The sequence below is a fragment of the Typopeltis vanoorti genome, chromosome 9, assembly GCF_054136105.1.
Source record: "Typopeltis vanoorti isolate ZY-2024b chromosome 9, IOZ_Tvanoo_1.0, whole genome shotgun sequence".
Lineage (NCBI taxonomy): Eukaryota > Metazoa > Arthropoda > Arachnida > Uropygi > Thelyphonidae > Typopeltis > Typopeltis vanoorti.
The window spans coordinates 101,987,776-102,130,490 of record NC_143557.1 but is presented as its reverse complement, the minus strand read 5'-3'; the positions used below and the strand labels follow the sequence as shown (position 1 = coordinate 102,130,490).

The window sequence follows — 142,715 nt, the reverse complement described above, 5'->3', positions numbered from 1 at the left end:
TATGTAATACTCCCTTGTGGAAATTGGGAGACAATAACCAGACCTCGTTGCTAAGTGGCTTTTGAAAACAAAGATATGTTCGTGCTATAAAGGGCAAAGCTTTGGCACTAGACCATGTGAAATGGTCTAGTGCCAAAAACTGAAGACTAATACATTTTTTCCAAGACCTAGTTACCATTCTAATGGAAATCAGAACCCCTCATGCAGAGAATTGTTACTCCCAGGGGAGAGACTAGTTGTTGAAATTAGAAGCGAAAGGATTCTAGTACATGATAGAATGAAAGTGGTTGCTGATAGCAGAAGGCTGGAATATAGAATAGTGTAGAGAGAGAGAGACAATAGTGTTGTTTGAAAATTCATTTGGCCCTTTTTCCATATTATTCCTCGTAGCACCCTTCATTCGGTGAGTGCAGTGGGTCGTCCACTGCGAGTAGCACTTGCAATTGAGTCCCCTGCGTTTCGTTCTCAGTACAGTATCACTGATTATTGACCTGGGAGGGCTTCCATTTGTCAACATTTAGCCGAACAGATCGGCCTGCAACATGGCATTCTATCGTAACGGCTCTTTCAAACTCCGTCTGTTCCCTTCGTGTAGCCATTTTATCCAGACAGAGTTACATTCGCTTGGATCATCATCTTCTGCCGAATTATAATGGCTTCATACACGCGCTCTCTTTGAATGGCATGATGCACTTTGCGAACTGGGAATGTCCCTGATTTCTTTCCAAGCAGTGTAGATTACATTACATATTGATAGTTGATGAATTTACTACATTGTATTCTAAATATAAATATAAAATTTTTATAATTTGATTATATATTATAAATAACTGAGTTACTAACCCGTTAATTGTAACGCAGCAAATTTAATAATTGATTGGATCTTTGTTTGCAAATCAATAAACTGTGATTTGATTTGATTTCGTAATTTTCTGAAATATTATTTGAAGATTTATTAATTGAAAATTAACAACATTCATCTCTTCATTATAAAGATTTTAATATATACATACGAGGGTGGTCTGAAAAGTTCTTGTCCTAATAATGAACAAAGGAATTTATAATTACAAAATTATTTTTATTTTTCAACATAATCTCCCTTAAGACTAATACATTTATTCTAGTGATGCTCCAGCGTCATTATCCATCCCTGTAGTGGTTCTCAGTAAGATCTGCCAAATACTCATCAAAAGCTGTCCAAAAAGAAACCGTTTTTATAACTATAAAAGCGACTCATGTTCATATTTGTATAAATATTGAGTCGTTTTTATAGTGACACAATGTTTCTTATAGTGTTTTTATTTGCTTTCTATGTTCCCACGCCTGAAGAACTCGGACAATCCGATGAAACATGTTGCGTTTTTGAATAAATTTAATTGTTATTCTTCTCTCGGTTCTAGTCAGTATTTATATAAATATGAATATATATATATATATATATAATATAATATATATCATGACCACTCTGAAATACGATTTGCCAGAAAGGTGTACCCATATATATTATTACTACAATAAAGAGCGAAGAGGCTATTTACGTCGCCGAAAAAAATAGCCTCTTGGCCCCTTTATTGTAGTAATAATATATATGGGTACACCTTTCTGGCAATTCGTATAGTAAAGTATGTAAGTTCGGTTCACTTAAACCATGGTATTATCTAGGTCTACCTACTCACTGATGAAACCTCAATAAAGGTTGAAACCGGTCTGGGGGTGACCTTCCTCATAATGTAAAACAGTATTACATCTCCTAGGAGCTGAGTTTTACATTATGAGAAAATATTAAGGATAGTGATAGGAGCTTGCTCCATCTTTGCTCTGAGTTGCCCTAGTGTTGTACTACCAAGGGATGACTTACCCTTGGACTCGCTTGAAGTTCTTCGGCATGAAACTCTTAGATCTCGATCTTCGAGTTTCATATTCGGCTTTAAAAATAATGAGGGATTTATTATCCCCTTAACTTAATTTATGTCGACGAAAACAATAGCCTCTTGGCTCTTTATTGTATTATTATTATTATTATTATTATTATTATTATTATTATTATTATTATTATTATTTACAAGTATGATCTCAAACATAGGCGAATATATCCAGTCAGACAACATAAACTTCAAGGTCTTTGACTCTTTGAAGAAATGGCCAGACAACATTTCCACCAACACCAACTTCACAATCATACACACAAACATAAGAAGTATAAAAAAACACTGGCTTACATTGATAACACAGCTCAATTATACCATGATAAACATAGATGCGCTAATACTGACCGAAGTTACAATAAACGACACAGAAATTTACGCATACAACATAAATAATTATCAAACCTACAACTTATGTAGACCAAACAAAAGAGGATGTGGCATTGTTGCATTTATCAAAGAAAAATACCATTTGACAGAAAAACAAACTCACTTTGAACATGCGGAAACACTAATTTTGGAACTCACAAATAGCCACAATAGTATCAAAACACAATATGCAGACCCCAAGATAATAACCCACTCAATTTTCTTTACGAGTTAGAAACATGGCTATGCGGAATCGAACCGCGTACAACACACAGGCTCATCCTAATAGGAGACATTAAAATAAATACTCTTGACCACGCTTCTTCAACCACTAATACATATCTTGATATACTAAGTCAGTACAATATAAACTCTACCATTAACTCCCCAACAAGGGCAGAAATACTAAATAACTCACTAACACAATCATGCATTGATCATATCAACATACGGGCTCCCATCCATACATATACATCATCAGTAATTAACGTAAAAATTGCCTTTCACTACTTTGTCTCAACTTTGTTTTATTACGTTTCCTACCCCTGCTCCCAATACCACGAAAGTCGGCAAAACTCGATCATACTAAAGAGCATTGTCGATAACCAAGTAAAAAATACAGACTGGAATTCCCTACTTAAAACAAACGATCCTGTAACATTATACGAGAATTTTCAACTAAAGTTCACAGAACGTCATTTTTCCATGGATAAATGACGACATACTAAATATTATTACTGAAAAAGAAAATCTATGGAAAAAAATTAAAAAATCACCCTGTAACACACATTTACAAACCTTATACAAAAACACAAGAAATAAACTAACAACAAAAATTCGTAGGGCTAAAAGACGCTACTGCTTCCAAAAATTCAAGGAATATAACGACAACAGCAAGCAAACATGGGCTAACAAATTAGTAACTCGAAAAACGAAATCTTCAGCACAAGATTTTATTGCAAAAAGCTTCGGTCAGGACACAAACCAAAAGGAACTAGCAGACTCATTCAACCATGCTTTCAGAAACAACATCACACAACTCAAAAAAGTCAAACTACCAACGATCAACAAAAAACTACCGACACAAAGTCAACAACAAACGATGTATTTTTCACCCATAACAAAACAAGAACTGAAAGAACCACTCCTAAAACTAAAACCAAAGACCACTCCGGGAATAGACAAAATAAGACTCACAGACCTTATAACACACTTTGAACAAATAAATCCAATATTTTTGAAACTCATGAACATAATATTCGACACAGGCATTATTCCACAACAACTAAAAACTGCAGTAATTACGTCAATATACAAACAAGGCAAAAGAAACGATACTCAGAAAAACAGACTACCAGTCATCTCAAAAATTCTAGAAAAAATAACACATACCAGACTACAGAACTATTTACAGAAGTACAACATCATCTCACAAAACCAATACGGCTTTCAGAAAACAAAAACCACCATTACTTTATTAGAAGATTTAGTACGCCGTCCTTATACTGCTGGACCTAACCAAAGCATTTCACACAGTTGAATATGACATACTACTCACCAAACTATACTCAATAGATATAAGAGGAACACTGCATACATGGTTCAAGATCTACCTCTCAAACAGAACACAAGTAACAAAAATAGGTACGTGTCACAGTCGGAGTATACAAGTAAAACACGGTGTACCACAAGGTGCCATATTATCACCCACTCTATTCAACATATACATTAACGATGTTAATAACATATCCATAAAAAGTCAAATATTTCAATACGCAGACGACACTGTACTACTAGCAATCCACACAGACATTAACACAGCTCTCTGCAAAGCACAACAAGACCTAAACGAAATCACAACATACTTCCACCAAAACGCAATTCTAATCAACGGCACCAAAACACAGATGTTGATAATACACAACCCAAGAATCACAAGGCCCTGCATCACTATCGATACATTGTCACACGTACCGCTGAATTAACAACAAAAATACCTGCCAATGTTCCGAAATCAAATTTGTAATACACGCAAAATACCTCGGTCTCTACATAGATTCCCACGTTAAATGGACAAAACATATAGAATACCTACACACCAAACTCCGGATCATCGCATCAAAACTCTTCCAAGTTAAAGACATTATTCCACCCAACATAAAAAAACTCCTATATCACGGTATATGCGAAGCCCTACTCAGATACGGAATAACAGCCTATGCAAATACATCAAACAGCCATCAAAATTAGAAACACTACACATGAAAATCGTGTCAACAGTGATCTGGACACCTTACAACAACCAATATCCGACAAGCACATGGCGATACACAGAATTCTGAGCATTAAAAACCTGAAACACTACATGACATTAACAAGGAATTATTTCAACATCACCTATCGAAACAACAGAGACACATATCGTATAACACGACCTACAACAACTCTCTACATCCCCACACCCTTCAACAAATCATACGTTTCTTTTGTGATCACATCAGATACCAACGCAACTCAACAACCTACCAAGAAAGTTAAAACACGTATATAACTACAGAACATTAAAAAAGGAACTCTGGAAAATATACCAACAAACTTAAGAAACCATTAACACTAATATACACATCACAAATCACTAGCATCCAACGCCTACATCCCATACATAAACAGTAGCAACAACACAAATAGTGAAGGCTAAATCCCACTCTTGTCATAAAAGCTAACCCAAGCTTCGAAGTAGGTGGGATTAACTTGCCTCGCTCATCTACAAGTAATCCTTATAAGCAAATGCAGAAATTTGTATGTGTAATCACTCTTTCTCAAACTTAAAAAAAAATAATGAAAATAAAATAAAATAATAAAAAATTATACAAAAAATTCTGAATCTTCATTGTTAATATTAGAAGAACATGTGTTGTAAATGCATAATATGAAAGCAAAAAAGTATTATTGAAAATTTTAATTGAAATCCAATGTAGGAATTGCAGCACTTAGTGCTGAACTATGTAAAATTATAAGGTGCAATGTCACACAAGATGTTTATTGTATGTATAAATATTTTAGAAATCAATTATAATTATTATTCACATAAATGATACACAGTCAAACTAAGATATTATTTAAGCAACAATTTGACTGGTGATACAGAACAATTCAGATTCTACCCAAGAATTGTTTGTCAGGTAGCATCTTAAAATATGGACTGTTCTAATAATGCTGTTTTATGTAGATCATATGGGGTCACCACGTAGATATTTAATTGCTGTAATTAGTTGGATAGCTTCTTTGAAATCGTACTAAGTGCAACGATAACTATTGGGATGACTTTGGTGTTTAAGCCACTGTCGGCCACCTTTGATTGCAGATTTCGATATTTAGTAAGTTTTCCAGTTCTTTGTTATTAATGTTGTTATCATTGGGTGCTGCGACATCAATAATCCAAGTCTGTGAATGTTCAATAATTGTTATGTCAGGTCTATTGTTCTTCCAAATGCCGGTCAGTTTGTATTCTAAAGTCCCAGAGAATTTTTGCTGTTTCGTTTTCCAATACTGTCTCTATTTTATGCTGCCACCAGTTATCAGAAGAAAAATCCATATTCTTTGCATACACGCCGATGAATTATTATTTGGGCAATTGATCATGACGGTATTTATAGTCTGTTTGAGCTATCTTGCTGCAGGCACTGATTAGAAGTTCTACAGTCTCATCTTTCTGATCACATAACCTGCAATTTATAATTATTATAAAAAAACATTAATATACTCGGCATTCTGTACTGAATCTTTCTAATACACAGAAACTTTAATGATATGCTTCATCGTGTGTGTGTGTGTGTGTGTGTGTGTGTGTGTGTGTGTGTGTGTGTGTGTGTGTGTGTGTGTGTGTGTGTGTGTGTGTGTGTGTGTGTGTGTGTGTGTGTGTGTGTGTGTGTGTGTGTGTGTGTGTGTGTGTGTGTGTGTGTGTAAATACTCTGTATGATAATAAACCATGTTTATTTTCATACAGACATTTTTATATTTGATTTTTATCACTCCAACATAAAAATAACACAGAACAGTAAAATCGCTACTATCACTCAAGATGAAACAATACGATATCTTGAAATCTATTTCGATGCAGATATGAACAGGAATAGCCACATAAACCATCTACAAAATGAACTCAAAAGATCCAAAAGGCTTCACTTCATTCTACTCAGTGGTAGGATGAGCCTGCCACTGAGTGGAATGAACGCTGAGTTGGACGATGTTTCGTTCACTCATATGGAGTGGTTCCTGGGGTTCGCCTAATTTTTAGAGAGGCCCTTTATTTAAACATCGGGCTTAAGGGTTTGGAGGGTTTTACCTTGAGAGGGAACATTGAGTCTCTTGGGAAAGTGCTTTGAGGCGTGATCCGTCAGGGGCCATTTCAGTGCGTGCATTTCCTTGTAATATGAGCGATACTGCTCAGGGGTAGGGTGAGTCACAGGGTGGAATCAACGCTGAGTTGGACGATCTTTTCGGTCACTGGTAGGGAGTGGTCCGGGGGATCGCCTAATTTTTTGAGAGACCTTTCCTTAAACAGAATCTCTGACGAAAATCGATGAGATTGAAATGACTGTCGTGAAATCCTTATCAAATTGAGCCAATAGGAGGCGAATATACGGGCTATTTGAGCGTTCGTCGCTCCTATAAGTTCGGCTGGGGCAACTCGTAGTTTCGCTGCGAGGGTATACCCGCATGCTCTATGGTCGATTTTCGCACGAAAGATATACAGTTTCCTAATTCAACTTTGAAATTATGTTGGATTTAATATACACTTAATTTATGTAATTTTGCATCGCTGAAGTGAACACATTTGCCTCTTTATTTTAGTAAATACTTTAAGCACCAACGGTAGGTTCGCTTACGGAAAATAACCTCTACGATGCTTCGAGCTCCGTAATACCGAGAGTATTTGCTCCCTTAGGTTTATTCCTAATCTGCTTCACGGTGATTGGGGGAATTAGATTTCGTGGGATTTTCCCTGGGAGAGCATTTTGAGTCTCTGGGGAAAGTGTTTTCCGGAATGGCGCATGTGGGGGCCTTGTCAGTGGATTCTTTTCATTGGAATATGAGTGGTTCTGCTCAGTGGTACGGTGAGCCTGCCACTGGGTGGAATCAACGCTGAGTTGGACAATCTTTCAGTCATTCGTAGGGAGTGGTCCATGGGATCGCCTAATTTTTAGAGAGACCTGTACTTAAACAGTGCCTTGAGTGAGCTATTTGAGTCTCTGGGTAGAGTGTTCTACAGCATGGCCAGGTTGGGGCTTTGTCATTTTTCCCTACGATATGAACGGTTCTGTTAACTGGTGGGGTGAGCCTATCACTCATTGCAACCAACGCTGAGTTGGAAGATCTTTCGGTCACGCGTAGGGAGTGGTCCTGGGAATCGCCCTAATTTTTCAAGAGAAGCTTTACTTAAAAATTATTTCCTGGTAAGGGGGGGGGGATTTAGATTTCTGGGGTTTTGCCCTGGGAGCGCATTTCGAGTATCCAGGGAAAGGTTATCCCTGGGTAGGTACTTTTCCTTGAATATGACCGGTCTGCTCAGGGGTAGGGTGAGCCTGTGTTTAACCAACGCTGAGTTGGACGATCTTCCGTCAATCGTATGGAGTCCTCTGGGTGATCGCCCAAATTTCGAGAGAGGAACTTTACTTAAAAATTAGTTCCTGGTGAGGGTAGCTTGGATTTCGGAGGGTGGGGGGGGAGGTTTCCCTTGAGACAGCAATTTTAGTCTCTGGGGAGACTGTTTTCCGACATGGCCTGTGGAAGCCTGTGTAGCTCAGTAGAAGTGGCGTTTCACTCTACAGCGCTTGACCGCGCGACGTAAGGCATTCGAATCTAGTCGGCGATTACAGGAACTTTCTCTAAGCGTTTTCTGGAACCGTTTCAGAGTTAGTTCGACCTCTCGCATAGGCTAGCGGGTTTTTCCTCCTGGAAACTCGAGTTTTTGATCCCGTAAACTCAAGAAAATAGGCTGTTGAACCCACTCTATTTTCAGACATTAATATATTGTGTTAGGGTTAGGGACCACAAGATAGCGGCACTTATTAGCCACCTTCTTCACTGCGTAGCAATTAATTTGTGATACCCTTGAGCCAGCTATCTCTGATTGGCTACCAGTGGAGATTGAACTGCCCACTCAGTCTCCAAAGAAAGTTAGACAGGGCTTAAAACGGCCTCGCCTATACGGGAACAAAAAGGCGTTAGCTGATTTTTTTTTAATATAAAACGATAAAACTTATTTTTTGGAACAAAGAGACGATACGTGCTTTATATGCACTGCAATGTGAGAACACAAAATACTAACAGCAAAACACGTATGTCACTATGCAGCTGTGTTAAAATATTACTTCGATCTCAATTACAGGACAGCAATAAATACATACCATATAACAAGACCTCAGACAACTTATTATATCACATATAAATGTAACAATCACTATAGAATGACCACACGTAGCTTCCCCTCTCATATATACAAAATATAAAACTACCTTTTGAATACGGGAATCTTACAAACTACAATAGCCTGAAAAGAGCCTTAATAACATACAATGAACAAAAAAAATGAAACAATATATTAGGTCAGTCTTTCCCGCTCATTGACATTCTAAATTATCGTGTGTGTGTGTGTGTGTGTGTGTGTGTGTGTGTGTGTGTGTGTGTGTGTGTGTGTGTGTGTGTGTGTGTGTGTGTGTGTGTGTGTGTGTGTGTGTGTGTGTGTGTGTGTGTGTGTGTGTTAATTTTAAATTGTAATTTGTAGTTTGTAGTATAAAAATAATAAACCTTTTAGTATATACGATAGCCAAACCTCCTTCTTTGTTTGGAATATAATCAGCAACTTTTACTTCTGTATATTCAGGTAAGAATTGCAAACGCTTGTATATCACCTAAACGATGAACTGTCGCCATACGCCAAAATGTATTGAAAGTGATTATGTTATAGGACAGACAACAGTGGTAACAAAGCGTCAGTAAAAGCAATGAGAAATTAAATGAAGCCAGTTTCCACGAAACTGGAATTGCTTTTTAAGTATTTTGTTCTTCATAAATACTGTCAGAGCTAGTGCAATTTCGATTTTAATATAGGAAATGGAAACGGTACTATTAATCAATTAATTTGGAAACTCTGCAAGTTCTCCTGCAAGAAATAACAAAGTCTCCGCGCGGTTATGTTATTACATACGAATATGTTAGTAGATACACAGAGCAGATGAAATTTTGCAGTGGTTTATAAACGTGGTGTAGAAACTAAAGAAAACGTACTACTTTGAAAGGAGAAAATAATTCAAAATTATTAGTAAAGAAAATAAAACAGCGAAATTATGACTTACATCTGATTGGATGGGTATCAGGCAGTGAAACATAAAACTATCGGTAACCTGGATATGGGCTAAGTTTTTCCTCCTGGAAACTCGGTTTTTTGATCCCGTAAACTCAAGAAAATCGGCCGTCGAACCCACTCTATTTTCAGACATTAAATATATTGTGTTAGGGTTAGGGACCACAAGATTGCGCCACTTATTAGCCACCTTCTTCACTGCGTATCAATTAATTTGTGATGCCCTTGAGCCAACTATCTCTGATTGGCTACCAGTGGAGATTGAACTGCCCACTCAGTCTCCAAAATAGTTAGATAGGGCTTAAAGCGGCCTCGCCTACTCCCTATACGGGAACAAAAAGGCGTTAGCTGATTTTTTTTTAATATAAAACGATAAAACTTATCTTTTGGAACAAAGAGACGATACTTGCTTTATATGCACTGCAATGTGAGAACACAAAATACTAACAGCAAAACACGTATGTCACTATGCAGCTGTGTTAAAATATTACTTCGATCTCAATTACAGGACAGCAATAAATACATACCGTATAGGTATGTATTTATTGCTGTCCTGTAATTGAAATAAATTACGTACTGAAATAAATGACGGCCTGTAAAATTATTTAATAATTTTGAAGCTAATGATATCCAAGCATATTACATACTTACAAAAGTAAATGGTGAGGACACAAGAAATTACCTTTCCCTAATCGAAATAATGTTCAACTAACGTACTTTATATAAAGAACCTACAGCAGGTGAGGTGAAAACAAATCTTCAACCGCATTTTCAAATCCTGACCTTCCAGAAAATGCAGTTGTAATCTTAGAACACATAAGATTAAATACCTTTATGGTATTTCCTTAAGTCTGCTCGTTGTGACATTTTACATACTCTTTGCAATCATGTTTGTTTGTTTGTTTTTTCATCGACGGATTTTTATCATTACAACACATAAATTGGTAGTTTTCCATTTTTACATCAATATAAAAAGCTACTCATAAAAAAAACTCAACAAATGGAAAGTACGCGTATAATCAGAAATCGACATTGCCTGAATCAAACACCATAAGATAAAAAATCTACATATAAGTTATTATAATAATGAGAAAAGCAAAAAAAAAAAAAATGGAACTCTTCTTTAGTTTTAATAAAGATGATTGTGCATAGCGACATATTTAATTAAGAAGATATCTGTAATAATGATCACTATAATAATGTCATTCGCACAATGTGCGAATGACATTATTATAGTGATCTTCGATTTTAATTTCTTTGGTTTTAGTACCACTTTCCATAATGATGTGATCAACGTACATTTCTAAATCAGATCCAATGCGATAAGTATAGTTTCTCCTTATTCACGCGGTCTTCTATGTCTGTATATTACGTGTTTTCTCTTGGTTTTTGCATGTTTTACGTGATGAAAATCCAAAGGTTTCGGGGCGAAAAATTTCTACACACAACTCATGAGATTTAAATTACCTTCATTTGAAAAGTCCGATAAAGATTTTTCGTCCCAGATGGAATCCGAACCTAGGGTCGTTTTAACTAGAGCAGTGTCGACACTTTTTGAGCTACGGAGAACCTAATTAATTCCAAGAATAAAATAAAATTAAGAAATGTAGCAGGGTGTACATTTTTAGAAATCAAGAAAAATAACCCGAGTGCCATCTTGGTCACGCCGGACATCTGTTCCAACAGAATAATCTTTATAATACCGTCATTGTGCTTATATAATTACAGTTTTGACTATTTTATTTTTATTACTCTTCCATTTACTATAGTAAATGAAATTTTATTTATTAGTTTGTTCCTCCACTTTTGTTTTTAATTTTTTCCTATTTCATTTTTCTTTCTACAATTTCTTACACCTGCAAGTTATAAAAAAAATCAGATAACGCTTACTCCCGTATAGGGAGTAACCGAGGCCGTTTTAGCCCTATGTAACTTTTCGAGACTAAGTGGGCAGTTCAATCTCCACTGGTACCCAATAAGAGATAGATGGCCCAAGGCTATCACTAATTACGCAGTGAATAGAGGCGATTCAACAAGTGTCGTCCCTACCCCTAACACAATATATTTAAAGTCTGAAATAATGTGGGTTCTAAGGTCAATTTTCTTGGGTTTACGGGACCCGAGTTTTGGGGAGAACAAACCCGCTTTCCTGTGCTAGAGATCGACTAACTCGGGAAACAGTCGAAAAAAGGCTTAGAAAAATTTCCTCTACTCGCCGACAAGATTGGAAAGCAAATCTTTCTTCTTGCGGTCAAGCGCCGTGGTCTGCAAACGTCACATCCACTGAGCTCCACAGGCGCTTCTCAACCTGCAAGTTATCTTCCTGTAGGTTGAATACTCAAAGTTAAAAACATGAAAAAAGTAAGTTAAAACATTAAAATTAAAAATTAAAAAAACCGAAATGAAACTGCTTCGTATTCTTCTTCTATATGTTAACACATAAAAAACCTTAAATTAGAGCAGTAATATGGTACTACAGGTGGTCTGGAATGCTCTGATAAACACCTGTAACAAAGATATTAAAGCAACTTGACATAACCGCAAGAAAAAAACATACTACCAGCAGAGTTATGAAGGTAACTTATGTCCTTATATTTGTATATCCTCCTGTTTTCTTTCTTTTGTTTATGTCAGTAACTTTAATATCATTTTCGTTCTAGGTGTTTATCAGAACTTTCAAGATCCCTTCGTATAGTTTACCCTGTTTAAATGTAAAGTATTTACATTTTACATTTTTATATTTACCGTAGTTTATCACTAAGAAGATTATTATTATTAATAATGTATGAATTATACTTTAAGAAAATTACATGAAATATACTAATTTATAATACGTATACCTATTATAAAATATACTATTTATAATATTAACTGAAATCCATCCTGCACTTGTGACTAGAAACGTTTATTATTGTTGCCTAAAATTGATGCATTTAATTTACTTAGAAGCATTTCTACTTAATTTTAAATTTTAGGTTGTAAAATCTGTATGATCAGGTATTTGGCGATATCCTCCTCTTTTAAATGATTTATATCTCATCCTACAATTTCGAGAAATTATTCATTTATTAGGTAACAGGATTGCACCTTGTTGAAAATAAATGTAACCATAAGCCAAACTGTTTTTAAATTTAAACGCCATATTCAGTTACATAAATTAGTTTCCTGACAGTTTTGCAACTGTGCATGAAAATTTTATTTTTGTATTTCATGCATAAAACAGTTGATCAATCAGAAACTAAATCACTTCCATGAACCAACCTGAGTTTTAATTCAAACTGAATATTCAACAATGTTATTAACATCTGTTTATGTATTATCAGAACACTTTCTTACTTGTGCAGCAAAGTTCTTTTACTTCATTTTCTTTGCTTTCTATCAATTTTAGACTTACCTACAAGTTACAGCGTACTTTTTTTTTGGATGACACTCTTCTTATATTTTTATTCATTTTGTTGTTGCCTGTTTGGGGATGAAGTGTTACCTCGTCTTAAGCAAGTTATAATTAAGCAGTATGAAGTTACGAAATCGTTTTTTTTTTAATCGACAACAGTTATAACTTCTGCCATACCTGGCAAAGCATGAGAACTACAAACTAAAAATCAGACAATTTTGTAATGATCTGCATTTTTTCATCCCTTTCTTAGATAATCAATCCCTCAGATTAAATACTAAGGTAAAATATCAAGATAGAAATGCATGCGTTTTAATAATATATTTATTTGAAATAAATATGTATTCGTTTTACTTATATTTATTTTAATTTGAAAAAGTTACGAATTATTAGTACCAACGCCCACTCACTTGTCAACCCACTTGTCCCTAAGATATAGAGGGAAGGATATAAATCTTTATTCTGATATGCAAGGGCACCCGACTATCATTCGAAACATTTTTTAAAAAGTTTTCTCTCCTTAATTCTTAACTTATTCCAAACGGTCATCATCATCATCAGTATTTAAAAACAATGGGAAGTTCATAACTTTTACAATTCTTTATTTTGAGATAATTCAGTTACGTTTTCTCTTGGATATAATTTTGTGATATAAGATCTCACTATGATCTCTGCATGCATTTATCGCATTGCTAGACTAAAAAACTGTATTAATGTACTTGGTACACCGCCGGAAAGTTTCTGGCAAAAATACCTTTAACTACAAAGGTATAAACAATGTTGACACGATGTTTCCTAATATCTTTATTTTTCATGCGATTCTACCATTAACAAATCCGTACATTGTTCTAATTTTTCTTAGTAGACACTCACTCTTAGCTGTTGTCCCTAGCCTTTGGACAGCTGCTTTATTTCTAATTCAGATCTCAAATGCATTCTTTAAAATTCGTTTGGACATTGTCTAGTAAACATCTGAGTTAGTGCTTTGAATACTTTTTAATTTATGTGGTACGAATTTTAAAAAATATTATATTCAAGGCAATGCAGTTTCATGTGTACGACTACAGTAAAGATAAGTGGTGTGTAATTTTATACATGCTCTTAATAAAATGAAAAATTAACCTACATAATAGGTTTTTCAAATACATCTACGATGCAAGCAAAGACGGGAAGTCAACAACAAAGAGAATAGAACTTCTGCACGTATTCCTGGGTTATTAAAATTGTATGATTCACAGCTCATATACATTCAGATCTGACGTATCTTTGAATCACTTGATATTTCGTTCGACCCATATTTTTCTCTCAAACGTTTCATGCAAATCATGACACTGCTTTAAAGGGTGAATTCTGTGAGCTACACGTGATTTATGTAGTTGTCACATTTAAGACTATTTTTGAAAACACCAACCGGCTTATCTGAGCTTGATAAAGAAGAAGAATGGCGTCCATTCCAATATGGCTGCAATTAGAGGGATGCTTGATTGTCATTTTTGATTATCACCCCTGTCTCGCTAACTTTTGTAATAATCACGATAAACAGTTATGTGCCTGCGAGACAAATTCGATTTCTGCCGTCATTCTACATTACAATCTGCACAGATATGTGCTTTGCATTGTAATTACACATCGAAATGACTGAATTTTTCGAATAAAGCTTATTATTATTTATTCAATTACCTAGAAAACGCTATTCAGATCAAAGATATTTATCTTAACCAGTATTTAAATTATATATTCAAAAGTATTTTGAAATGAAAATGTTCACTGTGGAATTGTTTCTTTCATTAATATCTTAAAGTTTGCTGGACGGATCTTCATCTCAGCGAAGGAAAGAGAATGATGATGTCCTCTAAAGGTATACCAGTTAACTCCGTCGGCATCACTCGAATGGTTTCCCTTCAAGAACAATCCATTAAGATTAGACTTATGACAAGCGGTGTACCACCAGGCTCCATTGTATGCCTGCGCACAACTAGCTGTTGCATGTTGATCATTATCTCTATCTTTGGTGCTGAATTTGTGAATGTTATGTTCGCTGAACGAGTCACCTGAAAAAATACCAAATACCAAAATTTAAAATTAAAGGTCAAAAAGAATTATAGAAATAGTCATGCATTCTTTGTATCAAGGAAAATATATACTCTAAAACTTTGACCATTAGTTAAAGATTTCAGACACAGAGAGCTTTTCAGCAAGGTCGTAATAAAATACCATAATGGTATTATTCAATGTTTGTATAATTTTAGTTAAAATGATTACTAATTCAGTTTCATTTTCTTATATTGGTAGAGTTGCTTCAGTATGCAGATCTTCGGTAGCATATAAATCATTGTGATCAATCAAAATATATTTAAATTCAATTCTCAGCGACTATTCGGATAGCTAATAGTTTTTAGCTTACGCTGTACTAGAAGAAAGAAAATGTGAAATAACTTTCTCAGTAGATTTATAACAAACGTAATTGATTTTTAAAAAAAATGCATACCAGCATTTCCACTGTAGAACTGCACGTGAAGGATATAGTTGTATTCTTCACTCTCGATCCAAAACTGGTCGAAAACAGCATTCGTGGAATTACCATCGTAATCCTTCAAATCAAATCTAATTTTATTCTCTCCTTGATATGACAATGCATGTATTTTATCATTACCTGAAAGAAACAAACTTTTAAAATAACCTTATCATTTAGTTATTAAGGAAATAAAACAGACTTTCGAAAAATTTACCGAGGAATAATAATATAAAAAAAGGTTATTATACACACCTAACCAGAAATCCTGGTCAAGGTCTCCAAAACCATTTTTATATTCAATCCAAGTTCTGTAGAAATAATCTTGTGCGTGTCCAAAGTCTCCTCTTCTTTGAACGACCTGAAGGCAGCGAACGTCCATCATTAGCATTTTAGACACTTCACCTCAAATCATATTAATCGAGTCTGGTGGTTGTTCAATCATTGGTCTTAAACACAGAACGTGAAACCAAATGCTGAATTCCAGGAACAGTTAACAAATCCAGTTAACAGTTAACAGTTTATTTAAGTGCCTAAAAAGGGAAATAATTTCTGGAATCAGTCATTTGCTAATGAAACAGATTTCAAGACGAGTACGAACATATAAGTTAGATCGGTTTTATGTTAAAATAGTGTAAATAAGGGTTATTTTTATAAAAAATCATTCTTAAAATTTCAGAATTATTTTAAGCGTGACTAAAGCAATATTTTAGTGTTTATGATATTAGTTTTTAAATCCCACAAAGGCATCGCTGTATGTTAATATTTACATAAGAAGTAACACGAAATAACACACACACACACACACACACACACACACACAGAGAGAGAGAGAGAGAGAGAGAGAGAGAGAGAGAGAGAGAGAGAGATCAAGACTAGCCATATGCATATCTCTTTCTCCAGTATTAGCAAACATTTCAATGGGAATATTTGAGAATAAAGCCACAAAACAACCCACAAACCTGCAAGTTATAAAAAAAATCAGCTAACGCCTTTTTACTCCCGTATAGAGGGTAGGCGAATAAACCTTCCAGTGTGATGTGAACGAGGGATGCAGGTTGACGTTTTTGTTATTTATTTGTTATTTACAGCAATTATTTTTGATTTTATAGACCATCTCAACAACCACAGCCCCAAGTTCAGATTTATGTGAAATAAAGTCTAAATAAAGCCTGGAAAATTGAAAATCTCGACAAATATATAAATAAATTTAAAATTTAAATATTAATTAATACACACACATATTGTTGTGTGTGTATGTATATATATATATATGGAGAAGCCCACTTCGCACACTGACCTAATCGATCGGCCAAATTCCCAAACCATAAAGAATGTCAGGCCTGTTCTGATCATTTCGGACTCTGGCCGGCTAATTCTATTAATGGCCAGAGACTGTTGACCACTTTTTGCCAAAATAATAAGTTACTGTTTTTTAATAACCTTGTTTTTGAATATTTTGGAAAGAGATTTATTTCCATTTTGCACTGTAGGAAGTCTTTTATTTGAACGAGAATTGAAATTTGATGCTATAATTAATAATAATGATATCAACAATTTAATTGCAAAGTTAAATTCTTCTTAGATGAAACCATAGCATGGCTTATTACAATATGATAATTTTGACGAACGCTTTTTAGATTAAACTCTACTTGTTTAAAATTTGTCGAAGAAATACTTCCGTCTATTGAACACCTTTAAAATGAATCCCCCCAGTTTGATGAGCGTTTCTAACAGTAAACTGTACTTGTACTCCCAATTCAAGGAATCGTTCAATGGCCCGTTCTACTACTTGATTCAGTACTCTGCTCTTCTCCCTCATACGTCGAAGCCATTATGTTATTTTACCAAATGAAACCAATCAGCAGTAACATTACCGGGATATCACAAGCCAGACTACACATTCCTGTTTTAGTTAGAGTATGAAATTAAAACAGTGTTTACCGCTTTCATGACAATATAATCGCTATTTCAATCAGTTAAAGCTAAACACAGAACTCATAAATATCCAGTAGTTTATAGCCTGTTGTGTGACTAGGGATCACTGACAAACAGAGAAGTTTAGTGGGCAATGTATCAAACTTCATAAGAACACACCAGAAATATTGAAATGCAGAGAACTGAGTCTAGAGTTTTGTCATCACACATTTTCAGGACACCAAGAGAAACATCTGTTCATCTTTGTTGTTATTAGATTGTGTATATGTGTCGAAATGTTTCCTGGCATTAACCAGATATGCAAACGAGGTCACACCAGAATGAAAACAACGAGCAGATTTCCACAAACAAACTGAATTACGACAATTCTACATAATGCCGCATTTGTTGTTGACATGCTAATCTTTTCATGTTAGTAAATTTTTCTCTTGATATTATTTTAAATTATTATTTTAAGTAGCATGAAATACTAACTATCCATCCTCCTCCATCGGTAGTCATATCACAGAAGACATCAATACCATCTTTCACCACTCTGCTCCTCGGCCATATCTTGTATATTCCATCGGTTTTATACCCTAACTTTAATACCTCAGCACAGTCCATTGGCTTGGAGAGACACTGCGTTCCATGCACTAAAGAAAATAACAGAGGCAAAAATTATATACTAATTTGTATTTAAATTATGTCTTAATCATAAAAATAAAGTATAATTTTAAAGTGAAATCAATACACAAGGAACTAGATTTTTTGTATAGTCATTTCGTTTGTTTTCTGTTTGTAATAAGAAAAGTTATTATTAAATAATAATAATAAAGCTAGAAATAATTATAAACGTTTAATATTTTATTTGAAATACAAAAATATCGAACAACATTCCAGAATTTCATAAGATTCTTACAGCTTAATGTGAATTCCTACTTTTATCTGACATTGTGCGTAACACCTATTTCCCTGTCCGGGCAATTCATCGCGTGGAAAATTCATCGTGGAGGAAATTCATCACAAGAAATTTTGAAATCATATTTCATGTCATTTCTATATATGAAATAAAAAAGAAATATTTTAGGGTATGATTTATTATTTTGATTATACTTAGCGTTGTGAATTGTTTTATTCTGTGTAAATTTATTAATACTCTTTCTTACTACAGGCTGTGTAAATGGAATATTAATTGTTACAAAACCGCGTTAGGATGGAGCACCATATTTAAGAATATTTAGGGATAATAGTTATATCGAACTAATATATATAGTTAACTATTCATATACTCCTATTATTCTTATTAACTATTCTATCAATAGCTAGAATAGTTATTAGAGTGAACAAAATATTTAAGAATAGTTAGAGAGAAAGGGAAACATATTTAAGAATATTTTCTCATAACCGTTCACTATTTTTCTGTTCTGCGCATTTAGACGTCCATCCAGGTTTGATATATTTTTATATGAAATAATTCAGAATGTGACGTGTTTCAGTTAATGAGTACAGGTGCATTTTGAAAATCACTGCACGTTCCCTGCATAGTAAAGATATCTAGCACGCTGCTATCGTTTGTAGAGCTAGTGTAGATCATAGGTGCAATTTTGAGTAAAGATATTAAAGAAAAGGATAATAAAATTACGTAAATGCTATCATAATGATGTAAATCAGCATAAATAAATCTGCTGCTTCAATATTAGTTATTTACCTCCAATACTAGTATTTAATGACATTAAGAAATTTTAAATTTCATATTTAGAATTTTTTTACTGAAAAAAATATAGATGGATGCTCCCAAAGTGAAATACGTAATTAATTACTTCTCCTGTGAACCGTACAAAACTAAACTGTAATCAGAAATATCATGTCGTTAACAACCACTCAACCAGCTCACAACCTCAAACTATGCAGTCGATATAGTATTAATATATTCATTTTTAGCCAAGACGCAACAACACTTCAACAAACTATGCAAAGCTGAAAAAATATTTGGATTGACAGTTCAATGAAATAAAACTAAAATACTCACAAATATAGTACAAGCTTTCATTAACAACCTTATATTAACTACCTTATCAGCACAGATTCTCTGTGTGTGTGTGTATCTCTCTTCCTCTCCATGAGAAATAACTCAACTGGCTCAAAACAGAGATGCCTGGAAAACTACATATAAAATTAACTTTTTCTTATTCCTATTTATTTAGTTCGTTTCCCTATTTACAAATTGTAAATAAACCATGATGAAGAACAACCGACTAGATAGCGTACCCTCTCCCGCAAATGAGCTGTGGATTCGTAACTCGCAATACGCAGGGATGTCTGAAATTGTTATTTGGTGAGAGATGAATTTCTTCGTCTGAAAATACCAGCATGGGAGGAAAACGTAAAGACCAGTTTTGTAGCCGCAGATGGCAATTTATCTAATGCTGATTATGATAGCATTTACGTAAATCTTTTGTTTAAAAAACAGCGTACAACATATCTTTCCTATGTAAGAAAAGTGGATTTATTTTCAAAATACACATGTATTTAGTAACTGAAACACTTCATCTTCTGAATTAGTTCATATAATATATATATATATATATATATATTACATCTGGATGGGTGTCTAAGTGACCAAAAAAACAGTGAACGGCTCGCATAACAAATATTCTTAAATATCGTGCCCTTTCTCTCTAACTAGCCCTATTCCAGATTTGTAAATATTAATATTTACAAATCAAGAATAAGGCCGATCAAGAAAATATTATTTTCACTGTATAAGAATAAAAATATTATGAAAACCTAATTAAAATCTAAAGAAATAATATATAGATCTTTCCCGCTTTTACCTGTACGGTGTTGAGGGTTGCTATTCCTTATAACTGCAACCGTTATACGAGGATAAGGTGGTTGGCCCTATGCCTCCCAGTATATCCAATGTCTGAAGAAGTGTAATGTTCTCAAGGCCGGTTTGTCTGCTTGGGGGAGGGAAAAAACCCAGATAAACTGGAGAGAAAAACCTTGCAGTCCAAGCCCAAGACCGGCTAACTTGGCTATGTCTGATAAAGACCATAAGCTCTTGATGTCAGCGACGGGAATCCAGCCCAGGACACTCATTTCCCCGGCATACGGTTGCTAAGCAACCAGCCACTCCATAGATACATAATAAAATTGTATTTTGTGACATTTATCTTGCACTGCATTTACTTTTCATATATCGGTATCAATGCAATATTATTTCAATTTTCTATCGAATAACATTTGCAGTGAAGTTTTCCACAATAAACAGTTAGCACGATAAATGTTTCTGTGATGAATTTTCCCCGCGATGCATTGTCCAACAATGATTTCCCCCCATGAAGAATTCTCCCACGGTTCATATGAGTTTACGGATGAACTCATATTTCTGAGATGTTTTGCCGCCTCTTTTGCCTAACAGAATTGTTTTTGTCTAAGAGAACTGTTTTACCTCATATATGGCAACATGTATCCAATGTATTCTACAACAGTTCTGGATGGCATAAAGTGCCATTCAATGTATGCTGAATTTTTATCTTTGACTGCGTTTACGTATTTCTTGTGTCGCCAGGGCTTGGAGAGAAGTCAAGAATTTTGACTGGTGTGGGGATTGAAGGCCTTCCTGGCAATAGGAATGATTCCACTTATTGTATGGGAAAAGGGGTGTTTCAGCACGACGAGCGTACAATTTATTTGGATAGAGAGAGAACTTGTAAAGAAAAGGTTCAGGGTTGGGAGAATGGTGAGAATTATCTGTATTACGCTGGATTGATGAACAACTGAATAGCAAATAGAGAAGTGAAGCCTCTATGAATTATGAACATTCAAAAGACTCCCAGGATAATATCTTCATTCTTTGGATAGCTACACTGCATGAAAGTAACTTTTAGAGATAAATAATCAAAGAGGTCAGCATAGATTATCTGAAATAGAAAAGATTGAAAGCATTAAATAAAGGCAAACAAACTGTGGCAAGTGAATCTTGAGCCAGGATCATATCGAGAGAATTAAAGGTTTAGATGCTTCAATAATATAAAATAATAATAATAATAATAATATATTATGACAACGATTTTATTCAGATATATGAAATAGACTGTTATATTTTGTGAATAATCTGTATGTGACAGGAAAATTAGTTGTCATTTGTCTACTCGGTATATTTTAGGTTATGGATTGACGACTACGATTCACACACCCATACATTATATAGACTTGTGCCATCTATTTCATAAATGGCTAGATTTAAGTTGCATTTTATTTATGAAAATAGAAATGAAATTTTGTTTGTCAGGACAACGTGCAAGGAAACACGCTAATTTCTACGACCCTGAGAACTGAAAGAAAACATAATTTACGTGGGAATTTATGTATAGGTTAAGAGTGCTAATTATTCCACACCGCTGGAATTCGAGTTATTCTCCCCCCCCCATATCTCTTCATAACTACATTGTTTGATGACCGACCAAGCTTATAGCCAGGAGTTAAGAAAGGGGTTAATTCCAGGGGACAAGGCGCAAAGGGGAGAGAGTACTGCAAATGATATGGAGATTATTATGAAATATAAGAACAGACTGAGAACTTGTGGGCTTCACATAAAAACAAGATATAGAACTTCTGAAAGGTTAATAGGATACGGTTAGACGGAATTTTTCATGGAAATTGAAAATGAATGCAATCAAGAAAGAAGTCAGAGCTAGAATTTTTTTCTCTCTCACAGATTAGTGCGTGATGGGAATGGATTGACACCGGATGTTAGTGAGTGCAGATGATGGGAGTGAATTCAAGAAAAAGTATGACGGTTGATAGTAAGTGATATGTGACTTCTCTTTATTAATCCCTGATCTGATTCCTAGAGGTCTCGAGTAGCAGTAATAGTGGTAATATTATTATTTGGTAAATCGTATCTTATTTGCATACATTACACGAAACACTACATAAGTATGGATTTTCATTCATTTTAACTTTTGGTTAAGTATGTTTATTGCAGTTATTAGAATATTGTTCAAAACTTGATTTCCTTGATATTATCCTTATTAGTCTCTTATTTCCTTATTTTCTTCCCTATTTCATAATTTCTCTCCTCTGTTTCTTTTGTTGATAGGAAAAAACAAAATAACAATAAAAAAATCATCATATAAAGAAATCGCTGGCCTGGTTGACCAAGTGGTTGGTGTATCCACTTACCAATCAACAGGCTGTGGGTTCTAACCTCTTTGTGGAATGGTTTGGTATTGTCTTTAAGTAGAAGATGAAATTCATCGCCCGAAGTAAGAGAGAGTCTTGAATTGACTTTAAAAAATGCCATGTTTGGTCTTCAGAGAAGGGTTTCCACACTTCATATAAATTATGTTTGAAATATTTAAAAAGTTAAACCATTTCATTTGTGTCGGTCACTCAAAAAAGTTAAATGAAATAATTAAAGACTCGAAGAGAACAAAATTAATATTTCATTGTATGTAAAACGTATACCAAAATAATTATTTAATTTTTTAAGTATTTTCTTGCATAAAAGATCTTAATACAAAATAAGTTCTTGCATACCTCTGTCTAAAATATCATTCATAGAATTACAAGCTTCTGTCACTTTCTCTCTGGAACAATTGACTTCACATTCCATGTCTCCTGATCCGTATGCCTTAAATGTCATCAGTAAAGCAGTGCTCAGACATAACACTAGATGATACGCCATCTATAAAACATTTTTATAAAAAAATGCCTAATAAAATATGAGTTTATATGAAATCTTTCTCTGTATAAATCTGTATTATATTGACAGTTCATGAGGTTAAAATGAATCTTTTCTTCAATAACATATCTCAACCTTTCGTATTAATTGATAACCTTTACAAGAAAGAAATGCGCAGTCGTCTGCTTGAGTGCTGAATATATTTTTATGCTTCTTTTACCGAATATTGCCCAGCTTTTATACGTACAAAATCTTATAAATGCTAAAACGAATTTTAAAACATTCTAAATAAGAATAAGTGTCATAAACTACTACACAAAAGTTTATGAAAACAATATTGGAAAATGAAAGTAGAATTATTACTAAAAATTAAATTAAAAATTTAAGATAAATATGATGCCTTGTAATTTCATATTCCCATACATGTGAAATACTTAAGCTCAATTAACATAAAATCTTACATACCAATTATATTTTGATTCCCACCAACCAACTCACATTTATATATTATATTATATTATATTATATTATACTAAAGTATAGTATATATATTATTATGAAATCATTGCCACCTATATAAGACTAGCTTGGAAACAAGTGATTTTCAACCGAAGGTGAATTATCTGTTGAGACTTCAGTTGAATGTAAGACGGCGTCAACAGCACAAAAAAAATCTATTTAAATGGTGTTGGAGATCACAAAATTAATTAGTATGTTCTAAGTTATGATGATATGTTTCTGTGTTGAAACTAAATTTTTCAAAAAAGTCCTAACATATTTTAGAATTATTATTTCATAATCTTCTTCTTCTTTTCCTTTCCAGATAAAGATATCTCTGCATATATATTTCCGTAATTAAATAAAATGTGAACAAAGTTCTTCTTTCTTATCAGCTTTCTATCCACCCATGGTGCGAAGGTACTGCATGTTAAACAAGCACTGATTGTATCAGGTCGCCATTAAAAAAAAAAAAAAAAAATTAGCGGACGTTAATAAGTTTTTCACGGATTTCTGCTCATCTAAACCTAAACGCTTGAATATATAGAAAAATATATATTATATTCTATTGTTCATTTTTTTAAATCCTTTTATTCAATAACATTTATAAATTCGATCGATTGTACATTCCTGGAGTGTGAATTGGCGAACGTATTGAAGATCAGATACAAATTTCATTTATAATGAAATGACTTTGCAATATAATAACAAATATAAGTGTTTTACTTTGCAATATAATCACAATAGAATTACAAATATTGTCTGTAATGATTCATAATGCAATTAAATGGGGAAAAAAATGTAACATAGAAATTGAAGTGCATTCCACTAAGAATTTTATGCTTTGGCCAGTTGTAAATTTTTTTTCAGTTCAACCGGCAACGGAAACTAATTGCCGACGCGTATTTATTATTATAAAACAGCAAAACATCAACTCAGTATTAAAGAGAAATTAACCAATGTTAACGTGAGCGCAACATTTCATTTACACTTAGAGCTACTTACTTTATTTCTTCTTAACTTCTACTACACAAGTAGAAGTGCTCAACATGCCCTTTCGGTCAGTTTTTCTTTTGCATATTCTAACATGAACTCTGCTGATAACATAAAAGGAAAAGGAACAGGAAAAAGGAAGAAGTGAGTTTATATTGTCTGCAAAAGGGTACATTAGGCCTGGGAGTTGTAGAGTTATTAGGAACAGTCATAACAATAAATGCATTAATATTTATATATACTGATATTAATAAATGTATTGGTTTGAATATTGTAATAAATATTTAACTACTAACTGGAAAACAACGAAGTGTTTTTCTAATTTTTGGTAATTCGTATTAATAGCTTAACTTTATTCTATATTTCGGTGTATGATTGATCGGAAATAAATTGGGATTTCTGTTCAGAAAAGTTAATAGTTAATCTCTTGCCATTCTTTAGTACTTGGAAAAAGTCCTACAGTTAAACAGGAAAAAAAACAGGTAGACAGAAGACCTCGTATAATATTTCGTTGCAAATCTAACAATAAAAGCACAGAAAAAAAAGACTGTAATCATCAGTGAATTAGATATACCAAAGATATTTAAGAATATTAAGCAGGAAGCAATGTCGATAAGTGAAAGAGGGTGCGAGTTATCAGCACCTAACCAACGAAAGGTTATATACTTGAATTTTGAGTTCCCATTCAAGTGTACACTCTAGTCCAGCTCAGAAATGACTATATATGGAACGAATTCGATGAGAGCAGACGATTTCTGCCCGCCGATCACACAGTAAGTGAAATGGAGTTATTTTATTTAATGGTTCAGGGATTAACAACAGGTAGTATATTTGCATCGTCAGAGAATAAAACATCAACTAAAAGGTGTGAGTGTTTTGCAGAATTTGCATGCCAATTCTGCATCTTTGGACATCCTCTTCACAGTATAAGGAGGAACTCTGCTACAGCATCTATATTTGCAAGACCAAGACTCTGAATCGTCATATGAAGCATTATGAAAATAATCAATGTGAATCTTTATGTTACCAGATTTCTGATTGAGATAATTCGTTTGACAATTTACACTTAAATATAACCTTCGGGGTTGAAATTCAAATTTCCTTCTCCTCTAGCCTTATGTAGTACTCCCTTGTGGAAATTGAGAGACAATAACAAGACCTCGTTCCTAAAATGCTTTTGGAAACAAAGATATGTCCTTGATATAAAGGGCAAAGCTTTGGCACTAGACCATAAACAAGACCTAATTACCATTCTAATGGAAATCAGAAGGCGTTCCTGCCAACAGGAAATATTCCACTTATTGTATGGGAAAAGGGGTTTCGGCACGAAGAGCTGAAAAAGCAATAAGACATAAAAATCTCAAACATCATCCTATAAGAAAGGTTCAGGATTGGGAGAATGATGAAAATTACCTGTATTGGGCTGGAGTGATGAACAACCGGATAGCAAATAGAGAAGTGGAGCCAGTATGAATTATAAATATTCAAAGCCTCCCAGCATAATTTATTTCCAAATAAATTATCCTGGAAAGAAACCCTCATTCTTTGGATAACTACACTTCATGAAAGCAACTTTAAGACATAAATAATCAAAGAGGTCAGTACAGATTATCTGAATTAAGAGATTTTAAAGCATTAAATAAAGGCAAACAAACTGATGCAATTGAATCGTGAACCAGGGGAGATCATATTGAGAGAATTAAAGGATTAGATGCTTCAATAATATAAAATAATAATAATACGTTATGTCAACGATTTTATTCAGATATATGCAATAGACTGTGATATTTTGTGAATAATACAGATAAAAATACCCACTAAAGTATGATTTTATATGAAATCGTTTTCAGTATAAAATCTGGATTATACTATATTAAACGTCTATGAGATTAAGATGAACCTTTTCTTTCAATAATGGATCTCAACCTTTCGTATTAATTGATAACCTTTTCAAGCAAGGAATGCGCAGTCGTTTGCTTGAGTTCTGAATATACTTTTATCCTTTTTTTTTTCTGAATTTTAAAACATTCTAAATAAGAATAAGTGTCATAAACTACTACACAAAAGTTTATTAAAACAATATTGAAAAATGAAATTAGAATTATTACTAAAAATTAAATCAAAAAATTACGATAAATATGATGCCTTATAATTTCATATTCCCATATTTGTGAAATAATTAAGTTCAATTAACATAAAATCTTACATACCAATTATATTTTAATTCCCACCAACCAACTCACATATATTATACTCGGGGTCCGGCCCCCATGACGTCTACGATACCCAACCCCCCGAGTTCTGGACTGGTAGGCAGGTTCTCCTTGAATTCTGATGACTCGAATTTTGAAGACTCCACAATTAGGGTAGCCACTTAGTTTCAAAACGTTTCAAAAAACGTGAACTACAAACGTAACATAAAAAGGTTTATCATTTTATATATATTATATTATATTATATTATATTATATTATATTATATTATATTATATTACTATAAAATCATTGCCACCTACATAAGACCAGCTTGGAAACAAGTGATTTTCAACCGAAGGCAAGTTATCTGTTGAGAGTTCAGTTGAAGGTAAGACTGGGTCAACAGCACAGAACAAATCTATTTAAATGGTGTTGGAAATCACAAAATTAATTAGTATGTTTTAAGTGATGATGATATAATGATGAAACAATATTTTAAAAACGTCCTAACACATCTAGAATGATTATTTCTTAATCTTCTGCTTCTTCTGTAGATAACGAAATCTCTGTATATTTCCATAATTAAATGAAATGGGAACACATTTCTTCTTTCTCATCAGCTTTCTTACATGCAGTACATTCGCGCCATGGGTGGAATGTACTGCATGTTAACCAAGCTCTGATTGCATGAGATCGCCATTAAAAAAAAAAAAAAAAACAGCGGACATTAATATGTTTTTCAAGTATTTCGGTTGATCGAAACCTAAATTCTTGAATATATAGAAAAATATATGTTATATTTTAGTTGTTCATTTTTGTAATCCTGTTATTCAATCGATTGTACATTCCTGGTGTGCGAATTGGCGACCGTATACAAGATCAGATACAAATTTCATTTAAGATGAAATGACTTTGCAATATAATTACAAATATAATTGTTTTACTTTGCAATATAATCCCAATAGAATTACAAATTTTGTCTATAATGATTCATTATGCAATTAAATGGGGAAAAAAATGTAACATAGAAATTGAAGTGTATACCGCTGCGAATTCATGCCTTGACGAGTTGTAAATTTTTTTTCAGTTCAACCGGCAAAGAAAACTAATTGCGAACGTGCATTTATTATTACAAAACAACAATATCAACTCAGTATTAAAGAGAAATTAACCAATGTTAACGTGAGCGCAACATTTCATTTACAATTAGATCTATTTACTTTATTTCTTCTTTACTTCTCAAATATCTCTTGAACATACGAAGTAAATAGCAGAAGTGCTCAACACGCCCTTTCGGTCAGTTTTTCTTTTGCATATTCTAACATGAACTCTGCTGATAACATAATACATATATATATATATATATATGTGTGTGTGTGTGTGTGTGTGTGTGTGTGTGTGTGTGTGTGTGTGTGTGTGTGTGTGTGTGTGTGTGTGTGTGTGTGTGTGTGTGTGTGTGTGTGTGTGTAGAAAGTATTTTACCTTGGGTATAATAAACGTTAAAGATACCACGCTATTTTAGACCTGGGTTTACTCTATTTCCCAAGTAAGCAAACAGACAAACAAGTCAAGTTTGCACCTGCAAGTGTTGCAAGGTTCAGCTAGAGGGTCAGCTAGACTTGCAACACTTGCAGGCGCAAACTTGACTTGTTTATCTATTTGCTTACTTGGGAAATGGAGTAAAACCAGGTTTAAAATAGCTTGGTATCTTTAACATATATATATATATATATATATATATATATATATATATATATATATATACAGGGTGTTCGGGATAAATTTGACATATTTATAATTAATTATATTTTTCCGTAAGTTACATGTATTAACACACACTTCTCTTCATTTAAAAGTTTGGACCCTTCTTCATTCATATACAAGATGTCAGAAAGGATGGATAGCTGGAACCCACCTGAATCATGGAAGAGAATAACTTGTATCATGATGATTCGTGCCCGCCATCAAAATAAGGATATTACGACTGCTGCCCATTGCTCCCTGAATACAGTAAAAACAATCAGGCATGAACTAGAGACTTGCAATGGTGACTACGAGGATGTAGCAAGAAGAAAGATCACTAGCAGACGATCTGATTGCGTTCGTACAGCAGAATTCCTCGCAAATCTGCAGGAACAGGTGTTGAAGAACCCTGGCATTGGAATTCGGGCTTTGTTCGTGGAGTTGCTAACTGTAGTCAAGCCCTGGATAACAAGGGTAGTCAATGGTAGGCCGTATGTATGGCAGCAGGATTCGGCCCCTTGCCACACCTCTGGGAAAAGTCAAAAATGGTTGTCTGAAAATTTCTACGACTTCACCAGTCCAAATGTTTGGCCTCCAAACTCCCCAGACCTTAACCCCATGGATTATTTTGTATGGGGCGCAGTTGAAAAAGACACCAATCGCACTTCCAGTAATACAAAAGCCCAGTTAATGGATAAAATTAAAACAGTTTTTGCGGCTCTTCCCAGGGAGACTGTAGCATCAGCTTGTTCGAGGTTCCGAAGCAGAATTGAAGCTGTGATCGATGCTAATGGTGATTATTTTGAGTAAATCTTGTTGATAGTATTGTAATTAACTCTGCCTGTAATGTTTTTTTGTCAATTCATTAAATTTAATAGATACAAAGAAGATTTTCTTTTTCCTTACGAAACTGTCAAATTTATCCCGAACACCCTGTATATATATAACAGCATTATTGGAATAGTCCATATTTTACGACGCTACCTGACAGACTATTCTTAGATTCTTGGGTAGAATCTGAATTGTTCTATATCACAGTCGAATTGTTGTTTAAATGATATCTGTGTTGACGGTGTATCATTTAAGTGAATAATAATAATAATAATAATAATAATAATAATAATAATAATAATAATAATAATAATAATAATAATAATATTCCTACAATGTTTATTATCCTACAGAGTATTTTATATATACAAGGAAACATATCATTATATTTTCTGTGCATAAGAAAGATTCAGTACAGAATGCTGAGTATATTAATTAATATTTTTATAAATATAATGTACCTTTTTAACTAACTATTTATACATTGTATACACTATTACAATACAGTAATACTACACACAATTCACTACAATTCAATCATTTTTAACACAGTTCATTATCTTTTTAAAGAAATTACATGAGTGTAGGATACATTTTGCTACATGTTATTAAAATTATTATGATTAGGATAACGTAATATCTTCATTAATGTTAAAATTAATAGTAATCCTAACAAAAACAATTTGGAGTTACAGTTTTACATTAAAACAGTTAGACAGCTAGTTTTCCATTTTGTCATTTACATTTCAATTTTACAGTTCATTTTTATTCACAATTCATATTAACAATTACTTTCTTATTAACATGCAATAGATAATGCCATACGCATTCAATTCACTTTACAATTTTACGACTTTACAGTTCTGTACTAACCATGTGTTCAGTTCGATAACATCACTTTACTTTCACTTATCATCTATTATTACCTATCATCGAATGACATATAATTTATAATATTTGGGCAACAATGCTATAATTTCATAAGTTAAAATATTGACTCTTAATATCTCTATAGTTGCATATTGTGGAATTCATGTAACAGAATAATGACGATCACAGTAATCGCTTGCAAATATATCTCATTTCCTATTAGCAAGGTCTAATTAGGCTAATTAGCAAGGTCAGCGCGCGGTTATGTTATTAGATACATATGAAAATTTGCAGTGGTTTAGTTTCTACACCAGGTTTATAAACCTGGTGTAGAAACTAAAGAAAATGTACTACTTTGAAAGGAGAAAATAATTCAAAATTAGAAGTAAAGTAAATAAAACAGCAAAATTATGACTTACATCTGATTGGAGAGGTGTATCAGGCAGTGAAACATAAAACTATCGGTAATCATTAAAGAAATAAATGGCAGACTGTACAATAATTTAATAATTTGGAAGCTAATGGTGTCCAAGCATATTACATAATTAGAAAAGTAAATGGTGAGGACACAAGAACAAGAAACTATCTTTCCCTAGTCGAAATAATGTTCAGCCAGAGAACTTTATATAAAGAACCTACAGCAACTGAGATGAAAAAATCCTCAACCGCTTTTTGCAATCATGACCTTCCAGAAAATCCGGTTATAATCACGCAAGTTCAAATACCTTTCTGGTATTTGCCTGAGATCTGCTCGTTGTGATATTTTACATACTCTTTGCAATCATGTTTTTTTTTCATTGACAGAAATTTTTAGTTTTCCATTTTTACTTCAATTTAAAAAGCTACTCATGAGAAAACTCAGCAAATGGAAAGTACGTGTATAATCAGAAATCGAGATTGCCTGAATTAAATACCGTAAGAGAAAAAAATCTATAGGTGAAGTTTTATATATTATAATAATGAGGGGGAAAAAAGAAAGAAAAACCAAATGGAATTCTTCTTCAGTTTTACTAAAGACGCTTGAAGATAGCGGCATATTTAATTAAGAAGATAATAATGGCATCTGCACATCGTAAAGACAGTGATTAATATATTCGATTTATTTTTTTTTTGGTTTTACTATAACTTTCCATAATGATGTGTTCAACGTACTTTTCTAAATCAGGTCCAATGCTATAAGTATAGTTTCTCCTGATTCATACGGTCGTCTTTGTTTGCATATTACCTGTTTTCTTTTGGTTTTTTACATGTTTTATGATGAAAAGTCAAATGTTTCGGGACGATAAATTTCTATGCCTCCCCATGAGATTTAAATTACCTTCATTTGAAAAGTCCGATAAAGGTTTTTCGTCCTAGATGGAATCCGAACTCAGGTGGTTTTAACCAAAGAGCAGCGTCAACACTAGTTGAGCTACGGAGATCTTAATTAATTCCTAGAATAAAATAAAATTAAGAAATGTAGCAGGGTATACATTTTGAGAAATCAAGAAAAATAACCTGAGTGCCACCTTGGTCACACCAGCCATCGGTTGCAGCAGAATAATCTTTATAATACCGTCCTTGTACTTATATAATTACAGTTCTTAACTGTTTTATTTTTAATATTCTTTCATTTACTTTAGTAAATGAAATTTTATTTATTATTTTGTTCCTCCTCTTTTGTTTCTCATTTTTACCTACTTCATTTTTCTTTCTACCATTTCTTACACCTGCAAGTTATCAAAAAAAATCAGCTAGCGCCTTTTTATTCCTGTATAGGAGGTAGGCGAGCCGTTTTAACCCTATCTAACTTCTGGAGACTGTGTGCGCAGTTCAATCTCCACTGGTACCCAATCAGAGATATCTGGCCCAAGGCTATCACTAATTAAGCGGCACGCAGTGGAGAGAGACGACTCAACAAGTGTCGCCATCTCGTGGTCCCTAGTCGTAACACAATATATTTAATGTCTGAAATAATGTGAGTTCTACGGTCAATTTTCTTGGGTTTACGGGTCGAAAAAAGGCTTAGAAAAATTTCCTCTAGTCGCTGACTAGATTCGAAAGCAAGTCTTCCTTCTTGAGGTCAAGCGCTATGGTGTGTAAACGCCACATTCACTGAGCTGCACAGGCGCTTCTCAACCTGCAAGTTATCTTCCTGTAAATATGTTCAAAGTTAAAAACATGAAAAAAGTAAATTATAACATGAAATTTAAAAATTTAAAAAAAAGGAAAAGAAAGTAATTTGTATTATTCCTCTATATGTTAACGCATAAAAACCTTAAATTATAAAATTATAGCAGTAACATAATATGGAATGAGGGGAGGTCTGTAATGCTCTGATAAACACCTAAAAAAAGATATTAAAGCAACTCACATAACCGCAAGAAAAAACATATTAGCACTAGAGTTATGGAGGTAACTTATGTTCTTATATTTTCATATCCTCCTATATTCTTTCTTGTGGTTATTATATCAGTTGCTTTAATATCATTTTCGTTCTAGGTGTTTATTAGAAATTTCAAGACTCCCCTTCGTGTAGTTTACCTTCTTTTAATGTAAAGCGTAACCGTAATTTATCACTGAGATTATTACTAATAATGATATAGAAATTATACTTTAAGATAATTGCATGAATTATACTAATTTATAATAAGTATACCTGTTATAAAATATGCTAGTTATAACATTAACTGCAATCCGTCTTGACCTTCTGACTAGAAACATTTATTATTGTTGCCTAAAATTTACGCATTTAATTTACATAGAAGCATTTCTACTTAATTTTAAATTTTAGGTTGTAAAATCTGTATGATCAGGTATTTGGCGATATCCTCCTCTTTTAAATGATTTATATCTCATTCTACAGTTTCGTGAAATTATTCATTTATTACGTAACAGGATTGCACCTTGTGGAAAATAAATGTAACCCATAAGACAAACAGTTTTTAATTTTAAACGCAATATTCAGTTACATACATTTTATTCCTAACAGTTTTGCAACTGTGCATGAAAATTTTATTTCTGTATTTCATGCATAGAACAGTTGATCAAGCAGAAATTAAATGATTTCCATGAACCAACCTGATTTTTAATTCAAACTGAATATTCAGCACTATTTACAACACACTGATTTTAAATTCAAATGGAATATTCAACAATGTTCTTAACATGTGTTTATGTATTATCAGAACGCTTTCTTACTTGTGCAGCAAAGTTCTTTTACTTCATTTTCTTTGCTTTCTATCAATTTTAGACTTACCTACAAGTTTTAGTGTACCTTTTTTGTATGAGACTCTTCTAATATTTTTATTCATTTTGTTGTTGCCTGTTTGGAGATGAAGTGATTCTTAAGAAATCCTCGTCTTAAGCAATTCATAATTAAGCAGTATGAAGTTAAGAAATGGGTTTTCTTTTAATCGACAAACAGTTATTTGTAACTTCTGCCATAAATTGAACCACAATAAGAAACCTGGCAAAGCATGAGAACTAAAAACTAAAAACCAGAAAATTTTGTAATGATCTGCATTTTTCCCTCCCTTTCCTTAGATAATCAACCCTTCAGATTAAGTACTAAATTATGCCTTTATCTTGATATGAACTAGAAATACATGCGTTTTAATGATATTTTTATTTCAAATAAATATGTATTCGTTTTAATTATTTTTATTTTAATTTGAAACAAGTTAGGAATTATTAGTATCAACGTGCAATCCCTTTTCATCCAAATCAGTTGCCCCTAAGATATACAGGGAAGGATCTTCAGTCTGATATACAAGGGAACCCGCCTGTCATTCGAAACATTTTTTTTTTCAATTTTCTTTCCTTAATTCTTAACTTCTTCCAAACGATCATCATCATCATCATCATCAGTATTTAAAAACAATGGGAAGTTCATAACTTTTACAATTCTTTATTTTGAGATAATTCAGTTACGCATTCTCTTGGATATAATTCTGTGATATAAGATCTCACTATGATCTCTACATACATTTATCGTATTTCTAGACTACAAAACAACTGCATTAAACTACCTTAATGAGAGCAGTAATTTAGGTTGAATGATTGGTATCCCCATCGGTATGTTTCTGGCAAAAATACTTTTAGCAAAAGCATAAACAATGGTGCCACGATCTTTCCTAATATCTTTATTTTTCATGAGATTCTGCCATCAACAACATCTGCTTGCTGTCCTAATTTTTCTTAAACACTCACCCTTAGCTGTTGTCTCTAGCCTTTGGACAGCTGTTTTATTTCTAACTAGGATCTCAAACGCATTCTTTAAAATTCGTTTGGACATTATCTTGTAAACATCTGGTGTACTGTTCTGAATAGTTTTTAATCTATATGGTATGAATTTTAAAAAATCATGTTCACGGCAATGCAGTTTAAGTGTTCGACTACAGTAAAGAAAAGTAGCGTTTATTTTCTATACATGCTTTTAATAAAATGAAGAATTGCACATACACGTTTTTCAAGTGAAACTACTATACAAGCAAATAATGCAAGATCACAACGAAGAGAGTGGAATAAACTTCCGCACGTATTCCTGAGTTATTAAAATTTTATGATTGGCAGTTCATGTACGTGCATATCTGACGTATCTTCGAATAACAATTGATATTTCGTTCGACCTATATTTTTCTAGTTTTCATTCAGATCACGATACTGCATTAAAGGTTGAGTACGAGTAACGTGAGCTACACGTGATTTAAGTAGTTGTTACGGTATTAATTAAGACTATTTTTGAAAACACAAATCGTCTTATCTGAACTTGAGAAAGAAGAAGAATGACTTCCATTCCAATATGGCTGCAATTGGTGGTATGGTTGATTGTCATTTTTTCCTATCACCCGTGTCTCGCTGACTTTTGTACTAATCATGATAAGCAACTTTGTGCCGTGAGAGACAAATTCGATTTATGCCATTATTCTGCGTTAAAATCTGCCACAGATATATTCTTTGCATTGAGATTATTTATCGAAATGACTTTTAATTTTTCGAATAAACCTTATTATTATTTCCTTCATTTTGCTATTTCCCGTTTTTCTAGGTAATCAATTACCTAGAAAACAGGTTGTTTGTTTTGTTTTGTTTTGGGGAGTTTGACATAAAACTGACCCATTAATTTATTATTAGTTAGGGGATAATGTTAAAACACAATTACCGTTGAAATTTTGAAATTGTCAACAACTTCCCTGATCCCTTAGGAGGATTCATCACAAAATAAGCAAGGCAGATTAAATCAACTCCAAAGCTGTGAACCAAAGCAGTTCAGTAGGATTATGATTTCTTCACCGCCATTTCATAGCGGTGAAGAAACCATAATCCTACTGAATGATCTCTACTAAACTTTAAACTACTTAGATCAAGATAAAGAACCATTCTCTAAACTTTTTTAAGTACTCTAAATTTTGAGGAACGTTTTGGAGTATTCTAAATTTTCGAATACTATAAATTTTTAGCATAAGTAAACATGGATTTCACTTAAAGTAACCAGGATTAGTTGACATGAGAAGAAGCCACCACAGCTGGCACACTAATGTAAAAAACGGAAGTAATATTACAAAAATAAATGGAGCCTTCGGCCATATTATCATCACGTTATTCGACATTGTTGTCAACACCCTCGGCAGTTTGCAGTTGAACAGTCATATCTATCAGTATGCAAATGACTTAATGCCCTCATCCATGTACAAAATATCATTTGCCAGCAAAATTTAATCTATTCACTGAGTGAGGTATGAATAACTATTAACAGTAGTAATTCTATACACATCTTTAGAAATCTCTAGGGTTATAAAAGATCTCTCACAAAAAATCACAAATATCTAAATATTTTTTAGTTAGGGGATAATGTTTTAGGCATTTGCGGTTGGCATTTGCCAACCGCAAATGCCTAAGCAGTCAAAAATATGACTACTTAGAGGTTTCTAAAATATTTATTGTGCTTTATTCATTTCATTTTATTTATTTAATCAGTTTAATTATTTACGTAAGTAAATTATTTTATTAATTAACTATACATAACATTTATTTTTTCGTAAATTAATTAACTAATTTAAAACTAATTTATTTAATTTAATTTTATTATTTGTAGCCAATTCCCGCGAGTATCCACCGTATTGCAATTTCACTACTGGTCCTTGAGTTCTTTATATCCATGCTCTGTAGAGCAGTTTGGCATTTCCATTTTGCTACGCACTCGAAGAAATCATATTTGCAAGAAATTAGATGTTAACGATAATTTCACCTTCAGCACCATCGAAAATAAGACAACGAGTATTGCAACTCATGGATTCAAAATTCAAACAAGAGGTGAAAAACAGTTACTGGTAAGTTTATGAGAATGGACTACAATAATTTGCTTTTTATTTTATTTATTTATTAACTTCCGCACATTATTTTTATGCTTGGATACATTGCAGTTGTACTTCAATTAAATTCACACAGTAAAATAGCAACTATTGACCTGTTGATCTATTGATCAATTATTGATCTATTTATTAGCTCATATACATTAATAATTTCATTAATTAAATAATTAAACTAAAGGAGAAAAATATGTTAACAGTATTACAGTCGTTTAATAGAAATCATGTTAATTCACACAAAACTCCGATCTCTTGAATATCACTTCTTGAAAATAAATTATTAAATAACTTTTTAAAAAATCTTAAATTTTTTTGCAAAAATAATGCAGCAAAATGCAGAATATTTTGCATTTTGTAAACTATTTCGTATTATTCGAACTTCCGCTAACAAGTAAAACAGCAAAAACTCATTTGGTTTGACAAATGCCCGAAATAATCAAAATAAACTTTAAAAATGTGCCTCGTGCAAAAGACATTCCTTTTGTTGTGGTTTTCTTCCTGGAACAATTTTTCCCCATTTTGTTCTCCTTTAAAATTTTCTTATTGATTGTAGCGGAGCAATCCTCAGAACTCTTACTGTGTTCTTTGGTTCCCTTCTGACTACTGCAATTCTCGTATCTTCATTCTGTTAATAATACAAACCATACTGTGTTGTTGTATAGTCGAATTTCAGCATGTTGTGTTTCTTAAACTTAATTGATATTATTGTCGGAGAATACTTTGAATTCTAGTCAATTTTTGTGAGTTGCGAGGTTAAAACCCGGAATTTGCAAAAGGAAAATCGTTACTTGCCTCCACTGAAACTCCCACTAACTAGAATATCGGCTGACAGAATGACTAGAAACGTCGAATTCTAGTCGCCAACTAGAATCAAATTCTAGTTGTTGACTAGAGTCGAATTTATAACGTATTTCCTCCTAAGGACTAGCATTATAGAAAATCAGAAACATCGGAAACTGGGTGATAAAAAAATACCCCAGTATTACTTATTTTTTGCGCTAATCATATTATTACGGACTTCAGTTTCCAACACAAAGTGAAAAAGATACTTTCACCGAAAGTGAAATAGTCATATTCTTATACAAAATCAAATAAAATTTTACTTATTTGAATTGTGCCACTTCATGAATATTATTATACAAGGATCTGTGATGCACATTACTTCCTTTCTGTTCACTAAACGGTACAGTTGGTGCATGTATATCATTTCCAGGAGATATAGTTTCGCTAAAAAAAGTATATGGATGTCAGGATATACAATAATGCAATAAAGAAAATAGTCCGCGCGGTTAGCCTAGTGGCTGTGGGCCTCGCAATCATATGCCTGAGGAAATAGGTCCAAGGTTCGATTCCCTTCGACGACATGAGGAGCTAAAGGATCTTTCTCAGCCATAGCCAAGTTAGCCGGTCTTGGGCGTGGAAAGCAGGGTTTTTCCCACCAGCCAAACGGGCCTCGTGAACGCACACGGATTACAGTCATGAATAGTCATGAAGAATTATAGCCAGTACGGCTTATAATACTTATGTATTAAATAAAAGGGAAAAAATAAATCATCATTATATTATTTGCAAGTAATAAGAAAATGTTTTCTATTTCGTCATTTAAAACCAAGCACTCTCATCATAAAAATCAATTTCTCCATTTAAGAAAAAATTAAAACGTTTTATGTTTTAAGCTAAGAGGTAACCGAAACCAAATGACCTGAGAATATGGAAAATGAAAAATGAAAATTGTAGTAATATGAAATAACAGCGAAGTGTAATAGAAAATAAAACTTCAAAGGGATTCTGTAAAAATCGTTGCCTATTAAAACAATATTTAAATTTACAACCATTGCCTCTTAAATCATTGTAAAAACAACACTTTTAATTTAAGCCAGTTTGAAGGCTGAAATCATAAAACGAAAATAACAGCAAAAAAAATGATCAAAATCTTCTGGTTTTTAGTCCATCTTAAATTATTACTAAACATTTATTATACAAAATGTGTTTATAGAATTATTTTTAATATTTGCCATTCAATAAAGAATTGGTGGAAAAGATTGAGATATCGGAAACTTATGGAAGTTTATGCCATTTCTTTCCACGAAATGTGTAAACATGCAGCACAGTCTTGTGGACATATAAAGTATTAAAACATTACACAAAAGACCTGATCCATGGATGCCAACAAACATGGTATTTTTTTCAAGCAATTAATTTCATACCTTGCGATGAAAATCATTGCCCGCTGCGAGGAAGCCATTCGTGAAACAGTGGACTGTGTTAACAGCCTTGAATTGATAGTGCAAATGATGAAAACAGATGGAAAAATAATCAGATTTTGGATATTGTTTCATTGATTAGAAAAATCACACACACACACACACACACACACACACACACACACACACACACACACACACACACACACACACACACACACACACACACACACACACACACACACACACACACACACACACACACACACACAAAATTGAATTGTTTAGTAGAGTTAATTGAACTGTTAGTAGAGTTTCATCCTCCTGCTGGAAGATTTCATTAGATTAAAATATAGTGAGAAATAAATATTCAGCAATATAACATTACCCATATAGTTACTATCATTAATATGTATAATAACTGATTTACGATATGATTATTAGCAAAACACGATCTCGAAAAGCGTGATGCTTAGCCTCATACGCTCTCACTCAGGTATGATATTTAGTTCAGGTTTGACGTCCACAAGAAAATAAATGAAACGAATTCTATGCCTGAGCAAAATCGAAATTGAATTTTTGCAACGTTGCTTATTCTTAACAACTGGCTCTTGTGTGTATTTCCATTCCTATTCATTTGTTTATAATTTTTTGTTTGTGACTTTATATTTAGAATATATAGTAAAAGATAAAATTTATTTTCTTCGTAAAATTTTCTATAATCTTTAATATCATTCATAGTGGAGAGGAATGGTCATTGGTTATCGTGGATAGTGATGTACACCGCTCGGTCAGTTTTGGAATCGTGGTGCTTTTATTATATTATGTGTCTTAAATATCATGCACCTTTTGATTCAGTGCTCTTGCCAAAACAGTACAGAGTCCTGTAGCAGTGCCAGTAAGACTACAACTGCACGGTAAGCGTTTTTTTTTTTTTTAGATAGTTACTTCACATTGATAGTCATGGAAAAACAGCTAAATGAGAGACAATATTCGAGGAGGTATATAAAGAATTTATAAGACTAGGTGAACTACTTAACAACAATTGGCCGGTAAAAGTGAAACTGTACGACACGTTTCCCCCGGTAAGTGTCACAGACGTTATCGCAGGTCAGTCAGATTCAGTGCCTTCTACTCCTTCAGACTTTGTAGAAGTGCGAGCACCCAAAAAGCGAAGAACAACAGAAGAACCACACAATGACAATAATGAAATGGAACAGGTTCGGACGCCGCTATTTCTTCCAAAGAAAAGGTGCCTCCGATCATCCTTAGAGAAAAGCAGAAGTGGGCAGCTTTAAGATCCACAATGTACAATCTGCACATTTGCTTCATTTAGGCCAAAAACATGGATGAAGGCATAAAGATCCAGCCAGCAACAGTGACAGATTATAGAAGGTTGACCAAAGAACTGGTCGACAGAGGCATCCAGTATCATACCTTTGCGCTCAGTTCCGAAAAAAACTTAAAAGTGGTCCTTTGTGGTGTCTGTGAAGACACTGACACATCAGAAATAGCTGCTGACCTGAATTATCAGGATCTGCCTCCAGTCAAGGTCAGCAGAATGTACAAAGAAGACAAGACTCCCATGCCATTAGTCCTAGTTGAGATTCATAAAATATACAAGGATATCTACAACTTAAAAGCAGTTTGTGGTCTCATGGTCACATCAGAACCACTCCGGAAAAGATCATCTCCTGGAAAGTGCCACAGGTACCAGAAGTTTGGCCATGCCCAGAATCTTTGCAGAGCAGAATATAGATGTTGAAATGTGGAGACAGCCACCCAACCAATACCTGCACAAAGCCGAGGACCACCTTGGTCAAATGTGCCAACTGCGGTGGCCCCCATCCTGCGAACTACAAAGGATGTACTCAGCACCCAAAGAATAGACGGATGGAGGCAGTCAATCAGCCCTCCTCCTACAGTATCAGAACAACAGAAGCTCAGGTATCAAAACCGGAGACTCAGCGACCACAGTCGGAGACCTCCAAAAATAGGGACACCCAAAAGCAAACAAGAAGTTATGCCGATGTGACCCGTACAAATAGGCCAATACCGGAACAAAATCAACCAACAGCACCTAAAAATCTAACAGCTGTTATTACGGCCTCACTAGCAAACATGGTACAAAATTTCAGCCTATCAAACCCTACTGAAAACTCCACTAAAAGATTTCTTCGTGAAACCCAGGTAATCCTCACAACGCTCATAAATGAATAGTAACAAACTCATTCCAGCATCTCTTCAGATAGTTGCTTGGAACGCAAATGGCCTAAAAAACAAAATTCTGTAACTCCGAGATTTCACATATAGGTATCAACCAGATGTCATTGTAATCAGTGAAACTCATTTAAGACCCTCAGACAATCCTACAATAAGGGGCTATCACCTATACAGAAATGACAGACTACTCTACAGAGGCGGCGGCACTGCCATCTTCATTAAAAACTACATTAAGCACCACTCTGTGAGCAATCCTTCAACCACTAACCTTGAGATCACAGGCGCAGAAGTAGTCACCAGCTCCACTGGCAAACTGAAAATCTATTCAGCTTACAACCCTCCCCAAAAATATCTACCTCACTCTGACCTAACCATCTTATGCATCAGAGAACCCACCATTATTGCCGGGGATCTGAATTCCAACCATCCTGCGTGGAATTGTACAACCACAAACAAGAATGGTTGCATCCTTTCCAATTACTTAGGATCAAGCAACGCTGTTGTGGCAGGCCCCACCGAACCAACTCATCTCAGTACGTTCGGCACTGCTGATATCCTGGATATAGCTATACTGCCGGATATTAAACTTCAATACAGCATCATATCTATGGACGAACTATCATCTGATCACAATCCAATTCTACTACGGCTTGGAAATCAAGAATATCTGTGTCCTCGTTCTCACTCCTATTGTATGGGAAAGACTGTCAGTAGCACTCAAGGATTATTTTGGACCTGTTCCTCACATAAGCACACAAAAGAAGTAGAAACTGCAGTTACAAATCTTACAAAACAAATTAATTCTGCTATAAAGGTAGCTACCTCCTACAAATCTGCCCGCAAGCCAGATCGTTCGCCTGCAGACATCATGAACTTGATCATAGACAAAAACAGAGCTAGGAAAAGATTCCGTAACACGCGTGCACTACAAGATAAAACAGCTCTAAACAGGATAAATAGGGCAGTTAGAGATGCAAAACTCATATAAACCAAGTTTGGGATAAAAAGTTATCCTCTATCTCTCCTATTGATCACTCTATCTGGGGATTACTGAGAAACATCAGAAAAAAAAACATTTCCCTCCCCCATAATCTCAAATCAGGGCTTAGTTCACACAGATGTAGATAAGGCAGAAGCCATACTAAAGTCTCTTGAAGAGCAGTGCAAACCCTCTTATAACAACATAGATTTCAATCACTTGTACAAAATCCACAGACAGGTCAGACACGCTTTAAATCTCCCAGATACCAGCGCTGACCATATTGCACCCACATCACCTGTTGAATTATATGATATTATTAAAAAACTTAAGAACAATAAAGCTCTTTGACCAGATGGCATCTCAAACAGGGTGATCAAGCTGCTGCCTCGAAAAGCTGTAGTGCACTTGATCAGTATAATAAATGCAATCTTAAGATTTCACTATTTTCCTTCCACCTGGAAACTGGCTGATGTAATTCCTATTCATAAGCCAGGCAAAGACCCACACGCACCGCAAAATTATCGTCCAGTCAGTCTCATCTCTAATCAGGGTAAGGTTGCAGAGAAGGTCCTCCTCTCACGACTCCAAACCTCAGTAAATGACCTAAACATCCTCCCTAAAGAACAGTTTGGTTTTCGGCAACACCATAATACTACTCAGCAAATCCACAGAATTGCCGAATACATCACCACCAGCTACAACTGGCTCCAGTGTACTGGAGCTGTTTTCCTAGACCTATTCAAAGCATTTGACAAAATCTGGCATTTTGGTCTCCTGCACAAACTTATATCAGCCGGTACATCACTAAAAATGGTCCATCTAATCCATTCATATCTTCAGAATAGATTAATGCAAGTGAAAATCAACAGTTCTACATCGTCCCAGCGCCATGCTGGAACGATGTAGAACTTTTGCTGGAGTGCTGCAGGGATCTCTACTGGCTCCATTGCTGTTTTCTGTATACATGTCAGACATCCCGCACAATCCAATGATTTCCATTTTGGCACTGTATGCGGACGATACGGCAATACTAACCAGATCTCTCAAACCCCATTTCATTAACAGAAAGCTTCAAGAAAACCTTCTAAAGCTGGAGGGCTGGTTCTCCAAGTGGAGACTGGAGGTTAACCCCCAGAAAAACTCAGCCGTTCTTTTCTCAAAAAGGCCAATGTCTCCTGCAGGAGATGTGTTACAATTCAATACTAAAATTCCCTGGCAGACAGAAACAAAATACCTGGGTGTAATTCTCAACAAAAAGCTCTTTCAACCAACATATCAAGTCGGCGTGCGCAAAGGCATCTAAAGCCATAGCTCAGATCTATCCGCTAATTGCTCTGTCATGATCATCTTTCTTAGCAAAGTTTGCCAAATTTCGACTAGTAAGATGGCTCTCTCGTCTGCAATGCACACATATCTAAGCCATTCTGCAAAAAGTCTTAATCGCATGTGCCAGCTGCACTGCCTCTAGCATCTGTTTCTTCTTAGATGAAGTGTCGCCAGTAGTACCTAGTGACACACAATCCAGACTACTCCACTTTTCCACATTTATTCCATTTATTCTGAATAAATATTTGTTTTTACATATTCTTACAAGTGACAGGGAAATCTGCTTTCTCACAGAATATGTATCTGACATGTCTGTGATCTGCAGCTTTTACACAAGAGAAACTCAACACCCATCTTTCAACGGGTCCAAGAAACACCTCATGCAAAACTTACGTGGGAATTTGCATATATCTGACTGTTGAAATATCAGCACCCCCACGACCTAAAGCATGATACTGTGCAAAGTGAAATATAAGTAATGACCTCTTCAGGTATGGAGACGCTAATATTTCTTAACTAGCACTATGAAGAGGCACCCAGAACTGTTCTATATCTTCTTCATCACGAGAGAAGAATTCTTGCTTTATTCTTATTTAACAGTTTGCTGTTATATATTTTATAATTCCGTTTTATCTCTTCTAGCATTTTAATATGTATTTATTATGTATTTAATATATATGTATTTACATTTTTAATCAAATACCAATCAATTTTAGTTCTAAGAGTAATAAAATTGTGATATTGCTATTTTTTTCAGATGATGTAAAAACAATACTTACTCAGAATAAATGGAATAAGATTTTCCATACATTTAGTGAAAAATAAATTATTTAATGAAACACTATCTAAATGGTTTTTCATTAATATTGTTTTGAACATGTGAAAGTCAGTCTCTTAATTATTCTTAAATTACTGTGAAAGCATAAACTTATCTCTCTGGTTCCCTATATATTCTCATCTATCTCGAAACTTTTAATATAAATAATTATATTTAATTACGTAAACTTTTGCCAGGTATCGATTGGAAAGAATAGCACCTAGCTATTTAACTGTTTTTAGCTATAATCATAAATAGTCAAAATGCAATGAAATGACATGCCAGTTTTTAAGATGAATTTTAATACATAGAAACTGCGTTATGAATGTTAAATTCATGATCAATATAATGCACTTCTAAGAAGAGGTCAAGTACGATGAAGAAGTGTTGGGATATGCATTTCCTATACATGATCATTTAGAAATAACACATACGTAACGAATTTTCCAAGTATGCAGCTACCATATCGGCAAGGTTATGAATATTTCATGATTGGTAACTCATGCACTTGCAAGTTTGATCTATCTGGAAAGGGCAATTAATATTTTATTTCAGCCATTTTCTTCTTTTAAAATCTGAATAATGCAGTGTCATGAATGATACTGCATTAAAATCGAATAATGTCGCGTCATGAATACAGAATCAGGAAATGAATAGAAAGCTTGACAGGAAACGTGGGATCAAATAGAATATCACTTGTCCTTTGCAGATAGAAAACACAGTTGCATGTACCTCAATGAAGTAGGTATCAGGGTGTTATTTAACACAGTTATTGGATTTTGAAAATCCCTAATCGTCGTTTCTGAGCTCGACAAAGAAGAATGACTTTCATTCCAGTAAGGCTACAGGTAGTGGGATTCCTCATTGTCATTTTTGGTAATTATTGGTCTCTAGCTAACCCTTGTATGAATCGACTTTTACCGTATTGTGGAGTAGGGGCAATATCTACTTTTTGTGGTTGTCCTAGAGCATCATCTACTATAGGTATGTTATTGTTTATAGATTATTGAACAAAATGACTTTCAGTTTATGAATAAACCTTGTTTTTAATTACATTTCAATGAATTAGCTAGAATTTGTTGTGATTTGTGGACATTGATATAAATTTGATAGATTAATTATTATTAGATTGTATTTCAATGTTAAAGCCCTGTCCATCCCTTACAAATATTTTCTATCTTTTGAATAAAGTTTCTTGTTAAATCCACAAAACATATAATGCTCTTGAGCAAATTATAACGGTTGATATTTGAGGGAAACTATATAACTAGCAAACTGATGTCTTGAAAAAGGGTTATTGCATAAATATGCAGGTGACGTACAATTCATATCCATATTTAAAAATCCATCAGTAGCATCTTTAATATAATCTCAGAATGAGTATAAATAACTTTACTAAAAACTGTACTAATCAGTAGCACACTGGTACCCAAAATTTAGGGATGAACCATATTTTACCTGTATATACAAAGATTTTCATCACTACAGCCAAATGTGGACATAAATTGATTTCCAGTATATTAATAAACTATATTATACAAAAATGCGTTATAAATTTCGTACAAATTAAATTACAATACGTTTTTGGCAAAATTTAAAAAATTCCTAAGGATGTAGTTAAGGAATTATTGTAAGTACTTGCAGAAAATTATGCGCAGACACATTTCAGTATGGAACATGTCCATCCCCAAACTGTACTGCAACTCTCACACGTTGCACTATGCTTAGCACCATGTGATTTCGGAGTTCTTGAACTGGCACACCCCTCCTTCATAGCAAGGATAAGACCTTGTTTGTTTTCTAGAGGGGAATTTTTTTCCAGAAAGTGGAATCCCTATTGCGTCTCAAAAGTGATCTGTGGAGCGTGCTGTCCACACTATTCAATTAATATCCTCAGTCTCCTAAAGTGTCTGCACTGCACGTGTACGATGTGGTGTGGCATTATCATCCATTAAAATGAACTCTTCGCTACAGCACCATGGAACAATCGAATAGGTTTTGAAGGACTTTGTTGCAGTATCGTTCACCAATCATAGTCCCATTTTCCAGCACTTGTGGCTGGATACGTCCATTAAGCATAATGCCTCCCCACACATCATGACCTCCCAGCACTGCTGTATCTATCCCTTTCAATAACATTCTCTTGATGATTTCACGCAGATCAAGTGTCGTCTAGAATCCAAAAACACGAAAACGACTCTCATCTTTAAAGAGTGCTTTAGCTCATTTGTCCAATTTGTATTGGTACAACGCCACTGAAAATGGTGCTGCACAATGAGCTGTGAACAAATAGACGTAGACTGCATGCCTTCGGACGTATAGGCCTACTTGTCACAGACGTCTTGCCACAGTTTTTCAAGATATCCGCGAAGCTGCGCTTTGAATGAAGCCGACTTGCATGCTGACCCACCGTGGGGCGTCGATTACGTTTTACTATTATAACCAAATATCTGTCTTCATGCTTCCTGGTAGAGCGAGGGAGACCTCTTAGGAAACATTTGGAACATATTCAGTTGATTTGAAATGCTTCCCAAAGCCTGGGAACAACGCTATGTGAGATTCCAAACTCTCTGGAAATATCGGTAATTCTGCAGCCTTCTTCAACTTTCCGATAATTCTTCCTAGGTGAAATCATCTATCCGATATATGCTTATCCGATAATTTCGCAACTACCAAACCTAAAAGATTTTTTAATTAAGCCTACACTTTGCCTTTAACATGGTAGGACACAATTAGAAACTTTTCACACTCCTAAATCGCATGTTATTCTACAAGTTATATGCTATTTCAGATGTCAGGATATTATTTAACCTTTACCATCAGAATATGGGAAACCCATCTACGAGTAATGAGGTTACATAAAATTCAATCTCGTGTTTTGAGGATACATAATGTCTTTTACATAGAATATAAAGGAAATGGCCGAGTTAGAGTTGTGAGGGGAAAAAAAAGAAATCATAGGGTTTAAAAAAGACAGTCCATGAAAAGAAGAAATCACATTAAGATTTCTGGCTGGTTAAGTCAACGTGTATGATTGGAAATATCGAAATAAAGTTAGAAACCTGCATCATGTGCATAAATAACTAAATGAACAACTCTTGAGACACGATGTACAGATCATCAAAAGTAAAAACCTAAAAAGCTTAAGGCTTAAAAAGATTAAAATGAACGGAGTACTGAAAATATAAAAACAATCATGAAAGTGATATAAAACTAACTGTAAAGCTATTCTAAATGGCTAGAATAATTACTTTGAAAAACTTAAAAGGAAAAATAATAAAGGCAGATCAGTGATAGAGAGAGAAATAGAGAGAGAGAGAGAGAGAGAAATCCAGAAGAAATGCTGTCATAAATAGATCATCTTGCGTTAAAATGACACGGAAAGGCTGCTCCAGTAGGTAATAAACAGAGCAAAATGAAGACCTATGATGGTATAAAAGTCTATAGTGGCCAATCAGCAAAATGTAGAAAATTTAGTTACATATTCAAAGCACAGGACATTACTGTAAAGTTCTCATTGTACCAATTTATAAAAAAGTGCTGAAAACGTTAAATCTAAGCTAAATAGTAATGCTGATTTTTAGCTTAGGATATTCATGAATTCTCATGGGAATATAAGATAGATCTCTGTCTGAGGTCCATTGATAACAAAAACCCATATTTGATCAGGTGTTTAACGACCACAAACAGTACAGTTTTGAGGTAAATCAAAAACTGAACAGAATGCTTCACATGTACAACCATATTAGATATCAGTATATCTGAGAAGAACTAGGCATTATCAATCTTCAAGAATGTGTAAACAGAATTAATCTGATGTAATATTGTAACTTCAGTAGAATGGGAGATGAAAGTTTAGCCAAAAAAAGTGTTTGGAACAAAAGCTGCACGAAAATTATCTATTGGTTGACCAAGACTGAAGTTCATTGAGATAGAAAGGAGTGCTTCTGATGATCGAAATATAAGAGCTAATGAAATCAGACACTTCATTATGGAAAGGTGGAAATTATTCATCGTAAACTGGTAATAAACTATCAATGAGCATTTGAGTTACAATATTGTTGACATATGCCTCTGAGGTTACACAATAGCAAATGATGATGATGAATCTTTAGATGATCCATACTCATATATACAGTCTCTTTCTAATGTATTTATTTTACAAATAAACAAAGCAGCAACAAAAATCTTGAATCTCCAAATTATGATCATTGTTAAAAAGAAAAGAAGTTCGGCGCAATAAAAGTAACATTTTCATAATCTTCAAACCGGTACTGTCTCCTGGTAACTGGATATAGCAATATTACACTGAGTGATCATTTTATTATTTCTATTATTATAAAACCTCCATGGAGTCAAAGACTCATCATGGGAGTCCACTCTTATACACACAGTTTATCATACTGTGCCTTAAATATATTCACTGTCTCTGCACTCACCACTCTCCATGCCAAAAACCTGCTCCTCACTCCCTTGCTTACAATACAGCTTCCAGGAATGACCTCTTGTTCTCCTGCTATCCTCACCCATTCTGTGCAAAACCTCCCCGACATTAATATGGTAATAACCTGTTAACAGCTTATATGTCTCAATCATATCTCTCCTCCTCCTTCTATCCACCAATTTCTGCAAATTGCATTTTGTCATTCTGTCTTCATACTCTACATTCCAGAGACCAGAAACCACTTTAGTCAATCGCCTCAACTTTTTCCGACGCAATTTCATCTTTTTGAAAACCACGTGACCATATCTGTGCACTCTAATCCATATGTGGCCTGATCAAAGCCTTATACAAAGGAACCATAACATCCTTACTTCTACAAATCTATGTCCTCCGCATCATTCCCATTATCCGCTGTGTTATCTTCACAATTTTAGTAACATGTCCCCAAAATTTTAGGTCATTGTCTACAATCACTACAAGATCTCTCATCTCCTCTACCTCTTCCAAGATATTTCCACCGATTGTGTACTTTACATCCCATCTCTTCTTCCCAAATTTCAAAATCTTACACTTTGAATCATTGAATTGACATCCCCCACTCATTTACCTATTCAGCCAGTGTACTCAAGTCTTTTTGCAAAGCTACAGCATCCACACTACTCCTGATAGCTCTCCCAAACTTTGCATCATCTGCAAACAACTGCACATCACCATTCAGACCTCTCCAAATATCATTTACAAATTAAACAGCAATGGACCCAAAACAGACCCTTGAGGTACACCACTAATAACTTTCTTCTTCTGGGATATCGCTCCTCCATAGACAACTGGCTGTTACCTATCAGACAGCCAATCTCCAATCCAGCAAACCAATCTACTGTTCAAACCCATCCGTTCCAACTTAATTACCAGTTTGTCATTATGGCAATTTATCAAACGCCTTTGCAAAATCTAAATATACTGTATATGCAACACCGTTATCCAATGCATTTGTCACTTTATTATAAAAAGTAAGCAGGTTGCTAAAGCACGATCTTCCTTTAGTAAATCCATGCTGGCCGCCAAAGAGTATTTTTCTGTTGTCAACCCAATTCTGAATCTTATTCCTAACTAACTTCTCTAATACATTGACCATAACTCCAGACACACAGACTAGTCTATAATTCAAAGCCTTACTCTTATCACCTCCCTTATGAATTGGAAAAATTTTACCCTCTTTCCACTCTTTTGGAACTTGACCCAGTGAAAGACTTATGTTGAAAAGATATACAAAAGTTGTTGTTACCACTCTGGCACATTCCCTCAAGACACGTGGTGAAATAGCATCAAGTCCCACAGCCTTATTTACAACAAGTCTATTCAGCATTTAATAACTGGTGGTACCACCTTTTTCGCCTAAAGAATCGCTTGTATTCTATGTGGCATTGATTAAGCTAAGTGAGTAAAGCGTTTCCTCTGGGGTGTTTGTTCACGCTTTCACAACAACATGGTTTAATTGTTTTAGATAGGATGGTGCACATTGCTGCTACGAACTAGTCGTACCACTTCATTCCAGAAATGCTCTGTTCTGTTGAGTTCTGGGGGACTGAGCTGGCCACTGAAGTAAACGCAATTTCCTGTGATGTTCCTCGAACTAGTTCAATACGCTATGCGCTTTGTGGCATGCCGCATTGTCTTCCAGGAAATACTCATTTATCAATGGGTAAACTGCAGCAACGAAAGGGTGAACATGATCAGCGAAGATGTTAAGATATACTGAGGTATTCAGCCAGTGTTCAACTGATACCAGTTGAACAGTACATGAATATGGTCGCCTGCTCCTGTGTGGCATTCATATAGGGCTGTGCGTTCTCCTAGATGATGTTCTGACTACTATTGTTCTACTAAGGTGACTTGTTGTGGTATTCCTATGTCGTTTTACAATCGTGGCAATTCTTGTTTGACCTAGTGCATCAGTTAGCTGTTTTCCGTCAACGAGATTTCCGTTGGCTGTACACCATAAACACTGTTGTTCATGAAAGGCTGAGTAGAGTAGACATGTCTGAGATAATGGCACCATCACTTATACCACGTTCAAAGATATTTAAGTCACACCTTCCCACCACCTATTTGAAAGCATTAAACACAATATATGGAACCGTTGAAGAGACAAACTGGTCTATCTGCCTGATTTATCTAGCAAACTGTAGCCATGTGACTCAGTGTTCATTACCGGTCTATTTTCCTAAATGGAGAGGAGTTACTAATAAAGTGGCCACTCAGTGTATATAATTCAAATATGTGACTGCCTGTTGCAAACTATTATTATATTCTGATTAGCAAGCACAATATATACGAAATTAGGTTCTATCAAATACTTTCATATAAATCAAATACTGTATTGTCTTCGAGAGAAGTATACACATCAATATTAACTCCTTTTTCGACTGCTATATTATTATTAATAATATTAATAATAATATAGCAGTCGAAAAAGGAGTTTGCATTGTAAAAAAACTGAACGTTTTCTGCATTATGTAATGAAAAATTTTAATTTAAAGATATCGTTAGTAGGAAAGATATAATATATTTACAATAATTCTGTCATGATGCCTATATCTTAGCGCCATGATGTCTATCTATAATCATGAAAACACGTTACATATATGTATATGTGTTGTGTATGCATGCATACAAATGGCATTAATTTCGTTCTCCATAGCTTGCTGAGTGACCGAAAACGGCAAACACATGAACTACGAAAAAAAAAAGTGATATTCAAAAATGCCACTGACTCCACCTATGAAAACAAAACATCTTACAACCTGACATTTTCCACAGCAACAGTGTACCTCGACTTTACAGATCTAATTTGGAATAGCAATAAAATATCTGTCCGCGTGGTTAGCCTAGTGACTGTGCGTTTCGCAACCATACTCCTGGGGAAGGAGTGTGCTAGGTTCGATTCCCGTCAGTGAAGTGAGGAGCTGAAGGATCTTCCTCAGTCATTGCCAAGTTAGCCGGTCTTGGGCGTGGGCAGCAGGGTTTTTTTCCCCAGTTTATCTTGGGGTTTTTCATTCCTCAAAGCAGGCCTTGAGAACTCAACACTACGGACATAGGATACACCGGATCGTAGGGCTGACCACCTTATCCTGTGAATGGCTTGAGGTCCGATGATTAATAAACCCTCGACACCTTAAGGTAAAAGGAAAATGAGATGAGATCAGATAAAATATGTGAATAAGCAAGCAAAGTACTGTATATTGAACAAAAGACATATCTTTAATACGTAAGAACTTTAATCGACTAGGTTTTTCTTTAATGTGCAGTTTACAAGCAGTGTAATTAATGCATGTGTAATATTTGATATTTGGATTAATTTGTTTAATTAAACTAAATGAATTTATTAGTGTCTATTTTAATTATTGAATTAAAATTAATAATAATAAATGCGTTTAGTTTAATAAAATAAAATAAATATAAGTCGATTGATTTAATTAATTATTTTATTATTAATACATTTAAAATAAGCGTTTATTAAAAAATAATTAAATAATAAATCATTTATTAAAAATTAATTTAAAATATTAAAAACGTTATGATAAAAATTATTTTATTTATATTATTTAGTTTTTATTTTATTATATTTTTAATATTTATAGGTAACTCCCGCGAGTATCCACCGTACGGTAATTTCTCTTTTGGTCCTTGTCCGTACAGCGATTTATATCCATGTTCTATAGACCAACTGGGCATTTCCATTTTGCTATGTACTCGAAGCAATCGGAATTGCACGAAATTAGATATCGATGATCATTCCACCTTCAGCAACATCGCCAGTAAAACAACATTTATTGTGACCCATGGATGGAAAAGTCAAGTTAGAGGGGAAGAAGAATTACTGGTAAGCTAACGAGATTAATTATTATTATTATTACTTCCGCACATCATTCATTTTCTTTGACACTCTAATTATTTTATTATTATTATTCACACAATCAATTAACAGAGTTCAGTCAAATAGTACCAATAATCATGAAGTAGAGTAATATTAGGAATCTTTGACTGGCAAATAAGTCACAATATTATCCTTATCCGAACACCTAAGAATCGATTAGATGTCGTAAAATGTGACATGTCGCTAAAAGTGCACTTTTCTGCAGATGAGATGGTATTATATCTGGGAGTCTCACCTTTTCCAAGTGGTTCATAAATGTTCTTGGTATTGCTCCTATCGCTCCTACGACTACAAAAGATTGGAACTGATGTTGCTTTCTTGTTTTAAAGTCATTGAATTTCAATCTCAATTTTCCTATGCTATTTTTGTATGAAAAATTTGGTGCATTTTTCGTGCAATTTTTATTCTATTTTACTCTACTATCCGCTTGTATTGCTACATCAATAAACTCTACATGTTGTTATTCGGTTATATTGATGTCTGGCATGTTACATTTCAAGGTATCTATCTATGTGAATTTTAAACTCCCATAATATCTTGGAATTTGACATTTTCCCGAGGGATTTTGCAAGTTGCGAAACCATATTTCCTTCACAAGCTCCAGTGAGCAGCTTTTGCTACCTAATCATGCCTTTGTTTACGGTCTGTACCGGCAGTCTTGCTGCAGGAACTAATTAGATGGTCCACTGTCTCTTATTTATCTCTGCGCAGTCGACATTTGCTGTCGTTACACATCTTTTCAATATTCGCCTATACTGGATTCTTTTTAGTGCTGGTTCTTGACTAGCTAGTATCAGACCTATTTTTCTTGATGCTGACCTGCTGACGCCATTGTCAAGTAGTTGAGCGACTGTCCACTTTCCCTCAAAATATCTTTCAAGTTTGACCATGGAGTGCTTTATTTTTTCAACCTTCTGATCTTTTTGCCATTTCGTTCTCCTTTTACTGCTTTTTTACCTCCTCCGTTCAATACGTTTTCTTTGTAAGCAAGCTAAAGTTAACATCTTTTCTGTGTTTTCTTTGATGCAATCATTCAACGCTCGATTTTCTTCTTCTACTGTTTCCTTTTTTTGCAAAAGACCACATCCTCCACCCTTGCTGGCGATGTACAGTATAAGCGAACTCCATCACTGCGTGAGTGCAGAGCATAACTCAGTGTCATTAATTTTCGTGTTCTACGATCAAATGCATCTAAATTGGCCTTCCGTCTATGTATCTTATTACAGGAATGGTCCATGTATTGATTGCTGTTACAGTGTTGCCTCCATTTAGCTGTCTTTAGAACTTTTCTAACTCTTTTCAGATATTCACACGCACTGAACTTGAAATGTAGTCTTCCACAAGAATTCCTAGATATTTAGAGAATTAGAGCTGGGATAAGTTTTTAATTTTCCTTCCATTTGCAAATGTGATTCCTTTGTTGTTAATTATATTTCCTCGAACTATAGAGAGTGTTGCACACTTTTGAATTTAGTTTCTGCCTTGTACATCATCTACAGATGCTTTCCTGGACAGTGTTCTGTTGAATTGGCCACTATTGTTCTCTCAACTCTCCTCCAAAATCGTTAAACAAGAGCCACAGCTAACGAACAGCCTTTTACAATTCATCTTAAAACTCGCCAAACCAACTGCACTGCCTCCTCTTTTACTCTATCTAGTTCTGTCCTTTGGAACAGTCTCTCCTACTGTGCATTCCTCAAATATTAGAACTTTTAGCTGTTCAAGCAAAACATTAACAGACTCCTCCTTTTTTTTTCTATTCCTCTTGCGCACGCACACACACACACACACATGGCACTGATGTGCTCTAGGTATTGTGTCCTTTCGTGTGTGTGGATAAGATATACACCGCCATCTACTGCTTACCACCAAAAGTATTTTTTGTCTGTAAATTTCGTGTATTCTATATGCCCACTTGTCTGTATGTGGGATGAAAAACGTGCACATTAACTATGTGGTAACACATGTATAAATAATTAGTTCTAATTAATTTGGTAATAATTAAAATACAAGCGAACCGTCCTGTACTATATTGAATTCATTTAACATAAGCAATGTGTTTTAAATTCCGGTAAAACAAAACTCCTTTGAACAGAATGCGAAATGACTTTTTGCCAAAACAACACAATCATTTACGAATAATTTACACGTCAAGAGATACTTATCAAAACATCGCAAGCTGGATTCGTTATTTTAATAGCCAATAACGAGAAACAAGTATCAAAATGAGAAAATCGCAAAAATTGTGCATTGCGCAGGAGCATTCATATAATAATATGAATATAATAAATATGAATATAATATGTCTTTCTTTTTCTTTAAGACTACTAAAGAAAAACTTTTGAATCGTAGCGATTACAATGTGATTTTATTTTTCTGGAGAGATGGAAGTAATGTTTGTTATGAGCAAGCAGCTGCAAATGTACCACTAGTGGGCGCAATTATGGCAAGATTAGTGGAAATATTACACGTAAGTGAAAAATCAATACAGATTGATGGGTATGTGTGTGCGCGCTTGCGCTTGCGCTTTTCAAAATAAGATTATCTGCAACTGTTTAAGATTTTGAACTCGTAATATTCAATCATTAATATCGATCCTATTGTTTCTTATTATTTCGAGTTTAGGTATCAGCGGCCATAGCATACAACCAAATTCGCTTAATTGGTCACAGCCTCGGTGCCCATATTATTGGAGAAGCAGGATTGCGAGCGAAAGGACGAGTATACAGTTTGACTGGTAAATTTTATTATAAATCATGTTTGTCCATTTATGGTATTTGAATCAAATAACCCTGCCACTCTTTACATTTCTGTTATAAATTAGTTGTCTGTTCTGTGTTTAAATATTGCAAAAAATCAGTACTGAATTTATCATCTACTGAGATACTATGACGATATTTCCTTTAGGGTTTTTTTTTTTTCAAGAATTCTGAAGTGGTATTGCAAAAACGCTTTCTTTTTCTCGCAGTATTTTACTGTGATGATTTAGCAATATTGTCACCGACTTACTTGATGAACTGCATAAAATCACTATTTTCCCTAAATTCTAACCATACTAGATACATTTCTTAGTTGAAAGTTTCGATATCGAATAGTTATGGGAAAACAAAATAGCTAATCTGATAGTACATTTCATATTTCCACATTTCCACATGTATATATTGCATATTTCCACAACATCAATGACTCGAAAATAATATAAATTTTATCTATAGATAGATAGATAATATAAAATATGTAATTTTGTTTCGTCTTTCCACTTCTTCCAGGAATCTTGTCTTTCCATTTGGAGGGAGGGGGCAGGAGGGTGTCTCCGCAATTACGGTGTAGATTCTTTTCAGAGGATTTCAGTTTCATGCAGCCCTGTTCGTATTCTTCTGTCCTTACTTCTATTGTGCTTAATGGCTCTATTTAAACACTGTAGTCATCCATTCTCACCGATTCAAATCAGCTTGACATTCTCAACTTACTCTTATTAAATTATTAACAAGTCACTTGTCTATATTCGTTCGACTTGAACAGAATATAAAAATACTTGACATATCAAATTTATCTATTTATTCTTATGGCAAAAGGAATACAAAGCAGCTACAGGTTAATGTCCACTCCAGAAAGCCAATTCAGGGCCTCATCCGTCACCTCGTGGATGTCCTGGAGGCCACCACCATAAAATTGGCGCCTTGGGCAGTCATTCACAATGTGAGTGATCATCTAAGCCACGGGGGAACAGTCACAATAAAGGTGGTCTGACAGTCTCCATTTATGTAGTAGGTATCCACATCTGCCCAGGTTAGTTTTAATCCTGTTGTATGATGACCAAATCTTCCTAGGAAGAGCAAAATCAGGCTACGGAGCACAGAGATCTTCAACCAGTGTTGGAATATTGTTGGACCAGTGTTCTCTCTACATGCATGATGTTGATGGCAGGGTAGCTGAAGAGAGTTCGTCCATGGATCAGATAGGTTTTCTTGATTTTAGGCGAAGACTTGGTGGGTTAATGAGAATCTGAGGGGCGGCGAGTTGCTCATTACTTTATTAAATTCTTTAACAAAAACTTGTCTTCTCCATATATTTGGTGAAGCAATGTTAGATAGGATAGGCAGCCAGTGGAGAGAGGGGCTTCTCAGTGTCCCACTAATTGTGTGTATGGTAGAATTTTGCTGGGCATCGATGATGATAGTGTGCGCACTTACTTTACCCCCAGACGGAGACAGAGCATTCTGCTGCAGAGAATGCGAGAGCTAGTGAAGACGATCTGAAACAACCCCAGATTGTTTCAGCAAGCCTTGAAATGATATTATTTCTCGTTTTGATTTTGTTGGGCATGTTGGTGATGTGCCTTTTAAAAGTTAAGCTTCTGTACAGGTTCACTCCAAGGTATTTCGGGTGAGGCTCATGTTCTACAGAAAGAGGGGTTGAGGTGTCAATTGGCCTCTGCATTGTTCAGGTGGAAAGGTGCGGACACAATTCTTGTTTTAATTCTGGGCCTGCTCATATTTCCACCAATATGGACCCAGACTTTCTTTGGGGAGAATGGATTTAAAAAGCTGGAAAGGTTTTTTCCACCTTATAATAGTTCCTAGCTTTAGGAGGAGGCCCCTAATCCAGAATGTGTCATAAGTTGATGTTATGTCAATGAAAGTGAGTACGGATTTAAGTTCCTTCTGGAAGCCTTCTTCAATCTGTGTTGTCAGGGCCAGGATCTGGTCACAGCAATTTCTTCCCGGACTGAAGCCAGCTTGTTCAATCAGGAGTGCTCTTTCGATGAGTGGTGAAATTCTTTTATACAAAATTGTTTTAAAGAACTTAAAGGTGGAGCAAAGCGCGAAGATAGGTCTTAGATTATTTGGATCTTTTCCTGATTTAGGCACAGCAATTATTTTGTCTCCCCACCACAGTTTTGGTAGTTTTTTCAGTCGTTATAATTTTTGAGAAAGAGGCAGCCAGCCATGTTTGACCTCGTTGGCCGAGCTGTTTTAGAAACTCTGGAAGGATACCATCCACTACTGCAGTTTATCACTCAGATATACGTATATTGGACATACAAGTTTAGGAAGCTCGCGGCCCATCTTCAGATTTATTCTGATGGAAGATTGCGCAGTTATTTTCTTGATAGAGCTGGGACAAATCTTGAAGATTTTCAGTAAATCATTACCCACTTGATCAGGAGTTATCTCTGGTGGTTTGTATGTTGTTGGCTCTGTCCCCTCCCCTCCTCTAATATTCTCAGAAGTGACTAACTTTTCCGGCTAGATTTGGTGAGTCAAGTTCATTGATGTTTGAGATCCATCTTTCCTATCTGTTTTTGTCGAGCGTTGCTATGAGCTCCTTAGCAATAGTTGGGTATTCAGTTTCTTCACATTTGGCCAAACATTCCTCAGTTTCCTTACTCCAGCATGGGACATATTATTTTCTGTAGCCTTTAGGAATAGAGGATTTGGCTGCAGTTTTGATTAGTTTAACAAACCTCGGATAACAGTTAGGGTTTGGTGGTATTGCTGTAGCGATTGACTCGGTTAACATACACACTTTTTAAAATATTTGAATGACTAGAACCGAGATTTAAGTAAAAAGGTTTTAATATAAAAACACTACTAGTTTCGGCCTGTAATAGCCTTCTTCAGGTGACATTATAAAAGAAAAAACACTAAACATTGAGGGTTAAAAGACTATGAAAAACATAGACAGTCTTTATACATAATTAGCATGAAAACGTTGTAGGTTGTATTTGAAGCTGTTCTTTCGTTTGTTGCATTGTTGGGAGAGTGCGTGCTTGCAGCCTCACGTGAACGCCAGTACATGATTACAGCTGAATGACTATCTGAGAGGTTGTAGCTCAAGTTATTATTTAGATGAACAGGATTGAAGATGATTTCTCTAGATTCCACAATTTTTCTCTCTAGTTCGTCACTGCAACGGAAGATGTTAGTAGATTTTTCCCAGCAGACTTTGTGACTTTGGTTATCATCATTAGGATTAGCTGAGTAAAGGATATGACTTGATAATGCACTCGCTCGCTGTCTCTTGTAAGTAATGTCCCTCGTGTTCTTCCATACGCATTTCGACAGATTTGTCTGTCTGCCCAAAGTAAGGACTATCACAATCACACAATATTTTATATACACCAGGGTATTTGAGTTGATGATGACAAGGTTTTGGGTGACTAATTAAGGAACGGATCTTTGGAAGTGGAGTGAACAAGGTTCTGATATTGTATTTTCTTAGAACTTTTGCTAATTTATGTGAAACAGCACTTATGTAAGGAATAGATATATTGCCTTTGAATCTATTTGTTTCTTCTGAGTGATGTCTAGAAGGATTAAGAAGGAATTTGTCAATGATTTTCTTGGAATATCCATTAACTTGGAAAGAAGTTTTCAGATGGTTTATTTCTGTAAGAAGTTCATTTGGGTCATCAAGAAGAATAATATCTATGTCCCAAGGTGGAAATTATTCCACCTTGGGACATAGAGCCCGTTCTCTTCTTGGATTTAGATAATCCTTCTATGTTTAAGGAACAGATATTAAGAGAGTGTTATTTAGGGAACTGTAACTTATTTTTTGAAGATTGCCCTCCACTTAAACAAGTATCGCGATCCGTGTTATTCCATGTGACGATCGAACCGACATGGAGTTTTTTTTTTTTTTTTTTTTTGAGATGTGTATATATCATAAAACTACCGTTCAATTATTACATCTTTGGTCTTCTTGTGTCCGAAGCACCAGCAATGTACCAGAAGGGTAATACTACTAGTAGTGTAGCCACTGGAAGGCTGTCTCAACCTCCCCCCCCCCACTTGTCATATTTACTGCAAATAAAATTCTTATACCCATAAATTTGTGATTATTTTTTAAATTATTTTATTTAATCTTTGATATTTTAATGAATTTGAATACTTGTCTCCTAAATCTTAATACAAAAACGTTTTCTTTTAAATAAATTGAAATAAAATGTGAAGATTGTACACAGCATATTTTTATTTACTCTTCATACTTGAAAATGATTATTTAATTATCTTCAAGGAGTTCCGTTGGTTTATTAACTTCTAAATACTGTATCTAAATACTGTATGTTTCTATATTACTCTTTCACCTATTCAGAAATTAATTTTCTTCCAGATTTCAAATTTTCTCATATAATATAGTTAAACTGAATACATAGCTGTTTCTGAATTGTTCTCCTCTTTATTTGTGATATCCCTTTAGCAATAATTCCATTAGTGTACCATGAAATAATAAGATTGTGAAAAATATTTTTATTCTGGGATATTCACTTCAATTTTTGGCTGGGTTCGGTACAAAACTTCCATTAAAACTACCGTTCATTTATTAAATACAATATTATATATATTCAACAACAAAATGTATAATCTCATTTCCACTCCAGTTTCCATTTCAATTGGACTACTTGAAACGGTACGAAGAAAGCAAACGTGTGGACAGAATTCAATAACATTTAAGATTTAGAATTTACATAAAAAGACGATCAGGTATTTCAATTTTGATTTCGATGTTCTATTGAAAAATCATTTGGTTATATGATTCAAAGTGATTTTAATAACTTATCCCTAGTTGAATAGAGTACAATGAAATTTGGTGTTCCGGATGTTAATGATAGAGTTTTAGACTTTTTGATCTTTATGATATGTTGAGAAATTAGTTCGTTTCGGCTATCCTCATAACCTGTTGTTTATACATTGGGTCTGCTTTGGTCACTCTTTAACAATCTTAGCAAAATGTTAAATTCAAGACCTTGCAATAACGATCCATTCGGATACTAAAATGAATTGAAGATACACAACATTGACTCAGGAAGTACGAATGGCAAAGTAGAGCTAAAATTCAGTGATACATTACAGAATAACAGCAGAATTTAATGATAAATATAAGGATAAATATCTCGAGCGAAACCAGTTTGAAGATAAATGAAGTGAATGAATTTTAAAAATTGACAACGCAGAAAATCTACTTTGTCGATTTTTTAATTAAAATCAATCTACAAAAAATAACAGAATTACTTGACGAGTTTAATTTTCTAAATTATTATTTTTATTATTATTGTTGCTAAAGGTTTAGATGCCTCATCTCCATGCAGAAATGACATCAGCTTTAAGGATAAGTATGTGAATGCCGCTGAACATACACAGAATCTCAATACTGGAATGGGTAACAGTCCTTGTTTAGGTAATTATTCTCAAGTATTGTTTATCCAAAATAATATTTTTATACTATGCAGTGCTTGATTAAATAATATAGGTATATTTATTTTGTTTTGCAGATGTTCCACTTGTGAAGGATATCCCATTTTTGGGGAAAGTGATATCACAATTTGGTTATATTCAAAAATATTTTGAAGAAGAGTACTGTTTTAATGGGGGAAGTGGCCAACCCCAGTGTGCTCTATTAAACGTTGTATTAAATCCCGCTTATAAATCGATCACAGACGTAGGTAAGTTGGTGTTATTTAATTAATTACTGACTTTATAATTCACACACACACACACACACACACACACACACACACACACACATACACTATTCGGCTTTTTATTGTCACGAGTAGATAACTGAATTTTCATTATAGATTGAAAGCATTTCTTATGTGGTTCGATAATCAATATTTTGTTTCCAATTTTAGCTCCAAGTCTGTTCACATGTGATCACTTTGCTGCCTATGATTATTTCTGGCAGTCCATTGAAAATACTACTTTTAAAGGGAAGAAATGTGACCTTGAAAGCTGTAAAAGATGTTCGAGTTACTCTAGATCCTGTAGTACTAACTGCGACAAAGCTGGATTTGGTTTCGAGATAGTAAATCCGAATAATGCTGGAGCATTTTATGTATCAACTACAAATCCCTCTGAATATTGCTGTGAGTAAGATTTTATCATTTAGTTTTACATGATTTAATAAAGGAATCATAAAGGTATGCAATGAATTGATTGGTCTAGGTTTAAAAATATTGATATTGATAATTAGTTCTGTACAATATATATAAGCCAAAAACTAGCATGAAGTTCTACTGACAGTGACTGACAATTATACAAAAATGCTATTTGAGAAATATATTTTTATTATGATTGTTTTTCTGATGTTTTCCATTCTTGCTTATATTAAAAATCTTTTAATTGATTGTCGTTCATTACTAAAACAGTTATCATTTTGTTACAGTGATTTTTCTTTCTGCAAAACCATCCCAAATTACATAATCCAATCAAGTATTTAGATCTCATCGTATAATACTGATGAAAACAGAATAGCTTTGTTGTATATGATCAAAGAATATTCAGATATGTAAAAATTTTAATAACTTTCCGAAATCCAGACTTTATTTCAAATATGAAGATAAAGGCAATACTGGAATTTTAAAATTGAGCATTATTTCTTGAAAATTAAAAACAAAAATTCAAGTATGGACACACCAAATTTTCCTAATATATATATATATATATATATATATATATATAAGAAATAAAGTAATTAATGCTAATCAACAGTACTAGAACGTGTGGTGGCCGGGATAAGAATAGCTCCACTGCAGCTCATGCATGTCGTACGAGGCGACTAAAATGGGTACCCAGGGAGGGTAATGGATGGCAATGCTGTAGCCAATGAAGTTCTAACTGAGGCTCGGCTATTGCTGTTACCTTCTTGCCATGATCAGAGCTTTATAGCTCGATAACACTTTATCCTTACACTGTCCTCTACAGACACGGGGAATATGAAAAGCATTCTTGCTTCGCCCATCTTGCCGGTCCTTTTAAGGACTTTAAGGACAACAGTACTGGGAGAATATGTCTTAACTAGGCGACAAATCCAATAAATAATATAAGCAGTAACGTTTGTTAGACGAAAAGAGAAGTTTCCATGCTATACCACATTCAGTCTGCAATATACAGAAACAAAACCCAATGGAATGCAAACTCTACCGATTCTTGTGCCGTAAAGATGTTTCCAAGTAAGCATAATTCATATTTCTAATCATTTCCAGATTAAAATATGTTTGACAATTCCCTAACTTACAGTAACATGAAAAAAAGTTTCATATTTAGTTCTTAGATTTCTCCTTAGTAGGATTATCAAAAGTATATCGAAAAAAGAAGAATTCTGTATCAGACTAATTTCTATATTTTTTTTCTTCATATTTAGGTTGAACCACCACTTCGGGTCAGTAATACGTAACGAACAGCCTTTACAGGAAATCGAAATGAAACTAAAGAGAAAAAAGCCAATACATATCATTGCAATATATCTTCTTGCATTATGAAAAAGCATAAAAAGAATAAGTAGTGTGGATGCCAATAATGTTTAAAATCATAAAAATAAGCCGATGTCAAACAATTCATAAAATATGAAACAAAAGCAAAAGCTTGAAAAAAAATTTGAAAAAAACTCCAGAAAATAAATAAAATTTAACATAAAACTGCCATAATATTTCATACATCTTATTTTTTCAAAAGAGATTTATATTATGAATGGCCAACTTCGGTATTCCGAAGTCTGCTAATTAGAGACATTGATGTAGTTTGTATACGGACATTCGCTCTACAGTAAGTCTCCTAGAACTATTACCAGCATTAGGAACCATCAGAATTTTTAAAGTACTTGCTCTAGAAATTTTCTGGACGCTTGTACAGTCTAATGTTCGTGACCTACTTGCTTTGCTAGCATTTCGTGGCGCTCCTTCTAGCTTTTACAATTTGATAGAAATGCTCCTCTTGGTTGTTCGTCTCATATTAGATAACTTTCTCTTCCATTTCTGAAGGCTTCCTTTTATATATAAATAATGTTTCACTAACCTGGAATAAGATTCACAGTCTTAATCCACTCTTTTCCTTTTATTCATATAAAAATCTTATTAATTAACCTCAAATGTCCCAAGTCATTCAAAGATTAGAAGTAATCCAGATGAATGCAAGAAAACCATATTAAAATATTTTGCATATCCCAGATAACTACTTGTGTAAAATTGATTATTGTTTATCATATGTACGTTATCAAGAAAAACGAAAAGGGAAAAAAAATAAATATTATTGAACGATGTGTTAAAATAACGGAGTGAATTACTGAAGGGGGAGGGACTCAATGATAAATCTATTCGCGAGCATCTATATCTCCTAACCAATAGCACAATAAACACAACAAAAATGTAACATTAATGTTTATAAATTACTTTAATTTATTAGAACAAATATGGTGTATTTCTCACTATTAAAATACACTTTGTAAATTTATGTCTCTTAGCTAATTATAAAGTATACTAAATGCGTTTTATTATGTTCTACCTTATACTATGATTTTCTTCTTCTCCTTCTCTTCCGTCTTAGACGGGTTGAGTCTTCCCTTGAATAGGATCTTCCGGTCTTCTCTATTCCTTGCTGTTCGAAAAAGTTCCCTAAATATTCTACATCCCGAGATGTTCTTTATTTATTTCAGCAGGTAATTCTTGGTCTTCCGTATCTTATTTTTTCAGGTGGAAAAGTATTGATTAGAACGTTAGGAAGTCTGTCTGCGTCTATGCGTACAGTGTGACCAAACCATTTATTTCAGTTGTTATTTTTTAATTTTTTCTATTATTGTCTTTTTATAAAATAATTATTGGCTGATTGTGCTGTTTGTTTCCTTTTTTATGCAACTTGTTCTGTTTATTTTTTAAGCATTTCATTTCAAATGACAGCAGCAGTTTTTTGTTCTCTCTTTTCTTAACTGTCCACGCTTCTACTCCATAGATGAGTGTTGGTATAATTATTGATTCATATAATTTAATGTTGGCTTTCTTAGATATCCTGTTGGGTTTCAGATTTTCTGTAATCCTATCGCTATTCTGTGTTTGAGTGTTTCGAGTTCATCTATTGTTTCTGTTAGTTTTGATCCAAGATATATGAAGTTGCGAACTTGTTCGATTTGTTCTCCATTTAGGGTGGCTGAGACGGTAGTTCTGTTCCTACCTATTTTCATCACTTTTGTATTTTGTATATTTATGGTCATCTCATATGTTTTACAGGTTTCGGTTAGCTTGTTTATCAACCTTTGTAGTTCATGATCACTATATGATCACTTAGAAATAATTAAAATAACTAATAATCGGATTTAAATAACTTCAGTAATCATTAGTTCATAGTGGAGACATATAAGGCTTATAAGGTAAGTATAGAGGAATATCTGTATTAAATAAAATAAAAATTAAATTAAATAAAAGAATTTATACCACTTATTGTATTCATATTTGATAGCGATGTAATATTCTGTTATACAAATGAACAGAAGTTGCCCTATTATTTTATATGTGTAACTGAATAATTACAAAGCATCCCTTGATTCTGAGTCTACCGAAATGTGAAAATTTTCGTCTAATATTTGAATACGTATAATAAAAGCCACAAGATATTCAGGTCAAATAGCTGGTCTCATACAACCCCATTTTTGAATATCTCAGATATACCCTGTGATTTTAAATGTCTAACGTTATGGAACGCTCTAATTTTCGTATTATTCTTTCACTTTTTTTTGTATATTTGTATGCTATTAAACGTGTTGGCAAATAAACGAAAGCGAATTGTTCAGATTTTTAGTTCATATTTCGATGATAAGGTATGTGGAGGTTATGATAATAAGAGATGAATTGAATTAGATGAATTTCAACTCTTGGTGTCAGGCCATCCCTTACACACAGTAGCTTGAGTATTTTATCTCTGAAAACGAGTTTCTTGATTATATAAAAAAATAAAATAATTAAATTTTCTTAGTCTGCCCACAGTACTGTAGGTTTACAATATTTTGTAGATGGGAATCACATAAAAAATAAGAACAATTATTGCAATGGAAATACGAACATAGACGGTATAGTAATGGATGAATGGCTGGTACATAACACTCGTTATATACCAGCCATTTGAAAGTCTTTTAAAGAGAAAACGTGTGTGCGGGCTTGCTTCAGTGTTCATTCCATAAAAGGATGTAAAATCAACGCCACAGTCATGAGGCGTTTGCTGGGTTAAATTATTACATAAAAATTCTAGTCACGACATGAGACTAAACGTGGTGTTTTTTTTTTCAAAACATGTCAGGCCTGCACTGCGGTGATATCACACCAAACTGTCAAAATCATCTACCATTTAATGTCACAAACATATATGACACTGAGAAAGACTTCTTCATTGGAAAGTGAAGATTTCTTAGATTTCTGCTTCAATAAATAGATCACATCCGCAGGTACAGAGAGAGAAAGAGAGAGAGATAAAACTGTAATAATTTATTGGATTAGAATATACTGAGAAGAAGGATTCAGAGAAATAACTTTACGCATGGTAATGGCATTAATATATATTGTAAGAAAAGTGTCTGTAAGCAATAAATTAAACACTTAATTCGGTATGTTAGTCAAGTAATAAATCTTTAATATCCGACATGTTTCACTGAATAATGTCTGTCAGCATCTTCAGGGATACACTGGTAAGCAATAGAAAGTAACAAACACTAGGAAACTAACCGACAATTCTAAAATTATATCATGTAATCACTGTACGTGATACAATACGCGTGTCGCGAGTGCAACGTTTTATTTGTTGAGATATTTATCGTAATTTGCATGAAAGTTCATTTCTTTTTGGTTAAATGATCTGATTAGAGTTTTCAATATATCTGGTAGGATTAGGCCTTGATTCTTATTTAAGTTACCTGTTGAATAGGGGAACTGTAGCAGCTTCTTTGAAAGTTCTGGAATGGTAGTTCTCTTCTATGTAAGGCATCTAACTCATATTCCATTCAATAGCGTGGTTGGTAGAGGCGAAGTGGGAAGAAAGGCCTGATATGTCTTGTCTGTTGTTCATTACATAGCCTATGTGTTCTTTCTTTCTTGTTTCAAAACTTCTGGATGTCTGTCCGATGTAATTGTTGGCGCACGAACATGTTATGCTGTAAATTACAAGGTATTTGTAGAAAGGATGGCTATCTTTCGGGGAACTTATAAACTTTTGAATGGTCTCAATCGGTTTGAAGGTCACTCTGATATTGTATGGTTTTAGAAGAAGGGCTAATTTTTTTGATATGGTGCTAACAAATGGAATTGTTATAGAGCTGATGTATTGGGTTTCATCTCGTTGTCTTTGTGGTATGTCGTTAAAGAGAATCTTGTAGGTGACTTTTGTAGGGTAGCCATTTAGGGATAGTTCTTTTGATATTTTCATTAATTCTTCTTGTAAGTCGCTAGGGTCTGAGGTACACTGTATAGCTCTTTTGTTGAGCCACTGGATTTTATAAAATTAATCGTTGAAACCACAACTTTCAATGATACGTTCAAATCCAAGTTTCTTAGGGCACAAGCTCTCCTGGTGGATTATACAGTGCAATTGTAACAACTCATCGTCGTGCCGTCCCAAATGCTGCTTCAATATTACCAATCCAGAATTAGCTCCTATCATGAGTTGATACAATTCTACTGTATAATCCACCAGGATTTTACAGTAGAATTGTAGAATTTTGTCATATTTAAATCAATTTTGGAACACTGTTACAAAAGCCCAGTGAACATGTCATTACCTCTCGTTTGATCTGACAATGAACTCATTCCAATCAGCTCCTCACTTACCTCAAACTCTTGCGTTATTCCTTGTGCAAATATTAACAACTGGGCTGTGGAGGTAATGTCAGTTGGTTTATCAAAAACTAATGAAAAATAGGCAAATTTCTTTGAATAAGATGTTAATTAGTCATTTACATTTTCCGACATTGCAGTAATTCTTCTTTGCACTGTCATCCTGTTTAACTGAATTTTCTCAAAAAATTTTTGGCTGATTCAGGACAAATTTTTTAGCAGCTATCTCAAGGCAATCGTTAAAGAAATCTCCGTCTGTAAATGGTCGGCACCTTTTTTGCTATAAGGCGAGATATTTCAAAACTTATTTCTTGTTTACAAAATGTTTACAAAACCTATTCAAGATTGCGATTTCCGAATCTTGAATAGGTTTTGTAAACATCACTTGCTGACCTGTCAATTCTCGTTTCAAAAATGAAATCGTTTGTTTACGTAGTTCTTCGGGTAGATTTGAAAATGTAGACTGCAGACTTTCATGGTGTCTCCTTATATTGTATTATTTTGGTATGGCTACAGCGCTCTTGCAAATCAAGCACACGATATTATTAAACGACTGCACAAAACCATATTTTTCGGTCCAGCTATCCTGAAACTGCCGTTTTTCATCCTGTAGTTTGCGTTTCCTACTTGGCCCTGCTTTATCCATTGTAGAATTTATTTTTTACCGTTTCCTAGGGGTGATAATTAATTATAGCAACCGCACCTACGAAAACAAAATACTCATATGACAAATAGACGAATTATAAAATTTGTCATATGATTACTAACCGATTACCGTAAGTAGACAGGTAATCGTGACTTCACAGCTACTTTGCTTTGCGCATGTACCATTTTTAAAAATTACCTATCGTGTAACTTGTTAAAGTTAAAATAATACACGGTGACGCGGGCCGCCAGCAAATCAACGGAGGACCGCAGGCGGCCCGTGGGTCGCGGTCTGTGCATTCCTGCCCTAGAGGGTACATATCAGGAATTTGATGTTCATGATGATGATGATTTTTGATATTGAGCTTATTATCAAAACATTAAGTTTGAAAAGACACGAATGGTCTCTCTCTCTCTCTCTCTCTCTCTCCCCCTCGCTCTCTTTCTCTTTCTTTCTCTCTCTCTCTCTCTCTCTCTGAGATTTAATATTTCATATAAGATTTGATTTCCGCATGAAAAATAGAATTAATTACACATTGTCAACAACGACATGCAAAGTTCATTCTTGCTGATGTATGGTGTTGTTGTTGTAAGGTATATTGTATTCTGTATATTCTTCTATTACGATGATTGCTATCGTAGTCATTGAGGATGCCATAGGTAGTATGTCTTCACTTAACATCAAATTTCTGTAATTGTGCAACATACCATTTCTCTTGGTGATGAAATATTAGCTGTTATTCCTTACACATTCTAGTGAATATCAGCTGAATGTGCCATCAGTGGTATAGAGGCGATCAGAAGCATTTATTTCTACTTAGATATCAGTTTTACATAGGTTTTTTTTTTTTGGGGGGGGGGGGGATTTGTTCGTTTCACTGACTTTAAATGATCAGATAAGATCTGCCTTCGAGAGTTAACCTGACCATTTAAAGTCAGGGGAATGAACAAATCACCACCCCAACAAAAAAAAAAAAAAATGAACGAAACAGTTCTTCAAACGCTGCTGAAAACCAGAACCAAACACCATTGGCCTGCGGCTCTCGGAGACTAAGGCACAATACGCACCCGCAGTGCCCCACGTTAAAAAAAAAAAAAAAATACCCGCCTCCTGTGCGCACATCGCCGGAAGCAACGTCACAGAGGCTCCTCTACGCCTTTTCCCCAACTGAAACATCCCACCCATATATTCGTTTCCACCTGAAAACACCTGCCCACTATGGCTGCCAACTCCCACAACACACTCTCTCTTCAGCTTAAAAAACAGCCAAAAAATACACCATTCCCGTAGGCACGTCGCCGGAAATGACCTCCGAGGTATGCCAACACACTGTGTCCATACCCACCCATTTCCACCTGAAAAACCCATATTCCGCCTTCACCTCCACCAACTCATGCATGATAGCTGCATGCTCACCCTATGGACTACTCAAAAAAAAAAAAAGAAAACTAGTCTGTCTGCCACCTTCAAAACACGAATCCACCACTTCAAAAATCCATCTGCCGCCTCATAAAACGCACCTTCCCCCGTAGATCGCAACATACATACCCTCCTGACAACGCCACATTGAGCAAAAAGAATAGACTCCAATTGTTAATATGACGTGAACAGACATAATAATAACAAACCATTCATCGCAAAGAATAGCTCAATAAAAATAATAATGCAACCAAGTAACTTCAAAACGCACAGCGAAGAAAAGCACGAAAAAATATTACCTGCTAAAAGAAAGAAAAAAAATCTGCATATCTGTTGCTTTTACTTCGCAAGTGGTTCTTAATCTCCCGCTTAGCGGCGTGGAGGTCACTGTAATGACGTCATGAAGTGATCGTACTAAGACTCTAAATAGCAGGTACGCCAACTGCCGCCATTTTGTGCCCAGAGTCGCATTAGTTTGAATTCGTGGATTTTTTTCGACTTTATAGCGAAATGGGAGGTTGTTCGGCTCCAAATTGTGCAAACAGGCATTCTAAAGGATTCAGTCTCTATCGATGAAAATTAAGCCAGCAATATGGAATTATTAATAATGCTAAATAAAAAAGAATTTCAATTTTGCCAACGGTTTACATCTATTTAGAGCCTTAACGATAACTGTCCGACGATAGCTTTTTAGCAGGTCCCGTATCTCGTACGGTCACTTGCGGCAGACCACACAGAATCCGCCGCATAAAATAGATATTCCGTTACCAGAGGAACTGCACGTACTGTATCTCATAAATTATTCGTATTTTTCATATATATAGTATTTTATTTTTTCTTTAAAAGTTTATTTCTTAGCGTAGAGGTTGGTTTAATTTGTTCAAGTATCCATCGTCTAATGTTAGTTCCGCATTTTAAAATTAATAACATAAATTTCTAAAATTAATAACAGTATTTTATCAAAATTGCTAATATTTAATTATGTAATGAAAATATATGCATATAAAACAGTACAACCAATAATAAAGAACATGGGAAGTCTTTCTTTACGAATTCCACGAAAAATGAATAAACGTTATACAGCTACTTTTTTTACGGATAAATGATACGAGCTCTAACCGGCAAGATGGAGCCAAGATGGCGCGTGTAAGCGTACCTGTTATTTAGAGCCTTAGATCGTACTGCCTACCAGGTCACGTGACTTTGTACATAGCAAGTGTCACAGAGTGGGCTGGCGTTGTAAATTTAAACCAAAATTTCCATCGTTTGTTGCAATCTGCTGGTTTAAAAAAAATCATAGATTTTGGAATATTTTTAGCGCATTATTTATCTCATTATAATTTCAGCTGATTCTCTACATAAGGTAAGGGAGGAGGAGAAGGAGGGGGAACTGCTCGAAATAAACCGAGGAAGCGAAGGAGAACATCGTGGTTCTCCAAAGCCCAATGATGGTCGGTCATCTGAATGAATACCCCCCCTACCACTTTGTTCCCTTTGTTTCTCTTGATTTTTTTTCATTTATAGCATTGTACTCGTTTATATTATATTTTAATTATCAGGGCCGGCAGAAGCGAGCATGCGATGCATGCAGGCGCCGCTACAAAGGGGGCGCCGCCGCCTGGGCACCGTTCATAAGTTCATTTTAAGAAACAAAATTTTTATCATGAAAACAAAAAAATCTTAGAATGATCAATATTAAAATAAATATTGGCAGGATACACCGAATAAAAATTAAAAAAAAACTGTATATTGCCGCCACTTTGATCAGCTGGCTGTTTACAATTTTGCAGCGAGAGTGGGCTAAATGCTTGCCTAAAGAATGTTGTGTCTACTGCAGTCTAGCTAAAGTGAAATGGTGAACGGTTTTTATGTGCAGAAAGGAATTTTCGTACAAAACATTTGTTGCTAGTTAACCAGTCATATGGTACGCATCTCAGTAGGCTACTGACAGTAGCGCAATGCGGACTATTATTTTGTCTCTGTGTCGTGTTGTGTAATAATTTCTTGTGGGTATAAAATAGAAATGGAATCAAAAATTAAAAAAAGTTATCCGGTGCACAAAATCGTAAGCGTCATGCTGCGAAAGAAGCATATGTTAAGAAAAAAATTCGGGCTCTTAATAAATTTGTTAAAATATTCTGATGCGGATTATAACCAACTCGATACATCAGAAATCAGAGTTGAAGAACCGTGTACATCATCCAGTTTTCCATGAAAGTACTATTGCAACTATTGAACAAGATAACAAGATGCATGATTTAAGTGAAAAATAGTTAGGAATAGATTTAGTTGTAGTTAACCACGAAACTAACACATTGCTAGTCTCTGTACATTTAGAAGATCCAGATGAATGGGGAAATATTGATGAAAAATTACGAGTTGTTTTAATTGAAATGGGGCCTGTTCAAAAGAAAAATATAATATTTCCCAGAGATAGATATTGTCATAAATTTGGCAACACGTATCACAATTGAAAAATAGAAAACGGTGACCTCGTGCCAAGAACATGGCTCATTTATTCCGAAACTTTAAATTCTGTTTTTTTGCTTTTGTTGCAAACTTTTCGCACCTACCGAATCAAGTAGTCTTGTAGAAGGCTATAATGATTGAAGAAATGTAAGTACAACTTTGACTATACAAGAGACTAGTTTAACAACATGAAAAATTTCTTAAAATGGAAAGAACTTGATAAAAATGTAAAAAACAAAACTACTGTTGATTGAGAGACTTAATGGAAAAGAAACATTGGACGAGTGTTTTAGAACGCTTGATTGATATTATAAAATTCCTTGGTAACCAAAATTTAACTTTTCACGGATCACCTGATAAATTATATGAAAGGAATAACGGCAATTTTTTAAAATTAGTCGAACTGTCTGCAAAGTTTGATCCCGTCATGGAAAATCATGTTGAAAGGACCCTACAACGAAACAACAGAGTACATTATTTGAGTAAAGATAGTCAAAATGAAATATTGGAAACCTTAAGTAACGCAATCAGGGATACAATTTTATTATCAATTCGAAAATCTAAATATTGTTCCATAATTTTAGACTGCACACCTGATGTAAGTAAAACAGAACAAATGACCATTATTATTCGCTTTGTTTCCTGGGACAATGGAATTGTCAAGATCAGGGAAATATTTTAGGTTTTGCAGATATATCAGATTCCACAGGACGTGATTTATGCGCAACAATAATGGAACAACTAAAAAAATGGAACATTCCTATTGAAGACATGCGAGGTCAAGGGTATGACAACGGGACAAATATGAAAAGGAAAAAATATGGGCTCCAAAATTTGCTTATAAACAAAAATCCTCGAGCTTTTTACGTGCCATGTGCTGCTCATACTCTAAATTTAATCATTAACGATTTAGCCAAAGTGAATGAAGATACAATTAGTTTCTTTGCAATTATTCATGAAATATACAATTTCTTTTCATTCTCTTACAAACGTTGGGCAATCCTTTTAAAGTTCGTAAAAAAATTTAACATTGAAACAGCCATCAGAAACGCGATGGGAAAGTAAAATTAATGCAATCCGCCCTCTACGATATCAGTTACGAGAAATTTACGATGCACTTTTTGAAATTTTAAATAATGAAAATTTTAATAAAGAAACTCAGCATGAAGCACAAACATTATGTGATAAAATAAAGGACTACACATTTATTTGCTCTCTTATAACTTGACATGATTTAACAGAATAAATTCTATGAGTAAAATGCTTCAAGGCAAAAATATGAACATTACACTTGCTTTAGAATCTATCGAAAACTTAAAAATATTCTTACAAGAGTATCGATCAGATACAAAGTTTAAAGAAGTTCTAAAACGGCAAAAGAACTGAGTAAAGAGGTGGACAGAGAACAAGAATTTAAAACTGGTACGGAAGTCCGACGACGAAAGAAGACACGGCAATTTGATTACGAGCATCATGACGAAACGCCACAATCGCCAGAAGATACATTTAGAGTGACTGTGTTTTATGTTTTATACACTTCTAGACGTTGCAATGTGTTTGTTAATGGAACGTTTTGAACAACTAAAAACATATTATGATAATTTCAATTTTTTGTATAGATTACTACAAATTAATAACGAAGATTTACGAAAAAATTATGACGATTTAGAGATTCTCTTGAAGGACGGCGACAATAAAGACGTAAATGCAATAGAACTATATGACGAGTTATGTACTTTCCGGGATATTTTTCGGGAGGATAATTTAAATATTCGAAACCCTTTCGATATTCTTAATTTTATTTTGTCCAATAATTTATCTTTCCCTAACTTTTCAATTGCTTTAAGAATACTAGTAACACTTACCTATTAGTGTAGCGAGCGGTGTACGTTCCTTTTCCAAGTTGAAATTATTTAAAAGTAGGTTTAATTTAAAACCTACTTAAGAACAAGTATGTCACAAATAAGGCTTTTTAGTTTGGCGTTAATAGCTATAGAAAATGATATATGTACGGAATTAGACGTTAAGACCATTATTTCTAATTTTCTGAATATGCAATCAATAACCCTAAAATTTTAATTTAAAAAAAAGTCAAGTATAGTTAAGATAAAAAGCCAAATGGCTAGTTTTCTGGCACCTTAATATAGAAAATAAGGGGATAAACATCCTTTGTTATTTTATAGCCAGTAAGCGAAACTAAAGATCGATAACTACGATCTATAAGTTTCATGCCGAAAAACTATCGGCGAAGGCAATTTGAAGGTGGAGCAAGGTCCCTCACTAGTCTTAATATTTTCTCATAATGTAAAACACAGCTCCTAGGAGATGTAATACTGTCATTACATTATGAGGAGAGGTCACTACCCAGAGCGGTTTCAACCTTTTTTGAGGTCTCATCAGTGAGTAGGTAGACCTGGAAGATATCAAAGCTTAGTGAAAAGAACTTACATACCTTCACTATACGAATACCATAAAGGTGTAATTATATTTTAGTTAAGATAAAAAGCCAAATGGCTAGGTTTCTGGCACCTTAATCAGGGGATAAATATCCTTTGTTTTTTGGGTAGTGACCTCTCCTCATAATGTAATGACATTATTACATCTCCTAGGAGCTGTGTTTTACATTATGAGAAAATATCAAGAATAGTGAGGGAGCTTGCTCCACCTTTACTTCGAATTGCCTTCCCTGATAGTTTTTCGGCATGAAACTTATAGATCGTAGTTATCGATCTTTAGTTTCGCTTACTGGCTATAAAACAACAAAGGATGTTTATCCCCTTATTTTCAATGTCAAGTATATTTATATAATTTAATTTATTTTCTGTTATTCTGTAAAGATGTTATTTTTTGAATACTTATATTAAATGTTCTAATTATTTCTGAATTGTTTTCTTATTTTTTCATCTATCTTGAGTTTCTTTTATTTTCCTAAAAGGTAGTTCCACATAAAAATTATTAAAAAATTTTTTCAACTTACTATGAATTTAGTAAAATGCAAGAATTTTTTAAACTTTAGTTCAAATAAACTTTAACTTTAATTAAAATTCATTTTAATTTTGTTAGCGATTCGGGTCGGTGAGAAGGCTACAATCCCTGTATCATTATATTCAACGATTAAAGTGAGGTGGCTTTATCAATATTTGCTTTAACTTTTGAGAATTTTTTGAATATTCGGGTTTTTAACGATTATCCTGCTTAGTCAACACCCGCGGTTCATTGAATTTAGCGAACCAACGTGTGGCTGTTCTGTCAAAATTTATTTAAGAAATTTTAAATAATTTACATTTTTATTATCGTAAAAGAATCACACAAGCCCGGATCGTTACAGGGACACTTAGATAGACATTGCATGCGGGCGACAAAGACCCTAGCGCCGGTTCTGTTAATTATCATAGTTTGCATGCTTTTATTTCTCCATTCGATTGCATATATTTTAATGTCTGTTTTCATTTTCACTCCGTTTTTTTTTTATATTTAAAAATTTCAGTACATTATTTTCCTTTTCTAGGCTTTTATTTTAATGATGAAAATGAAAACCAGAGGTCGGACTTATATATATATTTTTTTCTTATTCCTTCCCTCCTCTTTTATCTTGTGGTGTCGAGGATTTTCTATTCATTTAACCGCTACCGTATCTCAAGGATAAGGCGGTAAGCTTAAGTCTCCCGGTGTGTCCTATGTCCGTGAAAAAAAAACCTAACCCTGAATGAGACCAACTAACTCACCTTTAGTCGAAAGAGACCAGATAAGGTTACTAACGTCATGGACGGGAGTCGAACCCAGGTCATTCCAACCAAAGGGCTTTTTCTATACCGCAGTGACATGAGGAATCTTTATCTGGTCGCTTTCGACTGAACGGTGATAGGGGGAGGTTTCGTCTCCAGAACAGGCACATATTTATTATCTGTCTCATTCGATAAAAGGTGAATTAATTGGTCTCATAACGAGGTGGAGGGTTTTTTCTCCCAGTAACTTGGGTTTTTCATCCTTCAAAAAAAACAGGCAGATCAGTCCCATGAACACGAACGGTTACCGTCATAAATATACTTACAGCAAGGAAGGCAACGGGAAACCACTTTTCTCCGTAATCAAGCCGGTTTCCCGTTGCCTTCCTAGTAGCATATTCGCTTCCTCTCTCCCAGCAGTCACAAGAAAAAAATGCATATATATATATATATATATATATATTTTTTTTTTTTTTTTTTAAGAATTGAATGACATAAACCGAGAGCAAAGGAAAAAAGTTTAATAGTATCACATGACTAGTTTCGGCTTTTTACAGCCTTCTTCAGGTGTTTTTATAAAAGAAAAGAAAAAACATTAAACATTGAAGATAAAAACTGAACAGCACAGGAAAGCCACTACACATATTTAACGTGAAAACGTTGTGGTTAACGTATTCAAAGCTGTTCCTTCGTTGGTCACATTGTTGGGCGAGGGCGTGCGTATAGCATCTCGTGAGCGCCAGTATTTGATCACAGCAGAATGACAGTCTGAGAGGTTGTTGCTTAAATTAATATTTAAATGTACAGGGTTGAGGATGATTTCTCTAGATTCTACAATTTTTCTCTCCAATTCGTCATAGCAATGGAAAATGTTGTTATATATATATATATATATATATATATATATATATATATATATATATATATATATATATATATATATATATATATATATATATATATATATATATCATACTTAATGTTAAAATATAAAGTATTAGTAAAAAGTGCAATTTTTGCTTCTCTTATAGTAAATGAAATAAAGGAAATTTAGAACAAAGACGTTTATCTTATCAAATATTTAAATTAGAGGTTCAGAATATTTTGAAATGAAAATGTTCACTGTGGGATTATTTCTTTCATTAATATCCTGAAGTTTGTCGGGCGTATCTTCATCTCAGTGAAGGAAAGAGAATAATGATGTCCTCTAAAGGCATACCAGTTGACACCGTTGGCATAACTGGAATGGTTTCCTTTCAAAAACAATCCGTTGAGATTAGAACCGTGGCAAATGTTGTACCACCAAGCCCCGTTGTGGTTTTGGGCGCAACTGTTTTCATATACGTCATTATCTCTGTCTTTGGTACTGAACTTGTACGTGTTATGTCCACCGAAAGAATCACCTGAAAAGATGACAAAGGTCAAAAAGAATGATAAACATTACTCATTCATTCTTTATATCCAAGAAAGTTTATGCCATAAACCTTTAGGCGCCGATCACTAAAGATTTTAGGTCAAAATTAATACTTAATTAATTAATTAGACTATCAGGTTTGAAAGTTTATTTGTAACTCCTACTGAATATTCCTATAACTATAAAATTATTAGATTAACTTTTACAGCAAAAAGAAAAATGTTAGTTAATATTCTGAGCCTTCTAACAAGTAAAACTATATATAAAAAGAAAATCGTACCAGCGTTTCCATTGTAAAACTGCACGTGAAGGGTGTAGTTGTTTTCTTCGCTCTCGATCCAAAACTGATCGTAAATCGCATATGTGGAATTACCATCGTAATCTTTCAAATCGAATCTGAGTTTATTTTCTCCTTGATACGATAGTGCGTGTATTTTGTCATTACCTGGAAGAAATAAATGTTTAACTGACCAGAAGTTGTATTAATAACTAAACCATACGTTTATTTAATGTTTTAACTTAACGTTTCTTTAATATCGAAATAAAACTGACTCATGAATAATTGCTGATCTTCATTCCAGTCGATTAACAATTAAAATAAGCAGAAATGTGTTTTTATGTCCAAGATGGCCATCTGGACGAGCTGACTACAGGTTATGTAAATTGGTAGTGTGGAATGACATTTTGAATGTACATAAATCGGTGCTAGCTCAAAGATTCGCCAAGAAATAATAAAGGAATAGTTATTATTCATACCTAACCAGAAGTCATGGTCAAGATCTCCAAAACCAATTTTATATTCATTCCAAGTTCTATAGAAATAATCTTGAGAGTGTCCAAAGTCTCCTCTCCTTTGAATAACCTAAACACAGTGAACAACCATTGGTAGCCTTTAGTCTATTAGCTGTTAAATCATAAGTTTTAAAAATGCAAAATCATATACTTCAGTCTAGAAACAGTTAACTGAGTTAAGTTCATAAAAAAGTCAAATACTCCATTTTTGACTGTAAGATCGTATACATAAGATCGTTTTTATTTTGTATGCTCTGACAATGCTTACATCGCATAAGATATTCAAAAGCCAAAAAAAAAAGGTTTTAGTTGCAATGCGTCTTTTCTTTTCTTTTCTTTTTTCTTTTTTTTTTTGCATAAGCATAATTTTTTGCCAATATGTGTAGTTAGAATGTAATTCTCTCTCTCTGCACACACACACACACATACACACACAAATAATGGCACAGTAAAACTTTTTTACTGTGTCCTAAAAATAGTTATTTTAAGTAATATGAAATACTAACTGTCCATCCGCCATCATCAGTCGTCATATCACAGAAGACGTCAATACTGTCCTTCAGCATCCTACTTCTAGGCCATATCTTGTATATTCCATTGGTTTTATATCCTAACTTCAATACCTCAGCACAGTCTACTGGTCTCGAACGACACTGTGTTCCCTGTACTGAAGGAAATAAAAATTACATAAAGACGGGAAATCCACTGGTGAATGTATTATTATTATTTTAATTATAAGTCGTAAATAATAATAAAAGTATAGTTTCACTTCAAACTGAAATCATATTATTTAGCACCTTGATACCACTCAGTAAACTGAAATGTATAAATTTATTTGAGTATACAATTTTTATTTAAAAATTGTATACTCAAAAATGTGATTTTTCACCAGATGTATTTAAATAGTAATTTCGTGTTTTTATTTGTTTTAAAATTTTATTGGTGCTTAAATAATAATAACAACATAATAACTAATGTTAAAATTACTGAATAATTTGGAAAATATTAATGTTTTTTTTTTGTTTTTTTTTTTCAAATACAAAAAATAAAATAAACACCATTTATTAATTTATAAATCATTACTACAATAATCTTAGGATTTCAGCAACAGGAGTTAGTGGAGTCTAAAAAAGTCCTTTTTAGGACTTCCAGGGTAACAAATTGCAATGCTGTAGCCAATGAAGTTTTAACTGAGGCTCGGCTATTGCCGTTACCCAGCCATGACTAGAGCTTTTTAGCTTAATAACACTCCATCCACACAGATTATCTTCATTCAGATGACGGGATAAAGAGTCAAGGACTCAGTCCATCGCCCAGTTCTTTTAAGAACAGGAGTTGGTGGACTGAATAATAGACCATGAGATCCAGTGATTAATGATTAATACCCTTGGAAGGTAATGGATGGCAATGCTGTAGCCAATGAAATACTAACTGAGGCTCGACCGTTGCTGTTACCCTCCTGCCATGATCACAGCTTTAATAGCCCAATAACACCTTATCCCTACACTGTCCTCTACACATAACGGGGAAGATGAAAGCATTCTTTCTTCTCCCCTTTAAGCCAGTCCTTATGAGGGCAACAGGAGTGGAGAATGCTTACGATCCATGATTAGCAACTGAATTAAAATTAACTGTTTGTTTTCGTTTACTAAGACGATCATTGATTCATATTATCTATTTCTATGACTTCCGGCTTATCTCTAATTATAATTACTGATTTTGTTCCAAAATAATATGAAGAAGGGCATTTTAATGGGTGGAGTAAATTGTGAGGATGAATGAAACACAGAATTGTGCTAATATTTCTAACGCAGATCTTACTGTCTTTTTCCATATCTTAGTGGGCTTCTTCAACCTTTTGTTTTCTGACCAGAATGATTATTTTTTCCCCAAATTTCTTAAGCATATTTTAAACCATACTCTTGAAATCAAAAAGCTTTGTTGGACCTTCTTTCCTTAATAGTTCAAGATAGGTTTTGACAATTTTTGTATGGTTTCACCAGCTTAACTTAATCCCCAACCTTTATCTGAAATTAAGCATAATACCTATTTTTAACAGATTTTGTAATATATTTTTACCCATCTTTTGTAACAAAACCTCCACAGATAAAACGCGTATGAAATATATTTTACCATTCATATATGTTATAAAATATATATGAATATATATTTTATACATTCATTTGAATAAATAAAAACAAACCAATCATGACGTGCGGGAACTGATAAATCCTGTCTGTTTGATTCCTAAAATTTAGAATATTCGAGGGATAGGGAAGATATATATCAATAGATCAATATATATATATATATATATATATATTGATCAGAAGAGAGCTAACATCTGCAAAGTATCTGAGGAAGAGCTAATTAAGAAAACATCCAGGGAATTAGGAGAACGATGTTTAATCTGATAGGATGGAGAAAAGTCTGATAGCAAATACTTCGACTTCTTTCTACTCCCTACTTTCCCTTTTTATTTCGTTTGTGTTTTGATACGAAAACCATCAAAATACAAATGAAGAACAGATTAGTTATTATAAGAAGCTATTTTTGGAAATAAACTCTTTGAATAGTTAGCCCAGCTAAAAAAAAAAAATAATAATAATAATAATAATTAAATAAATAAAACTCACACCAAAATAATATAAATATATTCTTCTATAAAAGAATTAAAACTAAAGTAATTTCTTGCATACCTGTATCCAAAATATCATTCACGGAATTAAAAGCTTCTTTCACTTTTTCTCTTGAACGAATGACGTCACATGCCATAGCTTCTGATCCGTGTACACTAATTGTCAGAAATATAGCGGAACTCGTGCATAACATTAGATAATATGCCATCTATAAAACAGTTTCTTTGTAATATAATAAACTATGAAAGATATGGCAATCTAAAATCTGAATAATTTTATATTAATAAAATATCAATAAAATGCACTATTTTTAATAAAATCTCAAATTTCAATCTGGAGTGGTCACCTATTCCACGTTGACAATATATACAAAGCTTATTAGCTATGCTTGAATTATAAATTTAAGCAAGTGTTTTAGATTTTTTTTTTTGTAAATTTCTAAATGAAATTGCAAAAGACCATGTGGTTTTCGGGGGAAAAAATCACTTCCAACAACATGAGATTAGTGTTCCAGAATATAGATGATGCGAAAAGTCTTTCCATTCAAAGGGTATTGTCTAAAACTGTATATGCTCCGCTATAGCATCCTTCTTTCGATTGTGCATTTTAGTAATCGCAAAACTACCTTTCAAAAATAGTATAAACAAAAAAAAAAAAAAAAACGATCTCTCATTTTCATATGAACATTTCATTTTTTTTTAAAACTATGTCTTAGTTTTACTTAGTATTGATTATAGCCAGCAAATCAAGTTCAGAATCCGTTTTGAATAATTATGATTTCAGTTTATGTTTATAATTTTCTCAGTAACTTCATTCTAGAATAAATACTTGAGGATATGATATAATGTAACTCATCCAAATTCTTATCGAGAATAATAATAACTTATTTTTTAAAAAATAAGCTGAATGTTTTGTATCATTATTACAATATTCCAACTTTGTAACATCATATTTTGCTAAAATTGATATTATTATTATTAGTAGTAGTAGTATTAATATTACGAGTTAGAAACATGGCTAAGCGGCATCGAACCGCGTACAACACAAAGGCTCATCCTAATAGGAGACATTAACATAAATACTCTTGACCACGCTTCTCAACCACTAACACATATCTGGATATACTAAGTCAGTACAACATAAACCCTACCATTAACTCCCCAATAATAAATAAATAGAAATAAAAACTGACTAACACAATCATGCATTGATCATATCAACATACGGGCTCCCATCCATACATATACATCATCAGTAATTAACGTAAAAATTGCCGATCACTACTTTGTCTCAACTTCGTTTTATTACGTTTCATACCCCCCCCCCTCCCACCACCACAAAAGTCGACAAAACTGGATCATACTAAAGAGCATTGTCGATAACCAAGTAAAAAATACAGACTGGAATTCCCTACTTAAAATAAACGATCCTGTAACATTATACGAGAATTTTCAACTAAAGTTCACAGAAATATACAAAAAAGCAACAAAACCTACACAACCGAGGCGACAAACAGACAACAATCCATGGATAAATGACGACATACTAAATACTATTACTGAAAAAGAAAATCTATGGAAAAAACTTAAAAAGTCACCCAGTAACACACATTTACAAACCTTATATAAAAACACAAGAAATAAACTAACAACAAAAATTCGTAGGGAAAAATGACGCTACTACTTCCAAAAATTCATGGAATTAAACGACAACATTAAGCAAACATGGGCTACACTCAAAGAATCAGTAACCCGAAAAAAAGAAAACTTCAGCACAAGATTTTATTTCAAAAAGCTCCGGTCAGGACACAAACCAAGAGGAACTAGCAGACTCATTCAACCATGCTTTCACAAACATCACACAATTCAAAAAAAGACAAACTACCATCGATCAACAAAAAACTACCGACACAAAGTCAACAACAAACGATGTATTTTCCACCAATAACAAAACAGGAACTGAATGAAGCAATCTTACAACTAAAACCAAAGACCACTCCAGGAATAAACCAAATAAGACTCACAGACCTTATAACACACTTTGAACAAATAAATCCAATACTTTTAAAACTCGTGAACATAACATTCGACACAGGAATTATTCCACAACAACTAAAAACTGCAGTAATTACGTCAATATACAAAAACGGCAAAAGAAACAATACTCAGAACTACAGACCAATAGCTACACTACCAGTCATATCAAAAATTCTAGAAAAAATAACACACACCAGACTACAGAACTATTTACAGAAGTACAACATCATCTCACAAAACCAATACGGCTTTCAGGAAATAAAAAGCACCATTACTTTATTAGAAGACATCGCCGACACAATAAACAAAGCTCGCGACAAAAACAAGTACGCCGTCCTTATACTGCTGGACCTAACCAAAGCATTTTACACACTTGAACATGACATACTACTCACCAAACTATACTCAATAGGTATAAGAGGAACTGCATACATGGTTCAAGAACTACTTCTCAAACAGAACAAAAGTAACAAAAATAGGTACATGTCACAGTCGGAGTATACAAATAAAACAAGGTGTACCTCAAGGTGCCATATTATCACCCACTCTATTCAACATACATTAACGATGTTCATAACATATCCATAAGAAGTCAAATATTTCAATACGCAGATGACACTGAACTACTAGCAATCCACACAGACAGTAACACAGCTCTCTGCAAAGCACGACAAGACCTAAACGAAATCACAACATACTTCCTCCAAAACGCAATTCTAATCAACGGCACCAAAACACTGATGTTGATAATACACAACCCAAGAATCATACATCCTGCCTCACTATCGATACATTGTCACACATACTGCTGCATTAACAACGCTACTACTTCCAAAAATTCATGGAATTTAACAAAAATAAAGAATGGAATTTAATAAAAATAAAAAAACAAGTTACAAAAATACCTGCCAATGTTCCGAAATCAAACCTGTAACACACGAAAAATACTTCGGTCTCTATATAGATTTCCACCTTAAATGGACAAAACATGTAGAATACCTACACACCAAACTCCGGATCTCGCAGAAAAACTCTTCCAAGTTAAAGACATTATTCCACCCAACATAAAAAAACTCCTATATCAGTATCTGAGAATCTCTACTCAGATACGGAATAATAGTCTATGCAAATACATCAAACAGTCACCTAACAAAATTAGAAACACTACAGGAAAGTCGTGTCAACAGTGATTTGGACACCCTACACGCAACAATCAATATCCGACAAGCACGTGGCGATGCACAGAATTCTGAGCATTAAAAACCTGAAACACTACATGACATTAACAAGGGATTACTGCAACATCACCTATCGAAACAACAGAGACACATCGTATAACACGACCTACAACAACTCTCTACATCCCCACACCTTTCAACAACTTATTCGGTTCTTTTGTGCGATTACATTAGATACACTCGCAACTCAACAACCGACCAAGATAGTTAAAACACGTAGATAACTACAGAACATTAGAAAACGAACTTTGGAAAATATACCAACAATGTTAAGAAACCATTAACACTAATATACACGTCACAAATCACTAGCATCCAATGCCTACATCCCATACATAAACAGTAGCAACAACACAAATAGTGAAGGCTAAATCCCACTCTCTTCATAAAAGGCTAAAACAAGTTTCGAAGTAGGCGGGATTAACTTGCCTCACTCATCTACAAGTAATCCTTATAAGCAAATGCAGAAATTTGTATGTATAATCACTCTTTCTCAAAGTTTAAAAAAATAAAATAAATAAAAATAAAATAAAAAAATAAAAAATTATAAAAAAATTCTGTATAATCTTCATTGTTAATATTAGAAGAACATGTGTTGTAAATACATAATATAAAGGCAAAAAAGTATTATTAAAAAAATTTTAATTGAAATCCGATGTAGGAATTGCAGCACTTAGTGCTGAACTCTATAAAATTATAAGATGCAATGTCACACAAGATGTTTATTGTATGTATAAATATTTTAGCAATCAATAAAAAAAAACTATTATTATTATTATTGGTAGTAGTAGTAGTAGATAATAGGAACCTCCAGGGAATCAGAAATTCATTGAGGGAGTGTCCTTGAACTATCTTTGTACCTACTATAAATATCGTAAGGAATTTTTCATTATGTATCTTACCTAATACCAAGTGTGCTAGCTTGATATCATCTCCACTCTGCAACCTACATGTTGTGGATTCGAATCCCGATTTAACAGATAACTGCGACAGTTTTGGGGTAATGGATGATTTTCATTTCTTGGATCAGGACTGCCACCATACTCGTTCGATGTCTGAAGCAGTTTGAGACAGTACGCTGTGTGTGTGTGCGTGTGTGTGTGTGTGTGTGTGTGTGTGTGTGTGTTCTAATCCAGAACAGGGTTTCTGGATTAGAATACCGAAGTTAATCAATCACACTATTGGTTTGCAATATTTATTGAAGGACTAACAGGATTTGAAAGTCTAATTTGGATATCTAGATAATTCTATTTCAATAGTCTTCTATACCAGTCAACGTTTGCATGTTCTCTAACCTGCTTTTTTTTGAGAAAACAATACCAGCGTTTTTGATGTGAAAAGTCCTATAATTTTCTTAAATGAGACATATTTATTCACCTTTCGTTGAAAAGCCCTTATAAATATTCCTATCGCATCGAAATTGTTCCAGATCTTCCAAACTAAGGTGCATCTTCACTACCTAATGCACCATAATGCAGCTTTGCTAAAATATAATTTAATATCATTTAATAATATTTGACACTAATTTAATTTTAACATACTTTGATGCTTTCATTCAAATTAACAATTAATTATTTTTCTGCTTCCAACCATTCCATATTTTTATATAGCCAATCATGTATGGAATTTTTAAGTAACTAATATTAAAATAAATAAATAAAAAGATTAACATGAAGCAGCGCTAATAATTCGCGATCCAAGTTACCACTAATGATTTCTTTTCTTATTACTTATTAAAATGGTGTTGCAGAAAGCAAAAATAATTAGAATGCTTCTAAATGATAATAATAAGGTATCTGTTTGTTCATATTCTAGAAAATTGGGGATCATAATTTTCCTCTTCTGATATCTTTGTTCATTCCTTCCTTCTATTGTTACCTTACAGAAAAAATTGCACTGCTTATGTTTCCCACATTAAATCAAATCAAATCAAATGGCATTAAATTTCTTCTTTTGCCTAAACTTGATATGTTAGTTGTCGAACGAAAATTAAATAAAACAAATTCGAGTATTTGTTTTATTTAATTTGAAAAGGATAAAAAAAAATCATTGCTTTACATTCTGTTTTACTTTATAATGGTACATTGTAATATTGCAATATGACAATATAATTTCGCATACTCTCTGTAATTATTCAATAATAATAGTTAAAAAGAAGAATGTGATATGAATTTTAAAAATGAATTCACGTTTTATTATTTTTTGCTAATGAAGTTTTCAGAACTTGACGAGTTACTTTACCCTTTTTTTCGAACACAGACTTCTGTGTGAAAAATTAACTGTCGGCTGAATTTCTAATTGTATTTATTATTATATAAAGCAATATAAACTCAGTATTAAAATTTAAACATAGCATCTACTTGGGTTCAACATACAATCCATAATTAAATCTACTTACTGTATTTCTTAAATATCTCTCTAACCTATAAAAGAGAACTGACTACAGTAGAACTATCAATGATGCTCCTTCAAGAGAACGACTGTTTTCTTTCTCTTATTCTAACGTGAACCGTGCTGATAACATACAAACAAACGGAAAAGGAAACGGAAGGACTGCGTTTATATTATCTGTAACAAAGGGTATAAAAACTGAGAGTTGTTGACTCCGTGTAACACCGAACCAGGCTAAACAAATTGCTATCCTTTGGTCTGCCTGTCACACTCTGTTATTGAGTAAGCAGTTTTCTCTCTAGTCTTCATTGCGTGTCATGGCAGATGGCTTCCTCTATTGAATATTCACTACCAATGCAAGAGTACCTCAAGGTTCTGTCCTATCACCTACTCTCTTTATCCTGTACATAAATGACCTACTCTTAATCACCGCTAATACTATCCCTAGCTCTGCACGTGGTAATACTTTCGATTTGTCCTACTTATTTGACAAGTCATGCATCGCTCTCCCAAGCTTCAAGATATTCTTCAATCAGTGCCATAAACACTGTACGTACCATTCTTCGCACATTTTTACATTTATATCAAAGTACACTGTGTGTGATTAATGTAAAAGTACCTTCAATGCAACCTAAACGCTGTCCTGCCTTTTCTCTCGCAAAATCTCTCTCTCTCTCTCTCTCTCTCTCTCTCTCTCTCTCTAATTCACTCTGCTTAGACAAACATTTACCTCTGGTCTCACTCCTAGCATAAAACACTCCTTGAACATTCCTTCAAGATGCTATTTTACACCAAACCAACTCTTCTTAACTCTATACAAATTACAAATCCTCACATCGTTAGAATACTGCTTACATGTTTGAGGTGGGGCACCTAACATTTTCTAAAAATTCCTGACGCTATCCAAAAGACATCAATTCAGATCAGAGATATGTCAGCATTGTGTCTATTCTACAGTACTTCATTGCTCCACTGAATTGGGAACCATCATTCCTCCACTTTTTTGCTGTACCTGAAGTTGTAAACCCGCACCGGACACTACCTTTGGATGAATGCAAAGGAATTTGTTGGATTGCAATGAGGGTTTTGCATAGCCCATACCTGGAAATTGTGGGATTGTGGGTATTCACAGCTCAGCTCAGAGAAACGTTTACTTCATCTCACCACAAAATCATCCACGGCCTCCAACTCCACTCGAACAAGGAATGTTAAAGCGAATGTCAGTCGACTTTCAAAGTCCTGCGAGCGCAACTCCTGTTTCAGGACTAACATGAATGGGTAGAAATGCAAACTCTTGTGTAGAATTTTCCAGGCAGATGTGTAAGGCACATCCATGGGTTTTGATACAACACTTTCACTGCAGCAACCAACGCAGTTATTCATGGCCTGCTCCACAATGGGAGTAGCAACTTCACTCAATTGTGAACTGATTGGTTTGCGACCTCCACCAGGTCTAACTCCCAACGATCCCATTTCTTCACAAAGACTAATCATTCGCTACAGAGCACATTGAGATAATGACCCTTGTCGACATTTGTTCAGACGATGAAATTCAATGAGTGCAACAACAGCATTGCGATTGTTTAGGTAGCACCGCTTCACGAGCAAAGCACGTTGAGGAAAGGTCAGTGCCATCACTTAGACGGTATTAACAACTAATATAAAGAAGGAAATCCCATGTCCATCTTTTTTAAATCCTCCTGAAACCTGCTTAGTTGCGTGATATGAAAATTCCCGCCTTTTGGTGTTTACAACGTCCCTTGTGGTGAATTTTGACACTACTTTTGTTTTTCTCGGATATCGCTTCCGCATGAAGTGCAATGTTTTCCTGCAAAGTTTTTCAGTAATTTGTTCACTTCGATAGCGCTTCACAAGGCCTAACGCACATAAGTTACATAGCTCCGATATCTGTTAGCCTCAGAATTCCACAAAGATCCATTCTTAACTTCACATACTGCCCACCGAATTAGAAACTTTTATTTCACGCATAGTTCGGTGAGATATGTATCGGGAACAGCTTTCATTAAATGCTTCGTTCAATTGCTGCACATAGGAAGTTTTCTTTGTCCGTACAAGCCTTCTCAGACGAGGGCGAACTCTTTCCTGATTATCTTACGATCAGAGTTTTGGCTCTTAGAAGCAATGAAGGTTATTTTCCATTGATTAAACGTCCGGGAATATCTCACATTTTGCGAAACTAGTCAGCTCTGCTGTTTTCAAAATCGCAACTCCAGCCAGACGGGCACCCACAATGAGCCCTTTTATTGAATTGCGAAATATCTTTTTTTTTCTTTTTTCCCCCCATTGTGATCAACACTATTGACGATTACTTTATTGACAATAATATCAATAATAACGATTTAAGAATGTTGTTCTAGGCAACATTCTTAAATAGTTGCCTAGAACACGTGGTGACGCACGTGAGCAATTATTTTGCATATACGCTGTGTGACTTTTACATATATCTGCATAAAGGTTTCTAATTCAATGTACGTGTATGGATAACGAAATATAGGAACCCCCTAAACACAGTAGACTTACGTGAGGACCAGAACTTCCTGCAAACGTTGTTAACAACCCCGAATGAAATTTAAAGCTGCTAGTTTGTAAATGTTTGTACATCCTTCTTCGTATATACGAGAAATTTCTATTTACATATGAAAAATAAAAATATATTTGTTCCTATGATAAGCAACTTCTGCACTTACTTCCTAAAAGTCACATGTATAAATTGGTGACGCAGTTCACTAAAAAACATAATTAATTTGTTCTCTGGATCGTTGTAGAGTTCTCAATTAAGATTTCTGTATAAATATTCCGCTTTGAAATAGCATGTTAAATGAATCCAATAATTCATTTTGTACATAATTTTGTTATTAATGGTATAGAACTTTTGTATTACTTCCAGAGAAACAATGCAAGAGCTATATAACATTAACTGTTTCTAGAGAAATAATTATGCGTATCATTGGCTGTTTCCAGACGGACAAGGAAGTGTATTTATCTTAGGCCATAGTCTGGAAATTACCCGCGATAAAAAGAAATGAGAATATTAAATTTAAATAATATCTATTACATGAAATGTGACTTGTAAACAAGCAAGTACTGAGAAAATCTCTAGTAAAGGCGGACAAAGTCCACATGCTATCTCTTAGCGGAACTCTACCCCAAATTTTTGTTTACTGCAGCATATTTCATGGGCTATATTTATGTCTGTCGTTTTCTAGGAGATCCTAACAGTAAAATTATGAGCAATACTTCTAAATAACAGCATTGTGTTATTTGTTATATCGCAATACCTAATTGACAGTTATTGAAAATTGCGAGAACAGTGAAGCATATTATATCTGTTCATTTTTAATATGCGAAATGTGCTAATTCTTCTAACATTAATTATCAAGTGAATTTTATATGATACTGTTCCGTGTAATATCGGTTTCAAATGCGCGATCGCGATGTTTTCAAGTGACATTCAGAAAATGCTTTACACTCAATGTTCAAAGATCTCTCTCTCTCTCTCTCTTGCTATTCGATCTCAAAAGCTGCAGGTATTTTGTAATAAATGACAATTTGTACAATGAAAATGCATCCGGAAAATATTTTCTGTTGTAACTTAATCCATTTGATTAGCTAATGCGGAACTTATCTTTCCAAATACATGGATGACACGGTTGGAAAGAATTATCACAAACATGACGTAGTTGTGACACCTTTATATCTCAGTTCGGAGAATCGTGTCTCTCTCTCTCTCTCTCTCTCTCTCTCTCTGTCAATTAGGGAAAACCATTTGCTTTCGAAACTGGGGAGCTGATTACGAAATGTCTCTATATATACACCAAGTATTCGATGAAAACAGCTTATTCTCAACAGATTTAAGTTTAATTTAGAAACTGTTTATTCTTCGATTTTCATGTCTAGAAGTCAGTCATAAATAGAATAGTGAATAAGATTAGCGAATTATAAAGGTAAGCTACTAAAAACTTATTTTTTTAAAATTTAACCTTTTAATGATGAACTCGTTGCAATATACGTTTTCAGCAATTGTTCTCTGCGTAATGTTAATTTTTAATAATTATTAAAATAATTAATAATCTGAAGACTTTTTAAGTTATTTTATTTTTCACTTTTAAGAACTTGAATGTAAAATAAAATAAAAACTTAAACTTTAAATCTCAAAAACTTTAAAATTGTTAAACTTTAAAAAACTTAAAAAATTGTTTTGCTATTATTATTAATAGCAAAACAATTTTTTAAGTTTTTTATTAACACTCGGAAAAAACTTTATTGGGGATATTCAGATTTTTTTGTTGTGTATGCACGGAGAATGTAGAACGTTGATGTCAGTGATTGAAATGTTGTCGAAATTTAGCATCGGAGGTTTGTGGTTCGTGGTTAATGATGTATGGTGTTTGAGTTATGTTTCTTTTATAGATAGTCGTTGGTTATATTGTTATAGCAACACATAACTCTCACTGGTTGGTTTATTGTGCACGGAGAAAAGCAAACTTAATTTTGCATCCTATAAAACTTGGTGACGTTTTAATACTGTTTACATTATCATGTTAATAATATATAATTAAAATAAATTTAATTATGTATTATTTCTCTTAATTATACAAAGTTTTTTAAATATTTATTTATGGCTTCAGGTTTAATCCTTGTTTAATAGCAAGTCAACTTCTTAATGTTACAGATGATACCAAGGACTGTTCATGTTTTACTTTCTTTTGTCACGCTTGTGGTTTGTTCTAAAAGCGATATAAAATGTGCGATTGATGATTCCAGAAAGAAGGTTGACGAAGCATTTAACATGGTCAAAGATGTATTGCTGAAAGGTAATATAACTTTTATGCATGATTTTTGAAAGTAAATATCAACTACTTTCTACCTATATAAATGAACTCCATTTATCTCCGAATTTATAAGATTAAACGTTTTATTCTTATTAAAATATTTCAAGTTCTTGTATTGGAAAAGTTGATAAATTCTTGTAAACATATCAACATCATACACGTATTCAGCTAGAAAGTTTGGTGTACGTTTTTGGTGTTAATAAACACCTTGATATTTTCGTTATAACTTCATTGCATCTTAAAAAACTTTAAGTGTGAGGAGGAATTGCTCAAATGTCTGATTTTCTTTACCATTTCAAATCACATGATAGGTTTTTGAATTGAGAGAATCATGTGATTTAGTTATCCTTTAGAGTACATGTAATTTATTAACGGAAAATACGTAATATTTTCTGTGAACTTTTAACCCGGGTGGAGGCTGAAAAAAAAGTATGAATGCTTGCAAAAAAAAAAACCCGGTTTTCAACCTGTAAATCTTTACTTTTATGCTAAATTCAAGCAACTTAATCTAATTTTATTCATTCCATACCATCAAACATAAGTGATTATTACAAACATATCGTGTATCAAATGAATACATGCATTTCTTTACTAATGAATCACTTTCGTTTGTTAAATTTTAAGTCTTTTCATATTTACGATTCCCAGCACTGTAGAGAAATAATGATTTTTTTAAACAAAAAAACTTAAAAAATGCATTATACATGATAATGATAAAACGATTATGACAATTTGCCTAACTAGAAAAACCTTCATGCCTCATATCGGCACTGCAAACTTTTTTTTCAGTTGCAAGCATTCCCAGTACACTATTATTCTTGTCCTTTTAAAATGAATGAGAGAGAGAGAGAGAGAGAGATTATATGAAAGCTGGTTTTGTCTTTTCTTCTTCTATTCTTTCGTTGAGTGCAACATCAAGGCATTTTTTATGCAGAGTAAAATATCAAATGTTCATGTGTTCCGATCCCAGCAAAAACGTTCAAAAGGTCGAGAAATTTCAACACTATTCAACATCTTAATTTCTAAGGATCGTTTAGAAATATTTATTCTACTTTATTCCTACTATTAGTAGAAAAAGCGTACCCGTGTAAGCTGACTGTTGGATTAACTTTCTTGAATTGATTGCATTATTTCCTTCTGATCAGAAGGAAGACTAAATATCTCTTCGAAGTGCAAAATGTAAGTATTTAGAGAAGAACCTTTCCAACTGCTAATTTTCTTCTTTATTTAGGGTAACGAAATTTAGAGTAATGAAAATAAAGTATCTATTCTTACATACGTACTTTGTTTTCTCGTTACCCTTAATTTGACTGTGAAGATATAGTGGATTTATACCAGTTTGATGACATAAACCTAATCGAACTTTTACGATTATTTTAGATGAATAATATGCCGGGGTACATACTAGTACCAGGGTTTCTTTCTCTCTCTCTCTCTCTCTCTCTCTCTCTCTCTCTCTCATATATTCTTCACTGGTAAAGTGGTTTAGCTGGATTTATGTTGAACATTGCAATGAATCCAAACTCAGTGGTAAATGAAAATGACATTTTATATTTGCCTTTCGTTTAACTTAAATAGAATAATATTCATCTCCAACGTTTTGGTCAAAGGGTTATTTTGAAAAATATGCTTATTTTTACTACTGTAATCCTTCCCTAATTTAAAATATTCTGGATTCTTTACGAATTTTGCATTTCATATTTTGAAATGACGTTAAAAAACGTTATCATTTTTCCATATAAACAGTCGTAAAACGATGTTTTTTGAGAGATTTTTAAATATTACTTCCTTTTTACACATTAAGGGTTATTTATTCTAATACACCATAAGATATTATATTAATATATATAAATAAATATATATATTTAAATACTTAATACTATAGTTGGTAAGCGTGATTAAGTAATTCGTTTTTAATTATTAGTTGTTGATGAGTTTAACTTTTGATTAACTTTGCAAAGTATAAAATGTCTATTTGAATGTCAACTATATTCACATATTTATTATAATTTGGACTTTTTTTTAATTTAATTACAGCTGAAAATCATAAACACTGCATGCCGATCGATTGTGCTGAAATATACCAAAGTGGACAGGTCTCTAGTGGAATATACAAAATATGGCCGAGAAACAAAGATGTCATGGAAAGTTTTGACGTTTATTGTGACATGGATACCAATGGTGGAGGATGGACGGTAAGTAGTAGTTCTCCTGTACAGACAAACCTAAAATTTTTTATTAGTTTTCAGTCTTGCTTTGAAATGCAAGACTAACTCAAGAACTGCTGAAGACATTCCAAGAAAAAGTTCTTATAGTCACCGACTAGAATCAAATCCTTAATGATCTTTCTTCTCTTGTCAACATCATCATGAACAACCAACGTTTCCACAAAACTTTAATATTTACTATTATTAAGGATGGCGATGATGATATTAGATCTGAACACAAGTTCGTTTTGCGTACGTTTCTGTGAAATTTTAAACCTTTAATACTTTCGATATTATAACATTTTTCTGAATTCAAAACGATAGATATTTGGAATACAATCAGTAATTATATTTCCTTTATATGCGAGTACTAATTTCGAAATAATAACACTAAACAATGAGCTATTGCCATTGCCAAAACGTTTATTGAAACAGTTCACCTCGACAATTGCAATGTAGTAATACCACATTGAGCCACGCAATTTCACATATAAGAAAATAGTTCAAAAGACGTAAACAGCATGCTGGAAACAAATCAGTTCAGTTTGGAATTGCCGAGTACTCCATCTCAAAGCTGAATAAAACTATGAAACTAATAATTGACTGAATATAAAATAATTTGAAAGCTAAAGGAAGCAGGCTACGGAATACTGAAATATATACGAAAGGGGTATCAGCCTGCTGTTTCTTGTAAAGATTTACGTGAATGGCACACAAGTACCTACTCATTAAAATATAACCATCCCTACATATGCTGGAAAAAAAGAACATGACTTAGAGGAGCGATACATTTCGTTTTGAGCAACAAATACATCTACTTCTGAAAATGGAAACAGAGGTACCATACCAACTCATATTCCTCACGTTCTACTATCCTTCAAAACAAAGTATTATAGGATCCTTCACGAAACGTAAACCTGGGTGAAAAATCTTACTTCGAATAACAAAAATGAGTCGTTAGATTGAAACCATTAGTATTAAAGACTGACCTAACTCCCTTTTCTAACTCAGAGTATTATGCGGAATGTAGTAACAATATAAATAAGAGAAAGCCACTGACTCTACTTGTAAATCGGTAGAGAATGATTTAAAAAATCATGACAGGAGATCAACGCGTGCGTTTTGATTATATTTATTTGTTTATTTAAGGGTTTTTAATTAGATTTATTAATGCTTTACATAAATTCCCACGCATTCTCTGAAAATGCCTGTGATTTTCTTCTTCAGTATTTTATAATCTATCATTTTCATTTGTTCTTTATAGATTAGTTCTACATTATAATAGACAATATGGTGTATTGTTTCTTGGTACTATTTTTCTTGTTATAGGTTATTCAAAGGAGAGGTGACTTTGGCCGAGCAAATGATTACTTTTACAAAGGATGGCAAGATTACAAAGTTGGATTTGGATTTGTAGATCAAGATTTTTGGTTGGGTAAGTGAGATTTCCTAAAAAAAATCAACTCAACGTTTTTTTTTTTCTTTAATCACTTTGAAATCATTTCATTCAACAAACATGATAATAAAAAAGAAATGATTTAAAGGAATTCGATAAAGATGCAACAAAATAGCTTATTTATAGAAGTAATGAAACGGTTGCATGTTTGGCTCGTCAGGGGATTCTTTCAAAAGCATTTTAGGCATGAAAGTGTAGAGGGTTCCCTCCAGATGGCGTACACAACTCATTTCGAATGTTGGCAGCAGGAAAACATTTGAACCAACCATTTTAGCGATGTTAAGCGCTCTATGCTGAGAAATTCTAACGACATGATCTACTTAAGCATTGACATGATAATACACTCTCTCATATTGCAAAGGCTGTGGCTACAAAGTTTCATTGCTTGAATACTAGTTTCACGCAACAAAACCTTTCATTTAAATAAATAGACAACGCATTACAATATAATTATCATAATCAATTTCCCGACACGTAGGATGTGTGTTCAAGCTATCATGAGCACTTCATGAAACGTCCACATTATTACTAATCAACAGTTTTTCTCCAAATTAGTCTGTGTTATCTCTGAGAACTTTTAAGGCACTTCATCCACCTCAATCGTCTTCTTCCCTTGAGCCTTCTTCCTACCATCCTGGTATCAGACAACTGCTTTGCTAACCATTTTATCCCATCTCTGTTTATGTGACCTGCACTACGTCAAATTAATTCTACTCATACATTCATGAATGCTAATCACGTCAGATTCCTTTCTAATATCTTCGTTTTGTCATAATTTTCTCAGTGATTTCATCTGTTCACCCCTATATTTTTTCTTAGAGCTCTTCTGTTTGTGATCTCCAATCTTCGATCAGTTGCTTTATTTAAAAACAATTCTCAGTCCAATAAATTAAAATTTATTTTAATACCATTTTGTATACCTCTAATATAATGTTTGGCTAATTCATCTCTGATTCCACATACATTTATTTAATTCATTGCACCATACTTGTTTATTAATTCTGTTTTCTATTTCCGTTTTTAATTTGACAACTTCGCTAAAAATTGCATTCGCAAATTGTGAGATACTATTCTTGTTCTATGATTTTTTCATTGAGAATGAAGTCAGAAGAATGTTTCATTAAATCTTGTCACTGAATCCTAAAGACTTTCATTGATATTTTAGATGTATCACATCATCTACATAAAGCAAAGAGATGATATTAATATTTTTAATATTGGGTTTAATACTATTTCATAATGCGATCCATATAGATGATGAGTAATAGCGAAGATGGCGTGCATCCTTAACTTATACCTGATGTTACATAAAACAAGCTTCCTGTACTTTATTTTTTCTACTGCACTGACTTCACAACTTAAATATTGCATGTGTTTACTGTGTGTGTGATGGTTCATTTATAATATATGAGGGTAGTCTGAAAAGTTCTCGGCCTAACAATGAAAAAACTAATTTATAATTGCGAAATTATTTTAATTTTTCAACACAATCTCCAGCGATGCTGGGGATTGTGTTGAAAAATTTATTTATTCCAGCGATGCTACAGCGCCATTATCCCATCCCTGTAGTGGTTCTCAGTAAGATCTGCAAAATATCCCTCTACAGCTGCAATCATCTCTTGATTCGAAGAAAACCTCTCACAAACGAGGAACAGTTTTAGTTTTGGGAAGAGATAGAATCGGAGGGAGCCAAATCTGGGGAATAGGGTGGATGTTCTATCAATTCATAGCGCAGATCCCTTAATTTTCCCATTGCCAAAACTCCTTTGTGGGCAGGCGCATTCCTGATGAAAGATGCTTTTTTTTCTTCTACAAACGGGGTCTTTTCTCACGAATTTTTTCGTGTAGTCTGGTTAAAAGATCTGTGTAATGTTTACCAGTTATCATTTTATCCTTTTCAAGATAATTAATAAACAGAATGCCTTTAGATCCCAAAACGCCGATGCCATGACCTTTCCTGCTGATGGAAACAGACTTTGTCTCCTTTGGCGCTGAACCTGCTCCTGTCCACTGTTTCGACTGCTGTTTGGATCATGGTGTGTAATGGTGAATCTAAGTCTCATCCATAGTAATAAATCGACGCACACAAACTCAGTTTTATTCTTGTTAAAACTCAAAGTACTGTTCAGAGATTTTCATGCGGGAGCGTTTTTGATCTGCTATGAGCATGCGCGGCACCCATATTGCCAAAGTGTTTTCATTTGCAATTCTTCATGCAAAATATATCCTACACGTTATTTTGAAATGCCTATAGTCTCAGCAATTTCAGGTACTCTGATTCGCCGGTCATCGAGTACCATATCGTGCACTTGATCAATGATTTCTTGGATGTCCTTCACGTGGATCATCTTCAAGACTGGTACGCCACGTTTAAACTCTGTATCCCGTTTCCTAATTGTCGAAAACGAAGGAGAAGAGTACTCATAACTTCGAATGAATTTATTTTGGTATTAAACCTTCTTTTACAAAGAATTTTATAACCCCACGATACTCAGTTTTATCCATTTCAAGGGATAGAGACAACACTTTTGCACTTTTGGTTCAGACAGTTGTATAAAAAATACTTGATAGAATGATTTGCAATTTGACATGGATGCTTATGACAGATATACCAACTTAGAAAAAATATCTTGCCGATAGTGTTGCCATCTATGGTCGAGGCGGAGAACCTTTCAGATTATCCTCGTATAAACATTGCGATAAGATAGGAATCCATATTTGCATATTTAGTACGAACTACGTATTTAAAAGGATAGCAGAATAGTCTCTTTTTGTTATTTTTTCTATGCGAAATAAATATCAAGTTTGTTTTGTAAATTGTACAAATGGTGTGCTAAAACGAATTTGTTTTCCTGTAGGTAATGATAAAATCCATGCTATTTCCAACCTCAGGCCTAATTCTATCAGGTTCGACTTGACAGATCTCTCTGGAGATCGACGCCATGCTGATTATGATAAGTTTTGGATTGAAAGCGAAGATAACAATTATAAACTGCACGTTGAAGGTTACAGAGGAAATGCAGGTTTGAATATTCTCTCTCTCTCTCTCTCTCTCTCTCTCTCTCTCTCTCTCTCTCTCTCTCTCTCTCTCTCTATCCATTTATCTAATTATCTATCTCTCTTATTCCGTGTGTGTGTGTGTGTATATATATATATATATATATATATATATATATATATATATATATATATATATATATATATATATATATATATATATATATATATATATATATATATATATATAACAAACACACACAAACCGAAATATTACATTTTCATTGCTACCGTAAAGATAATCCAAGTAATCAACAATAGCTCTATTGGGTTTAACTAAATGATGGAAAAATTACAAGTGGATAATTTTTTTTCCTTAGTCCCTAATGAACTTATAAAAAATAAGTGGATGGTTAATGCTATGAATGAAATGCAAAACACTGAATCTATAATGAATGAAATTGCATTTGCTTGCAGACTGCAAACAAATGCAAAAAAAGTTTATCTTTATTATTATTTTTTTCAGACCACACGATTATGCGAAATATGCAAAATAGAAATATAGACGTAAATTTCATTGTTGAAAACGAAACATAGTGTGTAAGCTCTGGTCTTGGCAGGGTAACAGCAATAGCAGAGCCTCAGTTAAAACTTCAGTGGCTACAGCATTGCCAGTCATTCTGTCCGTCACAAAGTGTGTAGAGCTGGAAATGTTATTCGAACAACGAATAACATTTCCGGCTAGATGGGTGAAGCAAAGTTGCTTTTCATATTCCCCTTTGTCGGTAATGAAAGAACTTTGAATGGAGTGCTTGTGAGCTATATACTCGCCCATTGAGGGCAGGGAAATTAGCTGTGTTCAGCTGAACTTAAGATAGACTTTGGTCTTTTATATTTGTAATTTTCCTGAACACTGCATTTATAAAAGTATTTTATTTTATCCTAACTGGTGTAAGACGTAAGATCTCTATACGTGTAATGTACTTATTGTCATCGTGTGAGTATAGAAATGAAAATATAATCCATTTTATTATTTTGATTTATATTTAAATTAACAATTAACATATTTAGAAATTCACTTCCTTTAGCTAAATTATTTCTGGAAATATTAACTAAATTCACGCTAAAAGTGCAAAATCTGTAAAAAAAACGAACATAAATGAACGTTTTTGCAGAACCCAGAACGATACTGTTTTGATGGGTGAAGTATAAATGCTTTTCATATTCCCCTCCATCTGAAAAGAAAAGTTCTTTGGGTGGAGAATTATTGAGCTTCAAGCTCGCCCTGAAAGTGCAGTGAGATTAACTGTGTTCAGCTGAGCATAGAATTGATTTGGGTCTCTTGTATTTGCAGAAATCTGCTTAATTAGTGTCTAAAGCTTGCTTGATCAGTGGGTTCGGATGATTAATTGTCTTGATGAAGAACTTTTCAGCTAGGTCATGAAGGAGAGATGTGATGTAGGGAAACTTGACGTCTCTGTGAATTTGGGAGTTTCTGATAAACCACGGAGCATCCAAACTCATTCTCAGACATTTGTTCTGTATTCTCTGCAGCTTTCGAATAGTTGTGTTCGAAGTATGACTCCATGCAGGGGATGCATAAGTGATGACTGGGAATATTACCATCTTGTATATGAGCAGTTTGTTCTGAGTATCCACTTTACTTTTTCTGTTGATCATGGGGTAGAGCTGCGCTATTACTTTGGATGTCTTTGAACTTATGTGTTCTATATGGTTGGTGAATTGTAGTTTTTTATCGAGAATTACTCCGAGATATTTGACTGTATTCTGCCATGGGATTTTAACACCTAGTAAATGTATATCTTCCTTGATTTGAGGCTTTTTTCTAGTGAACAGAATGGCTGAGCTCTTTTGTGGATTGGATTGGATTCTCCAGTCCAGTCCATTGGATTCAACCATTTCTCTAATGTGTGAATAGTGTTTTGGAGTCTCTTCACAGCTAGTTTGGGGCCGAGAGATCTTGCTAATAATGCAGTGGTTGTTGAGCTTGGGTTTTGAGGGATATCAGCACTATAAATAGAAAACAGCAAGGGGGACAAGAGTGAGCCATGCAGCACTCCCGCCAGAACCTTACGTCTGGTTGATACTGCTTCATTTATTTTGACTTGCATGTATCTGCCTCTGAGGTAAGAGTGAATTATTTTAACTAGATTAGTAGGCATATTGAATGTGATGAGCTTATAGAGAAGACCCTGATGCCACACCTTATCAAAAGCCTTTGCAGTATCTAAAAAGACTGCAGCTGTATGAAGGTTCTGGTTGAAGCCTTCGGAGATGTATTCGATCAGCCTGTGGATCTGCTGAACGGGGGAGGTTTTTTCTTAATCTAAATTGCTCATTTGGGATTTTACGTAGTTGGTCCGTTTGTGAATGAAGCCTAGTAAGGACCTACTTTTTCTGCGATCTTTCAAGGTTAGACAGAAGACTGATAGGTCTGTAGCTTTCAGGGAGTTGGGCGTTTTTTCGCATCTTTTTGATTGTTGTAACATCTGCTATTTTCCATGTTAAAGGGAAATACTGAAATCTGAGGATGGCATTAATTATATTGACTAGATGTACAATGGCTTTTCTGGGGAGTAGTTTAATTATTTTGTTTGTAATTCCATCTGAACCTGGAGCTTTATTGTTGTTCAGGTGGGTTATAATGTTTATAACTTCTGTTGGAGAAGTGGGTGTGAGAGGTTCTAAGTCATCTTTTTGTTGTGTTATGGCCTGCCTAACTCGGCGGTGAATCTTGTAGATGAGATTGATGTTCAGATTTTCATATGAGGGGTTGCATTGAGTTTCCAAGCTGTCGGCCAGAGCCTCTGCCTTTTCCTTGTCAGTATGAGCTATTCCTTTCGTGGTTTGAATTGGGGGTAAAAGTTGTCTTTTAGTGCAGAAGGTTCTCAGAAACTTCCATATGGAGTTGTCTTCTGGGTTTAGTTTCGTTAGCTTAGATTCCCATTCTTGGTTTCGATGTTTTGGAGGGCTTCACGGACTTGTCTGTTTAATTTATTCAAATTTGCTTGATCTTGAGGGGCTCTTGTGTTATGATACCTGGATATTTCTGGTTTTTGTTTTTCAGTCTAATTAAATCCATGATTGCCTCGGAAATCCGGCCACTAGGGTGAAAGATTGTAGTTTGGGTAATTGACTTGACTGGTAACGTTGCTTGCAGCCATTTCTATCTCCTCTTTGGTGTGAATAGTAGGGACTGGGCCTACTATTCACACCAAAGAGTAATCAGGTAGGATTCAGGAGAGTTTGTCCCACAATATGAAAGAGTGGGGAATGAGAATTGATCATGTGTACCAAGTTGAAGCAGAATAGGGTTGTGATCGGACGATCCCAACCCTATTCTGCTTCACAACCCAAGTTCATTTATTGTTTCCAGCTGATATTGGTATCTGATGTTTTTGAGGACGACTATATCAAGTACATCTGAACTTCCAGTTGAGCTGTGATGGGTGGGCTCTGTGGGTCCAGTTACAACAATAGAATGTTGCGTTGAGTAATGGTTTAGAGTTTGAACTTTATCGTTGATTGTGGAGCTATGCCAGGCTGTATGTTTGGCGTTAAAGTCACCAGCCATGATGATGGAGTCTGTGAAGTCGAGAATGGAGTCCAAGCACAGATACCAGCAATGGAATGCTGGGTGAATTATATACAGCATAGATTTTGATATTGCCAGCATTGTTGGTATGAACTTCAATGCCTGTTTTCTCTATGTTCTTGGTTTGGGGATTGGTCAGAACATTGTGGCTTAGGTAGTTTTTAATGTATATGGCTGTTCCTCCTCCGCTGCTGGTGAGTCTATCTGTTTTGTACATAATATAGTTCCGTAATTTGGGATTATTAGCTGGCTTGAGATGTGTCTCATTTACCAGTATTATGTCTGGATTGTGTCTGTGAGAGAACTCTTGCAGCTCCCGAATTTTGTTATTGAGTTCGTTGCATTCCGTGCAGTGATTATGAGAGAGTTGGGATGGAATTTTCTTTTATTAATTATTGAGGGCTGTCAGAATTGAGTGGGTACCTTGTAGGAATCTTTTCGTGGAGGACGGCGAAGTATTCATCAAACTGAATTCTTGTTACATGGTAGCTAGTGAGGCAGTTCGTACTGATGCTAGATTTGAGCTTATATGGTCATAAGATAGTGGCCTCTGCATAAGTTTTAGGCATTTGTTTCCTTTCTTGAGTTGTCAAGCTGGAGATAATTTGGGTTGGGGTGTGACTTGTACGGCTGTCTTGAGCATCGCTGAAATGTCTTCCTGACCCTCGGTTATTTGGGTTTGTAATGCATCCCTTGTAGTTGGCGGGGTGAGGTCCTCCACAATTGGCACATTTAGCTGAAGTGGATCTTGGTTTTGTACACATGACGGTCTGGTGGCCCTCGCCACATTTTAGACACCTGTAATTTGCCTTGCAAAGTTTTTGGGCATGGCCAAACCTTTGGCACCTATGGCACTGCCCAGCTGTCGACTTCTTCCTTAGTGGTCCAGTAGAAATTCTGAGGCCACATATCGTTGTCAGTTCATAAATCTCTTTCTGTCTTATCAATTTCTACGAGGACCAGTGGCATTGGCCGTTTATATGCCCTGAGCATCCTGCTCACTTTCACTGGTGTTAGGCTCTGACTCATAAGATCATCTGTGATTTCTTCACAGGTGACACCCTCGGTCACTCCGCAAAGCACCACCTTGAGATTCTTCTCACTGAGTAAAGCAAAAGTGTGATATGGAAGACTTTTGTTGTCCATTAATCTTGTCAGCTGTCTGTAATCAGTGACTGAGGCTGGCCGGATTTTGACTCCTTCATCTTGAATTTTAGCCCAGGAATATGAGATTTTATGTTGCCTAAGGGCTGATGTGACAGTGGTCCATTTGTCCTTGTCCCTTAGTATTACTGGTGGAACCTTTTTAGTGTTCCTCGGGATATCTAATGTTGGTATGTCTTCATCCATCGTCTTCTATAGTTCTTCTTTTGTTAGAGCTCCCCTTGAGAGATGTTTTGAGAGGGGGATTTTGGTGACAGAGCAAGAATGAGTTCATCTTGTGAGATGTCATTCTCCTTCTCCTCTCCATCCTGATCATTAGAGTGAATATATTGTTTTATAAATCCTGGCCAGTCAGATTCACGTTTACTTATTATGAGTTTGAGTACCTCTAGGGACTGCTCCTAATTAAGGATCTGGATCTGTTATTTGATGTTTTCCATGTCAAATTGGCGATTTCTTGCAGCGGAAATTGTTTTGTAGCAGTATAAATAATCCCGCAGGGCCAGGGGCCTGCCAACAAAGTATCCTGTCGACCTAGACGGACTACTAGCAGTGTATAATCCTGCAGGGAGCCTGTCAGCAAGTATCCTGTAGACTGAGGTGGTCTACTAGAAAAGTCTTGTTAGAACCTACTAATTGGGGAAAAGGAGTATCAATATCTCACTTGGCCACAGTTTAGAAACCTACCTCCCTATTAAACCTTAATTCCAACACTGGTCCTGATTGCGGGTGGGTCCTGCCGGCCATTTGACCTCTTGCACATTTCGTACAGAGAGGGAGACAGTAGGAATCACACTTTGTTAGCACCAGTGCAATGTGAGATTACTGAGAAACCTTGTATGCAATGTAATCAGGCGCAGTCTAAAATAACACGTCCGTTCTCATCAAAATCGTCCTGCAGTCATGTACGTTTTTATCCATATCCTTATAAGGACTGGCTTAAAGGGGCGAAGCAAGAATGCTTTTCATCTTCCCCGTTATCTGTAGAAGACAGTGTAGGGATAAGGTGTTATTGAGCTATTAAAGCTCTGATCATGGCAGGAGGATAACAGCAATAGCCGAGCCTCAGTTAGAACGTCACTGGTTACAGCATTGCCGTCCATTACCCTCCAAGAGAATCACCGCATCTCACGGTCGATTCTTACTACCCATACCATGTACGTTTTTAAATTCTTGCCTATTTTATACTATTGTAATATTCATGCCTCAAAAAGGTTTATTCACAATAATGCGAAAATGTTAAAAAAAAAATTAAATTAAATTAATGAAAGTTAAATAAAATTAATAAAGAGGAATGTACTCACCTTTCTAAATATATTTATGAACTAAATTAATTTTTTTTTCCTAGACACATATGTGAAGATCTTTACTGCTACTCACCTTTAGTTGCCTGTATGAGAAACAGTAAGATTCTAAATCAATGACTGGAATTCGCGGCGTTAGGCCTTGTGATGTCAGAACAAACCACATCATTTCAACTTCACTTATATAGAGATATATTATGTATGTATCTATGTCAATCACACACGCACACACACGAAGCGTTTTTTCTGAAACCTGGAGCCAGAGAATAATGGCTTAGATAATTCATGTACACCAACATCGTGCCATAAAAATTGTATATCACCTGAAGACACTCACAAATCCCATCCTATAGTGGGATTCGAACCCATAGCTTAAAGAGTACAAATGCTATCCACTAGGCCAGTCAAACCTTTTAAATTTTGAATTATGGTAAAGAATTCTAGAGAATTGCGTATTACACTACTAAGAATTATTTGTAATTAAATAATGTGTTATTAATACTTATGCGACAAATAACTACATTTTATATGTTGCTGATACAGTTAATCTGTAAAAATAACTGAACTGTGCTATACTCCATCATCTAACCTGCATAACAAAAGGATATTAGATCCTTGCAATAAAACATCACTGAGTCTTTCTCTAATAAATATGTGAAATATTTAAAAATATCCAACATCTTTTTATTTTTCCGATATTTAATGTACATTCTATCTACAAATTATTTAAAAATATCCAACACAAGTTTATTTTTCCGATATTTAATCTATATTCTATCTACAAATTAAAAAAGTCCTTTTTAGGACTTCCAGGGTAACGAATGGCAATGCTGTAGTCAATGAAGTTTTGACTGAGGCTCGGCTATTGCCGTTACGCAGCCATGACTAGAGCTTTTAGCTCAATAACATCCATCCACTCATTCAGATGAAGGGATAAAGAGTCAAGAACGCAGTCCATCGCCGAGTTCTCTTAAGAACTTCATAGCATCATATTGTCCCCCCTTTCTTATAAATTCTTATATCTCTATATCAAGCCATTAAAAGTGATGTCTCTTCAACGCGGGTCACGTGATATCTCTATCACACAAAGAAATAGCCTCAGGGTTGAGCCAAAATTCAATGTGATAGTCCTCAAACCTTACCTCTCTGAAAATCCCAGGAAATTTGTATTTTTAGACTGCGCCACTTAGAATTATTAGATTAAAGATAATAACTCAATCAAGAAGTAAGTTAGAAGATATACTCATGTGACCTAGGGTTGCAATCGTGGCCTTAACCTTACTCAATTAAATTCCCGCTCAGATCCGTAATAAGTTTCACAAGCGGTGTATCGAATTTTATACACAGACTCATATATTTAGTTAAATTCAAGCAAGGTTTCTAAAATTACAGTTTACAAATTATAAATTACAAAATTGCAAATTACAGTTTTTAGTTTCTAAAATTACAGTTTACATACATGAACAATCATCACTCTAAATAAGACACAATCTAGTCTTAATCAATTAATTAGCTTAACTTCATCAGGTATGATCTCTGAACATAATTTCCCTCAAGTAATCCACACACAAATTAATAATTCTTTAACATCTAGATTACTACTAAATTCCATTAATTAATTTCCATACTAACAACTGGTAACATTAACCATTCTTCAACATACAAATATTCAGATTCACTTAGTTACTATTCACTCATGACTTCCTATAAAACACACGTGCTATAGTCCTGACCTATAATTGTATCTAAGTCCTTCACTAATAAAGCTTCACATATCATTACACATTCAGATCACATTCATATAAACAAGAAACTTTACTTATCTCCACTCGACGGTACCTCTATTCTTCTGCATCTGTCTCAGTCTATCTTCTGTTTCATTAGAACAATTCTTTGTTTCTTTCAATCTACCCCGGGTCAAGACTTCATAGTAATTACCGGCTTAGATATCGGGCGCTTGCTTCTGCTGACTTTTCAACGGCATGGTCTGCCGCTACTTTCCGGGAATGTACGACAGGGTTACCCGCTGTAACATCGTCCTACTCTAGAGGTATCGTTCGGCCATCCCCGAACCAGCACCAGGCTAAACCTTCACTACTCGAGGAAATCCGAGAACTCCACACAACGAAAAAAACCCAAGAGAGGCACGCAGGGGGGGGGGGGTCCTAACCCTTTTATATGTTCACCCTATCGGTAAAAAAAAAACAAAATTTCGCTGTTCATCCGGCACCTCGATTTCTTGTCACATGACCTCACGACGTCCGTTCTCTCCTGCTTGTTTACCCCAATCGCCAAGCACGCGACCGATTGGGGTAACTGTCTGCTTTGGCCCCCCCCGACCCCCCAAACTTCGAGCTTATTTTTGTTTCTTTTACAAGTTATTCTTACATCGGATTTTATATCAACACGAAACCATACTTTCTTAATTTACACTTTTCTCTGGCAACTTTCCTTTATACATATTTATCTAAATTCCCTTTATTTTATATTTTTTTACATTATAAAATTCTCGTTGACCTAATTAATTATTTCTTTCTTCTTAAATCAATGTAATCAATATTTTCTAAAGTTCACAACGACACCTACTTAGAAACAAGCATGTTTACTTAATTATTTTACAAGGTTTTTTTTCTTCTTTGTTCGTTAAACCATGATAAGTGGAAATTTAACATTTTTAACTTATCAGGGTATAACAATCATTAGATTATAAATAACAAATAACATTTATTTGATTTGTTTTATTATAATAAATTTTTAAAACTTAAAAAAAATGTTATTAATTCCAGAAGGTATTTTTGATAAGCTTGTCTAAATACATCACTGTTCTATGAATGTAAACTTAGAATATCAATAGATATTTTTGCTTTCTGTTTTCAGGCGATTCTTTCGCAAATCGCCATAACGGCTATTATTTTTCGACAAAGGACAGAGATAATGATGTCCATGAAAAAAGTTGTGCCGATATGTTTAAAGGTGCTTGGTGGTATTCAGCTTGTCATGACTCTAATCTCAATGCCTTATATCTGAAGGGAAATCACAGCAGCCATGCTAACGGAGTGAACTGGAAAGCATGGAGAGGTCATAACTATTCTTTAGCTTCTACGGAAATAAAATTGAGACCCCTTAACTTTATTTCATCGTCATCAGGAGAAACATCTCTTACACCAATATGAAGTAAATAAGAATAGTACATACGATTTCTGTATAATATAATGATAATTATCCTGCGAGCGATTTGCACGATCTTTAAAAGAATTTTAATTGTGTGGAAGTTTAAATACTCCATTCAAGGTACAAATAATTTGATTTGTTGTTGTTTTTTGTTGTTGTTGTTGTTTACTTATGTCTGTGATGCGATTTTTGTAAATAAACTACAATTAATACTTGCATTATTTAATGAGATGGAATAATGATATCCTCACTGTAGTTTTTAAAAGGATATTACAAATTATAAATTAAAAATTACTGTACAATCCCAGCCTCCTTTTAGCAATACACAGCAATTTTACAAATGTCATTACAAAATAAAATAGATTTTGCCAAATTCCACAATACGCAGAGACAAACTACAGCACTCCTGATCGGGTATTTGTAATTCTTAGGGCTGCAAAGATATTCTTAGAAGCCCTAAGAATCAAGAAATTTAAAATTCTTATATTGTATTAGTTATATAAATTAAAATTCAACTGCATTTATAAAATCAGGAACTAATATAAAATTTTCTATAAAAAGGAGAGGATTTCAACAAAGATTAGTTAGTTGAATACATAAAGTTAAAAATAGATGATTAAATATTAACAATCCGAAAACAAAAATAATGTATAATTAATGCATAACCGAAAATCCGAATTCATGTAACACGGTTAAATCTATTTAATGACTATTACGGCAGGAGGATCTCAGCAAAAAAAAAAGTTATACGAAAAATTTTCCTTGGCAGGATAGTCTGCGATAAACCTAGCGAAGCACTCGAAGAACACTTCCCCGTTCACCTTTAAAGAAAAATATTCGATAGTTGCATACTTCTGATTATTACACATGGAAGTGAAACAAGTTGACTGACGAGTTGAGCACTTCCTAGACGAAAAAAGGAAAGATTACTGCACGGTGTTACTATTTACGATAGACACTCATCATCTGGGTCAGAGCATAGACATCGGGGTGACAAATATTGAAACTGCCGTTCAAAGATCCAAATGACAAAGGGGAAGTCATATTAAAAGATGCAACAATCAAACATTGACAATGTTGATATCTGAATGGAGTCACAGAGATGGAAAAAAGAGCTATAGGAAGACAAAACAGACATTGGCAAAATGAGATTAAAGAGATCGCTGTAACTCAGCGGTATAAAAAAAAATTCCAGATAGGACAGAATGGAGGATTTGAAGAAAACACTTTCTGTCCAGCAGTCGACAGAAAGTGGCTTCTGCTGATGATGACGATCACAACAAAATTTGTGACTGTACTTGTCTCTATATGTGCGTGAGAGAGAGAGAGAGAGAGAGATGATGATAATGGCTTACAACTTTGATATTCATGACTTTTATCATCATAAAATATAAAGACAAAAGAGGCGGTGATTCACTATATACAACCTTTCCGATAAAGTCATTTCTGCTATCTCGAGGTATGGGCCACCACAGGAAAGCTCGGGGTCTATCAGGAAGCAATCCGCTTTCCTCAAACAATGAAGGCAAATGACAGTTACATACATTAGCTGATAAATGACATAAACTCTTGGTGAAATGCTACCATCTTCCTTTCTGGCGGATCTGTGTTGATGCAGTGTTTGGTCCACGGAGCAGAGGTACCGGAATCTGTCTTCTCCAACCTTCTGACATTCAGTTTGAGTGATAAACATCAAATGAATGTAATATACTGTGGAGATGGACATCTACGGCTTTCTACCTTCACGAGAACTGCTTATACTGCAGTATAGCAGTTCCTTAGGCTGATGCTTTTCCAGATAGCGTATTATGGAAGACAATCTGTTAGTTAGTAACACATTTCTAATCATCTGGGACATAATTCTGCTGCTATTTACACTGCAGATTTTGCCTAGATGGAGGCCATAAAATTATATCGGGGGGGGGCACTGTCGACGTTACACTGTGACATTGAGACTGGATGCTCTGTGCTCATGACGTCCAACGTCATATATGACTAACCATCTCCCACTGTATGTTCCCTTGCTCCTTTTCTGTTTACCTCTTGCATTATGTCTGAGGAGAGAAAAGAGAAAATTTTAGAACAAGATCAAACAGATTGCATATCTAATTATAAGAATAGGCTGGGTGGCAATTTATTATGTCTATACACCAATGCCAGGAGCATTAGAAAAAAAGGGGGTTGAGTTCGTGGCTTTATTGAATACTATGTGGCCTAAGATTGTTGGCATGAATGAAACCTGGCTATTAGAATCAGATAGTAAGTGGAATCAAGTGTAATGGGTATACTATTTTCAGGAATGACAGAAGAGATAGGAGAGGAGGAGGAATGCGACTAATGATATCAGATGACTTAAGTCCAGTTAGGGTAGAAACACAAGAAAACAATGAATGTAACAATGTCCCATGTAGCGATGAGTTTGAGTATATCTGGTGTGAAGTGGAGGTTAATAGAATGAAATATATGGTGGGGTGTTGCGCCAGACCTGGCGGCTCAGTTGCAGGAGATGAAGAAATGTATCGCCAATTTAGCCTTATGGATAACAAACGAATAATCATAATGGGTGACTTTAATTTTCCAAACATTGATTGAGTAGAAGAGAATTCTCGTGATAAGAAAGAAGAAGAATTAATTGAATTGTTGCATGACAACTTTCTCAAGCAGCATGTGATAGAAGGAACTCGAGGTCCAAGAGCGTTGGATATGCTTATAACGTAGAAGGGATCTCTGTCAAGAATATGGCTATTTTACCACCAATTGGTGACAGTGATCATGTTGATCACTTGATCTTGGGAAGTATCTACTTGTAATTGAAGCTACGATTAAAACAGGTTACATGCTGAACTACAGAGTTGGGAATTATTATCAACTTAGGAGAATACTATATTTTGTCTCATGGTATCAGTTACTGAATTTGAAAAATGTTAGTAATGCATATGAATCTTTGAAAAAGTGCTTGAATGAGGCGGTAATTGAATGTATCCCTAGTATTCGAAGAATAAATAGGTTGGAAGAATAAATGGATGTGCAACCTTATTAAGTAAGAGATCCACAAGAAGAAGATGATGTGGAAAGAATATCGTGAGAATAAGAGTGAGAGGAGTTGTGAAATATATTAAGCTCAGGCCAGAAAAGTAACGAGCATTGTGAGGAAGCTAAAACGGAGTATGAAAAGAAATTGGCCATGCAACTAAAGGCGATCCAAAAGAATTTTATCGTTATGCCAGAAGCAAAAGAAAGAATGAATGTGGAAGAAAAATTTTATTGAATGCGGATGGTAGTCGAGTGTTGGAAGCTAAGGATATTGTTCAGTTAATGAGTGATCACTTTGCTAAGATATATCAACCAGGTATATGTGTAGCATGGTGCACAATGCTACTGCTACGTTGGATGAAGAGTTAGAGGTTCATGAAAATGAGGTTGAAGAGCTGTTGCATAACCTGGATAGGAATTTGTCTATAGGGATAGATGGAATATCTGCCCGTTTTCTAAAAGAATGTTCAGCCAAATTGGCTAAACCGTTCACACATTTGTATAACTTGAGTTTCAGCTCAGGAATGAGCTGTAACTCTAACTACCGACCTATCAGTATCTCTGGTGTGGTAAAGAAGATTTTAGAGAAGTTGGTAAGAACTCGCATATAGAAGTGGCTAGACAATGCAGGGAACTGCATGGGTTTACTAAACGAAGGTCATGTTTTAGCAATTCGCTCATATTTTATAAAAATGTTATGGCCGAGTTGGATAAAGGGAATGGATATACTATGATAATGTTGGATTTTTCTAAGGCATTTAGTAGGATACCACACCAAAGGCTGTTGCATAAACTGGAAAATGTGGGATTGGAACATGAACTCTTGACTTTGGGTCAGGGGATGGTTGAAAAACAGATATCAAAGAGTGGTATAACAGTGGATGTGAATCTGCCAGATTTAAGGTAACCAGTGGTGTACTTCAGGGTTCAATACGTATTGAATTGCCCATTATCGTTCAATCTATATATTAATGACATCAAGCAGGGTCTATCATCAGATTTGCAATTGTTTGCCGATGATGCGAAGATAGGCAGAGCAATCAGGGATGCTACTGATATTCAGCAATTACAAAATGATTTGAATAGACTGGAAATTTGGGCGAACGAAAATGGCTCTCAGTTTAATGTTAGTAAGTGTAAAGTTATGCACTTCAGAGTGATTAGAGATCCAGCGGCATATTATATTAGCGGGGTTAGTCTACAAGAAACTGAAGAGGCAAGGGATCTTGGTTTATTGGTGGATAAGAATTTAATGTTCAAAGGTCACATAGCAAAAGTTGCAAATAAATCTCAGATAATAATTGCGATGTTGAAGCGAACTTTGACATGTAAGGATAAGAAAGTATTTTGCCTCTTTATAAGGCTTTGATAAGACCTCACCTGGATTCTTGTGCGCATATTTGGTCTTCCGGGTTCCAAGGGGATAAAGAAGCTGTGGAAAGGTTAAAGAGACTGGAACCAAATATTGGAACCAAAAGACAACTGTTCAAGTTGATGACATTATTACTGACCCCATTAACATCAAACGAGGAGTAAGGCAAGGATGTGTGCTGTCACCTCTTCTTTTTAACATATACTAAAAGTCATATTTCAAAATGTCTTGGAAGGAAGAAAGGAAGGGATTAGTGTAAATGGTGAAATCATCAGTAACATCCGATATGCTGATGACACAGCTCTCCTGGCCCACAATATTCAGGATCTTCAAAATCTTCTGGAAGTAGTGAATGAAGAGAGGGAAAAATGGGATTAAAAATAAATATCATCAAAACTAAATTCATGGTCATAAGCAAGAAACCAATTCTTAATTCATCACTTTCTTTAAATGACAAATAGAAAGAGCGACAAAGTTTAAATATCTTGGATGCTGGTTAAAAGAAGAATGCAATCCAAAAATGGAAATAAAAGTTAGAATTGAAATGGGAAGAAAACATTTTCTCTTGATGAAATCAACACTGTGTAACCGCAACTTAAACTTACAGCTTAGAGTACGCATGGTTAAATGCTATGTATGGTCTATACTGCTGTACGGTGCAGAAACTTGAACCTTGAAGACAACATCAATAAAAAAACTTGAAGCCTTTGAGATGTGGTTATACAGACGAATGTTAAAAATCCCATGGACAGCAAAAACGTCCAATCAGGAAGTACTGGAACAAATGGAGAAACCTAGTGAAATTTTAGATACAATACAAAGAAGGGAAACTGCATATCTTGGTCACCTACTTCGTAATGAAAAATATAAAATACTTCAATTGCTTATAAGGGGGAAGATAAATGGAAGAAGAGGAGAAGGCTGGCAGACATCAGACAGTGGACTGGCATGAGCTCTGAGGGACTGTTTAGAGTGGCTGAGAATCGCTCAAAATTTGCCATGGTGGTCGCCGACCTCCGTTAGGAGATGGCACTCAAAGGAGAAGAATTGTTCCTATACCTTTATGATCTGACACATTATGCTGCTTTGAAAATCACCTTCGTATTGCAGTACCATTTTATCATGTTCATAATCAAAATCACAAAAGATTGTAGTCTTATAGTAGATCCATACCCTGCGTTGGATACGAGTTAAATAATTAGAGATATTACTGCGGTCTTTTACCCAGATTAGACGAAACAATTCCTGGGAAAATACCCGGTTTGCCGAAGGAAAAAACTAAAAAGTGTTTTGGCAATGAGAAAATCAAGGGATCTGCACTATGAATTGATGGAACATCCAACCTATTCGCCAGATTTCACTCTCTCTGATTCTATCTCTTCCCAAAACTAAAACTCTTCCTCGCTTGTCAGCGTTTTTCTTCGAATCAAGAGGTGATTGCACTGTAGAGGAGTATATTTCAGATCTTACTGAGAACTACTACAGGGACGGAATAATGGCGCTGGAGCATCGCTGAAATAAATGTAATATTAGTCTTAAGAGAGATTATGTTGAAAAATAAACATATTTTTGAAATTATAAATTCGTTTTTTCATTATTAGGCCAAGAAATTTTCAGATCACCCTCGTGTACTGTATTCTGGAAGAAAAAAAGAAGAAAGGGAAGTAATCAGAAGGTTGGGTTGCTCTGAAATTCGAAAATGTTGTTTTACTACTTTAAGCTTCCAATAAGCAAATATTTGGTATTACAATGGGTAACGAAACTCATCTACTACTTATAGATGCCTGCTATGAATTAGCTTCACATTTCTTCTGAGGAGATGGATGTCACAACTAGGCCACTGCTAGATTATTCTTATTGTGAAATATCTCTTTCCTGAAATAATATATCCGAGCCCACCATCTGGAATATGTAGGCAGTGGATTTGGTTACTGAAGACCAACAGAACCCTATTAAGTTGGGTATTTTCCACATTGTGGATGTCAGAATATTAGTTCCATAGGTGTTTGAACTTCTGTGATCTAGCCGAAGACATGATCTACAACACTACAGCATCCCAAAGTATACTTTTCGGATGTTGTAGTGAGCAATACTCCTCTGAACTCCCGACAGCTTATTTTTTTTCCCGAAAAACAATTGTGGGCGAAACTTGTTTGCTGCAATCAAATCCTGGAAACATGTTGCATTTAAGTTTATAAAAAAAAAATTATTGAGCGTTCGTGTTTTGGATCGACTGATAAAGTAACGGTTATATGTTTGTTTTGTTTTTCTTTATTCGAATGCCAAATTCTTCAGAAAGAAAAAAAAGTATTTTACTACTGTTTTGTGACACCTAGCTCGGTTAAAATGAAACAAACTGACACTTCTGTTCTGTTGACATGGCAATATCGAATCGTTGCATCATACCTGTCTTCGTATATTTACATAACCCGCAGATTCTGTGAAAGAGTAACCTTTACTAAATCAAAATCATTATTATCTGAGTATTACTGGTTTGAAATATTATGTTGAATTAGAAAATCTTGAATCATATATGAATGTAGCTTTTGTGTTGATACCAGAGAAAAAGTGGCGTGTATTTACTTATTGACTGAAATATGCAGAAAAGAAAAAAAATATATATATAAGAAATATTGATAACTACGATGTGTATTAATTGCGATTTCTGTAATGCTTTATAAGCAACTATGCAATGTATAGTGAGACAATATTTAGCAATTTGGAACCTATGGTATTCAATTTTGAAGTTTTAAAGTAAACTGGCTTTCTGTAGCGGATTTTAAGAATTTTGCCAGTGTAATGCTTTAAAAATCCCAATTCAATACATTTTTAGCAGTGGTTCTAAATTTTGAATTTTTTAACTGTTCCAGTTATTTCTTCTCACAGTTGCTGACAATTATTGGCAGTATCTGTTGTCCTAATTCAAAAAGGTTTTTTTTTTTTTGGTATCTGTTTCACATGCCTCAGAGGATGAAATACTTCGTGTCATTCAGAGAAACCATGTTTATGTTCATGTTCAATCTTAAATTTGCTGCTACTTCCATTTCGTAAATAAAAAATGCATCGAAACTTAGTTTACTTCTGCAATCTAGTGGAGATGATTAATTAATCTGTGGAAGTCATATTTCCTAATGAACACCCGGTGACGCATTTAGGATGAATTATTAGAAACCCAAGTAGTGGTGCCATCTTTATCTCTCAGTTCTAAGAAACGGTCGTCTGTTTTAATTAGGAAAAATGATTCATAAAGGGAAATCATTGCAAAATATTATTTATGTACACACACACACACACACACACACACACACACACACACACACACACACACACACACACCAGCTGAAAACAGTTTATTCTTTATAGTTTGAAGTTTAACATAAAGATTTTGACTCTTCGTTTTTTATATTTGGACGCCAACCACAGATGTTTAGTGAATAACTTTAGCTATATATTGCAGGTACGATAATTGAAAGGTAAGATATTAAAAGCGTTTTTTCTTAGATTTTTTTTAAAACTGAAATGCATGATCATCAATTTAAGTTTTGCAAGTCCCGGATTGTTCTGAAAGTGAACACGCTAGCTTGATCACTTTGTTCAACTCAGTGCTGAGTATATTAACAGACAGATTTATTTGAGAAATAACTGCCAGAAGAGTGAACCTGTTTTGTTTTAGTTATGTAAAATATCAAAGTGTAATTCGGTTTTTAACACAAGCAGTCCCTTTAATTGTGCATAAACTGGCTTAACTATTTATTTATTTATTCAGAAATAGATTTAATTCTACTTTAATTACAATTAAAATGCTCCATTTTACAGATGGTGCAAAGAATTACTAGTATTTTCATTTCTGTTGTCATATTGTTCTTGTTGGACTGCTCTAAGAGTAAAATAAAATGCGGTATTTCTGAATCCATAAAGAAATTCGACGAAGTATTTAATATAGTTAAGGATGCTTTACTAAAAGATAATTTTACTTTCGTGTTGTTACTCTTGTTGTTAAGAGTATAAAATATTTCCAGTATTTTTTTATAATTATTTCACTAAAGTCATGATGGTCATTATATTTATAGTTATTATTTCTTCATTACAGCTGAAAATAACGACAATTCTTTCTGTATGCCAATCGACTGCGCCGAAATATACCAACGGGGAGAAATCACTACAAAAATATATTCGAGAAACAGAGAAGGATGGAAAGTTTTGATGTTTATTGTGATATGGATACTAGTGGAGGAGGATGGACGGTAATGTAGATCACTTATCCATTCGAATAAAGATATTTAAAAAAATTTATGAAATAAGAAAATTCCTTAATATCCACATGTATTGACTTTTGTTCTCTAGAAATATTCATAAAAAAAAGAAAGAAAGAAAGAAACGCTCGTTTATTTTTATAGCCAATGAAACAAATGCTGCATATATCGATTTCTCTCTTTTTGGTTATATGAAACAAAGCAGAGTATTCACTTATTTGTTTGACCTCAAGTTTTTGCAGAATGATATTAAATAACCACAAGAATTTTATTTTTAAGAGTTATCTAAAATTCACTCATCAATCGAACAACAAAAAATATATACAGGATATGGAAAAAATATATACAGTATATATCACTATCATATCATAAGACAACTGTTAGATTTTCAAATCAGACAAAAATTTATATCGATTTAGAAATGACATTTAAGTATTTTAAATATTTAATGTACATATTTGAACTTTAGTTATATTTTGATGTTATATTAAGTGTTATATAAATTGCCTGTGTCTTGAAAATGCTTCTTATACAGTTCATTTTTATATTTAATAATTATTATTTATTACTTTTACTTGTTCTTATGTTAGTTCTGCATAACAACACAAAACAACAAAAGTATATATTTCATCGAATATTGATTTTTTTTCCTCAATGTAGGTGATTCAAAGGAGAGAAGATTTTGGACGTGAAAAGGATTATTTTATAAAAGCTGGCAAGATTACAAAAGCGGATTTGGATTTGTAGATCAAGATTTTTGGTTGGGTAAGTGATATTTCGTCAAATTAAAAAAAAAAAAGAAAACCTGAATGTCTTCATTCAGATATTATTTCATTTGGTAAACACACCAATAATAAAATGTCATTTGTTTTCTGTTAGTGTTGCAGTAATCAATAATTATGAAACTTATTACACAATATTTCAAAAGCTATGCTTATTTCCCTGTTGTTTTCTCCAAATTTGTGCCTATGATGAGTCACCCGTCATATAAAATATAAAGGCAAGTGATGCAAATTATTATGCTGTTCAATACAGGAAACTGGAAAGTAACTATAAGTGCAATGGCTGAACAATTTGAACATTCAAGATCAGTATACTGACATAAAAAATTAAAATGATGGTAAACAAAAAATAAGTCAAGAAACAAACAGATAGAAACTTCAATATACGAGGTGCGTCTAAAATGTTTGGTGAATGGTATCAGAAAACAAACAAAACAGAAGATACAAAGAAATTACTTTTCTTAGCCTTCAAAACAATCGCCATCCTTCACAACGCACTTTTGCCAACGTTCATAAGGCTTCTGGAAACTATCAGCAAAGGCATCTTTAGGAATCAATCAGAACTGATGTCACGCGTTCTTGGATTGCCGCCACATCTGCAAAACATGATGCCATCGTTGTCAAAGAAGGCGATCAACATTGTCTTAACCTTGGACTTTTGCAGGAGACTCTTTTTGGGTCCTGAGGAAGACGGTGAAAGCCACGCCATCGATTGCTGCTTAGATTCCGGATCGAACTGGTAGCGCCAGGTCTCATCTCCTGTGACGATGGTTCGCAGAAAGGATGGATCCTGGTCACACATGGTAATGAAATCTCCAGCGGTTTCCATCCGTTTTGCTTTCTGTGCGTCTATCAGCTTGCGCACAACCCAGGAACAGATCTTCCGCTTACTCACATCTTCGAGGACGACAGTGCGCATAGTGTCCTTCCTAATGCATAATTCCTCCGCCATCAATTGTAGAGGTCACGCCATCAATTGTGCTTGTCGACGGCCGACCCGAACGTGGCTCATCCTCAGTTTCCTTCCCGTCAGTATTCGATTAAACAGTATATACTTTTGTTGTTTTATGTTGTTATGCAGAACTAATATAAGAACAAGTAAAAGTAATAAATAAAAATTATTATTCGATGTTAATCCCCAGACAAGATGAAATTTCTCTTCTCGGAATTACTGTAAAAATTCGATGCAACAAGAATAAATTTTGTATAACGAACGCATCGAGTTTTTACAGTTAGGTAGAACCCAGAACACCTGTAATAGTCTTTTCTTTGACCATTTTTGTATTGTATGCAACATATGTAAATATGTTCTATACAATACAATACAATACAAAGACAATACATGCAATAGCTAATGCCCAACGGGAATTAGCTATCTCTTTGAACAAAAGATGTAAAACTTTCAAGGCTAAGGAAAACGCTCTACAGTCGGAACGCCATTTGAAATTTTGTTTGCGAGTTCAACCCTAAGTGACCACAAGGTCAATGCAAAAGGGGGGGGGGGGCTGAAAAATTCAAACGGATATTCCGCTGGATGACTTAATGAGATTAGAACACGAAGAGGGAGAAGAAACGGCTTGTCGAAGGTTCCAGAAACCAGGAATCATATGACAAAATAAAGGGTTCGCGTAAGTGCATGCAAGGAGTGCACGGGGTTTAGAAAAGTGAATCCAGGGTCTCGAAACTGATGGAATATAAGATAGGACTTCCAGAGACACGGGGAGATTTTTTTTTTCACACAGAAGAAACGAGCATACGAGGAGACGATGGGATAGAAAGCCTGAGAGTGATGCCCTGATGTGTCAAGGAGGAAGCCAAAGGAGGGAAGCCATGCCGCGAGCCGTCATTTAGCCCAGAAACGTAGATGACCAGGGAACGAATCAGCTGAGGAGCAGCCGAACTTGTCTATGAACCGTTCCGCTTATCTAAGTACGTGAAGGCCCTTCGGCAGTGTATTATCACGCCAATGAATCGTCGCCCACGTCTCGCGAGCCAACTTGATGAATGGCCGGTATCCCAAGGACCTGAAGGAGGAGAGATAAAAAAAAATCCCGAGACGAAGAAAAGGAAACATGGGAAGTCGCAGCCAATGGAATTGGTAAGTGCAACCCAACAGAAGACAGTCCATGTGAATTAAAATATTGTTTTATTTAGACTGTGTGACGCTATAAGAATAGGTTGTAGAACCGAAAGAATGCATATAAGAGGGACATTAATAGCCAGAATAACTTTTAGAGACTTGTTCTGTCTGAATTTTGATGATTTCATCTAAGAATGAGTATAGATAATTCCTAGGAAATATTTTGGGTTATGATTTTTATTTAACGCCTATATATAATCTTGTATGATTTTCTTAACTAAGTTTACAATATGTTATATTAATCGTAACATGCCCTTTACGCCGATTATTCAAGTATTAAGATGTTTGTTAATGATATTTCTTTAAGCCAGATAGATAACATGATGTGTACCTTGTATTAAGTAAAGAGAGACACGTGCAGGTATTAAGAAGTTTGTTAAATGATAATTCTTTAAGCTAGATAAATAACATGATGTGTGCCTTGTATTAATTGAAGTAGAGATATATGCAAGTTTGTTTTTAGAGGGTTTTTTTTGAGAATTACAGAGGATCACCCTCTGTAATTCTCTTATAGTGTAAAATATATGCCTGTTTGTTGACTATCTATTAAATCCTATGTTGCATTTTTAACGATGTTTTTGCCTTATCTTATTTTAAATTGCGATGCGTTGACCTTAAATAAAATCGGACCTGTAAGGTGGGAAGCTGTAAGGTGGGAACCCAGAATTTATTAATGATTTAAGAAGTTTAATAGAAAATGTTTGGCGCTGACTGCAAACTGTGGCTAAATTATGATATGAGTAAATTCTTTGTTCAGTGTAGGTATTAATGCTTTTTTGTGTCATAAGGGGGGAACTTTTGAGGCGCAGTCAAAATAATTCAAATAAATATCTAGAGATCCCAGACACGGGGAGGAATACTTAAAGTGGAACAAAGATAGAATTAAAGATTGATATAAGCATAGTGATAAAAGTGATTTATAAAGATTTACAAAGTATTACAACCATTACAAACAAATTGTTACAAATATTACGTTAATAAACAACATCCACCAATATAACTCGAAAATATTACATTACCATGACATCAAGCATCTCCTGGCACTAACACATCACAACCATTGCATTCTTAGCTTCCAAAAAACTAGGCTTTCTCTGTTTTGTATAAGGTTAACAAAACAGATGTTAACCTTATACAAATTGCAAATCCCCCCCAGCTATCGAATACTGTTCTCACATTTGGAGTGGGACTCATAAAAGCTCCCTCAAAATGCTTGACTCAATACAGAGGAGAGCAATTAGACTGATAAAAGATCCATCTACTACCAACTCACTCCCACATTTTCGCATAGACGTTTAGTCTATGAAATTTGTATATTCTACAAATATTTTCATGATAAATGCTCATCTGAAACAACATCAATAATTACCCCACTCTGTACTAAACCCATTGGAACACATACAGCCACCCACCCCCAACATCCCTTCTCAGTACCTTGAAACCCAGAGAACAAGTTTCTTTTCCTCCACCTTCATCCCTGCTACTGCTGTACTGTGGAACAGTCTTCCTCCAGAGCTATTTCCCAAGGAACACAACACAAAGGCTTTCAAAAGAAATAAACAAATTCCTCCTTTCCCATCCCACTACCCATATATGGTACTAAAGTACTATACGTTTACCAGCCAACCTCTCGTATATGGGCCCAACATAAAAAAAAAACATAATTCGCGTCGTGGTGATGATTCCTATAGATATGTAATGAAATTCTGGACTGCTGTAGGGCGAGTGTCCCTTAACCTCACTCGAAGCTCCAGTTCATCCCACGATGTTCAATAGGGTTAAGATCAGGGCTCTGTGGAGGCCAGTTAAGTGTGGTGACGTTCATGTTCACAAACCATACAATTATAGCACAGATGCATGACACAGTGCATTGCTGAAATAGACAAGAATTATTCAAAATCCTCAACTTTAATCCCATGGAAATATATCCGTCCTTCCAGATTTTTAAATAACAGAATGACTTTGTTTTAGCCATTCCTAATCTTCTTTTGCGTCTCACAGTCATAATGGATCCTATTTATTCAAACTTGCTGACATCCTCAATTCTTTCTCCATTAAGGTAAACTTGTTTATCACGAGCTTCCCTGTTTGTATTTCCTTTGAGAACCATAATCTTCGTCTTCCTAGGATTGAGTGGAAGTCCTCTGTTATTACTCATCTTGATAACATTATCAAGAATTTGTCCTAGCTCTTCCTTATCATTACAAAGGAGTACTGTATCATCAGCATACCTCAGATTATTCATCAATCTCCCTCCTATCCTAATTCCTGTCTTGAGATTATCCAATGCTTCCTACATGATATCTTCTGCATAGAAACCATTCCTGCGTAACTCCTATTTGAACCTGAAACCAATCAGTTAACACAACACCGGACTGTTCCCTGTACAAGTTGGCTATCAACCTGATAGAATGTTGAGGAAAACCTATTGTTGCATTATTTTCCACAGTTTCACACACTCTCAACACAGCTTTAGATTATTTTAAGAAACATATAATCGGAGCAAGTCTGAATTCTTTATATTTTTCTATGATCTCTCTAAGGCAAAGACTGTGATCTTTGATGCCCTGACTTTTCCTGAAGCCTGTTTGTTCCTCGAGCATCTCTGCCTCAATCCTATTTTGCATGATTTCAATAACATCTTGCTTGCAATAGATATGAAAATAATAGTTCTGTAGTTCTTGAAAGCCTGCTTTTGTCCCCCTTCTTTTGTAGTATTGTACGAAAACCGACTTCCAATCTCTAGGCATGATCCTGTCTCCCATATCCTTGTAATCAATCTATGAAACACTCATACCTCCATCCTATGTGTCCTTAATTAACTCTGCTGAGATTTCGTGTGCACCTGGGACTTTATTGCTCTTAACCTGCTTTGCGGCTCTTTCAACTTCATGCCTAAGTGGAAGAGGTTCCAAGTTGGAATTTTCCTGTGAGAGGGCTGCTCCGATTTTTCTTTATCCACACTACAGTTTTTCAGAGTGCAGTACAGTTTTTCACAGTGTTCCTCTTCCATCTGTTTTTTTTTTATTTCCAATTCTTCTGTTAGTAATACTCCATTCCTCTCTTTGATGACATTCAATCTGGCCTTAAACATGTGCATTAGGTTACGAACTAAATGAAACACCTTTTAGTAATTGTTCCTTCTCATCTAGAATTCTGTCTCTTCACATTTAGTAGTATAAAACTTTTTCTTGTCCTTCATGATGGCTCTGTTGACTTCTCTGTGTAATTTCTTATATTCTTCAGTAACTGTGCCTCCTTGTTTTTGCAACGACCTTCTTGTGATTAGTATTATCACCTTGATTCCTTCCCAAAACTATCCTGGTGAGTTCTCCTCATTGGGCTCCAAACAATCATCCAGCTAAGTTGATTATTCTTCTGTGAATCCACTACGAATTACTCTAACATCCAATCTAGCAGACTTTCACTGACTTGGAAGTTTTCGAAGTCTTAGTCTTAGTATGGCTCTTACTATCTGATGGTCTGTACCAAAATCTTCTCCAGGACAACTATGCACATGAAAGACTTCTCCCCAACCGCTGGAGAAACAGGATGTAATCAATCTGTTGTCTTAACGTAACAATGTTAGATATCCAAGTATAGGTCCGTCGTAGGTGATTCTGAATGCGATGTATTGGTAATAAGTAATCTGCTAGCACAAGCAAATTCCAACAATCATTCACCATGGGTGTTACGTTCACCCAGACCAAACATTCCACACTTCGGCATAACTTTCATACTTTTTCCCACTTTTCCATTTAATTCCCCTAAAATGAAAGTATGTCTCTCCCTCGTAGGCAGTCCAAAATAGTCTGTAAGTTTTCATAGAGTTTCTCATCCGCTTCTTCAAGCCTATCCGTCTTGGCTGCATAAACTCCCACGATTGATACGTTGGAAGACTGATCCTTAGTCTAATAGAAAACATCCTATCATTAACGGTTTAATAACCAAGAAGGCTTCTTTCCTGAGCTGCCGTCAGTATCACAGCTATCCTTCATGCTTTGAGTCGCCATTTAAGTAAACAAGCTTACCATGCCATCTTTTAAAGTGACCTTCTCCATTCCATCTACTCTCAGAAATTTCCAGGATGTCAATTTTATACCTATCCATCTCTTTACAGACAATCTGAACAGTATCCATCTGTACCCAGCGAACATTCTCTGTGCGTGTGCAAAATTATCTTCTAAGATTAATCCTGTACCTTCTGTATTGCTCATCCACAACATCACTGACGTCGTGAGTTTGGAGATTGTAATATACTTCTCGAACGGGATCCTTTGCCTAAGCCCTGAACTCGGCTCTGATTATTCTGCGCAACACACGATGCAGCATGAGATGCATTATAAGACACAACCATCTTAGTATTTTGTAGTGAAATCAATGCAAGAGGAAAGTGATAGGGTCGCATGGGCCCTTTCCACATAAATTTAGATGAAATAGCAAAATAGGAAAGATTCACCCCTAGAGCTCGAATACTGTAATGGCATTGTGGGGAAGGATCAAGACGAAAAGAAAGAAGGAAAGCAAAATAGGGGAGGGACCACTCTACAAAAAGTATAACAGTTATATATTACGTGAAGTAAGCCATGGTCCAGCATCAGATAAATCGAGTTTGCCACGGCAGTACTCATTAAATTAGCCCTTGAAGCCAAATTTATTTTTCGACTATTTATTTAGAAAAACTAAATTTATTTAAGTGTTTTAATTAAAATGTTATTTATTTTTATTTCTAACTTTCTCTTTCAGTAATTCTGTATCAAAATTGCTTTTATGCACCGATTTCTGTTTGTTCCATGCAGTTCATTCCAAATGTATTACATAGTTACATAGTTTTCTTCAGGGGCGATTTTTTTTATTGTGTGTGTGTGTGTGTGTGTGTGTGTGTGTGTGTGTGTGTGTGTGTGTGTGTGTGTGTGTGTGTGTGTGTGTGTGTGTGTGTGTGTGTGTGTGTGTGTGTGTGTGTGTGTGTGTGTGTGTGTGTGTGTGTGTGTGTGTGTGCGCGCGTGTGTGTGTGCGTGTGCGTGCGTGCCTGTGTGTGTGTGTGTGTGTGTGACCTTGAGAACAGTTTACACTGATGCTCAAATTTACTGCTATTGTCTACTGCGTGCAGTAGACAATAGCAGTAAATTCCCTTCGTTATTGTTGTCCAGAGCACAATTATAATAGGAATACGTCACAAAGTAAAAGTTCTTATCACAACGAAAACTGAAATAATGAATATGCTTTTTCAAACTTCAGGGGAGGAACATTATGACGCCATAATGAAACATAAATTGAGCTATGCTATAAAACCGCTGTTCCTTCATAATAACGTCGATGCTTAGGATGGAAATGCGGATTATAATGTTTTGGAAATATTTTCGCTTCAAAATTTTGCAGTCATATGAACAGAAAGCTAATCCATCCATATTACATTGGATGGATTAGCTTTCATATCAGAATGAAGTAATGAATCCGAACAGTGGATGATACAGCGTGCATGCGATGTGGATGAAAACATGAGTGTAACGCCTGTTTCATGTACGCCTAGTGAAAGGTATTGTCATTCCTGTATTTTCAACTTACATCCACTCAGTTGTTTGTTGCAAGCCAGCAAGAATGACAAAATAAATGCGATGTTAAAAAACAAAAATTAATGAATCTTGATTTGTTGAGTTTTAGTGTGGATGTAGGGGAGTTCATGTTTTTTCACTACGTGGACAATGTTTGGACTGTCTGACAACTGTGACCAAGATTTCACTTTCTTTTTCTATTTTAAACTAAGAGAATCCTTTCTCCAGATACAGTCGTGTAATGTGTGAACTGAGACCACACAAAGGGACATCGCCTGAAAATAGAAACAGGGAGGTAAAAGTCGGATGATTTTCAGTTAGGAGCAGGGAGTTCAAACTTCGGGTGTCGATGTGCATCGATTAGTGCTTACTTTAGGGTTAGAGTGCATGACACGACAGGTTGACTTTGATTTCACATACAGGTCCCGAAAAACGTGTGATGGATGTGGTCTCATGAAGTCTCATGAAGAAATCGATACGGCCGTAATTCATGATTTCTTCATCACTCATTGCTTACGCTTTGGTGGAGGTCACGGTCGGAGTTATGTAAGGTGCCTTATTCTCGTGACTCGCGAAGTCTTTTAGTCTCAGGTAAAATAAAGCTTTTTCGAGTCCTGTGCGAGGATAGTAGATGTGTTCGCAGTGGAAGGGATGAGGGGGTGACACATTGAGAATGGCGGGCTTAGAGGTGTCTGTCCTTAGAGAAACCTTTCGATGCACATCGACTAAGGGACATTTCGCTGATTTAATACATTCTGCTTAAAAGAATGCGTTCAATGTTATCTTTGCATTCCATAAAATACTTTAAATAGATATGTTTTATTTTAAATAGCTGATAGATTTTTATTCTCTATTTTAGCGGTTCTACGAATAAGTGGACAGAATGCTCAACTGCATTAGTACAAGACAGTCACACCCTGCTCAGTGGGCTCTATTTGCTGTTTACTAATAGCGTTTCTTTTATTCTCACCAAATGTTCCATTTCATCCATGTTTCGTAATGCGATTTCAAGCAAATCATCTTATCTGGCTTCAGAAACTTTAGAACATATGTTTAAATTTTGCATCTTGTGAACAGATTGCTTTTTAAGACTCTTCCAATCCTCCAAGAAAAATAATTTCATTCAAGCAGTGGCATATCTAGACCTTTTCCCTTCAGATACACACCAGAAATAGTATACAAAAAAAGTAAAACCACGTATATAGGGAAATAAATTAAAACACTCTGTTTATTTTTGAAGTAAAACTTTTAATTCCAACATTCTAATATTTACTTTTTCTTGGTTTTCTGTTAGCGTAATCGTCGATGACATTGTTGAAGTCTATTTCATCACTTTGCTGTTCTATAGACAGTACGGCAAGATTTCTTAAACGCAAGGTGCTCATTGTCGATCTTAGGATATTCTTAATCAGTTTTAATTTAGAAAAACGCCTCTCAAATCTAGCAATACTCAGCAATATTTGGGACTGAGTTTGTCGAGACCGTATTTTAGAAAAAAAACTGCAAAAGTTCAAGGGGGCCATTCTTCAACGTTACAGGCAAACTAATATCCCTTAAGGCAATTAAGACCAAGAATTCCATGTATATTTGGATTCGATGTCTCTGGAAGAACAATTAGTTCATGAGAAATATTCAGAGGTAAATGTGGATTGAAAAAAAAAAAGTCAATCATTTTAGAAGTAGAAATTTCAAGCTGAAACAAACACATCTATTAACTTGGATATTTCAATCTTATAATATGATCAAAAATAAAATCTTTAAGCGGAAACATCTACAGGTAAAGTTTGTTTTCACTAACAATAATTTGTATTATATAGAAATCCCTCGATTAATGCGCCTAAGGCGTTATTTAAAAAGGGCGTATTAATCTAACATGCACTAATCAAATATAATAGCCTATTGGAAAAAAGTAATTCTTTCCTCAAATTTCGTTTTTTTTTTACCCTTAATATAATTTATTCAGATAATAACTTTACTGTTCTACTTCTTAACAGACAATTGAGAAAACATAGCGTGTAGGTTCTTTTTTTTTGTTGTTTGCTTGTTTTTTTTTGTAATGCAACTGGCAGTATGACCCTGTTGCCTCTTCATTCTTGTGCAAATTTTACTGCTTCGCTTTTCATCAGGATCAGCCTCTAAGCATTGCTGCTTAAAAACTTTGATTTTATTAAAAATATTTTCAAATTGTTTCTGTGAAACCTCTTTTGGCTGACTCTTCATATTCTTCATTCTCTGCAATTTGTATATTCTACAAATATTTTCATGAAAAATGCTCATCTGAAACAACATCAATAATTCCCCCGCTCTGTACTATACCCATTGGAACACGTACAGCCACCCCCCAACATCCCATCACAGTATACCTTGAAACCCACAGAACAAATTTCTCTTCCTCCTCCTCCTTCATCCCTGATATTGCTGTACTGTGGGACAGTCTTCCCCCTGAGCTATTTCCCAAGGAATACAACATACAGGCTTTCAAATCAAATGTAAATAAGTTCCTCCTTTCACAACCCATCACCCATATACGGTACTAAAGTACTATAGGTTGACCAGCCAACTTCTCGTATATGAGCCCAACATTTAAAAAAAAAAACGTAATTCGCCTCGTGATGATGATGACCCCTATAGGCCGCGCAGATCAATGCTCAGTTAGACGCAGTTCATGTGGACTCTGAACCAACAGTAAAGACTATTTAGTTTTGGATAAATGAGTTTAAATGTGGTCGTAAGGTCGACTGAGATCACTACGAAGGAAATGATAGACAAAATCCATGACATCATTATGAAAGACCGCAGATTGAAAGTGTGTGAGATTTCCGAGATTCTTGTCTTCTAAACTGAATGGTTGTACAATATCCTGCACGAAACACTGCAAATGAAAAAGCGCGATGGGTGCTGCGATTGTTGACTGCTGTCCATCAAAAATGCATGCAAAAAGATATTTCAAGCAATGTTTGGCAATGTTTAATTGTAATTCGAAGAAATTTTTGCGTCAATTCCTGACTGGACGTGATCCACCAATACACACCGTTTTCCAATCAGCAGTCAAAACATTGGACAATGGCCGTTGAAAAGCACTGAAAAAAGAAGACTATTTTGTCAGCTGAGAAGGTGATGCCACTGTTTTTTGGGATTCCCAAGGAATTATCATGATAGACTATTTGGAAAAGGGTAAGACAATAACATTAGTCTATAATGCGTCATTGTTGGACTATTTAAAAGAAGAAGTGAAGGAAAAACAGCCAAGATTGGAGCACAAAAAATTGCTCTTTCATCAAGACCAAGACAATGCACAGTCCAATTCATATCGGCCGTCGCAATGACACAATTTCACGAATTGAGGTTCGAAATGGTTCCACATCCACCGTATTTTCTTCCTCTTGGCCACGTGTGACTTCTTTTTGTTACCAAACTGAAAATTTGGCTCGGTGGGAAAACCTTTCTTCGAACGAGAATGTTATCAAGACTTTCAATGACCATTTCGCACATTTTGACAATCCTACTTTTAAGATAGGAAAGAAAAATGGAAACTGGCTGGTCCAAACGTGTAGGTTCCAATTGAAACTGTGTTGATAAATAAAGGTGATTTTTTCCAACAAAAATGTGTTTAACTTATTTTTTACCAACTTTTCAAACAACCCTCGTATACTTGTCGCCATATCAGAGACGACTTGAAAGGTGAGAAGTATTTGTTTAATCATTACGTTATTGATAAAAATAAGACAATAAAAGGCTCAATTTCTTCTTTAAAACTAACAAACTCATTAACAAACCCACCGAGGTAGATAAGATCATTTTCTAGTTGACAAAAATTTGTGAATACATTTATCCACATATAATAATATTATCTCTATTATAAAAGTATAATATATTCCATTTAGCATCCGACATTTTTATAAGAATATATATGTAGTTGTTAGAATAAAAACAAATAAAATAAAATAATTACATTAGCTGTGCAATAATAAGGAATCTGAGAACTGTTAACCGTGAATACGAGGGTGGTCTGACAACTTATCTGCCTAACAATGAAACAACTAATTTATAATTTCGAAATTATTTTTATTTTTCAACATAATCTCTGCTCCAGCGCCAATATCCCGTCCCTGTAGTGGTTCTCAGTAAGGTCTGCAAATACCCCTCTACAGCTGCAATCACCTCTTGATTCGAAGAAAAACGCGCTGACCAGCGAGGAAGTGTTTTATTTCGGGGAAAAGATGGAAGTCAAAGGCGCTTCCATCTCAGTTCTATTCTTGTTAAAAGGCTCCAAGTACTGTTCGGAGATCTTCATGCGTGGTTTTTGATCTGCTGTGAGCAAGCGTGGCAACCATCTTGCGCAAAGCTTTATCATTTGCAATTCTTCATGCAAAATATATCCTACACGTTCTTTTGAAATGCCTATAGTCTCTCCAATTTCACACACTTTGACTCGCCGGTCATCCAATACCATTTCGTGCACTTGATCAATGATTGGTGGTGCGGTTACACTTCTTTGGACGTCCTTCACGTGGATCATCTTCTAGGCTGATAAGGCCACGTTTAAACTCGGCACACCACTTCGTAATTTTCAAAAACAAAGGAGAAGAGTGCCAATAAACTTTTGTGAATTTCGAATGAATTTCTTTTGGAATTAAATTCTTTTACAACGAATTTTATAACCGCACAATACTCAATTTTATCCATTTCAATGGATATTGACAACACTTTTGATTCAGACTGCTGTTTAAAACAAACTGCTTAATAGAATGACTTGCAATTTCACACGGTGCTTATGATAGATATAGCAACTTAGAAAAAATATTGCATATAGTGTCGCCATCTATGGTCGAGGCCCAGAGGTTTTCAGACCACCCTCGTATTTTCTGGTTCTTGCAACTGAACACTAAAAATGCGTAGTAGTGGCAGTAAAAATAAAACATATGATGACCGAGGCGTTCGAATATTATTTGCCTGTTAGAAATTCCTTTTTATGTTCCTTTTCTTGACTGCACCGTTTTTTTAATAGTAGGCAGACGTGCTGTTTATTTTCAAATATATCCCATTTTCCTATTAGGATTCCAACAGCCTTATATTGCAATAATATTTCTGGAATTCATTCAAATACATTATTCTTTCCCTCATTTACTAGTATTCGCTAGAAAAGTAAGCCGCTAATGACTTCTGTCATTTGCGAAAGTCTTTAGATTACTGTAGGTGGGATAAAAAATAAATAATCTGAAATCTTCCGTAGAAATACTTTGAAGCTACTTTTAAGCCTTCCATTAATAAGATTGTTGAATTACTATCTGCAGATGAAAGTCATCTACGAGCTAAACACTTTCACTATCATCCAATGTAGCATTCTAACTTAACATGCTACTTGAAGAAAGACGAAATTAATCAAACTTTAGAAGGGTTTGTTTTTCAGACCACCCTCGTATTTCTGGGTAGAGTAAATAATACACTACCTAATTTTGCATCATTAGCAAACAACTGAATATTTCCTTTCAGTTTATTTCCTATATCATTTATTTATAAATTCAACAGCAATGGTTCCGGCACTGAACTTTGTGGCATAGCACGAGTCACCTGCTTTCGCCTCTATTCTGCCCCTCCATATATACCTCCATATATACCCCTCTTTGATACCTGTCCAGAAGTCACCGTGTTATCCAATTTACCAGTGTTATATCCATCCCCGTTTGTTCTAGTTTTAGTAACGGTGTATATCTTGTGGTATTCTATCAAACGCCTTTTCAAAATACAACAAAATCATCGTGTAGCAATTTCTTTTATCCAAATTAGTTGTTACTCTATTATAAGAAGTTAGTAAATTACTAAGGCATCACTGACATATCACAAAGTCATGTTGCCTTTCATAGAGTGTTATATTTCTATCTACCCCTTCTTACCATTATTTCTAATACGTTTTCCACCACGCCTGGAATGCTGATTGGTGTATAATTTGGTACTGTAGTCGTAGAACCTCAATTATGCGAAGAAATAATTTTCGCCTTTTTCCACTCGCCTTGAAAGTCTACCAGACTTGAGATTTAAATTAAACAGCTTAGTAGAAGGCATTGCCAGTTCTCTTGCATATCTCGCGATACCCTAGCTGATATCCCACCTAATCGCACACCTCTATTTACATCGAGATGCTACAATATCCAAAGAACCTCCAATTCATCCAACTCTGTTCACACATTAGCTGCCACATAGGTCAACGTAAAAACCTCAATAGAATATATATGCTTGCAAAGGAGTCACTCAGTAAATGAGCTATATTTTCCACTTCCGTCTCCTCATGATCATAATTACACATCGTTAATCTTCTAGTCATTCTTCATCTTACGTGCCACATAAAGAAAGAACTTTGGGATTTCCTTTGGCTTGCTTGGCTAGATTCTTCTCATAATCTGTTTTGCCTTCTTTGCCATGCTAGTCACCTTTCTTGCCTGAGCCTTGTACTGTTCATGGGTTGTTGATCAGCTATCTCTTTATATGCCTTCCACAGCATTCACAATACCATTTAATATTGTATCCTCTAGATGAACTTTAACTATATCCCTTCCACTTCTAACCTCCTTACTCTGTAGTGTATTATTAAATGCCAGGTACAGATATACGCCTTTTACTAAACCGATCATAATCACATGCCTTTATTTCCACAACTTCCCCTTCTTAATAGAATATTCCACATGTTTTACAGTCTACTGAGTCAAGACCGCATGATCACTTTCACCAACTGGAAGCAATATTTTCAACTTGGATATTGATGGTCCACTTTTGATCCTATGACCAGTTCCAATACTCTCCCACCCCTAGTCCCCTCCATCACATGCTGCTGTAAGTATTTATCTCTCAGCAGGTGTATAAGTTCTATTTCTTTTCTGCCATGTGATCTTCCATCCCTCCAGTCTAGATCACCATAGTTGAAATCCCACATAATAATCACTCAACTGTACTTATTTTACTAATTTGGCGATGCATGTCTTCCAGATCATGTGTGAATTCCCTGGCCTATAACAACAACAACCAACTGTATATTTTTTCTTACTGGTCTAAATCTCACACCAGATTGCTTCAAATGAACAGCCACTCTCTTGACTTCTCCTATTCTCTTTGGTTGCAATACTTCTGCTATTATCAGCAGTACTCCTCCAATCCCCAAACCTGTTTTCTCTATTTTCCCTGATAACACATAACCCTTCATCTTCCATCCCTATAACACAATCATCTGCTGTTAGCCAATTCTCACTAATGCCTATAACGTTTGGAAGGGTTTCACTAATCAATGCCAAAAACCCGTTCCTCCTGTTCCTGATATTTCTGGTATTAGTATATGAAAACGGCAACATCCCTTTATTCCTCCCACCCATCTTTCCTTTCTGAATTGACTAACCTATTCAATATTTTTGCTTGAGAGGCTAGACTCGATTCCTCACTTGGCAATTCTTACACTCACTCACTTCGTGGGTGCCTTCACACAAACTCACTTGCTTCCACCCTAATTGCTTAAGTTTCTCTTAATTTGCACGTCAGTATGAACGGTGAACAAAGTTCTCTCCAGACATATGACACCAACACCATTCAGATGTAGTCCAACCGCATTGTACTAATACTTCGTTCTGTCAAACAGAGACCACACATCCCCAAATTCTATATCATTTCTTTACTCAGATTTCCCCACCAATGCAGAAGTGTTATTCTTTTACTCACTGTGTTGGACTTTTATATAAATGACCTACTCTCACAATCTTCCAATCCTCTCCATAAAATCATATGAAATCCTCATCACACTGCTGTAATACCACATCTCAAAAGCAAATATCCGTTTCTTATCTGGTTTTTTAGGTTCGAACTTTCACATCCATAAGTCAGTGTTGGAAAAACAACTGCATACAAAATCCTCAACTTTAATCCCATGGAGATAAATCCATCCTTCCAGATTTTTTAACAACAGAATGACTTTGATTTAGCCATTCCTAATCTTATTTTACGTCGTCCGACCTGCAGTTCTTCACAATCATAATGGATCCTATTTATTCAAACTTGCTGACATCCTCAATTCTTTCTCCATTAAGGTAAACTTGTTTATCACGAGCTTCCCTGTTTGTATTTCCTATGAGAACAATAATCTTCGTCTTCCTAGGATTGAGTGGAAGTCCTCTGTTATTATTCAACTTGATAACATTATCAAGAATTTGTCCTAGTTCTTCCTTATCATTACAAAGGAGTACTGTATCATCAGCATACCTCAAATTACTCATCAATCTCCCACCTATCCTATTTCCTGTCTTGAGCTTATCCAATGCTTCCTGCATAATATCCGCTGCATAGAAAACATTCCTGCCTAACTCCTATTTGAACCTGAAACCAATCAGTTAACACAACACCGGACTGTTCCCTGTACAAGTTGGCTATCAACCTGATCGTATGTTGAGGAAAACCTATTTTTTCATTACTTTCCACAGTTTCACACATGCTCAACACAGTCAAAAGCTTAAGATTATTTTAAGAAACATATAATCGGGGCAAGTCTGAATTCTTTATATTTTTCTATGATCTCTCTAAGGCAAAGACTCTGATCTTTGATGCCCTGACTTTACCTGAAGCCTGTTTGTTCCTCGAGCATCTCTGCCTCAATCCTATTTAGCATGATCTTCAATAAAATTTTGCTTGCAATAGATATGAAAATAATAGTTCTGTAGTTCTTGAAAGCCTGCATATATCCCTTCTTTTGTAGTAGTATTACGAAAACCGACTTCCAATCTCTAGGCATGATCCTGTCTCCCATATCCTTGTAATCAATCTATGAAACACTCTTATACCTCCATCCTATGTGGCCTTAATTATCTCTGCTGGGATTTCGTGTGCACCTGGGGCCTTATTGCTGTTAAGTTGCTTTGCTGCCCTTTCAACTTCATGCCTAAGTGGAAGAGGTTCCAAGTTGGAATTTTCCTGTGAGAGGACTGCTCCGAATTTTCTTTATCCACACTATTGTATAGTTTTCCACAGTGTTCCTCTTCCATCTGTTTTTTTTTTATTTCCAATTCTTCTGTTAGTAATACTCCATTCCTCTCTTTGATGGCATTCAATTTGGCCTAAAACATGTGCATTAGGTTACGAACTAAATGAAACACCAGTTTGTAATTGTGCCTCCTCATCTGGAATTCTATCTCTTCAGATTTAGTAGTATAAAACTTTTTCTTGTTCTTCATGATGGCTCTGTTGACTTCTCTGTGTAATTTCATATATTCGTCAGTAACTTTGTCTCCTCGTTTTTCCAACGAACTTCTTTTGATTAGTATTATCACCTTTAATCCATCCCAAAACTATCCTGGTGTGTTCTCCTCATTGGCCTCCAAACAATCATCAAGCTAATTTGATTATTCTTCTGTGAATCCACTACGAATTACTCTAACATCCAATCTAACAGACTTTAACTGACTTGGAAGTTTTCGAAGTCTTAGTCTTAGTTTGGCTGTTACTATCTGATGGTCTGTACTAAAATCTTCTCCAGGACAACTATGCACATGAAAGACTTGTCCCCCACCGCTGGAAAACCAGGATGTAATCAAACTGTTGTCTTGACCTATCAATGTTAGATATACAAGTATAGTCCCGTCGTAGGTGATTCGGATAATGGGTATAGGTAATAAGTAATCTGTTAGCACAAGCAAATTCCAACAATCATTCACCACGGGTGTTACGTTCACCCAGACCAAACATGCCACACTTCGGCACAACTCTCATACTTTTTCCTACTTTTCCATCTAAGTCCGCTAAAATGAAAGTATGTCTCTCCCTGGAAGGCAGTCCAAAATAGTCTGTAATTTTTCATAAAGTTCCTCATTCGCTTCTTCAAGCCTTTCCGTCTTGGGTGCATACACTCCAACGATTGATACTTTGGAAGATTGTTCCTTACTCTAATAGAAAACATTATTATTATTATTATTACTATTATTACGGGTAACTCCAGGGAATCATTAGACTCATCGAGGGAGGCCCCAAATCTTATTCATCACAACTATTCGACATTCATATATTATCTATCATACCTCGCCTTAAACTCATTCACTGTCACAGCATCCATCACAGACTCAGGGAGCGCATTCCACTCATTCACTACTCTAAAAGTAAAGAACCCAGCTCTAACACCTTTACTAACCATACCTTTGCCCAGTTTCTATGGATGTCCCGTAGTCCTCCGACAACCAGCCCAGTTCTCAAAAATGTCTTGTGAATTAATTTTATATAAACCCTTCAGTAATTTGAATTTCTCAATCATATATTCCCTCCTCCGCCTATCAACCAATTTTTGCAACCCACAAATCCTCAACCTGTTCTCATGAGGTTCATTCCACAGACCTGCAATCATCTTGGTCACTCGCCTCAGGATCCTCTCCACCTCTTCCCCATCAAGAAGAAACCTAGGTGACCAAATCTGGGCACAGTAGTCGAGATGGGATCTTATCAAGGCTCGATACAGAGGAACAATAACCTGCTTGTCTCTGCTTGTCAACGTATTCTTCAGCAACCAAGTGATTTGATGAGCTGATTTGGCCACTTTTCCAATGTGTCCCCTAACTTTCAATTCCTTAACCACAAACACTCCTAAATCTCGTGCCTCATCAATTTCCTGAAGTACAGTTCCACCAATGCAGTAAACTGCCGCCAATCTCTTCACCCCAAAATGCATAACCTTATATTTTCCCACATTAATTTGACATCCTTTCTCCTTAGCCCAGACCTCCAATCTCTCCAAATCATCCTGCAATATTTTGACATCATCTGCATTCACTATTGCCCTACCCAACTTCGCATCATCCGAAAACAAATGAACTGGTCCTCTCGGATCCTTTCCTATATCATTAATGAACAAATTAAACAGCAGTGGTCCAAGAACAGATCCTTGTGGCACATCAATTAGTCACAGGCCGTCTTGTAGACTCTACTCCTGACTAAACCACTCTCAGATATCACTCAATCAACCACCCTTCTATCCATCTCACCAACCCTATGTCCATCCCCATATGCTGCAATTTACTGATTAGAATTCCATGTGGTATTCTGTCATAGTTCTTAGCAAGGTCCAGGAGAATCACTATAAACCCATTACCCTTATCCAGTTCAGCCTTCGCTGTGTTATAATTTGTGATCAAGTTACTGAGGCATGACCTATCCTTCACAAAACCATGCTGTCCCCGATACAGTATCCCATTTTCTTCTACCCAATCTTGTATTTTCCTCTTGACTATTTTCTCTAAGACCTTGACAATGATTCCTGTTATGCTGATTGGCCGGTAATTTTCAACAGCACCCTTGTAACCACCTTTGTGCAGCAGAACAATTTTCCCCTCTTTCCACCCCCCTTGGGACTGACCCAGACCCGAGGCTCAAATTGAACGAAATGGTCAAAGGTACTGATAATTCTTTAGCCGCTTCACGTACGACACGAGCTGGTATACTATCCAATCCCACAGATGTGTTGACATTGAGGTTCTGTGTTAGACTAGTTACCTCTACTTCATTCATCACAATTCCAGTATAAGCTGTTAGTTCTTCCATTCCTGCAAAGTCGCCACCTGGATGATATACTATTGCAAAGTGCTCGCTCAGTAATTCCACAATTTCCTATTTTGATGCCTTATACTAACTATCCCATTCTGATTTGTTGTCCTTCATACTTGCTCGGGCATAATATACTCATTCATACACTCAACTGCCTCCCTAAAGTCTGCATATCTACTCCCCCCCTTAATAAATCTAGTTTCCCTGAGTCTGTACATCCACTTCCACATCATTCATCAACATTTATTCAAGTCTCCGTACACCCACTCCATTCAAATGTAACCCATCCATCTTATATAAGTCCTTTCACCCATCTAACTCATTCCACACATCCACAAATTCCACATCACTTTCCATGCATTACCCACGCATAAAGTCATTGCCAATTATGGCCCTCCTTCTAAACACTTCGCTGTCATACCGCGGTAAGATACTCACCATCCTCACTCTCTCACTCTTCTCTTTTGCTATCTCAAGTAATTCCCTCACATCCTCTATCATTTCCATTTTGTCCTCCTTCAAATCATTTGTTCCTGCCACGATTACCATTTCTTTCACCCTCTGTTTTTGCAGTCGAATAGATTCGCTGACGTCCTTTATGTTCGCACCGGGCTGGTACGGGTTAATAACCAAGAAGGCTTCTTTCCTGAACTTCATTCAGTATCACAGCTATCCTTGATGCTTTGAGTCGCCATTTAAGCAAACAAGCTTACCATTCTATCTTTTAAAGTGACCTTCTCCATTTCATCTACTCTCAGAAATTCCCAGGATGTCAATTTTATACCTATCCATCTCTTTGCAGACAATCTGAACAGTATCCACCTGTACCCTGCGAACATTCCCTTTGCGTGTGCAAAATTCTCTTCTAAGCTTAATTCTGTACCTTCTGTATTGCTAATGCACAACATTCCTGACGTCGGGAGTTTGGAGATTGTAATATACTTCTCGAACAGGATCCTTTGCCTAAACGCGGAACTCGGCTGTGATTATTCTGCGCGACACACGATGCAGCATGAGATGCATTATAAGACACAAACATCTTAGTATTTTGGAGTGAAATCAATGCAAGAAGAAAGTAATAGGGTCGCATGGGCCCTTTCCGCATAAATTTAGAAGAAATAGCAAAATTGGAAAGATTCACCCCTAGAACTCGAATACTGTAATGGCATTGTAGGGAAGGATCAAGACGAAAAGAAAGAAGGAAAGCAAAATAGGGGAGGGACCAGTCTACAGAAAGAATAACAGTTATATATTACGTGAAATAAGCAATCGTCCAGAATCAGATAAATCGGGTTTGCCACGGCAGTACTCATTAAATTAGCCCTTGAAGCCAAATTTATTTTTCGACAATTTATTTGGAAAAACTAAATTTATGTAAGTGTTTTAATTAAAAGTTTATTTATTTCTATTTCTAACTTTCTCTTTCAGAAACTCTGTATCAAAATTGCTTTTATGTACCAATTTCTGTTGGTTCCATGTAGTCCATTGCAAATGTACTACAGAATTTTCTTTTTTTCTTCAGGATGGAGCAGAGGATTCCAAGCTATCTTGGTTCTGTTTTCCCTTCGCAAGTAAAGTAACGAAAGGTAAAAAAGCTTGCGAAGGGAGAACAGAACCAAGATAGCTTGGAATCCTCTGCTCCATCCTGAAGAAAACTCTGTAGTACATTTGCAATGGACTACATGGAACCAACAGAAATCGGTACATAAAAGCAATTCGATTTCTGACTATGAGCACAGATGCTCAGTTTGGGAATCCAATTGAGCTAGAGGTTTATATTTCACGTGATCGTAGCCACAATGAACGGTTGTATTCTATTCATTGCAGAGTACGTGTGTGTGTGTGTGTGTGTGTGTGTGTGTGTGTGTGTGTGTGTGTGTGTGTGTGTGTGTGTGTGTGTGTGTGTGTGTGTGTGTGTGTGTGTGTGTGTGTGTGTGTGTGTGTGTGTGTGTGTGTGTGTGAGATTGAGAACAGTTTACTGATGCTCAAATTCACTGCTATTGTCTACTGCGTGTCTACGCCTGTTTCATGTACGCCTAGTGAAAGGTATTGTCATTCCTGTATTTCTAACCGACATCCACTCAGCTGTCTGCTGCAAGCCAGCAAGAATGACAAAATAAATGCGATGTTAAAAAACAAATATTAATAAATCTTGATTTTTTTCGCTGAGTTTTCGCGTGGATGTAGGGGAGTTCATGTTGTTTCACTACGTGGACAATGTTTGGACTGTCTGACAACTGTCACCAAGATTTCACTTTCTTTTTCTATTTTAAACTAAAAGAGTCCCTTCTCCAGTTTCAGTCTGGTAATGTGTGAACTGAGACCACACAAAGGGATATCGCCTGAAAATAGAAATAGGGAGATAAGAGTCGGATGATTTTCAGTTAGGAGCAGGGAGTTCAAACTTCGGGTGTCGATGTGCATCGATTAGTGCTTGCTTTAGGGTTAGAGTGCATGACACGACAGGTTGACTTTGATTCCACATACAGGTCCCGAAAAACGTGTGATGGATGTGGTCTCATGAAGTCTCATGAAGAAAATAATACGGTCGGTTTTCGACTTTGATTCCACATACAGGTCCCGAAAAACGTGTGATATATGTAGTTTCATGAAGTCTTATGAAGAAAATGATACGGTCGTTTTTTGACTTTGATTCCACATACAGGTCACGAAAAACGTTTGATGTATGTGGTCTCGTGACGTCTCATGAAGAAAACGATACGGTCGTAATTCATGATTTCTTCATCACGCATTGCTTACGCTTTGGTGGAGGTCACAGTCGAAGTTATGTAAGGAGTCTTATTCTCGTGACTCGTGACGTCTTTTAGTCTCAGGTAATATAAAGCTTTTTCGAGTCCTGTGCGAGGATAGTAGGTGTGTTCTCAGTGGAAGGGATGAGGGGGTGACACATCGAGAATGGCGGGCGAAGAGGTGTCTGTCCTTAGAGAAAACCTTTCGATGCACAACGACTGAGGGACATTTTGCTGATTTAATACATTCTGCTTGAAAGAATGCATTCAATGTATTCTTTCCATTCCATAAATACTTTAAATAAATATGTTTTATTTTAAATACTTTATAGAATTTTGCTCTCTATTTATTTTGTTCTTTATTTATTTAGTTGTATAGAATGTTCAACTGCATGAGTTGGACAGTCACAGCCTCTTCAGTGAAAACGTAAGGGAATAACCAGAAAGCAGATTCGAATTGTGTATTAATTTTTTAATTAATACACAATAAATTAAAATAAAAATAAATTAAAATACTATGTTTATTTTGATGTAAAACGTTACTGCCAACATTCTAAAATGTTGTTTTCTTGGTTTTCTGTTAGCGTAATCGTCGATGACATTGTTGAAGTCTATTTCATCACTTTGCTGTTCTATAGACACAACGGAAAGATTTCTTAAACGCAAGATACTCATTGTAGATCTTAGGTAATTATTTAGTTTTAATTTAGAAAAATTCCATTCAAAACTAGCAACACTTACAGCAATTCTGAGGAAAATTCGCAGAAATATTGCAATATATTGCAATATTTGAAACTGAGTTCTCGAGACTATTTTAGAATAAACTGCAAAACTTCAAGGTGATCCCCCTTCCACTTCTCACGTCCGTTTCTTCTTGCGGAGCAGCCACACAAATAAAACTGAAGACTTTTATCTCCAAATGAGGAACGTTTCCTTATTAATGTCATCGTGATCATGATTTCGTTGACATTCAAAAGATTCGATGGAGTAAGTAAGGCATATTTTTCAGCATGAACATGAAGCTATTGAAATGACGTAGTGATTTATTCACTCTGTCCAGTGAGAAAAACATTTTTCTCTCCTCAACTCAGTTTCGTATGACAATTCAGCATATCGTGATTCTTCACCTGCCATCAGTTTTTACTTTCTACTGTGATTATTCCCAGATCAATAATTTCTTTAGCGTATACTACTGAATTAAATTGCTAACTGTTTCCTCCCTATTGTCATTTAAAAATGCTTTTAAACCCTCAAGGTTTATGAACACGAAGCTGTTGAAACATAATTTGGACACCCTTTTTCTTTGTTGCCCCGAATATAGCTGAACTGAAAACTGGAACGGTTCGACATTTTCTTGTAAAAGTTTCAAATAGCGAATCTGAGTAAAATTTATCCCATAATAATTGCTGTATTGAAGTCGCGTATTACTACTAGCAACAATAATAATAATAAAGCCTGCGTATTCAGTCGGTATAAACGAAGCCGTTTAGTTAGAAACACCTGGGTAGTTGGAATCCAATTTACGACGCGCATAATTTTTATCAGTACTGTTCAGCTAAAGGTAAATTAGCAGGCATAATACGGGATAACTGGGCTTTCCTCCTGGAAACAGGCAAATCGGTCCCATGAACAGACATTAAACAGTTATCGGACAAGAAAGATAATAAGAAACCGTATTGTCCTATAATTTTAAAGTGACATTGCTATCTCACTCTGCACGGTTCAGTTTTTGTTCTAAATGGATCAATTTCCTTATACCATTATCGAAAATTTAAAATTTTCGGCGAAAACTGTTTTTTCGATGAATTTCATTTCGACGAATTGTCGTTCGATGAATTGTTCATTCAACGAATTGGCCTTTTCGATAAATTGTCTTTCAATGAATTGCCTTTTCGATTAACTCCCCGGATACTCTTTCAGCTGAGGCATCTCAGGTAAGTTTGTTTTCGCTAACAATAATTTGTATTGTACAGAAATCCCTCCATTAATGCGCCTAATGCGTTCTTTCAAAAGGGCTTAATAATCGAAACGTACTAATCAAATATAATGACCTCTTGGGGGAAAACAAAAGTCATTTTTTCCACAAATTTCTTTTCTTGACCCTTAATATAATTTATTCAGAATATAACTTTACTATTCTACTTCTTAACAGAGAATTGAGGAAACATAGTTTGGCGGGCATTCTGTTTTTTTTTTTGTTTTTCATATAACTCACGTATGCCTTGTTGCCTATTTTAATCTTTTGCAAATTTTACTGATTCTCGCTTCATCAGGGTCCGTCTCTAATCACGACTTCTAAAAAACTTTGATTATACCAAAAATATTTTCAAATTTTTTCTATGAAAATTCTTTTGTCTGATAGCCAGTGGCTACATTTTCTTCAAAATCTTCAGCACCTTGTTACTCTGCATATATATTTAACAGGTCAGAATCACTCGGTTCCTAGGAATGTGATGTAATTAACTCATGGACGTTACCATTGTCAATCTCATCAAAACACAATTCATGCGCGATGCTGGTAATTTCCTTAACAACCTTATCCGTTTCATTTGAAAAGCCTCTAAAATCGTTTGCACAGAATAGAAGAATGTGCTTCCTAACGCCTCACATATTGCTAGCAGTAATTGCATTCTACGTTTGATGAAGATTTTCAATAAAAGATTTAACATTAAATTTCTTTCAGAATTCGGCTAATGTCAGAATTATCTCCAGATGTTGCTTCTATTTGTTGCGCGTGTTTAAATGTTCATCTCAGGTCATATGCCTTAAATGTATGTTGCGATAATTCCCTAGTCCACAGGTTGTATGAGGGAAGTTGTATTTCGCTGTAAAAATATCACGTTAATGTTCAATGCAATGAATCAAGAGAATTAGCGAGACCAGATGCTTTGTCTAAAATAAGCAGAGCTTTAAAATCAATATTATTTCGTTTGCAAAGATTCTCAACTATTCGACGAAAATAATTTCTGAACTAACTTTCGAATAAAGCTTTAGTAATCCATGCTTTCTTCTTTGACTTCCAAATAACGAGGAGGGAAACTTGATTAATGCCTTTGAGGGCGCTAGGAGTTTGTGTCTATAAACTGCCATAGGTTACTTGTAGATAACCTTTGGCATTGCCACGAAATAAAGGAGTCATTCTATGCGATTTTATAACCAGGCTGAGATTTCTCTGATTTGGCCAGAACCACCCAGCACTAAGGTGGATTTCTTCTTTTCCATCATTGATAGTCCTTTCTTTTTGAAGGTTGGAAAGAGACAATGCTTTTTGTTTTAATAGTAATGTCAGTGTTCAGCGGGATCCATTTTTGGTCGCAATCTTCGATCCATGTAAAAACAGGTCTCTCTAGCTCAATCATTATAATACTCAACAAAATGACGCACTAATAGAAAATTCACTAATCGGAGACGCATTGTTCGATTAATTGTTTTATTTCTTTCCAACATGTGAATTTATCGAACTTATTATAATTATAACATATGAAAAAGGTTTACTACACTACTCGTTTAGAAAGAGATTTAGTATCATTAGACAACCTATCTAATTTACTAAGAGGGTTATCTTACAATCAACTATCATTTTAAGTAACTTTGCTTTCTTTCTAATATACGTTTTGGTTGTCCTTCTATTTCCTCTTTAATAAAAGCTTTAAGTTTTTATAATTCCTGTGATTATATAGAATTTGCTATACAACAGTATCTTGCATTACCATTCACAGTTTGACTTCAATCCTTATCATTTTTCGTAACATTTCTCTCCTTTTTAGTTAACTTAGGATTTTGACTTCATTTTATCTATTATATACTACATTACTTGTAAGAGAGCTTGTTATTTGTTCAAAAGAGTGTAATACATGTTTGGAATTCGAGGTTTGGTATATATCTGTAAGCCTTTTAACTAACAACTTTATTGCATTCTTCTAAATTTTTAATTTTTTTCATATAAGCCATTTCTTTTCATTCATCATTTAGAGCTACTCTAAATTGATGAAATATAGATCATTCTAAATGTGATTATCTGACATGCTTTACTTACGATCTATACTTTCCATTCTAATACTCAAAAATTGTTTCCTTATTAACTTGAAAATACTGAAGTAACTTCCTTTAGTTCAGTCTTACATCTCTAATCCTCAACAATTCGGGGATTAATAAACTCTTAATGTACTATAATCTGTGTCTGTACAGGTGCATTATTCCATACGATTTTTGCCTTCCTACTAACCAGTGGCGCACCCAGAGGGGTGAGGAAAGGACCTGGGCATCCACCAAAGAAAAGGAAAAAACAGTAGAAAATTTTCCCAAAATCTTTTCCTAATTGAAATTCGTTTTTTTATTTATGTTGTGTTGTGTCTTCTATTTCTATACTACTTATGAAATAGCGATCACTGCAGAGGCTCAATCATTGGGCGTATGTGATGCATAGTGTGCATTCGCAAATCGTCTACTCAAATCGTCCCCCCCCAAAGGTAAAATCCTGAGCGCTCGGCCCCCTCCAAGATTAAATCCTGAGTGCGCCACTGCTACTAACATATTTCTAAGAATAATTAACAAGCG

General features: G+C 34.9%; 4 protein-coding genes across 6 annotated transcripts; 2 read left to right on the top strand and 2 right to left on the bottom strand.

The window, feature by feature from the left end:
* Positions 1-14,706: 14,706 nt before the first annotated feature.
* Positions 14,707-23,181, bottom strand: LOC150103326 (techylectin-5A-like). Its single transcript, XM_090398449.1, has 5 exons — positions 23,034-23,181; positions 17,979-18,139; positions 15,822-15,927; positions 15,543-15,707; positions 14,707-15,105 (listed from the first exon to the last, which is right to left on the bottom strand). The coding sequence occupies exons 1-5, from the start codon at positions 23,179-23,181 to the stop codon at positions 14,819-14,821; spliced, it is 867 nt and encodes a 288-aa protein (XP_090254575.1). The 3' UTR covers positions 14,707-14,818.
* A 21,849-nt stretch (positions 23,182-45,030) lies between these two features.
* Positions 45,031-70,716, top strand: LOC150103325 (phospholipase A1-like). Its single transcript, XM_090398448.1, has 8 exons — positions 45,031-45,193; positions 52,295-52,536; positions 54,914-55,060; positions 55,216-55,327; positions 60,661-60,774; positions 60,869-61,039; positions 61,229-61,462; positions 70,595-70,716. The coding sequence occupies exons 1-8, from the start codon at positions 45,031-45,033 to the stop codon at positions 70,714-70,716; spliced, it is 1,305 nt and encodes a 434-aa protein (XP_090254574.1).
* A 5,743-nt stretch (positions 70,717-76,459) lies between these two features.
* LOC150103324 (techylectin-5A-like) lies at positions 76,460-105,470 on the bottom strand. Of its 3 annotated transcripts, none has more exons than XM_090397735.1 (6): positions 105,389-105,470; positions 80,348-80,495; positions 78,155-78,315; positions 77,613-77,718; positions 77,137-77,301; positions 76,460-76,845 (listed from the first exon to the last, which is right to left on the bottom strand). In XM_090397735.1, the coding sequence occupies exons 2-6, from the start codon at positions 80,493-80,495 to the stop codon at positions 76,562-76,564; spliced, it is 864 nt and encodes a 287-aa protein (XP_090253861.1). In that variant the 5' UTR covers positions 105,389-105,470; the 3' UTR covers positions 76,460-76,561. The 3 variants fall into 3 exon arrangements, with proteins under 3 accessions (XP_090253861.1, XP_090253860.1, XP_090253862.1); XM_090397734.1 differs by lacking the exon at positions 105,389-105,470 and adding an exon at positions 85,960-86,288; XM_090397736.1 differs by lacking the exon at positions 105,389-105,470 and adding an exon at positions 85,960-86,288 and having other exon boundaries at positions 80,348-80,442.
* LOC150103323 (techylectin-5A-like) lies at positions 89,764-106,945 on the top strand. Its single transcript, XM_090397733.1, has 6 exons — positions 89,764-89,917; positions 90,646-90,787; positions 92,843-93,000; positions 94,342-94,447; positions 97,327-97,491; positions 106,427-106,945. Exons 2-6 carry the CDS (start codon positions 90,646-90,648, stop codon positions 106,720-106,722), a joined length of 867 nt encoding a protein of 288 aa, XP_090253859.1. The 5' UTR covers positions 89,764-89,917; the 3' UTR covers positions 106,723-106,945.
* The last annotated feature ends 35,770 nt before the right edge of the window (positions 106,946-142,715 follow it).

Coding starts and splice junctions, on each gene's coding strand:
- LOC150103326 (XM_090398449.1), bottom strand. CDS start 23,181: ATGGCGTATCATCTAGTGTTATGTCTGAGCACTGCTTTACTGATGACA. Junction 18,140..23,033: donor GAATGATATTTTAGACAGAG/GTATGCAAGAAC, acceptor TATTTTCTTTAG/TGCATGGAACGCAGTGTCTC. Junction 15,106..15,542: donor GTTCTACAGTGGAAATGCTG/GTATGCATTTTT, acceptor GTATTTTTTCAG/GTGACTCGTTCAGCGAACAT.
- LOC150103325 (XM_090398448.1), top strand. CDS start 45,031: ATGACTTTCATTCCAGTAAGGCTACAGGTAGTGGGATTCCTCATTGTC. Junction 52,537..54,913: donor GAGGGGAAGAAGAATTACTG/GTAAGCTAACGA, acceptor TTTTTCTTTAAG/ACTACTAAAGAAAAACTTTT. Junction 61,463..70,594: donor AAATCCCTCTGAATATTGCT/GTGAGTAAGATT, acceptor TTATAATTTCAG/CTGATTCTCTACATAAGGTA.
- LOC150103324 (XM_090397735.1), bottom strand. CDS start 80,495: ATGGCATATTATCTAATGTTATGCACGAGTTCCGCTATATTTCTGACA. Junction 78,316..80,347: donor GAATGATATTTTGGATACAG/GTATGCAAGAAA, acceptor TATTTCCTTCAG/TACAGGGAACACAGTGTCGT. Junction 77,719..78,154: donor CTGATGATGGCGGATGGACA/GTTAGTATTTCA, acceptor CACTGTGTTTAG/GTTATTCAAAGGAGAGGAGA.
- LOC150103323 (XM_090397733.1), top strand. CDS start 90,646: ATGATACCAAGGACTGTTCATGTTTTACTTTCTTTTGTCACGCTTGTG. Junction 90,788..92,842: donor CAAAGATGTATTGCTGAAAG/GTAATATAACTT, acceptor ATTTAATTACAG/CTGAAAATCATAAACACTGC. Junction 97,492..106,426: donor AGGTTACAGAGGAAATGCAG/GTTTGAATATTC, acceptor TTCTGTTTTCAG/GCGATTCTTTCGCAAATCGC.